The following is a 144,179-nucleotide window of genomic DNA, read 5'->3' on the forward strand; positions in this document are numbered from 1 at the left end:
CATGCTCTTCATTTGCTAAGTTTCCGGATTTCTGGGAATTGAAGGACCTTTAAAATTATTTCCTAGGATTGGGGTGACTCCATGAACCTCAGTTTCTCAGCTGGAGGTGAAGCAGTACAAGGAAAGTTCCCCATTTGGCCTCTAGGGAGAGCCCAAGGCCCTTCGCTGTACCCTCTTAATCACCAAAAGCAGAATTGGAATCATTTTGTTTATGCTTCTTCTGCTGTGCAGGAGTTTTTTTAGCTTGATATTTAGCTTGATGTAGTCCCACTGTTTAGTTTCATTTCATTGCTGTGCTTTAGGTATCATATCCAAAAAATAATTACCAATGGCCCCTGTCAAGGAGCATTTGTGCTTTTTCCAGTAATTGTATGGTTTCAAAGCTTACATTTTTAAAAAAATCCATTATGAGTTACTTTTGGTAAGTGCTGTGAACTGTGAATCAATCCAGTTTAATTCTTTTATTTGTGCATATCCAATTATCCCATTATCTCAGCACCAGTTCTTGAAGACTATCTTTTCTGCATGGAGTATTCTTGGTCAAATATTAGTTGGTGGCATACACTTGGGTTTATTTATGGGCTTTTGATTCTGTTCCATTTGTTTGCCTGTTTTTATACCAGTACCATACTGTTTTGATGACTATAGGTTTAAAGTATATCTTGAAATCAGGAAGTGTGATGCCTTCTGCTTTGTTCTTCTCTAAACCATCAGCAAAGTGAAAAGACAACCTATGTAATGGGGAAAATGAACAAATCTGATAAGGGGCTAATCCAAATTTATAAAGAACCTATACAACTCACTCAATAGCAAACAAAGAACCCAGTTTAAAAATAGGTAAAGGACCTGAATAGATATTTCTTTAAAGAAAAACATAAAGGTCAATAAAAGATATGAAAAGATGCTAAACATCTCTAATCATTAGCTCAGTTCAGTCGCTCAGTCGTGTCCGACTCTTTGCGACGCCATGAATTGCAGCACGCCAGGCCTCTCTGTCCATCACCAACTCCAGGAGTCTACCCAAACCCACGTCCGTCGAGTCGGTGATGCCATCCAACCATCTCATCCTCTGTCGTCCCCTTCTCCTCCCGCCCCCAATCCTACCCAGCATTAGGTTCTTTTCCAATGAGTCAACCCTTCACATGAGGTGCCCAAAGTATTGGAGTTTCAGCTTCAACATCAGACCTTCCAATGAACACCCAGGATTGATCTCTCTTAGGGTGGATTGATTGGATCTCCTTGCAGTCCAAGGGACTCTCAAGAGTCTTCTCCAACACCACAGTTCAAAAGCATCAATTCTTCGGTGCTCAGCTTTCTTCACCGTCCAACTCTCACATCCAGACATGACTACTGGAAAAACCATAGCCTTGACTAGATGGACTTTTGTTGGCAAAGTAATGTCTCTGCTTTTAAATATGCTATCTAGGTTGGCCATAACCTTCCTTCCAAGGAGTAAGTGTCTTTTAATTTCATTGTTGCAATCACCATCAGCAGTGATTTTGGAGCCCAAAAAAATAAAGTCTGACACTGTTTCCACTGTTTCCGCATCTATTTCCCATGAATTGATGGGACCAGATGCCATGATCTTAGTTTTCTGAATGTTGACCTTTAAGCCAACTTGTTCACTCTCCTCTTTCACCTTCATCAAGAGGCTCTTTAGTTCTTCTTCACTTTCTGCTATAAGGGTGGTGTCATCCGCATATCTGAGGTTATTGATATTTCTCCCGGCAATCTTGATTCCAGCTTGTGTTTCTTCCAGCCCAGTGTTTCTCATGATGTACTCTGCATATAAGTTAAATAAGCAGGGTGACAATATACAGCCTTGACGTACTCCTTTTCCTATTTGGAACCAGTCTGCTGTTCCATGTCCAGTTCTAACTGTTGCTTCCTGACCTGCATACAGGTTTCTCAAGAGACAGGTCAAATGGTCTGGTATTCCCATCTCTTTCAGAATTTTCCACAGTTTCTTGTGATCCACACAGTCAAAGGCTCTCGCATAGTCAATAAAGCAGAGATAGATGTTTTTATGGAACTCTCTTGCTTTTTCGATGATCCAGCGGATATTGGCAATTTGATCTCTGGTTCCTCTGCCTTTTCTAAAAGCAGCTTGAACATCTGGAAGTTCACGGTTCACGTATTGCTGAAGCCTGGCTTGGAGAATTTTGAGCATTACTTTACTAGCATGTGAGATGAGTGCAATTGTGCGGTAGTTTGAGCATTCTTTGGCATTGCCTTTCTTTGGGATTGGTACGAAGACTGACCTCTTCCAGTCCTGTGGCCACTGCTGAGTTTTCCAAATTTGCTGGCATATCGAGTGTAGCACTTTCACAGCATCACCTTTGAAGATTTGAAATAGCTCAACTGGAATTCCATCACCTCCACTAGCTTTGTTCGTAGTGATGTTTTCTAAGGCCCACTTGACTTCACATTCCAGGATGTCTGGCTCTAGGTGAGTGATCACACCATCGTGATTATCTGGGTCATGAAGATCTTTTTTGTACAGTTCTTCTGTGTATTCTTGCCACCTCTTCTTAATATCTTCTGCTTCTGTTAGGTCCATACCATTTCTGTCCTTTATCAAGCCTATCCTTGCATGAAATGTTCCTTTGGTATCTCTAATTTTCTTGAAGAGATCTCTAGTCTTTCCCAATCTGTTGTTTTCCTCTATTTCTTTGCATTGATCGCTGAGGACGGCTTTCTTATCTCTCCTTGCTATTCTTTGGAACTCTGCATTCAGATGGGAGTATCTTCCCTTTTCTCCTTTGCTTTTCGCTTCTCTTCTCTTCCAAGCTATCTGTGAGGCCTCCTCAGACAGCCATTTTGCTTTTTTGCATTTCTTTTCCATGGGGATTTTCTTGATCCCTGTCTCCTGTACAATGTCACGAACCTCTGTCCATAGTTCATCAGGCACTCTGTCTATCAGGTCTAATCCCTTAAATCTATTTGTCACTTCCACTGTATACTCATAAGGGATTTGATCTAGGTCATACCTGAATGGTCTAGTGGTTTTCCCTACTTTCTTCAATTTAAGTCTGAATTTGGCAATAAGCAGTTCATGATCCGAGCCACAGTCTGCTCCCGGTCTTGTTTTTGCTGACTCTAATCATTAGGGAAATGAAAAATAAAACCACTATGAAGTATCACATTACACTTGTTAGAATGGTGATTATCAAAAAGATAAGAAATAAATGCTGTTGAGGGTGTGGAGAAAGGGGAATTTGTGCACTATTTAATGGTAATGTAAATTGGTGCAGACATTATGAAAAACAATATGGTGGTTCCTGAAAACCTAAAAATGAACTACCATATGATCCAACAATTCCAGTCCTGGGAATATATCCAAAGGAAACTGAAATGATAATTTGAAAAGATACATAAACCCTACCCCAATGTTCATTGCAGCATTATTTACAATAGTTGAGACAGAGAGACAACCTAAGTATCCACTGAGGTATGAAATACATATATATATATAATACACATATATCATATATAATATATATATGGCAACATTTCTATCTGTTCTTCTGTGTATGTGTGTATATATATATATAAAGATCTTCATGACCCAGATAATCACTATGGTGTGATCACTCACCTAGAGCCAGACATCCTGGAATGCGAAGTCAAGTGGGCCTTAGAAAGCATCACTACAAACAAAGCTAGTAGAGGTGATCGAATTCCAGTTGAGCTATTTCAAATCCTAAAAGATGATGCTGTGAAAGTGCTGCACTCAATATGCCAACAAATTTGGAAAACTCAGCAGTGGCTACGGGACTAGGAAAGGTCAGTTTTCATTCCAATTCCAAAGAAAGGCAATGCCAAAGAATGTTGAAACTACTGCACAATTTCTGGTAAAGTAATGTTCAAAATTCTCCAAGCTATGCTTCAGCAATATGTGAACTGTGAACTACCGGATGTTTAAGTTGGTTTTAGAAAAGGGAGAGGAACCAGAGATCAAATTGCCAACATCTGCTGGATCATCGAAAAAGCAAGAGAGTTCCAGAAAAACATCTATTTCTGTTTTATTGAATACGCCAAAGCCTTTGACTGTGTGTATCACAACAAACTGTGGAAAATTCTGAAAGAGATGGGAATACCAGACCACCTGACCTGCCTCTTGAGAAATCTGTATGCAGGTCAAGAAGCAACAGTTAGAAATAGACATGGAACAACAGACTGGTTCCAAATAGGAAATGGAGTACGTCAAGGCTGTATATTGTCACCCTGCTTATTTAACTTCTATGCAGAGCCCATTATGAGAAGTGCTGGGCTGGATGAAGCACAAGCTGGAATCAAGATTTCTTGGAAAAATATCCACAACCTCTGATATGCAGATGACACCATCCTTATGGCAGAAAGTGAAGAAGAACTAAAGAGCTTCTTTATGAAAGTGAAAGAGGAGAGTGAAAAGTTTTCTTAAAACTCAACATTCAGAAAACTAAGATCATGGCATCCGGTCCCATCACTTCATGGCAAATAGATGGGGACGCAAAGGAACAGTGACAGACTTTATTTTTGGGGCATCCAAAATCACTGCAGATGGTGACTGCAACCATGAAATTGAAAGACACCTGCTCCTTGGAAGAAAAGCAATGACCAACCTGGACGGCATATTAAAAAGCAGAGACATTACTTTACCAACAAAGGTCTTTCTAGTCAAAGCTATAGTGTTTCCAGTAGTCATGTATGGATGTGAGAGTTGGACTATAAAGAAAGCTGAGAGCCAAAGGATTGATGCTTTTGAACTGTTGTGTTGGAGAAGACTCTTGAGAGTCACTTGGACAGCAAGGAGATCCAACCAACCAGTCCTAAAGGAGATCAGTCCTAAATATTCATTGGAAGGACTGATGTTGAAACTGAAACTCCAATACTTTGGCCACCTGGTGTGAAAAGCTGACTCATTTGAAAAGACCCTGATGCTGGGAAAGATTGAAGGTGGGAAGAGAAGGGGACAACAGAGGATGAGATACTTGGATGGTATCACCAACTCAATGGACATGAGTTTGGGCAAACTCTGGGAGTTGGTGATGAACAGGGAGGCCTGGCATGCTGCACACCATGGGGTCATGAAGAGTCATACATGACTGAGTGACTGACCTGAGCTGAATATATATATGCTCAGTAGCTCAGTCATGTCTGATTCTTTGCAACCCCATGAACTGTAATCCATGAGGCTCCTCTGTCCATGGGCTTTTTCCAGGCAAGAATACGTGGCATATTCTTTAGCCAAAAAATTAGAAAATGCTACCATTGGCAACACCGTGGATAGACCTTGAAGACATTATGCTAAGTGAAATACATCAAACAGAGTAGGACAAATACTATATGATATTACTTATATGCGAAATCTAAAACAATACCAACTCATAAAAAAAGAGATCAGGCTTGTGATTACCAGAAGTGAAGGTTAGAAGGAGGGGAAACTTGATATCATGGTCAAAAGGAATAAATCTTTAATTATAAGATAAATAACTACTAGGGATGTGATGTACAATATGATGAACAGCTAATATAATATTACCGTTAAATTGTTAACACTGCTGCATTAAATTGTTAAGAGGACAGATGGTGAGAGTAAATCATATGAGTTCTCAACATCAGAGAATATTTTTTTTTCCATTTTTCTTTCTTTTCCTTTTTGCTTTCTATATACAAGAAGGTGAATGTCAGCTGAACCTACTGTGGTAATCATTTCACAATATACAGAAATCAAATTATCATGCTCTATGTATGCCTTAAACTTATGCAGTGAAGTGCATCAATTAGTTCTCAATAAAACTGGGGGGAAAAAAGAATTAGGATCAAAGGAGTGGCATCTGGGTGTTCCAGGAGGACTGGCTCTGCTGTGGCCTCCTTTATCTCTCAGAGAAGATGAAGGACACAAGAGTGCTGCCCACTCTTTATTTCCTGCAACCCAAGGAAGTCCCTTCTCTGGGACTGTTCAGCCTCTTGCAGCAGCCAGTTTCTGAGGCCCCTCATCACAGGGTGATAGAATACACATTTTCTTACCACTTTTGTCCCTGGATCTAGCTGGGAGGTGTCTTCTCATTAGGAGTAGTGGATAAGACACAGGATGCCCACCAAAATTTGAATTTAAGATAAACAGCAATAAACTTTTAGTACCAGTGTGTCCTGAACATTGCATGGGCGCTACCAGCACAGCACTGGGCCCACCAGTACCCAGAACCCTGCTTGGGCTGGCAGCCAGGGCTTGTTGAGAGGCTCTGCCTCTTCCTGAACCAGACTTGATGCCTAGTGAAGCTCTTTGAATTCGTCTCAACTTTCCCCAGCACTCTGAGCTCACTTTACAAGCAGACACATCCAGTCTCACTGGGCAGGGAAGGAGTAAGCCCGGTAGTCCCAGAGGTAACACATGGTGCTGATCCAAGACTCACATCCATTGTTAGAATCTGCTCTGGAAGGACTGAGAATTAGGGTGTGGGTTTTTCAGTTTTTGATCTTTGAAACTGATAAAGTTTAACTTAACAATTAAGAAATGCAGTTATGTTTTACATTCCTAAATCATGATTGAAAATTGCACATTGCCCAAATCGCTTTCAGCCATGACTGCGAGTGGTGGCATTCTGCTCATGGCATTCAGAATTCTATGTTTGAATGCCATGGTAATCACTTGCTTCCTTTCAAGGCTGTCGTGTCTGGCACGAAATGGAAGAATTTAAAATACCACCTCAGTGGGCTCACATCCAAAAGAGCTGGAACTTTTGAATGTGCCATAAATGACTCCTTGTGGGATATATGTCAATGAGACAGTGAGACAAGTGGTAACTGAAAGTAAAAGTAAAATATGATAATAAGTAAATACTTCTAACAGAACTGTAGTGTGATTCAAGGCTACAGATAGGAAATTTGAGATTCCCTCACTCATGATGTAGTCAGACTAGATAAATGCAGCTCCCCTTGATTTATTTAGCTCCAAACCGGTGCAGATCCTCCAGCTGGCCCTTGGCCCTGAGGATACAGAGGGACAAGCACCGGGGGAAGCACTGGGGAAGGAGTTCTGCCTCCCTGACTGCCCAGCCCCAGTGTGTGTGTGGCACAGAGTAGATGTTCGCTTAGCATTTGCTGGATAGATTAATTAGACAAGAGATCACTTGATTTAAAATTACAGGGGGAGGATGATATATATCTGGGTAAACCCACCCCGATATTGTACACAAACTCTGATAAATGGGTGGAGTTGGTTTCTTTCTTTTCTACCATTTTCTCCTCTCCATTGGCCTCATGCATCCTGAATAGAAGATGTCAGAATAGACCAGAAATCCTTCCTGAGAAAATGCTGGCACTTGCAACATTTTGCACACATCATGAGCTTAAGAATCAGGGTACACCTGTTTTCTCATTGCATTTCAACCCTCATCTGTAGCTAAATGTACAGATATAAAGTTATTCTCTAATTTAGAAAGAGCAAAGTCTCATATTTAGCAGGTATGTTTCTGACATAGCTCATATAGCATTATTCCAGGTAAAGTCAACAATTAAATTCAGTCTTGGAAGCAATTCCGTCTAACAAGGCTACAGGAAAGTGGCAGATGAAATATTGAAAAATAGTGCGATCAAGAGCGAAGTAATATGCCTAGGGAAAAAAAAAGAAGCTTAAGCTATTTTCATAAGATTCTGAGCTCTGAACTTTCAATGATGATCCAGGAAATGGACTTGAGATTCACTATAGACCATTTACTGAAGGCATTACTTAAATGCACTGCTACTACCAGAAAGGTCAGCCAATGTCCTGATTAGACTGGAAGCAATCCAGAACACATTACCTTACCCACGTGCAAAGTCATGATGCCTCTTGCGCCCTGAAGTTTTAGCTGCTGGACAAGAAGGTCTGGGTAGTGGTAGAATCAGCTCAAATAATGGAAAATGAAATCATCATTAAGATGATTTTAGAAGGGAGATACTGAACCTGTTTTACATTGGATGATAAGTAAGAAGAGGAGATAAAACTGAAACTGGTAAAACAAAAGTTAGATTTCAGCTATGCCTTTGGAATTTCATGTATGTGCTTAGGAGAGATGAATAGTAGTACTAGTTTGTCAAACAATAAAAAAGTTATCTTGTTAAAGAGGCAGCAATGTTGGGAAATTTAATAAAGTCTAAAAAGCATGATAAACACATCTTTTATACCTTGAGTTTATTGAAAACAAATAGTATTGGGGAGAATATTTTTAATACAAGTTGAATGGAACAATATGCTTGCATATATGTATACATACATTTAAAATATTAATTCTTCATTGTTTAAACCATTTTTAATTGAAGCTTAGTGAATTCACAGTGTTGTGTTAGTTTCAGGTGTACAACAAACTGATTCTGATATATATTTTAATATGTACATTTTATACTTTATATATATTATATATATTTTTTTAGATTCTTTTCCATTATAGGTGATTACAAATTATTGAATATAGTTTCCTGTGCTAAACAATCGGTCCTATTTTATATATAGTGATGTGTATCTGTTAATACAAATTAATTTATTCCTCTCCCTCCTTTCCCCTTTGGTGATCATAAGTTTGTTTCCTACGTCTGAATCTTTTTCTGTTTTGTAAATAGGTTTACTTGTGTTTTGTGGTATGCAAATATTTGTTATATAAAAAAAGGTTTATTTAAATCAAATCCCTTATGATTATACAGTGGAGGCAATGAATAGATAGGGACTAGATCTGGTAGACAGAATGCCAGAACTCTCAACACATGGTTCATTACACTGTACAGGAAGCAGTGACCAAAACCGTCTCTAATAAAAAGAAATCCAAGAAGTCAAAGTGGTTACCTGAGGAGGCTTTATAAATGGCTGAGAAAAGAATGGAAGTGAAAGGAAAGGGAGAAAGGGAAAGATACACCCAACGGAATGCAGAGTTCTAGAGAATAGCAAAGAGAAATAAGAAAGCTTTCCTAAGTGAACAGGACAAAGAAATAGAGGAAAACAATGGAATGGGAAACACTAGAATTCTCTTCAAGAAAAATGCAGATGTCAAGGGAACATTTTATGCAAGGATGGGCACGATAAAGTACACAAACGGTAAGGACCTAACGGAAGCAAAAGAAATTGAGAAGAAGTGGCAAGAATACAGAGAAGAACTATACAAAAAAAGTCTTAATGACCCAGATAACCACGTCAGTGTGGTCACTAACCTAGAACCAGACATCTTGGAGTGTGAAGTCAAGTGGGCCTTAGGATGGATTACTATGGACAAAGCTAGGGGATGTGATGGAATTCTAGCTGAGGTATTTCAAATCCTAAAAGATGATGCTGTTCAAGTGCTGCACTCAATATGTCAGCATATTTGGAAAACTCAGAAGTGGCCACAGGACTGGAAAAGGTCAGCTTTCATTTCAATCCCAAAGAAAGGCAAGGCCAAAGAAGGTTCAAGCTACTGTACAATTGCACTCATTTCACATTCTAGAAAGGTTATGCTCAAAATCCTTCAAGCTAGACTTCAGCAGTATGGGAACTGAGAACTTACAGATGTTCAGCTGGATTTAGAAAAGGCAGAGGAACCAGAGATCAACTTGTAAACATTTGTTGGATCATAGAGAAAGTAAGATAATTCCAGAAAAACATCTACTTCTGCTTCATTGACTATACTAAACCCTTTGATGACTTCCCTGGTGGCTCAGATGGTAAAGCGTCTGCCTACAATGCGGGAGACCTGGGTTCAATCCCTGGGTCGGGAAGATCTCCTGGAGAAGGAAATGGCAATCCACTCCAGCATTCTTGCCTGGAAAATTCCCTGGACGGAGGAGCCTGGTGGGCTACAGTCCATGGGGTCGCAAAGAGTCAGACACGACTGAGCGACTTCACTCACTCAAACCCTTTGACTGTGTGCCACAATAAATTGTGGAAAATTTTTAAAGAGCTGGGAATACCAGACCACCTTATCTGTCTACTGAGAAACCTGTATACAGGTCAGATTTGTACATCTCCCTTTATACAGGTCAAGAAGCAACAGTTAAACTGGACACGGAAAACAGACTGGTTCAACACTGGGAAAGAAGAATGACAAGGCTGTATTTTGTCACCCTGCTTATTTAACTTCTATGCAGAGGACACCATGCAAGATGCCGAACTGGATGAACCAAGACTGCTGTGAGAAATATCAATAACCTCAGATATGCAGATGATACCATTCTAATGGCAATAAGTGAAGAGGAACTAAAGAGCCTCTTGATGAAGGTGAAAGAGGAGAGTGAAAAAGATGGCTTAAAACTCAACATTCAAGAAACTAAGATCATGGCATCTGGACCCATTACTTCATGGTAAGTAGATGAGGGAAAAGTAGAAACAGTGACAGATTCTATTTTCTTGGGCACCAAAATCACTGAGGATGGTGACTACAGCCATGAAATTAAAAGCTGCTCGGTCCTTGGAAGGAAAGCTATAGCAAACTTGTGTGCTTAGTCCCTCAGTTGTGTCCGACTCTTTGAAACCCTATGGACTGCAGTCTGCCAGGTTTCTCTGTCCATGGGGATTCTCCTGGCAAGAATACTGGAGTGGCTTGCCATGCCCAGCTTCAGGGGATCTTCCCAACCTAGGGATCGAACCTAGGCCTCCTACATTGCAGGCGGATTCTTTACTATCTGAGCCACCAGAAAACCTAGACTGAGTATTGAAAAGCAGAGACATCACTTTGCCAACAAAAGTCCATATAGTCAAAGCTATGGCTTTTTCTAGTAGTCATGTATGAATGTGAGAGTTGGACTATAAAGAAGGCTAAGTTTCAGAGAATTAATGCTTTCAAATTGTGGTGCTGGAGAAGACTCTAGAGAATCTCTTGGACTGCAAGGAGATCAAACCAGTCAATCCTAGAGGAAATCATCCCGAAATATTCACTGGAAGGACTGATGCTGAAGCTGACACTCCAGTCCTTTGGCCATCTGATGTGAAGAGCTGACTCAATGGAAAAGACCCTGACTCTGGGAAAGATTGAGGGCAGGAGAAGAAGGGGACGACAAATAAATGCTTGGGAGTGAGATTGAAAGATCATATGACCCTGCATATATTTTGAATGGAACATTCCTGCAAATTCTTCAGTAGCAACAAGCACACTCAGTGCCCAGAGGTTGGTTTCTCCAGTTGAGAGAAGCAGGACTCTTAGAGAGTGCCCGATTCCAGGCTGGGGCATAAGATGAGGTGAGGACATCTTATAGTGCTCAGCAAACAAAAGGACGGGTTTTTGAAAGGGACATTGGTCAAACCTGGAAAAATTGGGCAACAAAGTTAATGACATCATATTGGACTATAACCCAGGCATAAAATAAATGTCCATGATTCCATACTGATAGAAATAGTTATATATATATATTTAACATATAATATTAAATATATATATAATTAAATATATATATGTATATATATATGGGAGTAGACAAATGTCTATACAAAAGAATTCCAAGCAATTTATGTGACCATTCTGCCCTCAAAGAGGGGGCACCTATCTTCCCAGTCATTAAGTGTGGACCTCCTTGCTAAGTGACTTCCTTCAAAAGAGCACAACATAAGAAGGGGGAAGAAGAAGAATTCTACAGTGGAGAAATCCAACTAACAGAATCTCATCCAGGTGATGGAGGTCAGCGTCTGCAGGGATGAGTCACATGGATCTTGTGTGCCCTTGATGTGATATGATGGGAAAAGCAACTTATCTCTTTGGTCTTCTTCCCAAGAACCCACAAACATAGTGAGTGTAAACATGAAAAATATATGCGACTAATCCAAACTGAAGGACATTCTACAAACTACCTGACCAGTACTCCTCAAAATGGCCAAGATCATCAAAAACAAGGATGGTCAGAGAACCTGTTATAGTCAAGAGGAGCCTAGAGAGACATGATTACTAAATGGAATGTGGGATCCTGGATGTAACTCTGGAGCAGAAAAAGAAGAGGTAAAAACTAATAAAATCTGAATGAAGTATAGAGTCAAAATACTTTTGAATGCCATGATAAACCCAGACTTCTAAGATAAATAGTCTTAAAATTACTTTTGAAATGAGAAAAAATATAAAAATAAATATACAGGAGGAGGGTGGCCTGAGCTGGGGTACCTACAGTGAACTGGCACACTTGAAAATTAAGACCTCTGTATCCCAATACTCTTTTTGGAGACAAAATTAGATGGAATAATTGCTGTCAACAGAGCAATAAAATCAGCACCTTGGCCTCACAGCAACAAGCAACTAGGAAGACTTTTTATTATTATTATTATTATTCTACCTAATAATCACATTTCAGTAAGAAAACAATGCATCAACATGAGCAGAGGGGAAATGCTGTAATTATACACCAGCCTAATTTAAAGTACACTTTTTACGGGTGACTCTGAAACCAGGAGGGCTGGATCCTTTCACAATTGTCAGGGAGCCAGATTTTGTGAAGTTTCTGTTGATGTGGTCCCTGGACCACCGATCTCACGCAATGCAGCTGAAGAGCAGGATACTGTTTAAGGATAATGTAAGAGCTTCTTGCTCTGTTTAAGGGGTAGTAGCCAGTCTTTGCACACAAGTCCTTTGTTAATTTACTGTAATTGACCAACAACTCGCCTAGAGTATCCTTGCCTTAAGCTCCTGTCACTGTACCCATGACTGGGGACATAAGACACGCAAAGGGAAGGTCTTGCCTTCAGGTCATTAGGGTAGCAAGCAGCAAACTAATTTTTCCAAGGTGAAGGTTAGGTGTCCCCTGGAAATATGTTGGGTACTGGGGGCACCTGGAAGGGGACTTTGTGGACTGATGACACAATCCTGGAGGAGAAGATGACTGAAGACCAAAGTGTGGTGGAGGTGAGATGTTGAGGTGAGAGTGCTGGGCGCTGTGATGGAACATGTTGCATAGACACATGTTGGAGGGCAAGTGCCAGGCTGCCAGCCGCCCTCTGCTGTGCCAAGGAACAGCAGCTTTCATCACGGAAAACCTCAGCGGGAGAATGATATATTCAGTCTTACACTTTAGAACTATGGAAACCATGTGGGAAATGGTCTGCATGAAGGGCTGATGATATAAAGTAGCCTGGTGCAAAATTCAGAAGGATCTGACTCAACGGAGGTGCTCCTGAAAAAAGCAAAAAGCAATGGGTTTGAGAAGTGGTGGTTTTAACGATGAGGCAAGACACGAACCCAGGTCCGAGGGTTGGCACTGGTGTAAATGCAGGACAGCCTCCATCTTCTGGAAATTGGATGGGCGATGGGCAAAGAGAGGTGATAGGTTTCACAACAGAGATGGTCTGGGTGCTGCTGGCAGCGGATCCAGGACTTCTGGGGCTAGGGGAGGAGAGAAGCCCCAAGGGCAGAACAGTCAGGCTGAGAATAAAGTGGGAGCAGCGTCCACCAGTGAAAGGGGTGCCCAAGTGGATGCAGAGGCGGCAGCCTGTCCCCAAGGCTGGGAGAGACAGAGGCTAGGACTCTGCTGGGAAGAGAGGAGAGGACTGATGAAGACAAAACTGGAGGGATTTATCTTTCTAAGGGCCATGGGAAGCCAATAGAAAAATTTAAACAGGAAGACTGGTTTTCAGGGTCAAACACTTCCTCTTTCTACCATATGGAGAAATAATGAGAGACAGACAAGATACAAAGGGCTTGTCGGGTGGGGGTGAGAGACGATGATGGCTTGCACTAGGTGGTCTACAGTGGAGATGGAGAGAAGGCGGGGGGTGAGGTTTCAGAAGCTCTTCTGGAAGTGGGATGGGAGCCATGGAGGGCGTGAGGAGACAGGCTTCCTGTGCACAGGGCATCGTTCCAGAGGCAGAGAAGCCAGGCCTGGTAGGCTTGCCTACGAGGATTGTGCATTGGGTTTGGACATTCCGCACTCAGAGGATAATTGGACAGGTCACATGTAGGGGTTGGAGCCATCACCATAGCCTCTCTCTCCCTGCACAGCCAGTATAGGCAGCTGGCCCACCGAACACCTGACGCACTGAATTACAGAGTAGGACCCCACCCAGGGTGCCACTTTAAGTGCCTGACAGGCAGATCTACAGAGTAGGACCCCAGCCAGGGCGGCCCTCTATGTGCCTGAGGCGCTGAACAACAGAGAAGGACCCCAGGCAAGGGAGCCCTCCAAGTGCCTGAATGGGCAGAGCTACAGAGAAAGACTGGCCAAAGAGGCCTTCTGATCGCCAGCTACAAGAGGCTCAGCAAAAACTCTGATAGGGCCATAAGTCCTGCCGTGGAGGCAGTCAGAGTCCCTGCACACTTGGCGCCACCAGGGTTCCTGCAACTGAGCAGCTGCACCACCTTCACGCTCAACTCTCATTGGGGCAGAGCTGCCACAGGCAAAATACATCTTGGTTCTCTGCGCACACGGTCACTTCAGTCCGACTCTTTGTGACCCTGTAGACTGTGGCTTGCCAGGCTTCTCTGTCAGGGAGGGTGTTTCTCCAGGCAAGAATACTGGAGTGTATTGGCCAATACTGGTCACCATACGCTTCTAGAGCACTATATTTCCTACTACTCTAGCCGTCTGAGTATCTGGTGCTGCCAGAACCCCTGTGATGCAAGCAACTGCACCACCTCCACACCTGGCCCTCACAGGGGCAAACCCAAGTCCTCCAGGGCAGCCTCAGGAGCAAACTCCAGTGGACAACCCACATGCAGAGGTGGGAATGAAACCACAGTTGAAACCCAGGGACAGTGTGACAAAGGAGACCCCAAACCTTCCCACCAGCTGTACAAGCTGCAGATTAAATCCACTCCATCAACTAGGCAGACTCTGTGTCTATGGAATATATAAAATGTCATTGAGAGCTCCCACAAAAGAAAATGCACTAGTTCTGATAGCTGTGGACACTGAAGGCAAGAACACACAGGTGTAGGACCAGATTAGAATTTGAGCTGCCCTCACAGCAGGTCCAGAGATCAGCAGTTTTGTGGGACATCTGAGGGAGGTGAGGTGGACTGTGACTCCCAGCGAAGGAAAGGACTCTGACAGCAGTGACTCAAGAAACACATTTATTATTCTTATGTTTTGACTTGTTCTGCAGATTCTTTTGGATTTTTTCTCTCCCCACCCCCCACCATTTTTTCCCTCTCTGTTGTAGTTGTCAGTTTTATTGATACTATGAAATCCAATTAAGCTTTTGAGCTTTTTTTTTCTCACATTTTTTATTGTTGTTATAAACCTCTGACTCTATGGAGGGCTTTTGCAGTTCTGTAGAATATTCCTTTTTTTATCTCTTTTTTTTTTAATTTTAATTTTTAATTTTTTAAACCTATAATTATTTTTTTCTACATTTATTCCTTGTTTGCTTTTCCTACTGTACTTTTCTCCTTGCAGTTAATCTTTAATGTATATAAATCCTTTTATCTGTCTCTATTTAACTTTGCATATCTATTCTTTCTTTCTTTTCTTTCTCTCCTTTTCTCTCAACATATTTGTTAATTTTATTTCCATTGCATTACTCCCCAACTGGCACCTTGCTTTAGTTTTGTTTTCCAGTTTGTGCTTTAGTTAGTTATGTTCTGGTAGATACAATTTTTGGTTTCCTTTGTTTGCTGAGTCAATCTATTGTACTTTATTTTTGTTGGACTGTTTTGATTTTTCTTATGTGTGTATATGTATATGTGCATATTCAGTGACACCTTTTATTGTTGTTATAAACCTCTGCTTCTACATTGGGCTTTTGCAGCTCTGAGAAGTTTTCCTCCCCCCCACCCCCTTTTATCTTTCTTCTTCCTTTTTTTTTTCTTTTCTCATTTTTTTAATTTTTAATTTTTTTAAACCTATTATATTTTTTCTACATTTATTCCTTTGTTTGCCTTTCCTACTGTTCTTTCCCCCTTGTAGTTAATTTTAATGTACATAAATCTTCTTCATCTACCTCTATTTAACTTTACATATCTACTCTTTCTTTTCTTTCTCTCCTTTCCTCTCAACATATTTGTTAGCTTTGTTTTCATTGCTTTATTCCCCAGTTGGCACCTTGCTTTAGTTTTGTTTTCCAGTTTGTGCTTTAATTAGTTTTCTTCTTAACTGGTAAATATAATTTTTGATTTCCTTTGTTTGCCGAGTCAATCTACTATACTTTATTTCTGTTGGACTGTCTTGACTTTTCTCGTGGGTGTATATGTATATGTGTATATATCATCATTTTAACAATTACTTGCCTGATTTTGTAACTGCCATTTGCCTGGGGTTCACCTTTGATTTCTCATTTTTGGATATTTGTGTTACTATCCCTTAATGCCATAGCAAACCACTTGTGAAATCTTCATTCCTGATAGGAGATCAAGCCCTGAGCCTTTAGAGTGGGAGCCCTGACTCCAAGACTCTAGACTACCAGAGAACTAACCCTAGGGAGTATCAAATAGTGAGAACTCACATAAACAAAACCACTTGAATACAAGACCCACCATCACCCAACCACCAGTAGCACCCTGTGCAGGATGCCTCATGTAAACAACAAACAAAACAAAAATACAAACCCAATCATCAGCAAACAGGATTACCACCTCACTCAGCCTTGCCAATCAGAAGAAAAACAAACAAACAAAAACTCAGCACACCTTATACAAAGCTTACACAAAGCACTGGACCAATCTTAGGAGTGCAGAAACCAAAAGGAAGAAAAAAATTCAACCTTATTCAAGGAAAGAATTCAACTTTCCTTGAAGCCTGGGAAAAGGAGATCTCAAACACAATAAGTTAAAAAAATAATGAAAAGGCAGATAAATACTACACAAATGAAGGAACAAACTAGAAACACAGAAGTCCAAATAAATGAAGAGGAAATAGGCAAATTACCTGAAAAAGAATTCAGAATATGATAATAAAGATGACAAAAAACCTTGAAAACAGAATGGAGAAAAAGCAAGAATCAATTAACAAAGACCTAGAAGAATTAAAGAATAAACATTCAGAGACAAACAATACAATTACTGAAATTAAAAATACTCTAGAAGGAATTAATAGCAGAATATCTGAAACAGGAGAACAAATCAGTGAGCTGGAAGATAAAATGGTGGAAATAACTTCTGAGGAGCAAAATAAAGTAGAAAGAATGAAAAGACCTGAGGATAGTCTCAGAGACCTCTGGGACAATATCAAACGCACCAACATTTGAATTATAGGACTCCTAGAAGAAGAGAAAAAGAAAGGCTATGGGAAAATTTTTGAAGAGATTATAGTTGAAAATTCCCCCAACATGGAAAAGAAAATAATCAAGTCCAAGAAGCACAAAGAGTCCCATACAGGATAAACCCAGGGAAAAACACACCAAGACACATACTAATCAAACTAACAAAGACTAAACACAAAGAAAGAATATTAAAAGCAGCAATAGAGAAGCAACAAGTAACATACAAAGGAAACCTCATATGCTTAACAGTTGATCTTTTAGCAGAAACTCTGCAAGCCGGAAGGGAATGGCAGGATATATTTAAAATACTGAAAGGGAAAGATCTACAACTAAGATTACTGTACCTGGCAAGGATCTCATTCAAAATTGAAGGAGAAATCAAAAGATTTTCAGACAAGCAAAAGTTAAGAGAATTCAGTACCACCAAACCAGCTTTATAACAAATGTTAAAGGGACTTATATAGTCAAGAAATACAAGAGAAGAAAAAAGATCTCCAAAATCAATCCAAAATTATTAAGAAAATGTCAATAGGAACATATATATCAATAATTACTTTAAATGTAAATGGACTAAATGCTCCAACCAAAAGACACAGATTGGCTGAATGGATCCAAAAACAAGACCCATATATACACTATCTACAAAAAACCCACTTCAGACCTCAAGACACAAACAGACTGAAAGTGAGAGGATGGAAAAATATATTCCATTCAAATGGGACACAAAAGAAAGCTGGAGTAGCAATCCTCATATCACAAAATAGACTTTAAAATAAAAAAAGGTTACAAGAGATAAGGAAGGACACTGCATAATGATCAAGGGATCAATCCAAGAGGAAGACATAACAATTGTAAATATCTTTGCACCCAACATAGGAGCACCTAGATACATAAGACAAACACTAACAGACATAAAAGAAGAAATCAACAGTAACACAATAATAGTGGGAGACTTTAACACTCCACTCACACCAATGGACAAATCATCAAAACAGAAAATTAATAAGGAAACACAAGTCTTAAATGATACATTAGATGAGATGGATCTCATTGATATCTTCAGACATTTCATTCAAATGCAGAAGAATATACACCTTCTTCTCAAGTGCACATGGAACATTCTCCAGGATAGACCACATCTTGAGTCACAAGTCAAACCTCAGTAAATTTAAGAAAATTGAAATCATATCAAGCATCTTCTCCAACTACAATGCTATGAGACTTCATATCAATTGCAAGAAAAAAACTGTAAGAAACACAAACACATAGAGATTAAACAACACATTTCTAAATGACCAACAGGTTACTGAAGAAATCAAAAGGGAAATAAAAAAATTCTAGAAAGAAATGACAATGAAAACACAACTCAAAACCTATAAGATGCAGCAAAAGCAGTTCTAAGAGGGAAGTTCATAGCAATACAATCCTACCTCAAGAAACAAGGAAAACAGCTAATAGACAACCTAACTTTACACTTAAAACAACTGAAAAAAGAAAAACAAACAAAAAAAGAACCAAAATTAGTAGAAGGAAACAAATCATAACGATCTGAGCAGAAATAAATGAAAAAGAAATGAAAGAAACAACAGTAAAGATTAATAAAACTAAAAGCTGGTTCTTTGAGAAGATAAAATTGACAAGCCTTTAGCCAGACTCTTCAAGAGAGAGAGAAGAATCAAATCAACAAAATTAGAAATGAAAAAGGAAAGGTTACAACAGGTAATGCAGAAATACAAAGGATTGTAAGAGACTATTATGAGCAACTATATGGCAATGAAATAGATAACCTGGAAGAAATGGACAGATTCTTAGAAAAGTTCAATCTTCCTAGACTGAACCAGGAAGAAATAGAAATTATGAACAACACAATTACAAGCACTGAAATTGAAGCTGTGACCACAAATCCCCCAGAAAACAAAAGCCCAGGACCAGATGGCTTCACAGGAGAATTCTATCAAGCATTTAGAGAAGAGCTAATGCCTATCCTTCTAAAACTCTTTCAAAAGATTGCAGAGGAAGGAACACTTCCAAATTCATTCTATGAGGCCACCACCACCCTGATACCAAAACCAGAAAAAGACAACACAAGAAAAGAAAACTACCAGCCAATATCACTGACGAACATAGATGCAAAAATCCTCAACAAATCTTAGCAAACAGAATTCAGCAACATATCATAAAGCTCATACACCATGATCAAATTGGGTTTATTCCAGTTATGCAAGGATTATTTAATATACACAAAGAAATCAATGTGATACACCATATTAACAAATTGAAAGATAAAAACCATATGATAATCTCAATAGATGCAGAAAAAGACTTTGAGAAAATTCAGCACAATTTATGATTAAAACTCTTCAAAAAATCAGCATAGAAGGAATCTACCTCAACATAGTAAAGGCCATATATGATAAACCTATAGCAAACATTATTCTCAAGGCTGAAAACCTGAAAGCATTCCCCTAAGATCAGGAACAAGACAAGTGTGTCCACTTTCACCACTATTATTCAACATAGTTCTGGAAGTCCTAGCTACAGCAATCAGAGAAGAAAAAGAAATAAAAGGAATCCAGATCAGAAAAGAAGTAAAGCTCTCACAGCATCATATCAGATGACACGATACTGTACACAAAATACTCTAAAGATAGTATTGGAAAATTACTAGGGTTAATCAGTGAATTTAGCAAAGTTTCAGGATACAAAATCAATACACAGAAATTACTTGAATTTCTATATACTAAGAATGAAAAATCAGAAAGAGAAATTAAGGAATAAATCCCATTCACCATTGCAACAAAAAGAATTAAATGTCTAGGAATAAACTTACCTAAGGAGACAAAAGAGTTGTACACAGAAAATTATGACAGTAATAAAAGAAATCAAAGATGACATAAATGGAGAGATATTACATGTTCCTGCACAGGAAGAATCAATATTGTTAAAATGACTATACTACCAAATGCAATCTACAGACTCAATGCAATCCCTATCAAATTACCAATGGCATTTTTCACAAAAATAGAACAAAAAGTCGCACAATTCATATGGAAACAAGAAAGACCCCAAATAGCCAAAACAATCTTGAGAAAGAAGAATGGAGCTGGAGGAACCAAGCTTTCTGACTTCAGATTATACTACAAAGCTACAGTCATCAAGACAGTATGGTACTGGCACAAAAAGAGAAGTATAGACCAATGGAACAAGATAGTAAGCCCAGAGGTAAACTCATGTGCCAATGGGTACCTTATTTTTGACAAAGGAGGCAAAAATATACAATGGGACAAAGACAGCCTCTTCAATAAATGGATCTGGGAAAACTGGACAGCTACATGTAAAAGAATGAAATTAGAACACCTCCTAACACTATACACAAAGATAAACTCAGAATGGATTAAAGACCTAAATGTAAGACCAGAAACTATAAAACTCTTAAGGAAAAACATAGGCATAGGCAGAACAGTTGATGACATAAATCAAAGCAAGATACTCTATAACCCACCTCCTAGAGTAATGGCAATAAAAACAAAACTAAATAAGTGGGACCTGATTAAACTTAAAAATTTTGCACAGCAATGGAAACTATAAGCAAGGTGAAAAGACAACCCTCAGAATGGGAGAAAATAATAGCAAATGAAATAACTGACAAAGGATTAATTTCCAAAATATACAAGCAACTCATACAATTCAATACCAGAGAAACAAACAACCCAATCAAAAAGTGGAAAAAAGACCTAAACAGACATTTATCCAAAGACATACAGGTGGCTAATAAACACATGAAAAGATGCTCAGCATCATTCATTATTAGAGAAATGTAAATCAAAACTACAGTGAGATATCATCTCACACTGGTCAGAATGGCCATCATCAAAAAGTCTACAAACAATAAATTCTGGAGAAGGTGTGGAGAAAAGGGAATATTCTTGCACTGTGGGTGGGAATGTAAATCGATACAGCCACTATGGAAGACACTATGGAGATTCCTTAAAAAATTAGGAATAAAACCACCATATGACCCCACAATCCCATTTCTAGGCATATACCCTGAGGAAACCAAAATTGAAAAATGTATCCTATTGTTCACTGTAGCACTATTTACAATAGCTAGAACATAGAAACAACCTAGATGTCCATCGACAGATGAATGGATAAAGAAGTTGTGGTACATATACACAATGCAATATTACTCAGCCATAAAAAGGAACAACTTTGAGTCAGTTCTAATGAGGTGGATGAACCTATAACCTGTTATACAGAGTGAATTCCAAAAGAGAAAGATAAATATTGTATTCTAACGCATATATACAGAATCTAGAAAAATGGTACTGAAGAATTTATTTGCAGGGCATCAGTGGAGAAACAGACATAGAGAATAGATTTATGGACATGGAGAGAGGGGAGGGGAGGGTGAGATGTATGGAAAGAGTAACATAGAAACTTACATTACCATGTGTAAAATAGAGAGCCAACAGGAATTTGCTGTATGACTCAGGGAACACAAACAGGGGCTCTGTATCAACCCAGAGGGGTGGGATGGGGAGGGAGATGGGAGGGAGTTTCAAAAGGGAGGGGATCTATGTATACCTATGGCTGATTCATGTTGAGATTTGATTAAAAAACAGCAAAATTCTGTAAAGCAATTATACTTCAATATTGAAAATTCTATTTTCAATAGAAAATAGATAAGTTAAAAGAAAAAAAAGCAGACTAGAGATGAAAGGAAAGTGAGGTTGGCATAGGAGTCATTCGCATCCAGAAGTATACAGAATGAAGTGCAGGATAAATCAGTCATAAGAAAGCACAGAAAAGGAAGAGGCCTGAAGACAGAAACACTAAGGAACTACAGTGGTTAAGACAGGGTGGGCAGAGCAAACACCAGCTTTACTGGAAAGGAAAAGGGAAGGCCCCAGATTGGAGTTTTTACCCGTTTGCATGGTAAAAATACCCCCACCAGAACTGGTTTCAAGTACCAGTGTGATGTCAGCTGGCTAGCAAAATTAATGAAAACAGAATCCTTGAATCTGGACAGCCAGGATCAGCCCTGCAGACTCACAGTGATGGAGGAAATGAGAAAAACAAGAGAGGATGCTCTCAAGGGAGGTGAGGGGAGAAGGTCTGAGAGGAAGCATTGAAAGGCCAGATGCTGCAGAGAAGTTAAGTCTCAGAAGGACTGGAGAGTGACTTCTGGGCTTTGCAGCTCAGAATACCACTTACTTGTTAGAGCAACTTCTGCGCTGCTGGGGCTGGAGCTTGATGGCCAGCTGTTCCAAGCTGATGGAGGAGAGAAAAGGTTGAGTGCCTTTCTCTTAGGAAGATCCAAGGGAGTTGTACATCTTGTCTTCTTTAGAAATCCTTGAACTAAATAAAGTTTGAGAAGGTAATAGACTAACAATTGGAAAGAAACCCTCCTCTTACACTTTTAGAATGCTTGCAGCTTTCAGAAAGTTGCTACCTCCCTTCATGCGATGCATGACAAGGTAATTAATTACAAACAAAGCAGCAACAGCAGACCAAAGGTCTCTACTCAGGAACCATGTAGCACATGGCGTCAGCTCCTCCTTGAGGTATTGTGACCCAGCGAGGTGCCTCACATCCTCTGTACAGGTAGGGAGGCCAGCACTTGAAAGCTGGCTTGCAGCAACCCCATGCAGGGTGAAGACCGCTCTCTCAGGCACTCCAGTGTCCACAAGTCCCATACCCACTGGGGAAGTGTTGGAGAGAACCAGGTGGGAGGGGGAGTGATCGCCCCAAGTCCCACAAATAGCAAAAGACAGCACTGAGGCTTCAGTGAAGTATTTCTGACCCAGGGGCCCTCCCACTTCACTGCTTTCAAAATAATCCAAATATTTGATTACTTGGAATCAAGACAAAAACAAGACAAAAAAACAAAAGAGATAGTGGATTAGAGGAATTTGTTTTAGTTTTAGTTTTGTAGTTTACAAAGCAAAGCCACAATACTTTTGGATGATATGTTGAATCATTGAAATAACCAATGCTTCCTTAGGATTGGTTATCCATCATACAACATCCATCATACAATATGATGTGGATCCACTTACTTGCATTCCTTTCTCAAACTCTGGCAACAAGCCTATGAAGTGGGTACGAGTATTCCTTCAGTTTTAAAGGTGGCTAACCTGGTATTCAAAAAGGTAAATCCCAACTTGCTCATGCGGGCCATGTAGGTGAGGGTGGGCTTCTGTTACCCATCCCTGTGGTGAGTCAGTCCTGGCAGCTGGTGGTTGTGTGTGTCCCCTGGGCTGCCCTGGTCCCTCCAGCGCCACTCACTCTCCCACTCAGTGCTGCCCCCCACCCCGCCCCGAGCAGTCATAAGCAATCAAAGCAATGTAGAGTCTGGTGATTGTCCCATGTTCACAGAAGCACAGCCATAGAGAAACAGTTAAATCTAGAAGAGGCAGAGGCGGTGACTAGAAAGAAGACGCTAACAGGGGAGGCCGTGCAGGGAAGGTGAGGCAGGGAGATCAGCACCTGCCACCAGCTGGGGTGAGTGGACAAGACTCAGAGACAAGCACCCTCAGCTCTTCCCGGGGGCACTGCCCAGCTGCCACCTGCAGCCCTGGACAATGTGCTTCCTATCAGAGGTGGAGGCTTGCTTTTCTCATTTTAAATTGGGGCATGGATGGAAGCGGACAGGGCAAGTCCATTTGGACAATGTGCTTCCTAACAGAGGTGGGGCTGGCTTGTCTTGTTTTAAATCAGGGCAGGGTGCCAGGGATGGGAGTGGACTGACCAAGTCCATTTGCACTGATGCCTGTATCAGCACACTAGTAATCTTATTTTCCAGAAGGGAACGTATGCTCAAATAAAAATCAGTGGATGAGCTTTGGCTTCAGCAGCAGGAAGGTGGTTTTCTTCTGTCACTATTTTTCCTCCTCTCAGGTTTATTTCCACACCCAGAGCTTGATGTTAATTATTAAAGTCATTTAATTTTACTGTAGCTGAGCTATTTCTAGATTATAGACATTCACTGGGTCTCACTTATTTTCAACTGATAGGCAATCCTATTGTAGGAAGCACTGTGGGAATCTGGCTGTATAATAGTTTTTCAACAGCAAACTCAGAAAAATCATAGCAACCTAGTTCCCATAGCACAAGCAGAATACAAGATTATGGAGAAGCCCTGTCAGTCATCCAAAAGGTCCTGTCTGGGGCCCAGCGCTCTGCCTACCCAGTGGAGCTGGGGTGGAGGGGGAGGAAACCAGCAATGTGTCCTGGACTTACTTCTGTTAGGTTGGAGAGTGTATAAATCATCTACTGCTGTTTAATAAATTAGAACCAACATAGCAACTTAAAACAACACTGTTCACTATCTCAGAGTTCTGTAGTGCATAAGTTCAAAAGGGCTTATCTGAATCCTCTGCTCTGGGTCTCACAAATATAAATAAACCAGAATCTGGGCAGGGCTCTTATCTGGAGACAGGGGAGAATCTGCTTCTTAGCTCATCCAAGATGGTAGCAGAAGTTAGTTCCTGGAGGCTGCAAGACTGAGGTCCCTGTTTCCTTTTGGGCTGTCAGCCAGGGGCTGCTCTCAGCTGCAAGAGGCTGCGCACACTCTTTGACATGTGTACTGTCCTCAACATTTTCAAGCCACCAGTGGCATGTCAAATCCTTCTCATGCTTGGAAACCGATTTCCTCTTCTGCACCCAGCTTAAAAATAAATAAATAAATAAACTTCTTTCTTTCAAAACGCTTGTCTATGAGACTGCCACCCCAGCACATAGCATCCTTACCAACTTTAAGGTCACAGAGTTGGATGATAATACATCTAGAAAATCACATCACAGCAGCCTCTGGATTATCATCCAATTTGAATAACAAGGAAACAGAATCTTGGGGATCTTCTTCAAAACTGTATGTGTTGACTGAAAAAATTTCAGAAACTAAAAGTTTTATTTGGTGGACAAAACTGAGGACATAAGTCTGGGGCACAGCCTCCCAAATAGCTCTGAGGGGCTACTCCAAAGAGGTAAGGGAGGAGTCAGGATATATAGGAGTTTTGCAACAGAGACGGTGTAGTCGGGAACACTGAAAAATAACGGTAAATTAAGGAAAACCAGACATTTCACTTTAAGAAATTTAGCGCTTTTCTACGTATGCAAGATGCAAGAGTCTGGGCTCATTGAAATCATTCCTTTGATGTGCACCTCAGCTGTCTGGAGCCAGTATCCTGTTTTCTCATCCTGAGTCTCCTCAGGGTGCATCCTTGGGGTAGGTGAGGGCTTGATGATGGGTATCCTGCTTCCATCGCGAGTTTGCTCAGGGCTCAGAATTGGGGTGGCTGTAGTGTGATGGCCAAACATCCTTTGCTTACTGACGTGGCAGGCAGTACTTTTTCATTCACAAATGTATCAGAAATGAGACACCCCCCAGGGACTCCAATGAATATAGGAGAGTATAAACCAGGTAAACATACATGCCCACACACAGCCAAGGAGCCAAAGGCTTTGATCCTTAGGTGAGGAAAAGTGTAAATGAGGAAAGGAGCAGGTGAATGAAGAGAAAGCAGGTGCTGCTGGCTGAGAAATGCTGGTGACGCATCTGTAAGGGAGCCGAGCCGAGTGAAGGTCATTAGAGGAAGTGACCAGGCAGGTATTAATTAAGGAGTGCTCCATATACCACCTGCCCTTCAAACACATATGCCCCAGCTTCTTACACTGAGCTTCTAAGGAATGGAGTGAGGCAGGGAGGCCCCGTTCTTCCTTTCATGGCGGAGTTTTGCAACGCTGTGCTGTGAAATGCATCATCCTATACTAGTTTCCCAGGACTGCCATAACAAAGAACCCAAAACTGAGTGGCTCAGAAACTTACCGTCTGAAGTCAAGGGTTGGTTCCTTGTGAGGGTCATGAGGAGGACTTCCTGGCCTCTTCTAGCTGCTGGGGGTTTGCTGGCAGCCTTGGGCATCCCTTGGCTTACGGCAGCATCACCCTCTTTCGGGGCCTCCATCTTCACGCTGACGGCATGCAGGTCTGTCTCTGTGTCCAATTTCTCCTCTCTAAAGGACACCAGTCACAGTGGGCTGGGGCTCATCCTACTTCAGTTTGACCCTAGCTAAGAGTTGATCTTAACTGGTTACATCTGTTGTGACTACTTTCCACATTAGCCTACCTCCTGAGATACTGAAGGGTTAAGACTTCAACTACGAATTCGTGGGAACACAATTCAACATGCAACAGTTGGCTTGCCTAAGGCTAGATAGCCATCCTCACTTGGAAGTAAGGATGACATAATTTATACTTTATTTCTATAAATAGAATGAGTCAAATTCTAGGTCAAGTTCAGTCTCTTACTTCTCAAAGTGTGTTGGATGTTCCTTAGGCCAGCAGCTCTGGCATCACCTGGGAGCTTGTAGGAAATGTCAAATGTCAGGCCCCACTGCTGACTCTCTGAGTCAGAACCTGCAAGATTCCCAGAGGACTATTTTGCATATTTAAACTTGAAAGGTAGTGTTTCATCCACCTTGTCAGAAATGATTAAAAAATTCTTTAGAGTAAAACCATACTGTCAACTTCAAACCAATGTTTTAAAGAAATTAAGACTTAACTCCAAATTTTTGAAAGAGGGGGCACAATAACCTCAACTTAGTTGATTTCTGGTAAAGTGATAATTATGGCTCAGAAATAAATAAATTTTTTTTTTTAAAGGATGCAACCATTCAGGACTTTAAGAGACTTCTGCATGTTCACTTAAACGGTATGGCTCAAGAGCCAGACAATATTTATTCAGTCAACAAATCTTTACTGAGCCTCACAATTTTCCAGGTGTCTCAATAAACAGAGTACTAATTAGATCTTTACTGTGCTACCACCTAGGGTTATATATTTCTGTAAGCCTCAGCCTTCTCATCTGTAAAATGGCTCCAGTACAAGCTGATCTCAGAGGTTTGTAATCCAGTGACAAAGTAGGTGGGGAGTTTAGCACAATGCCTGGTGCAGGGTGGGTGCAGAGTAAATGCTACCTAACACTGTTCCTGTGGGTCAGTGCTCCAGTCTCTGTCTGGATGGGGGCGGTAATGGGGGAAATAAGACACTGATGTAGGTACCAGGCAGTACAGAAGTGCAAAACAAAAAAGGTAAAAAGGAAAAGCCCTTTGAGGAGTGAAAAGCAAAGAAGCAAAATTCTGCAGTGAGGAGGCAGCTTCCTGAAAGCCAGGTATTGAGGTGGTAGACAAGCATTGCTGAGATTTGGGAGACAGAGGAGGAGAAGCAAGGCAAGTAGCATACACCATCCCGTTGGGATTTATCCAGCACAGGTGACCTCTTTCTGAGTCATCCTGAGAAGACGGGCAGGCCCTGGCTTTACAGAGCTTCCCAGATGGTGGCAGCCCCACCCTGCTCATCAGCAAGGAGCCCTGCGCAAGGCAGCAGCCTGCATCTGAAGCCTCAGCGGCAGGCCCCTCCCCTCCTCAGTTGCCAGTGGCCCCACGGGGAACATGGGATGGTGGATCTCTTCCCCCTTGACTTTTCCTTCTTTAATTTGGATGAATAGACTCTTCAATTTTAGATGGACTGCGGTTTTGAATCAATGCGCTTCTTGGCTCAGGAGAAGGCTGGGAAGGAGAACGCCAGCCTTGGCCAACAGCCACTGCACCCAGGGAGACTAGGAAGGACCAAGGAGACAGAGGAGAGGACCCACAAGAGGTGGAAGCCAACTCGTCTTCCTCCAGGAGTTTTTCTTCAGAGATTCTCATGCTTGGGATCGCTTTACCTGCAATTCCTGCAACAGCCACTGCCCTCCCTCTTCCCAGCCATCCCAGAGTGGCTCCCCTTCCTGATTCAGAAGACAGAAGACACATTCTGTTTCCAACAGATCAGACCAGGGTGGGTGGACTAGGGCTGCCGGAGCTGCCAGTGGCTGCCTCCCCCTCCAGGGCGGCTGGATCAGCAGGCCCTGGTAGAGGTGTTTCCCAACCCCAGACTTCCAGAGCGGTCTTAGAAGGCTACTCTCTAGCTCTGCACCAGAAAGTGCAGAGCCCCAGACCACTCAAGGGGCTTGGTGAGGGGCGAGGATCCCCGAGTGGCAGCCATGTTCATGTCAGGAAGATCGCCCCTCCTTCCCCCTGCTCCTGCTCTCACTCTCCTCACTGTGTGTGTGTGTGTGTGTGTGTGTGTGTGTGTGTGTGTGTGTGTGTGTGTGTGTGTGTGAATCAAAAGGACGAGTGTGTGAAACCTGAAAGGAGAATTTTCCTTTTGTAAATTTTGCACCAGGTGGTCTGACATATCAATCTGGCATCACACTTGAACTGTTTCTTGGTGCCTGGAGAAATTTTCTATTTTAGCTCCCTGTTACAAGCTTTTTCATGCGAAAGATTCAGCTAAAAGGCCTTCTGAGCAGAGAGGAAGTGGGAGCTGGGGCAAGGGGAGGAAAATGGAGACTGCAGGCTGGACTGCAGTGTAGACAGTGCCCAGACGGGTGTGACAAGCCAGAGGCTGGTCTGGGCAGAACACACTTCATAGATGAATCCAGAAATAGGGAAGCAGGGTGTCAGGACCTGTCTGTGTGGTCAGAGTAAATGGAAAGACAGAAGACTTAACATGTGAAGAGAGAAAACCCCAGTCATGGCCCTGACGGACAGACAAGGCTGTGTTGCAGGCTTTGGCTGGAAGGATACACACCTTCCACAAACCTACCCACGAGACTGATACCAGCCCCTCCTCAGCTTCTGCTTGCCCCGGAGTCCTCCACGCTGGCTGAGTGGTGGGGTTCTGGGGCAGCTTTTAGGGCGAGACCAATACCCTTCCCTCACACCTTGAGACTCTTTGCTGGTCTGGGTACAGTTTTTGTTTCTGTCTTTATAGCTCCATGGCAATTACTGTGAGCACATCAGAGGTGAAAGTGCTGATTAGGGGAGGACTATGGAAGGCAGGGCTGACAGGAGGCTGGAAAGGTGGTCTTGGCCTCTTTATGTAAAGCCTACAGGGCTGATCTGTAATTTACATGCAGCATGGGCATTATGCTGACAGATTGAGGATGGGAAATTATATGATTGGACCTGTGTTTAAGGGGATGAATTTGGCTGTTTTGTGCAAGATAGTTTGGCTAGAAAAGAGACCAGTGAGGAAGTTATTGCAGAAGGAGGTGTGTGATGGAGACATCAAAAGCAAGATAAGGGCCAGAGGGAAATTCCAGATCCTAAAAATATCTCAGCCCTGAAATGCAGGTGCTGCTGCCTGAGCCACCCCAGAGCGCAGAGGCAGCTAGCTGGTAATTAGCCCCAACGCTCCCATTGTTGCCTGAGATCCTGGCTGCTGGCTAATTAGTGCTTCCTGGAGGACAAAGCAGCTGGTATTTTCCTTTCTAATTCCAGTACTGACGTCCCAGTTTAACATAATAAAAGAATTCACTGGCACGGGAGAAGGGCAGAGGAGATAGAAGGCAGAGGTGGCCAGGGACCGGCCAGTTGTTCAGAGGTGGCTTGGAGCCAAAGTGAGCATTGCCGTCTCAGCAAAGGGACAGCCAGGGTTCTGCTCGAGTATCCAAGTGTCAGTCTTAGTCTAAATTTACACAGTTGGGTGGCTGGAGCTCATAGGGAGATCAGAGTTGTCTTGATTATCTTTGATCCTTGGAATCCTGAGTACTGCTGTTTAAGAAGCATGGAGACGCATGCACCCCAGCAGCAGGACTGACACTAGTCACCTTTGCGGCTTCTGCACCCTGGCAGGAGACTAGAAGGCTGGTGGGGCCTCTCCCAGGTCAGACGAGGCTCTGGAAAGCCCTTCTCCTTGGAGAGGAAGCCCTCCTTGGGCAGAACCCCCCACTGGGGTATATATTCCAAAAATCATTTTTCCTTCCCCACTAGAGCGTTGAGCATCTCTCTCAATCCTTACAATACGAACCTGGTGGAATTCTTGGAGGCAACACGCAAATATGTGGCGACTTTCTGAAGCCTGAGATCTCTGAAGGTTCTCAGTCCTGAGATATTCTGTATATATCGACTTGGCTAGGCTGTGGTGACTGGTTGTTTGGTCGAACACCTATCTAGATGTTGCTGTGAAGTTATTTTTTAGATGAGATTACCATTTACATTTTGAGTATATCAAATTATCCTGTGGTGTGGGTGGGCCTCATCCAATCAGTTGAAAGTCTTAAGAGAAAAGGCTAACTCCTCCTGAGCAAGAAGGATTTCTGTGTTCAGGTGGCCTTTGCACTTGAGGCTACAGCATCACCTCTTCCCTTCAACTCTAGCCTACACCCTTGTCCTGCAGGCTTTGGATCTGCGATCTCCATAACTGAATACGTTGATTATTTAAAATTACTGTCTCCCATATGTATACACACGTGTGTGCATATTTCCATGCTGCGTGTGCTAAGTCGCTTCAGTCATGTCTGACTCTTTGTGACCCCATAGACTATAGCCCCAGGCTTCTCTGTCTGTGGAATTCTCCAGGCAAGAATTCTGGAGGTGGTTGCCATATCCTTCTCCAGGGGATCTTCCCAACCCAGGGATCGAACCTGTGTCTCTTAACTCTCCTGCATTGGCAGGTGGGTTCTTCTGGGAAGCCTGCACATCTCCATACATGCATCCTATTGATTCTGTCTCTCTGGAGAACCCTGGCTACTAAACATAGTCTCCAACAGCTCATCAGAATTGCCCTTTGAGTATCTTACAAGTTATGGCTCTAGTGGCTTCTGCTCCAGTTAAGCGTATCTCAGTTGTGGTTCTATGTGTTCTCCTGTCTCTCTGGATTTGGGATCTTGGTTTGCCTTTAGATTGCATTTCTCTGCTGGCTCCAGGAAAATTCTTTGATTTTCAAGTTGTTCAGCTTTTTTCTTGTGATAAGAGTAAGAGCGACATCCAAGTTTGTCAGATGTTAGACCTAAAACTGAAGTCCTCTGCAAATTTTAAAAAAAAAAATTGTTTTTAATAATTTTTACCAGTTATGCCTGTTTCATTGGAAAGCTGTTCTACAAAGCTCCTTACTGTACTGTTCAGGAAGTGGAACTTGGGAGATCCATTTTTAATGACACTTATGGCTAATATCTGTTGAGTGCTGAAGCTGGAAACTCCTTAAGGATGTTTTGCATGCACATTTTCACTTAATCCTCCCAAATACTCTATAGGAAGATTTTATTATTATGGTCAATTTTTAAATGAGGAAAGAGATTCAGATAAGTTAAGGAACTTTCTTAAATCAGACTGTGTGAGGAACTTTCAGAAGTTCAGCAAAACTAGAATTCAGAATCCTGTAGGAGTATGGCAGAGGCCAGATTAGACAAAAAGAAATGACCTTATACTCTAGAGTGATAGAATATAATTAATATCCACTAGAAATAGAATGCAGCCCACCATGTAATTAAAGGTTTTCTAATATAATATCACATTAAAAATAAAACTAAATAGGTAAATTAATTTTAACAGTGTATTTTCTTTAATACAGTATATTCAAAATAATATTATTTCAATTATAGTCAATATAAAATTATTAGTGAGGTACTTTATTTCCACTTTTTTGTTCCAAGTATTGAAACATAATATGTGGTTGGCACTTCCTACATATTACTATTTGGACTTTTGAAGTGCTCAGCTGCAGCCCAAGAGTAAACTGTTACTCTTGTTACACTTACGGTTGCTGAACACAGAGGAAAGGCCTTGTGTAGACTTCAGGAATATCACCAAGGAGGCAGCCTAGTGGGTGCATAGAGGAGGAGCAGAATAGGAGGCTCTGAGATAAGAAGGGGGCCTTGGAGTTCACCAGCAGAGAAATGACAATGACCTGAGTGAAGCACAAGAGACATGAAGGAACAGCAAACAGATACAAAAGCAAAATATTACATCCATACATTTGTGATAAAACTCAACAAGACTTGGTGAGATGTTGCAACAAGACTTGGTGACTTGTTGCATATTGGTGATAAGGAGAGAGATGTCTAAGATAATTTCTTGTTTTTTTCAGTTGGATGGGCACCTTTATCTAAGCTCCAAGATTAGATAATGGACATCCAAAGAAAGGATTGGAAGAAAGGTCAATGAACTCTGATATATCTGTGGGCCTCTTAAATGAGATGTATACTGGCCAATGTGTATAAAATTGGGTGAGCAAGGTTATTGTCTTTTCTCTTTCTAACAGCATTTGTTGTTAATGCAACAGGGAAAATCAAGGCATTCTTTCTTATTTTGCCTTATACGGGGAGTATCTTTGTTTCAGCTGCAAGCAAGTGATGTTTCTGCTGTGCTGTTAGTCAGAGAAAACTCTTCCTGGTAGTTTATTCAGTGGTGCTAGACACCACTCCTTGTACTTTGGGATACAGGAGAAAACAAAAGAGACACACATTTCTTCATTCATGGAGTAGTTTATTTTTGTTGGGTTGGGGTAAAAAGTAAACAATAAACAAGATGAGCAGCCTGAACAACCCTGGAAGTAACACAAGAGACAGCCAGATCTGAACTCTGAAGGGTGGTTAGAAAAAGATCTGGTTTAAGACCCCAGGACTGTAGGAATGGCAGAGTAGCAGGGTGTCTTATTTTCCCACCCAACAGAGGAAGGCTACCCAGACCTCATGCCCTGACACATAACCTAAGCAAGTAAAACAACCTTGCATGCTGCCAGCCTTGTCTAGGGAATCTCTTTGTCCTTGTGGGCCTAAGATCCCCATTCCCTCAGGGTAATTCCAGGCAGTAACAACAAAAGAGATGTAGCACTACAGGTAGCCCAAATTGGAAAACCTTTTTGATGCTCTTACCCCACTGAGAGACACTCAGAGATCCAGTGAGGGAAAGCCCTTCAAGCCCCTTGAGCAGGGATCACAGGGGACACCATGGGTGTCATATAAACCTAGCTCTGAATGGGAAACCACCATTAGAACCACAGCCCACCAAGGAGGCCAAGACCTGAGCACTAAATCTAGTCAGAACCACTGTCTGCTAGAAGATAAGCTAAAGGACGCTCACTAGAAAGGAAACGATAAAAGATGGAAACTTGAGCACAGGCAAGGAAGAAGGCCCAACAGAAGGAGCAGACACACAGAAGTGTCCAATAGACTATTCATTACTTCATGGCTTTTAGAGATCGTACTTGATGACTGAAACAAAAATTATAGCATAATATGAAATTCAAAGCAATAGGATTGAAAGGGGAGGAAAATAAAGGGTACTAAATGGAAGTCAGTCTTTCACACATAATTCCAAGTGATATAATGTTGATGGCAGTGAACTGTAAGTCACATATGTATATTGTAATGCCTAGAGCCTCTATGGAAACTGTGCCCAGAGTCCTAAAAATAAATCAAGCAAAATTCTAAAAAGATTTTCCAATAATCCACAGGAAAGCAAGAGAAATAGGAATGAAAAACAGAATAAACATACAGAAAAATAACAATGCAGTGGCAGACTTAAGTCCTGACATACCAATAATTATCTTAAATATAAGCAGTCTAAATTCAGTAATAAAAAGACAGAAATTGCCATAGTATATAAAGAAATATGACTCAATTATATGCCATTTAAAAGAAACTCACTTCTAATTTAATGACATTTGTAGGCTGAAAGTAAATGGATGGGGAAAGATATAAGCATTATTTTAAAAAACTGAGAATGACTGCATTAATACCAGATAAAATAGATTTCAGAGCAAAGACAAATACTAAGAAAAGAGGGACATTACTCAAAATGATAAAATAATCACTCATCAGGAAGATATAATAATCTTAAATATATACATATCTAACAAAAGAATATAAAGAACAGAAAACACAAAATACATATAGGCAAAAAACTGACAGAGCTTAAAAGGGAAGTAGACAAATCCACAATTATAGTTGGAGACTTCAACTTACATTAAAGTTGGAATGCTCATGGAACTTACATTAGAAATAAGAAAGGGTCTTAAATTAACAATACAAACTCTCTACCAAGAAAATAGAGAAAATAAACTCAAAGAAACAGAAGAAAGGAAAGAGTAAAGATCCTTGCAGAAATCAATAATGTTGAAAGTAGGATAATAGAAAAATGAATGAATAGAATGAATGAAACAAAACCCCACCTCTTCAAAGAATCAATAAAATAGCTCTAGCAACACTGACAAACAAAAAGAGGGAAAAGACAATTATCAATTTTTGGAAATAATGGGGGAAATTGCTGAAAATTTTCAGCCATTGAAAAGATAAGAAAACACTACAAACAAATTTACATTCATAAATCTGAAAATCTAGAGAAAAAAAAAACTAATTCCTCAAAACCCACAAATTACCAAAATTCAATCAAGATGAAATAGGCAATCTGAATATTCTTATTACTATTAAAGAAATTGAATTTGTAATTTAAAAGCTTTTGAAAAAGAAAGCAAGGGAAGTCCACACAATTTCATGTCAATATTATATTAAACATTTTAAAAGAATTAGCACCAATTTTGTACAATCTCTTCCAGATAATAGAAGAGGAGGAGATTTCCAATTCATTGTCTGGAGATAGTGTTATCCTGATAACAAAATCAGAAAAAGGTTTTATGAGTAAGAGAGAAAGAGAGAGGGAGAGAGAGAGAGAAAGGAACTCCCTACAGGCCCATAGCTCTCACAAACTTAGATGCCAAAATTCCCAACAAGATATTAGCAGACAATCCAACTATGTATAAAAATATTATACACCTTGATCAGCTCTAAAAGACTAGTTCAGAAATGAAGAATCAATCAGTGTTATCAACCATATCAACAAACTAAAGAAGAAAAATTATATAATCACATCAAGTGAGACACAGAAAAGTATTTGAGAACACCCATTCATGATAAAAATTCTTAGCAGGTTAAGAATCAAGGAAAATTGCCTCAACTTGGTAAAAGCCATTTAAAAAAAAAACCTACAAGTAACATCATACTTAATGTTACAAGACTGAATGTTTTCCCCCTAAAATCAAGAGCAAGACAAGATGTTGTATCTTAACACAATACTGTAACAATACTGTATCTTAACACAATACTATAATACTGTAACACAGTATTTGAAGTTCTAGCCACTGCACTAAGGTAAGAAAAGAAATAAAAGTCACAGGGAACAGAAACAAAGAAATGAAACTCTCCATATTTGCAGAGATGACATGATTATCTACATAGAAAATTCTAACAATCTATTCCCCTCCAAAAAAGCCAATTCATTTTTAGTCTCTCAAAAAATGAAGTATGGATGTGTAAATCAAATAAATCATGAACAGAACTTGTATGCTGAAAACTTTAAAATATTGATGAAAGAAACTAGAGAACCTAAATGAAGACATATACCATGTTTGTAAGTTAGAAGACTCAACACAGCAAAGAGAGTAAATCTCTCCCAATTGATTTATAGGTTTAATCTAGTTTCAATCAAAAGGGTAGAAAAATTTTTGTTCATGTAGACAAACTTATCTAAAACTTTATATTGAATACATAGGCCCTAGAATAGCTAAAATAATGTTTACAAAAATGATAAAGTGAAAGTAATCACTATACCTGAGACCAGTGAGATTTCACAGCTTGTGTGGGTTTTTTAAAACTTATTTATTTATTTTTGGCTATACTGGGTCTTTATTTTGCCTGAGCTTTATCTATTTGCAATGCTTCCCTTGCTGTGGAGCACAGGCTTTAGGCATGGGATTCAGTAGTGGCAGCACACAGGCTTAGTAGTTGCTGCTGTTGGGCCTAGAGTGTGGTCTCAGTAACTGTAGTGCATGGGCTTAGTTGCTCTGTGGCATGTGGAATCTTCTGGGACCAGGGTTTGCACCCATGTCCTCTGCATTGGCAGGGAGACTCCCATCTACTGTGCCACCAGGGAAGTCCAGGGTGTGTATGCTAATACAACATACTTAGCCTTACTAATATGAGAGAAAGATTTTGAGCAGGGGAATGAACTTAATTGATTTACATGTCAGCAGGCTATCTCTTAGAGCTTCCCTGATAGCTCAATTGGTAAATAATCTGCCTGCAATGCAGGAGACCCTGGTTCAATTCCTGGGTCGGGAGGATCTGCTGGAGACGGAAATGGCTACTCACTCCAGGATTCTTGGACTTCCGTGGTGCCTCAGCTGGTAAAGAATCTGCCTCCAATGCAGGAGACCTGGGTTCGATCCCTGAGTTGGGAAGATCCCCTGGACAAGAGAAAGGTTACCCACTCCAGTATTCTGGCCTGAAGGATTCCATGGACTGTATAGTTCATGGGGTCGTCAAAAGTTGGACACGACTGAGTGACTTTCACTTCCACTTTCACTTTCAGGCTATCTCTGGCTTCAGTGTTGAGAACGGGCTGAAATGAGTAAGCAGGAGCCCAGAACGATCCCAGCAATCTAGACGGGATGATGACAGCTGCACTGCAATGGTGATATTGGTGGTCATGGTTTCTGAATGTATTTTGAAGGTAGATTCAACAGAATTTTCTGATGAATTAAATGTGGAGTGTGAACATAAAAGAGGAATCAAAGGTCACTCCAAGACTTTTATCTCAAGCAAATGGAAGAGTAGGGTCTGTATTGGCTGAGGACAAGACTATGTGAAGCATTGATTTGGGAAGATGGAAGAGAGGATTGGAAGCATGAGATGCTTAGAATGAAATGCTTGTGGGACCTACAGCTTCAGGGGACAGCTCCAGGTGAGGAGTCATGGGATGCAGGGAGGATGGAAGCTCTGCCTGTCTAGCCAGGCCACCAGAAGCTGCTGCTGCCAGGAGGATGGCGTGGCTGTGGGGGCGGTTACTGTTCTCCCTCCAAGTGCCTTCCACTAGTGACATAACTCAGGTGAGAAACACTGTGTTTGAAAATTCATACTTCTTGGGTTTCAGCTAGAGGCTACAAAATCCCTGATGCAATCTTTGCTGGATGGGCCCCAGTGTTTTCTAACTGAAGAGAAGTTAATGTAACTTCCTTTTGTGAGCACAACTTTGACTTTTCTCTGATATGCAAAAATAAACTCCTGGCTTTCTGTGGCAATTAATGTTTTATTCTTTCCTGAGCTATGAGAGACACCAGATATTACTGGATTTCCCTTTGCCACACAGAAGAGGAATGAGTCCAGAATGAATAAAATTATTTAATGTCTTAAATTTTCCTCTTTGGTGAAGGTTAGTCAAGGCAGGATTGGGGCATGGAAAGTATTTCCAATGCCTTCTACTGTGGCTGTTACTGAACCAATCTTGGGTCCACATGCCCTTGTGCAGCAAAACCAACCTACTGACATCAGGTTGTGGTAAAGGAAAGTGCCTTGGTTATTGCAGGAGCCAAGCAAGAAGTTCAGGCATCTAATGCTCAAAAGGCCCAAACTCCTTGATGTTGTGCAGGGAGAGGTTTTTAAAGACAGAGCAAGAGAGAGGGTTGCAGAGTGTGTCATCAGCTCGTGGACATTCTTCTGATTGGTTGATGGTGAGGTAATCGGGAGTCAACATCAACAAACTTCTGGCTCCAATTGGTCTAGGGTCTATAAACTTTTCCACCTGGTGGGGTTTCAGTATCTGTGAAACAGGCTCAGAATATTATCTATAATACTTGAGGAAGAAATAAAGGTCCTTGACTTTGTTTATGGCTAACTATTATTAGTTTGTCTTGCTTGACTGTTTTTCTTTGTTTCTCATTTTCTCACTTAATCTGACTAAATTTATTCTTTGAAACTTGAGAAGGCCTAAGAGGCTAGTGTTTTTCTACAAACAAGAGACAGGCAGAAGACATATATGGGAAGAGGTGTCTCAGAAAGGCCCAATATGGGATAGAATTCAGAAAAGGGGATGAGCTACAAATGTGCAACCTGGGTTTGGGAGCTACTTTTGATGAAAAAAAAAAAAAAAGATCTTTTTCTTCTCCTAGCCCCTTGAATGGAGAAGGCAATGGCACCCCACTCCAGTACTCTTGCCTGGAAAATCCCATGGATGGAGGAGCCTGGTAGGCTGCAGTCCATAGGGTCGCTAGGAGTCGGACACGACTGAGCGACTTCACTTTCACTTTTCACTTTCATGCACTGGAGAAGGAAATGGCAACCCACTCCAGTATTCTTGCCTGGAGAATCCCAGGGACGGGGGAGGCTGTTGGGCTGCCGTCTATGGGGTCGCACAGAGTCAGACACGACTGAAGCGACTTAGCAGCAGCAGCAGCCCCTTGAATATGTCCCCAACTTTTTCATCACCAGGAGAAGTCTGTACTCCACTTGGGCTGAGTAGGCAGTTCAATGATGTGCCTGACTGTTAGAAATCTCTCTTCCTCTTCTTCCATCAGGGAAGCTGAGACAACAACCTTGCCTCCGGGTTCTCACTCACCTGAGCAACCGTCCTACCATATACCCACCTCATGCTCTCTCCCTGCTGCTCCTCCACTTTTTCTTTCTCTGTCTAAAATAAGATTATAAAAAGTCAGGAGAAGGTACAGTCTTTCAGCTTTCTTTTTCTTATAAGCACATGTGAGAATCCTATTTTTTTCAGTGTAGGGCAGCAACTGCTTGCAAGATTTTTGAGTTTGGGTTTTGGAGTGAAAGAGTTCTGGCTAGCATTTGGGCCTGTCTCTTGTGCTTTAGTCTGGTTGATCAAGCTTGTAAATCTCAGAATTTGGAAGACAAACTCAGTTAAAATGTACAAATTTGAATTTCTTATTTCCTATTGTCTTCATTCACATTTCTTCTCTGGAACTTCTAGGAGTGAGGGATGCTCAGTGTGGAAGTAAGTTCAAAGTATCATTTATTCCTTCTGGCTTAATGGGGTTGTAAATTTGACCACAAAATGATCCTATATCCTCCCCTAACAAAGATGTTGGCAGTGACTGTGTGTCAGGGAAAATGGTGGGATGGGTAGGTTTGAGGAACCAGACTTGACTCACTAGCTGTTGGGAAAGTTACTTCTCTCTACACTTCAGTTTGCTTATCTGTAACATGAAAGTCACAATAGTTCCTGTTTTATAAAGTTGTTGTATAGATTAAATGTGCTAAGAAATGTGAACCACTTAGAAGAGTTTTTGGCATGAGTTTTTGTGATCATTATTTTTTGCATGTAGGATTATAATCAAGGGTATGATGAGATAAATCAAGTAAAATAAAACTCTGTCTAGATAACTTTTTTAACACTGAAAATATTTGAAATCATCATTTTTTTAGAGCTGAGATACATTCATCTACCCATGTTTTACAGATGTCACTTTTTATGGATGGCAGTGAGGGAAAGGTATCAAAAGTTTTCCTGAAGGTTTCTGACTCCATCCCACGAGATGAAAGTAGAAATCAAGGCCAGTTATTTGGGGATGAGGTACCTGTCTCAGATGGAGGAAGCAAATTGCTCAGATAATAAGGCCATTAGCAGAGACATTACTTTGCCAACAAAAGTCCGTCTAGTCAAAGTTATGGTTTTTCCAGTGGTCATGTATGGATGTGAGAGTTGGATGGTGAAGAAAGCTGAGCACCGAAGAATTGATGCTTTTGAACTGTGGTGTTGGAGAAGACTCTTGAGAGTCCCTTGGACTGCAAGGAGATCCAATCAATCCATCCTAAAAGAGATCAATCCTGGGTTTTCATTGAAAGGACTGATGTTGAAGCTGAAACTCCAATACTTTGGCCACCTCATGTGAAGAGTTGACTCATTGGAAAAGACCCTAATGCTGGGAAGGATTGGGGGCAGGAGGAGAAGGGGACGACAGAGGATGAGATGGTTGGATGGCATCACTGACTTGATGAACATGGGTTTGGGTAGACTCCGGGAGCTGGTGATGGACAGAGAGGCCTGGCGTGCTGCAATTCATGGGGTCGCAAAGAGTCGGACACGACTGAGCGACTGAACTGAACTGAACTGAACTGAACTGAATAAGGCCAAAGCAGTCATGGGATGATGTACATCAGCCATGATGAGAAATGATACTAGTGAGGATCAAGGGGCTTTCACATTGCCTAAAATTGCAGGAGTCTAAATGAAGTGTTGGACAAAAGAGAAAAGGGAGACCAAAGATCATCTGTCTATCATTCCAGGACATATGAATAAGACAGGCCAGCAAGCAGGGCATGTGAGAGAGTTAGCAGTAACTCCTGAGTTTTTGGACTATAGTGGAGATTCCTGAGGCTGATTGCATCTGAGATAATGTCTGAGGTAAGAATATACATGGGCACCTAGCTGCAAACTGATAGAGTTGAACTCAAAAGGAATTCTCCATCAATAAGTGGCAGATTAAAGGTACATTCATTCAGTTGCACTCTGGCCCTGAGAACTGTGGACTCATTCATCAACGACAGTCAGCCAGGCAGTAGCAGTATGAAGGTTAGGGATCGTCTACTTGAAGATCAAAGGTAGAAGTAAACTTTCCCTCAACTTGGATCAGTGATATCTCCCATCTTAACTGAGTACTATCCTTCAGTGTACTCATCCCATAGAACCACTCATTGTGATTCTGACAAGATAAAAGTAGAAAGGAACTGGAAGGTAGGAGTCATCATAGTTTCCACTCTTCTGATTTTGTTGGTTTTAATTTGCTTCTCTGTTTTTTATTTCATCAGGTGAACACTGAGGTCATTGATTTGAGATCTTTTTTTTAAATGTAGTTGTTTAATGCTATACATTTCCCTCAAATCTTTACTTTAAGTGTACCACAGAAGATTTTATATACGTACTTTAATTTTTGTTCAACTCAAAATTCATTTTAGTTTCACTTTTGATTTCTTCTTTGACCCAAGAGTTATTTAGAAATATGTTATTTAATTTTTTAGTACTGTTTACTCTTAAATAACATGGATTTGACTTTCGGGCCCACTTATACATTTTTTTTTCCCCCAATAAATACATAATACAGTACTACACAATTCACAGTTGGGTGAATCCATGAATGTGGAACCTCAATGCAGAGGGTCAACTCTTGACTGCACAGAGCTTTGGCATCCCTAACTCCCACCACAAAATTCGAGGATTTTTCAGATTCCCCCACATCCAGTCCCTCCCATCAGGAAGCCTCCACAGGCCTCTTATCTTTCTCCATCAGAGGGCAGGCAGAATGAAAACCACAGTCACAGAAAACTAACCAAACTGATCACATGGACCACAGCCTTGTCTAACTCAGTGAAACTAAGCCATGCCATTTAGGCCTACCCAAGATGCATGGGTGGCAGTGGAGAGTTCTGACAGAATGTGGTCCACTGGAGAAGGGATGGCAAACCATGTCAGCATTCTTGCCTTGAGAACCCCATGAACAGTATGAAAAGGCAAAAACATGTCACACTGAAAGATGAACTCCCCAGGTCAGTAGATGCCCAATATGCTACTGGAGAACAGTGGAGAAATAACTCCCAAAAGAATGAAGAAATGGAACCAAATCAAAATAACACCCAGTTGTGGATGTGACTGGTGATGAAAGTAAAGTCTGATGCTGTAAAGAACAATATTGCATAGGAACCTGGAATGTTAGGTCCATGAATCAAGGCAAATTGGAAGTGGTCAAACAGAAGATGGCAAGAGTGAACACCAACATTTTAGGAATCAGTGAACTTAAATGGACCAGAATGGGAAAATTTAATTCAGATGACCATTATATCTATGACTGTGGGCAAGACTTCCTTAGAAGAAATGGAGTAGCCCTCATAGTCAACAAAAGAGTCTGAAGTGCCATACTTGGGTGCAGTCTCAAAAATGACAGAATGATCTGTGTTCGTTTCCAAGGCAAACCATTCAATATCACAGTAATCCAAGTCTGTGCCCCAACCAGTAATGCTGAAGAAGCTGAAGTTGAATGGTTCTATGAGGACTTATAAGACCTTCTAGAATTAGCACCAAAAAAAGATGTCCTTTTCATCATAGGGGACCGGGATGCAAAAGTGGAAGTCGAGATACCTGGACTAACAGGCAAATTTGGCCTTAGAGTACAGAATGAAACAGGGCAAAGGCTAACAGAGTTTTGCCAAGAGAATGCACTGGTCATAGCAAACACCCTCTTCCAACAACACAAGAGAAGACTCTACACATGGACATCACCAGACGGTCAATACTGATATCAGATTGATTATATTCTTTGTAGTTGAAGATAGAGAAGTTCTGTACAGTCAGCAAAAACAAGACTGGGATCTGCCTGTGGCTCAGATCATGCGTTTCTCAATACAAAATTCAGACTTGAGGAAAGTAGGGAAAACCACTAGACAATCCAGGTGTGACCTAAATCAAATCCCTTATGATTATACCGTGGAAGTGACAAATAGATTCAAGGGATTAGATCTGATAGACAGAGTGCCTGAAGAACTATGGATGGAGGTTCCTAACATTGTACAGAAGGCAGTGATCAAAACCATTCCCAAGAAAAGGAAATGCAAACAGGCAAAACAGTTGTCTGAGGAGGCCTTACAAATAGCTGAGAAAAGAAGAGAAGTGAAAGGCAAAGGAGAAAAGGAAAGATATACCTATCTGAATGCAGAGTTCCAAAGAATAACAAGGAAAGATAAGAAAGCTTTTCTGTTAGTTCCAATTTATTTCCATTATAGTCAGGGAATGTTCCCTGTATGATTTGAATGTCTTTAAATTGTTTGAGACTCGTTTATGGCCTATCATGGTAAATGTTTTCTACGCACTTGGAAATAATATGTATTGTACTGTTGTTTGCCTACTCATTCTCAAATTATCAGGGAAAGAGTGTTGAAATTCCAAATTACTATTGTGAATTTGTCTATTTCTTCTTGCAATTCTGTCAGATTTTGCTTCCATGCAAATGGAATTTGTGTTATTAAATATTTAAAAACCTTCACTGACCACTTTATCATTATAAAATGATCATTTTGTTCCTTGTGATATTTTTTGCATGGAAATCTACTTTGTCTGATATTAAAATACCTACTCATGATATTGTTGGTCATCTTTTCACTTTTAATCCCTGTGTATCTTTTTATTCAAAATGAATTTATTGTAGGTAGCATATAGTTCTACAAGGAGATAGACTTCTAGCAAGGAGATCAAATCAGTCCATCCTAAAGGAAATCGATCCTGAACATTTATTGGAAGGACAGATGCTGAAGCTGAAACTCTAGTACTTTGGCCACCTGATGTGAAGAACTGACTCATTGGAAAAGACCCTGATGCTGGGAAAGATTGAAGGCAGGAGAAGGGGATGACAGAGGATGAGATGGTTGGATGGCATCACCGGCTCCATGCACATGAGTTTGAGCAACCTCCGGGAGTTGATGATGGACAGGGTAGCCTGGCGTGCTGCAGTCCATGGGGTCGCAAAGAGTCAGACGCAATTGAGAGACCAAACTGAGCATATAGTTAGGTCTTATTTTCAATACAATCTGAAAATACTTTAACTGAGGTGTTTAAACTGTTTACATTTAATGTGATCATTGGTGGTGTTGTGTTCAAGTGTACCACTTGGCATTTGTTCTTATCTTTACTTTGTTCCCTTTTTCTTTTTATCTTCCTTTGGAGTGAGTTAAATTGAGGGTTGCATGTGTGTGTATGTGTATGTGATTTCATCGCATCTCCTTGTTGGCTTTTTAACTGTAACTTTTTAAAAGTATAGCTTTTAAAAATGTATAGCTTTAGGATGTATAGTATATATCTTTGACTCACCAGCTAGCTGTAATGTAATATTATAGTACTTCAAATGTGGCACAAGAATCTTACTCTTCCAATGTCCCAGCCTTTGTGCTATTGTTTTCACACATTACATTATATTCTTCCATAATACATTATTTTTGCTATATAGTCAATTATTTTTTAAAAAGATTAAAAATAAGGGGGAAAGTCTTAAAATTTACCATTTGGGGTATTCTTCCTTCCTTTGCATGCACACATATTTCTATCTGGTACCTTTTCCTCTTGCCCTGCAGTATTTTTTATAGTATAGATCTGCTAATAATGAATTGGTTCAGCTTTTAAATGTCAGAAATGGCCATTGTCTCCTCTGCTCCTTTTGAGTGGTTCTTTTGGATAGCTTCCTCGCACACATATGTTGATCAGTATTCAGCTGGAGACTTGAAAAGGAGTTGCTTTTCATCTTTGGAGCTTTCTCTGCACTCTTTCTTCTCTTCCTGTTCTGAGAACACTGACTGCCTTGGCCTTCTCAGACTCCCAATTCTATTTCTATGTTTTTAAATACTTTAAAAAAGTTCACCCATTTTTATTACCTCCACCCTGCCTCTGGCAACCACCAATCTCTTCTCAATATCTATGAATTTGTTTTTAAATTCTATATGTAAATGATATCCTAAGGTATTTGTCTATCCCTCTCTGCCTTATTTCACTTGGCATAATGCTCTCAAGGGCCATCAGTGTTGCTGCAAATGGCAAAATATCCTTTCTCTTGGCTGAATAATTTCCATTGTGAATGTACCACATTTTCTTTATCCATTCATCCATTGATGGACACAGGTTGTTTTCACATCTTACTGTTGTAAATAATGTTGAACAGGAACATAGGGGTGCAGATATCTTTTTGAGTTAATGTTTTCATTTTTCTCTGATAAATATCCAGAAGTGGATTAGCTAGATCATATGGTAGTTCTATTTTCAATTTTTTTTTGAAAAAACAAATTTGAATTACTATGCAAAGTAATGGTTGTATACTATACAAATGGTTGGTATCCATCCACCCATATGGAAACCAATTTCCATATGGTTGCACCAATTTACATTCCCACCAACAGTGCACAAATGTTCCCTTTTCTCCATGTGCTCACACTTGTTATTTTTTGTCATTTTGCTAATAGCTATTCAAACAGGTGTAAGAGGATAACACACTGTGGCTTTGATTTGCATTTCCCTGATAATTAATGATGTTGAGCATCTGTTCCTGTACCTGTTGGCCATCTGCATGTCTTTTGGGGAAAATGTCTGTTCAGAGCCTCTATCCATTTTGAATTGAATTGGTTTTATGCTTGTTTTTGTTTTTGCTATTAAGTTGCATGAGTTCTTTATACATTTGGATATAGCCACTTATCAGATATATATTTGCAGTTATCTCTCATCCAATAGGTTTTATTTTCATTTGATGGTTTCTTTTGCTGTGCAGCAACTTTTTATTTTTATCTAATGTCACTTGTTTATTTTTGCTTTTGCTGCTTTTGTTTTTGATTTTTAAAAAATCATTGTCAAGGCCTGTATCAAGGAGTTTACTGCCTATGTTTTCTTCTAGGTGTTTCATAGTTTCAGGTTTTATGTTTAAATATTTGATTTATTATGATTTAATTTTTGTGTATGTGTAAAATAATACTTTCGTTTCATCATATTGCATACAGCTGTCCAATTTTTCTAACATCATTTATTGAAGAGACTTTCCTTTCCCCATTGTATATTCTTGACCCCTTTGTGGTAAATTAATTGGCCCTGTATGTATGGATTTAGTCTTGGACTTCATTCTTATCTTCCATTCATCTAAGTGACTATTTTTATCCCAGTACCATACCGTTTTGATTACTTTAGCTTTGTACAGGAATTGAAATTTAACTTGAATTTAGAAATAAATTCAAATTTAGTTTGAAATAAGAGAGTGTGATGCCTTTAGCTTTGTTTTTTATTCTCAAGATTGCTTTGGCTGTTTGGGGTCTTTTGTGATTCTGTCTAAATTTTAGGATTGCTTGTTCTATTTATATGAAAATACTATTGAAATTTTGATATGGATTGCATTGAATCTGTATATTGCTTTGGATAGTATGGAGTCAGAGGTTCGTGACATTGTACAGGAGACAGGAATCAAGAAAATCCCCATGGAAAAGAAATGCAAAAAAGGAAAATGGCTGTCTGAGGAGGCCTTACAGATAGCTGGAAAGAGAAGAGAAGTGAAAAGCAAAGGAGAAAAGGAAAGATATTCTCATCTTAATGCAGAGTTCCAAAGAATAGCAAGGAGAGATAAGAAAGCCTTCCTCAGCGATCAGTGCAAACAAATAGAGGAAAACAACAGATTGGGAAAGACTAGAGACCTCTTCAAGAAAATTAGAGATACCAAGGGAACATTTCACGCAAAGATAGGCTCGATAAAGGACAGAAATGGTATGGACCTAACAGAAGCAGAAGATATTAAGAAGAGGTGGCAAGAATACACAGAAGAACTGTACAAAAAAGATCTTCATGACCCAGATAATCACGATGGTGTGATCACTCACCTAGAGCCAGACATCCTGGAATGTGAAGTCAAGTGGGCCTTAGAAAGCATCACTATGAACAAAGCTAGTGGAGGTGATGGAATTCCAGTTGAGCTATTTCAAATCCTCCAAGGTGATGCTGTGAAAGTGCTGCACTCGATATGCCAGCAAATTTGGAAAACTCAGCAGTGGCCACAGGACTGGAAGAGGTCAGTCTTCGTTCCAATCCCAAAGAAAGGCAATGCCAAAGAATGCTCAAACTACCGCACAATTGCACTCATCTCACATGCTAGTAAAGTAATGCTCAAAATTCTCCAAGCCAGGCTTTAGCAATATGTGAACCGTGAACTTCCAGATGTTCAAGCTGGTTTTAGAAAAGGCAGAGGAACCAGAGATCAAATTGCCAATATCCGCTGGATCATCGAAAAAGCAAGAGAGTTCTAGAAAAACATCTATTTCTGCTTTATTGACTATGCCAAAGCCTTTGACTGTGTGGATCACAATAAACTGTGGAAAATTCTGAAAGAGATGGGAATACCAGATCATCTGACCTGTCTCTTGAGAAACCTGTATGCAGGTCAGGAAGCAACAGTTAGAACTGGACATGGAACAACAGACTGGTTCCAAATAGGAAAAGGAGTACGTCAAGGCTGTATATTGTCACCCTGCTTATTTAACTTATATGCAGAGTACATCATGAGAAACGCTGGGCTGGAAGAAACACAAGCTGGAATCAAGATTGCTGGGAGAAATATCAATAACCTCAGATATGCAGATGACACCACCCTTATGGCAGAAAGTGAAGAAGAACTAAAGAGCCTCTTGATGAAGGTGAAGGAGGAGAGTGAAAAAGTTGGCTTAAAGCTCAACGTTCAGAAAACTAAGATCATGGCATCTGGTTCCATCACTCCATGGGAAATAGATGGGGAAACAGTGGAAACAGTGTCAGACTTTACTTTTTTGGGCTCCAGAATCACTGCTGATGGTGACTGCAGCCATGAAATTAAAAGACGCTTACTACTTGGAAGGAAGGTTATGGCCAACCTAGATAGCATGTTTAAAAGCAGAGACATTACTTTGCCAACAAAAGTCCGTCTAGTCAAGACTATGGTTTTTCCAGTGGTCATGTATGGGTGTGAGAGTTGGACGGTGAAGAAAGCTGAGCGCCACAGAATTGATGCTTTTGAACTGTGGTGATGGAGAAGACTCTTGAGAGTTTCCTGGACTGCAAGGAGATCCAATCAATCCATCCTAAAAGAGATCAATCCTGGGTGTTCATTGGAAGGTCTGATGTTGAAGCTGAAGCTCCAATACTTTGGCCACCTCATGCGAAGTGTTGACTCATTGGAAAAGACCCTAATGCTGGGTAGGATTGGGGGCGGGAGGAGAAGGGGACGACAGAGGATGAGATGGTTGGATGGCATCACCGACTCGATGAACATGGGTTTGGGTAGACTCCGGGAGTTGGTGATGGACAGAGAGGCCTGGCGTGCTGCAATTCATGGGGTCGCAGAGAGTCGGACACGACTGAGCGACTGAGCTGAACTGAATTCTTCTGTTCTATGAGCATGGAACATCTTCCCATTTATTTGTATCTTCTTCAATTTTTTTCATTAATGTCTAATAGTTTTCAATATACAAGCATTTCACTTTCTTGTTTAAATTTATTTCTAGATATTTTATTCTTTTTGATGATAAATAGAATTGTTTTCTTAATTTCTCTTTTTGATAGTTACTACTATAAAGAAATACTGAAGACTTTTGTGTTAATTTTGTATTCTCCAATTCTACTGAATTTACTTTTTAGCTCTGTTTTTTTGACAGCTTTTTAGTATTTTCCACATATATTATGTCATCTGCAAATGGTGACAGTTTTTATTTCTTTTCTAATTTGAATTTTTTTAAAAATTTCTTTTATTTGCCCAATTGCTCTGACAATATAGGGCTTCCAAAACTATGTTGAATGAAAGCAACAAAAATAGATATCCTTGCCTTGTTACTGATTTTAGGGGGAAGCTTTTGGCTTTTCACTACTGAATATATTGGTCATGGATTTATTACATATGGCCATTATTATGTTGAGATATGTTTCCTCTATAGCCATTTTCTGGATAGATTTTGTCATAAACAGATATGTTGAATTTTGTCAAAGTTTTTCATAAATCTATTGAGATGATCACATGAGTTTTATTCTTCAATTTGTTGGAATTTCTTAGTGGTGGTCCAGTGGTTTAGGCTTGGCACTTTCACTGCAGGGATCTGGGTTTGATTCCTGGTCAGAGAACTAAGATCCTACAAGCCATGAAGTACAGGTGAAAATGAAAAAAATAAATAAATAAAATTGTTACTGTGTATCACATTGATTGAATTTAGTTTGCTAATATTTTGTTGAGAGTTTTTATTTTACTTTTTAATCAGTTTTTATTTTACGTTCATCAGTGATATTAACCTATAAACTTTTCTGTGGCATCCCTGTCTTATTTTAGTGTCAGGTAATACTGGCCTCATAAAATGTGTTTGGAAGTGTTTTCTCCTCTTCTATTTCTAGGAGCCAGGCTGCCACACCCGGGCACCATGCAGACAGTGGACTGAGGCACACCTTGCCCACCCCCAGGTTTTCTATGAAGGTCACTTTCTTGTCCTGAAGTTTCAGACTGAAGAGCAAGCTTCAGATTTGGCAGGTATCTAGGGGTTAATGGAGCTGATCTCATGAACATAGGCTCTGGACACCATCTCGGGGACCACTTTTTGCCTTGTTCCAGCTTACCAGCATTTCCCAGAAAGAAGCTTATACATTCACGTGGAGCCCTGACTTCGGTGAGCCATACAGCAGACATTTCCAAATCACCTGTGGTGATGAGATCTAATTCTTATTGCTTCTCAAAACTGTATATACATTTGAACGCTATTGCCTGAGGGCCTGGAATCCAGTCAGCCCACGACTAGCTGCTGAGATCCTCCCCTCTGGGACACTGACAGGTCTTGGCACATTTTAAACTACTGGGAGCTATTAAAAATATAATGGCCTGCTTGGACAAGCACAGAGATTTGAGAGACAACCAAGAGCTGATGCAGAGTTGAATGACAAGTTTCATCTGTTACAGGAGGCCACTCCTTCAAGACTGGAAAGTGTAAAAGTGTTAGTCACTCAGTCGTGTCCAACTCTTTGCAACCTCATGGACTGTAGCCCTCCTGGCTCCACTGTCCTTGGGATTCTCCAGGCAAGAATATGGGAGTGGGTTCCCTTTCCCTTCTCTAGAGGATCTTCCTGATCCAGGAATCGAACCTAGGTCTCCTGCATTGTAGGCAGATTCTTTACCACCTGAGTAACCAGGGAAGCCTGATGTGTAAACAGAATAAAATCTGTATATTCTTCTCCTGCTGATATTTCTTATGTCCAGACTGTAAGCCAGTGCTACTATAGCCCTGGGACATCTGGACCACACAGCCAGCCATGCCAGGACCCAGCCCCACTCACCAATGGGCCAATGCCGTGTGAGGCAGCCACACTGGCATACTACATTGGCAGCCAAGTGGACTGGAGGTCGGTCCCACCTACCAGTGCACACACAGGAACCAGTCTTGCCCCCAGAGAAGAGTCTAAAGAGCCCACATAAGGGGCACACCTAGAGCATATCGCTCTGGTGACCAGAGAGGGGTGTGCTTAAGACATTTCCTACATAAGGCCACTCCTCTAAAACTGGGGAATGAATCCAAACTACATAATACATAGAAGTAAACACAGAGAATTCAGCAAAATAAGGAGATGCAGGAATATGTTCCAAAACAAGAAATAAGACAAAACTCCAGAAGAACTGAGTGAAGTGTATATAATCTACCCAATAAGGAGTTCAAGGTAATGATCACGAAGATGCTCAATTAATTACAGAAAAGAATGGATGAACAGAGTGAGACATTTAACAAAAAGGTAAAAAATACAAAGAAGAACCAGAGTTGATGAATACAGTAACTGAACATTTAAAAAAATACACCAGAAGTAATCAACAATAGGTTAGATTACACAGAAATGGCTCAGCGAACTGGAAGACAGATTAGTGGAAAGTACAAAAGTTGAACAGAAAAAAAATGAAATAGTTCTAAAAATTGAAGATAGTTTAAGAGACCTCTGGGAAACTATCTAACATATTAACATTCACAGTACCGGAGTCCCAGAAGAAGACGAGAGAGAGAAGGGTGCAGAGAACTTATTTGAAGAAATAATATCTGAAAGCTCTCCAAACCTGGGGAAGGAAACATATATCTAAGAACCAAAGGCAGTCCAAACAAAATGAACCCAAAGAGGTCAACTCCAAGACACATTATAATTAAAATGGCCAAGATTAAAGCTAAAGAGAGAATTTTAAAGGCATCAAGAGGAAAACAACTAGTTACATACAAGGGAACCCTCATAAGATAACCAGCAGATATTTCAACAGAAACTTTTCTGTCCTTCAGGGAGTGGCAAAATGTATTCAAATCACTGAAAGAAAATAACTCCCAACTAATAAAACTTTATCAGGAAAAACTATTATTCAGAGTTGAAGGAGAGATAAAAATGTTTTCCAGATAAGGACAAGCTAAAGTATTAATCACCACTAAAAAAGGATTATGAGAAATGTTAAAGGGACCTCATTAAGCTGAAAAGAAGGGGCACTAACTGATAACAAGAGAATATATGAAAGAACAAATCTCACTGGAAAAGTAAATATATAGTAAAAGTAAAGGATTAATTATTATAAATCTAGTATGAAGGTTAAAATATAATAATAGTAAAAATAGTCATGATTACAATAATTATTTAAGGACTACATAAGACATCAAAAACATTAAACATGTTTGGGGAGAGTAATAACATTAAGATTTATAATGAGATCAAGTTTAAGTTGTTATCAACTTAAGATAGACTGTTATAATATAGGTAAGCCTCATGGTAATCAAAAAGCAAAAACCAGTATAAGTTAAAAAAAAGAGAAAAAAACATAAGCATTTCACTAAAGTCATGAAATCACAAAGAAAGAGAGAAAGAAACAGAGAGGAAATGCCAAAACAGCTAGAAAACAGTTAACAAAATGGCGATGGGTAAATACTTATCAAGAATTTCTTTAACAGTAAATAGACTAAATTCTCCAATAAAAAGATAATTAACTGAATGGACTGCAAAATAAGATCCATACATATCCTATCTACAAGAGACTCACTTCAAATGTAAAAACACACCACAGGCTGAAAATGAAGGAATGGAAATAATTGCAAATGGAAACCAAAAGGAAGTTAGGGTAGCAATACTTATATCAGACTCTTTGTGACCCTATGGACTGTAGCTCACCAGACTCCTTTGTCCACGGAATTCTCCAGACAAGAATACTGCAGTGGGTAGCCATTCCCTTCTCCAGTGTCAGACAAATAGACTCTAAGACAAGGACTAATTTTTCAACTTAAGGAGACCATTGAACACAACCTGGATTCTCTATCTTGTGTCGAAATCTGGAATTTACTGTTTCAATTATAAGTACATATATATATATATTTCATATTTTTCCCCATATAGGTTATTATAAAATGTTAAGTATAGCTCCTGTGCTATACAGCCACATTTTAAGAGATTATTAGACCACAGCTTACTTTGGGATGGTCTGTGTATGAAGATAATGTCATTGTGGGGTGTGGCCCAGGCTCTCCAGAAGCAGCTGAGCACCAGGCAGTCAAGGGGTGAAGGCTTCCACAGCTGCCCCTCTTCCCTCACTCATCCCTCGTTGCCACCATAGCCCAGGCAAGGCCAGTGCTATTGATCTTGGTTTTTAGAAATTCAACTTCTTTCCTGACACTTTCCAGGCACACACTGAGAATACTCCCCCCTAGTCACTGATCCCCTCTGATCCAGCTCTGGCTTTGTCTCTCACAGTTCTCTGGGCATGAACTCCTCCTTGCCTGGCCAACTCTTTGTTGCTCTTTCAGCAGCTCTCACTTTTAGGAATTTACACTCACTGTTTGTGAAAGCAGAGAGGTCTGTCTCCTCATATTTTCAGAGGGTTTATTTTCAATGGACAGTTTCCTGCAAAGGATTGAATCTACCTTCAAAACCCATGTTTTAGGTTTCTTGAATCTTTCTTGGGGTTTTTATGTTTCAAATATGCCTTCCCGAGGTTCTTATTCAGATCAATATCAGCAAAGAGTATCGGTGTGGCTACAAGCCTGCTATGCTTTGATTATTTCATCACAAACATAGTATAAGACTTACAGCATGAGTGTCAGGGATGAGAAGTCTATTGGCTCCATCTGTGGCCCTGAGTTCTGCTGCTTCCAGGTCCTCTGTGTTCTTCTTTGTGCTTATTTTCCCACTTATTCTGAAATGATTGCTCCTTACTCTACAGGAAAGAGGAGAAATATTGATATATTGATAATAAACTATAGTACATCTTCTAGGCTGAAAATTGTAATTGTAGGGACAACAATCATTTTCTTGGGAAGTCTTTAAATAGTGATCTAAAAACTTGCAAGCTGTATATCTAAAGGGAAAATTTTTAATGAAGAAAAATAAACATTTTATGGTCTAGCCAAGATTAGACCTAGTCAAGTTAAACTCCAAGGAATTGTCATTTCAAGATATTTCAGACAGAAATCTGCTTAATACTAAGATTTTGGGGTCTGCTATGGATTTCCAGGGTTGCTTGAAAGATTCCATTTATGAGAAATTTGTAAAATTTCTATAGGAAATATTACATTTTCTGAAGGATTGAAAAATCATTTTTCTAATTGCAGTATAGTTGATTTATAATGCTGTGATAATTTCTGCTGTACTGCAGAGTGATTCAGTTATACATACAAATATATATTTTTTCCTTACTTTTTCCATTATGATTTATCACAGGATATTAAATATAGTTCCTGTGCTATACAGTAGGACATTGCTCTTTATCCATTCTATGTATGATAGTTTGCATCTGCTAACCCCAAACTCCCAATCTATCCCACCCCTACCCTACAGCCTACCCTGGTAATCGTAAGTCTGTTCTTTATGTCTGTAAGTCTGTTTCTGTTTTGTAGACAAGTTCATTTGTGTCATAAAAAATGTTTTAAATAGAGACAGACATTGAAATTTTGCTGCTAGCAACTCAGAAATCCCAGAGCTAGAGGACTGCAAGAAGATAATTCTCATCTATGGGCAGCTTGAGAGAATCACAGTTTGGCTTTCCTGAAAGAATTATTGCCTGGAAGAATGTTGGTGCTGTTCAGTCACTAAGCTGTGTTCAATTCTTTGTGACCCCATGAACTGCAGCATGCCAGGCTTCTCTGTCCTTCACTATCACCCAGAGTTTCCTCAAACTCATATCCATTGAGTCAGTGATGCCATCCAATCATCTCATCCCCTGTTGCCCTCTTCTCCTCCAGCCTTCAATCTTTCCCAGCATCAGGATATCTTCCAATGAGTTGCTCTTCACATCAGGTGGCCAAAGTACTGGAGCTTCAGCATCAGTCCTTCCAGTGAATATTCAGGACTGATTTCCTTTAGGATTGCTTGATCTGATTTTCTTGCTGTCCAAGGGACTCTCAAGGGTCTTCTGCAGCACCACAATTTAAAGTGTCAAGTCTGGAAGAATAAAGTGGCTTTTTTCTTTTCATTCATCTACCTGCTTATGCTCTTCTTTATATGTGACCTTTCTGAGCCACATCTGTGTCAAGGGCCTAAGGATTTCTCCTTCCAAATGCAGATAAGGGTTCAGCAAAACCCCATTAACAGAACTAACTCCCAGCAAGTACTTCTAGTGGAGACACCTCCACCTAAGCACAGGTAACAGCAGAATCTCCACTGTCTCCTCTGGTTTGCCAAACGTGTTATCAACAGTGACAATCTGTGAGGTGTAAGGAGTCTTCCGGAGAGTGGTTCACAAGAGAGGCTGAGGGAAACCCAGAATGCAGACTTAATGGGATAGTGTTCTTTGAAATCAGATGACATGAGGATCTGTATCTGTTTGTTCAATTAACAATCTTAAAAACTGTTTTGTCCTTTGAAACCCAATAAACCATTTCTATTCAAATATCTTTCTGTTTCCTCACATGTAAGAAGAAATTATATTTTCTTACTAAGTTTCCAACAGAGTTTCCAGTATGGATGTGACAGTTGGACCATAAAGAAGGCTGAGCACTGAAGAATTGATGTTTTTGAACTCTGGTGTTGGAGAAGACTCTTGAGAGTCCCTTGGACAGCAAGGAGGGATATCAAACCAGTCCATCCTAAAGGAAATCAGTCCTGAATATTCATTGGAAGGACTGATGCTGAAGCTGAAGCTCCAACACTTTGGCCATCTGATGTGAAGAACTGACTCATTGAAAAAGACCCTGATGCTGGGAAAGATTTAAGGCAGGAGGAGAAGGGGATGACAGAGGGTGAGATTGGTTGGATGGCATCTCCCAGTTGGCAGACATGAGTTTGATCAAGCTCCGGGAGTTGGTGGTGGACAGGGAAGCCTGACATGCGGCTGTTCATGGGATCGCAAAACGTCGGACATGACTGAGCAACTAAACTGAACTGAACTTCCAATAGACAGGGTCCAGAATGTGGAAAGGATAAGTAATGATGAAAACCAAGCTTTGGTACATTAAAATGTGTAGCCATGCAGTGACACACACTCAACTACAGGGAAGTGTTTATGGAATGTTAGAACATCAGGGTTTCACTGCAAAGGAGAGGAAGATCACTGTTACACCTTGAAATTGGTTAGACACATCCACAGCTGCTGATGTCACAGTTATATTTGCTCCAGGTATGACAGACATGAATGGTCCAGCAAATGGTGTCTTCCCAACAGCCACTGCTAAGGTCCAAAACTGCACTTATGCACACCTGTGATTGCAGCCACAAAATAGTTATTGTTTATTGTGCTTAGAAAATTCTCTTAAAAAAGCCACAATTCTAGGTATGTGCATAACATTGTGGAGATCTGTATTGATGAATGTAATTTTCATGGTAAACACCTCCTCTGAAACACTGACACTTGAAAGCATGAGAAATATTACACATAATTTTTCATGCTTGTGAATTTCCATGGGTGCCATTCATTGGAGGAAACCAGTATTGGGTCCTCCAGGGCAATAGCCATCTCTCACTGACATTCTATGATTCTCCCCCTCCATGTGACACGTGGGAAAGGCATAACAAATGTTTATTGAACCAAGTCTGAATATTGGGCAGAAATGTTCTTTCCCTTGACAAGCTTTGTTTTTGAAGCTGTTAAGAATTATCTTATGGTTTAAAAACATCCCTCTTTAGACGGCATTTGTTATGAATTGTCCTTTACCTTGTCTGACCAGAGACAAGGCTTTAGGAGAGCCTTCAGAGTAACAAAAAGGTCCATTGTAAAAGTCAGTGGAGCCCTCGAAGCCCACCCGACCCATGGGACAATCAATGGAATTATTGAGAATGGTAAATCTATCCTGTGAAATGAGAATTCTGTATCATTTTATATAGTTTAAAAGCAGTTGTAGTCCTTAGTATTTGACAGTGAAATTTTGATATTGATTTCTATTCTTCTCATTAAAAGTAACAGAAACCAATCAAGTATAGCTAGGAGTGGTCTGTCTTCTGGTACCAGGCATATTGCTCTCATCTGCTTCTGAAGATAATCTCTGCAAGCCCTTCACATCTTCCAGAATATTCTTCAAACTGCACTGAATGCAGCTCAGTGGGTAGATACTGCAGGTGACTTCTCTACCTATACAGCTTGGTGGTAGAGGCTTCCTGGCTTTTCCTGGAGGCTCTCTGTTGGAGGGACCAAGTCCCAAGGTCCAGTTTGGGCTCACAGGCCTTCGCTTCATGAAAGACTCCAGGCCATCAACATCTTGGCTGCAGTGGTGAACCTGGACAGAAGGTCAGCACACCGGAAATGGGCAGCATCCATTCTGCTTCGTGCCACCAGGGGCCACATTCTGACGAGCACAAATGAGAGCGCTCCACCCCTCCCTCCTCCAAAGTTCGCAGTCACCTCGGTCCGAAGTTCCCCTGGGTCACAAAGGATCCCTGAGCACAAGCAAGAGGAATAAATTCTCTGGAAAAGCAGCACCCTTCTCAGCCATGAAGAAGGTGGTTCTTGGGCAAAGTCCCTTGACATCACGCTTGGAGTGCACGTCCAGCATGGGTTCTACGTACTGGTATGGAGGGTCCTGGGCAGGTGAGGGAGAGAAGTGACCTGAGCACGGACATGCCCACAGGTTTCTCTCGTTCCCTCCTGCATGTAGATAATTAGTAAGTGAAAGCATCTTAATTTATAATTTTGAGTCTTTTTGTCATATTTTGAGAGATTCTGGCAAGGAGTTAAATACAGAAATGAGAAATTTAAGGAAAACACATGAAGTAAGGTTTTTGCAATAAAATGATGTCATTTTGGAGCATGAGGATCTTGTGACCCCAAATCCTGTAGTCCTGGGTGGTGATGTTAGACACCTTGGTTCTGAATTAGCCTGATATATGGATACACTGAGGAACTAAAGTCATGGGCATGTGCCATCAGAATCTGCAATAAAACAAAGTAATTCAGACCAGATTGCTAGCAATTCTGTGAGCAATAACTAGAATCCTGAAAAACAGGGTGGAATCCACAAAGATCCTCAGCTCTTGGTGGGGAGGCCTCCGCAGATCCAGAGGTCCATTTGTCGTATGCAGCAGAGATGAGCTAACCAAGCAAACGGCCTCTGTAGTTAGTCAGCACCAGTCCGTCACTGCCTGTGGCAGTCACTCTGTGGTGAACACTTGGAGACCTTTCTCTGTACCTTCCTGCTTATTTGCCTTATTGGTTGTGTATGTTTAAATTCCTTGAAAGAAAAATTCAACACTTAACACCCCTTTCTAACTCATATTTAATACAGTGACTTTTGCGTGCTTTTTACTATTTCCTCAATCTTTAAAGAGAGGATTGAAACATAGCCCTTCATATATGGGGGGCTCACGATGTAACCCAACATGAAGCCATTAAATGCAAAGACTCAGTCACTGGCTTGGGCTGTGACACTGCATATCCGCCTGTGGTCTTACCCGATTCTGAGAGAGACATTTAAATATCAAGTTTTGATTTGGGATCTGCTTCTGAGAAAAAAATAAATAAAAAGTCAACTCTTTCCTTCTGGTCTAATGGATCTGACTAAAGGATAGTTTCATGACCAAAGAAATGTATTTAATGAGAATGTCCTCTATTTTATTTATTCTTCATTCAACTTTTCTCTTTTATCCAAATTCAGAAGCATTAACTCTCCTACAGAGGGCAATGCTATAGGTCATTTGTCAAGACTTTCCAGAAAGCCTTGGAAACTTTTCTGAACAATCAACACTGGGTGACTTTTGCTCTCCTATCTGAGATACCACTGTGATAGCCATTGTCTAAAATAAACCCAAAGTCTGAAGAAACCTGTCTGTATTCTTGGAGGAAACAAAGCTATCCCTCATGCAGCCCTTCCTCAGACCTCAGGGTTACTAAGCTCCCTTTCTTGAAAATCCTCCTCAATATCAAACATTTCTGTAGCTCCTAACACCATTAATCAATCTTTAAGACATATTAGTAATCAGTGTCACTGTCTCTCATCCCCATGTACGGATGCCACCACAGTCCCCTTGCCCTCACCACACCCAGGAGGCAATGCAAGGGGGATAGTGAAGGAGGGGCTTGATGTATGCAGATGTGCAAATAGAGGTCTTAGAAAAAGAAAACTCCTGCAGTGCATGTTCTTATGCCTTTGCTTTGCCACTGTGATGCTTTAGACTTTTAGAAAAGGAAAGAAGAACGGGGACAGAAAATCTTACACTGACCAATGTCACTGGAGCCAATGTCAGGACTCAAGCTGGGACAGAGCCTCTCCAGTCTCACAGGCAAACGCAGGTTCTAGCTGGGGCCAGCACCTGCCCTCAGCCCTGAGACCCAGCACCACTAGGATAACCTGCTGGTGGCTCAGACGGTAAAGAATCCGCCTGCAGTGCGGGAGACCAGGGTTTGATCCCTGGGTTGGGAAGATCCCCTGGAGGAGGGCATGACAACCCACTCCAGTATTCTTGCCTGGGGAATCCCCATGGACAGAAGAGCCTGGTGGGCTACAGTCCATGGGGTCACAAAGAGTCAGACAGGACTAAGCGACTAAGCACAGCACATCAGGATGATAGGGGAGTGAAGCTGTCTTTGGTAAATCTTTTGCTAGAAATTTTAAAGAAAAATGAATAAGTAGTTCTACATTTTCCTTGATCTTTAATTGGTACAAAATTTTTCATGAAGATATTGGCTGATACTTAAGAGTCTTTTTGGAAAATGGACTAGAAATTGTGTGAATTAAAGACAGTTGAAGAGGTTGATGGTATGTAAGCAAAAGAGGATATTAAGAGGCACATTCAAGCTGCCTTCAAGTATTTTAAAGCCTGTGTGAAAAAAATCAATTAATAGATATAAAAACAGAAGTTTCCAACACTTGGTACTTTACAAATTCAATTTGTATGTATTCATTTAATTCTCTGAACAACGCTGTGAGATTCAAATGGCTATCACCTCACTTTGTAGAAGAGAAAACCAGAGCCACGCATCCAGTTACTCGGTCAAGAGCTGTTGAAAATGAACTAAACATAGTTTAACACTAGGCGCATCACTTCGAATTAAAGATCAACAACTAATTTTCAATTGCACCACACCAAGTAAAAAGAAAGTGTGTTTGTTTTGCCAGATGCCAGGTGGAGGGAAGTGGGGAGCAAGAAAGTTCTGAAAGAAAGAGCCATCCAACAATGGTACGAGCTACAGTAGGGAATGGTAAGGAAATGAGACCCACCCCTCCCATCACTGTCAGTAATCCCAGGACTTGGGAGCTGGTGGGGGAGGTGTGTGAGTTAGCTTCCTGTTGTTTCTGTAACAAATGACTAGTATCTAGTGGACATCTTTAGGTGGGTATTACTCTGCCTCCCACAGAAGGGATTTTGAAACCTTATTTTAAATGGATGAATTATCATTAACCAGTAAATTGTTTTTATTCTCTGTTTCTAGAGGTATTGATTTGTGTTTCCTGTCCACCCAAGTAAGATTTTATTTTATTAAGCTACCACTGCTCCTTCAGCATTTTTGTTATATTGAGTATGTTAGTCTGCTTGGGCTGCCATGACAAAATACCACACACTGTGGGGCTCAAACAACAGGAATCTCCTCTCTCACAATTCTGAAGGCTGGAAGTCCAAGACTGAGGTGTCTGCAGGGCTTGTGTCTCCAGAGGCCTCTCTGTCTTGCAAATGGCCTCTTTCCTGCTGCCTCTGACATGGTCTTCCCTCTGTGGCCATGAATCCCTGGTGGCTCTCTGTGTCCAACTCTCCTCAGTCACATTGGAGTAGAGACACCCTAAAATCCTCATTTGAAACTGCTCACCTCTCTAAAGGTCCTATCTGTAAATTCAGTCACATTCTGAGGTCCTAGGGGTTAAGACTTCAACATACGGATATGGGGCACATCACTCAGCCTGCCCCACCAACATTCTCAAGGTATAAAATACAAAGGACTTTTCACTAAAGAGGCACACTTTATATTTAAGGCACCTTCTGGCCTGATTCCTGAGTGAGCACCGAGGCAGCCTACCCTGTGCCAGGGCAAACCCTCTTTACTTTCCCTCCTGGAACTTCTCTGTCTCTACAGAAGCAAGGATGCTTCCTCCAAGAAGGATCCTCCACTCTGAAGGCCCCACTGGTTCAGGGGTCCCTGTGGTCCACCACACCAGCTCTTTATCCTTCCTTCCTATTTCATTTGGGAGCGCAGAAATTTTTGGAACAAAATGGAGGAAAAATTCTCCCCATCCCATCAGCTACCTGGGCAGAAAATATTTCACCTCTTTCCCAGTAAACTCAAATGAGTTTACCTTTTCCTTCAACTTTTTGTCCCATTTCTAGGTTTGTTTTGTGTTCTTCTCTTTGACTCTTTGTCTAGTATATGGAGAAAAGGCTAAAATTATAGTGTTAGATTTGCCTAGAGATTTTGTTTGGGAAAAGGAGTTCCTTTTATATTTTCAGTATCAGAAAAGTGTATGATCTTAGCTTTAACTTCCTCTAAAAGTGATAAGTGTTTATATAATTTGGCTTTTAGTGAGTGAATCAATTTGTTTCATATGGCAAAATTTTACATTTATTACAGATTTCACTAACCAATGTAATATTTGCATTTACATAAAATAGAACTATCTGCAGTCTCTTTGAATGCTATTTTATTCTTTGAAGACATTGGAAACCATTCATTATCTGAGGCAGTAATATATTTTAATTACCCTAATAATGGCATAAATTGTCTACTTATTGAATGCCAATTTACTCCCAAAGGACAGTTAAGAATATGACAAATCACATGTTGATATGGCCTGAGACCCACCCAGCTCTGCCTCTACACTAGGGCATAAGCAGGTAGTCTGTGAGAGACAGAGGTTTTGGTCAGAATTCTCACTAATTACTATCTCTGTAAGTACTCTCAAGAAGTAATACACAAAAATCACGTCCAAAAGAATCTGTTTTTTATTATTAAGACAATGGTTATATTAAAACATGTCCTAAGACAATTTTGTCTAAGCACTGAAATAACTGCTCTGTATATTTCCATTGAAAAGGAAGAGAATAGAGTTTGCTTTATAAAGCAGGTCATAAGTTAATGATGCTAGGCCCCACAGCATCATTACTATAATTCTGAAATTCTCAAATCTCTGAAAATTCAAAGCTGTGTTAAATTTGACACTGAAGTTCATGGGTTAGCAAAACCTAATTTGAACTATGAAAAGTTATTTGCAGAGTCTATTTATTCTACTTTTGAATATTTCTATATTTTTCTGCAGAAATATTAATGTGTTTGCATGGTGGTCTTAGATCCTGCTAGCACCTATATACGTGGTAAATATGCACCATACTAATTATTAGTTTCAAAGTTTCTAAATTCCCAAACATATCTGGTTGGAAGTTTTCCATAAGGTACTGTGGACTCGGAGTTAGCAATAATACTTTATAATACAAGATTTAGATATCTGCAAAGTTACATCTGACTACTATTAACATGCTACCAAATGAAGTATTCAACATAATGAACAAATCCATAAAAAAGCTAAAGTAGTTGTGAACTATGTGCAAGAATGAGCACTACCTAACTACATTTTTTTTTTTTTTCATTTTCAAACAGTTGGATAGAGGCAGCTTTAAAATGCAGCAGGGAAAATTCTCTTTGATCAATTAAAAGAAATCAGTTAAAATTAAATTCATTTAATATGTGTTGAGTACATCTACTGCTGTAAGGCACTATGTTATGTACTGCTGGAAAAGAAAGTTATTGGCTACATAGACACAAGAAAATAAATTATTGCATTCTTGGAAATGTTTACGTAAATCTTAAAGCTGTAACTCTTACACATACTTCTGAATCAACTTAGTTTTTCCTTACCTCAGTTTCCTTTTATCATTAAACATGGTGATAAACCTCGTTAAGGTTTTAATATTTTTGCTAACGTTGTTACTGTTACTGTTAACCTTGTCTTTTAGTTTATTCCCTGAAGCTTTTGTTATAGTTATGTAAAAACTTCAAAAACTTCTTTAGAAGTTTAAATTAAGAATTTAGCTTGAACTTGAAACTTATTGCCCCAATGTTTATCTGAATTTCTTTGATGTAACATCAGACTGAATTTGTAAAGAGAAACCTACTGCTTCTCTTTACAAATATTGCTTCTGGTAGGATCAAATGTTCAATGAAAATAGAGTTTTCTCAAGGGATTTAGAAAGAGTTTTTTTCCAGGCTAGGTTGGAAAATGATGTGAAATCCAGAGGAGGAAAAACATGTTATTTAAGCCATGATCTTTTTTTTTTTTTTTTTTGCACTTCTTTTATAAGAGGTCATACTGTAAAGATATTTTTAAGCTTACAATGTATATTTTGTTATATTGAAATTTTTCATCTAATGCAATACCAAATTTCTTCAATTGTCCAAAAAATATATTCTACTCTTTTTTGTCCTAATCATGATCCAAATGTATAACTATGGGTTGAACCTGGTGATGACCTTAACATCTCTTTTACTTTGGTATAGCAAATCTCCCGTCCTCCTTCTTTATTTGTGACACCAAGTTATAGAAACATATTTACAAGCTAAGTTACCCTAAGAAAAATATTGAACCTTATGGACTTGTCTGGTTATTCCTATATAGTCTATCTCAGTTTAATCCTGTGGCTCCTGTAGTTTCTACACATTGGCAGTTAGATCTGGAAACTTGATAAACTCATACAAAACATAATTGGTTAACAGTCATTCTCTGATGTTGTACAATTATTATTGTGTCACAATAAAAGGCAAGATATCTGGTTGACCAATAGTGATGGCAAAGTGACACCTGAATTAAGGTGATAACAATATAACTTTCCCTGTAGAGTTAAGTCTCCCTATTTCTTGAAAGTAGTTTATGTAGGATTGTATGAGCACTATGCAAATACCCACTTCCTCATGTGGTTCTATAATGATGATTTTTTAATTCTATGATTTCTTTTATTTCTCTCATTATTAGTGTGCTTTTTCGTATAACACAGTGCTTTCTTCATCACAAAGGGTTATTTGCTCAGCTCTTCTAAAGTGAAAGTGAAAGTCACTCAATCATGTCCGACTCTTTGTGACCCCATGGACTATGCAGTCCATGGAGTTCTCCAGGCCAGAATACCGGAGTGTGTAGCCTTTCCCTTCTCCAGGGGATCTTCCCAACCCAGGGGTCCAGGTCTCCTGCATTGCAGGTGGATTCTTTACCAGGTGAGCCACAAGGGAAGCCCAAGAATACTGCAGTGGGTAGCCTATCCCTTCTCCAGCAGATCTTCCCAATCCAGGAATCGAACCAGGGTCTCCTGTATTGCAGGGGGATTCTTTACCAACTGAGCTATCAGGAAAACCCTCATCTAAAGTTACTACTAAAAAATTAAAATCAAGACATGAATGTTCAAAGCAATAACACAAATTTCAATTATTTTATCTGGCATTCTTTATTCTGAATTCCATGAGTTCATGTATCCCATCAATCAAATATATTCCCATCTACTTCAACAGTACTCCTGGGTCCTCATCAGTCTTTCAATACTACTTTGTTTTATGGAACAAGAACCCAAGTTCACTTGGAACCTTCCTGTGTTCCTTGTACCACTGTTTCTCTGAAGAGCCAGTGATTTACTCATGAATAACTGAAGGAGGTTAAAGTTAGACTCTCCAGGGCTTTGGTTAAGTGGAAATGTTAGTTCTAAATCACTAGAAAGTTAACAGTCATTTCTGCCATTTCTATTGATTAAAGAGACCTCAAGTTTGAAAGTCTAAACTAGATTTAGAATAAAAAGTGCCTCATTCAGAGTAATTTCTTCATATTTGTATATGGAAAATTCAGGGGAAAAAATCATTCAAATAAATTATTTTCTTTCAGAATGACAAAAAATGTGCTTAGGTAAATTTTAGACATGCAGCCAGATTTGATTTAAGCTCAGATCCAGACTTCCTTTCACTGAGAAACTGAATTTACACTCCCACAACCACATGTTTGAGCCCATCTGTTACTAACAGCATTCCTGTAATATTTCAGATGATTTAAAGGAAGTCAACGGGTGATGGTACATCCAGCTGGACATAGGACATGCAAGAAGAGGAAGGGCATTCTCTGCAAGAAGAAATTGGACTAGATAAACAGTTGCTTCTGTGCCACAAGCTTCTCAATCATGGCACAGATCTAGTGCAAATTTGAGACATACTTGCATTAAAAAAAAGTGTCATTTATCTGAAACTCAATCTTAACTACACACCTTATTCTTGATCTGGCAACCATACTGTTAAAGCCAGTCTTTCTATAGCTGGTGGGGGCCTCAGGTGTTCCCCAGATACCCCTTATTCATCTGAACATGAAGGGCCACCTTGCTGGAAACTTTGTCTTAGGTCTCCATCCCTCACCTGCTAAGGCTCCTCTCACAGCTGTTGTGTGTGATGTGTGTGCTTTGTAGTTCATTCATGTCCAACTCTTCGTGGACCCATAGACTGTAGCCCACCAGGCTCCTCTGCCCATGGAATTTTCCAGGCAAGAATACTGGAGTGGGTTGCCTTTTCTAACACCACGGGATCTTCCAGACCCAGGGAACAAACCTGCTTCTCTTATATCTCCTGCATTTGCAGGAGGTTTCTTTTTTTAAAAATAATTAATTTATTTTAATTGGAGGCTAATTACTTTACAGTATTGTAGTGGTTTTTGCCATACATTGACATGAATCAGCCATGAGTGTACATGTGTCCCTCATCCAGAACCCCCTCCCACCTCCCTCCCCATCCAATCCCTCAGGGTCATCCCAGTGCATCATCCCTGAGCACCCTGTCTCATGCATTGAACCTGGACAGGCAATCTATTTCACATATGGTAATATACATGTTTCAATGCTATTCTCTCAAATCATCCCACCCTTGCCTTCTCCCACAGAGTCCAAAAGTCTGTTCTTTACATCTGTATCTCTTTTGCTGTTTCGCATATAGCGTCATGGTTACCATTTCTCTAAACTCCATATATATGCATTAATATACTGTATTGGTGCTTTTCTTTCTGACTTACTTCACTTTGTAAAATAGGCTCCAGTTTCAATCATCTCATTAGAACTGATTCAAATGCATTCTTTTTAATAGCTGAGTAATATTCCATTGTGTATATGTACCACAGCTTTCTTATCCATTCATCTGCCAATGGACATCTAGGTTGCTTCCATGTCCTGGCTGTTGTAAACAGTGCTGTGATGAATATTGGGGTGCACGTGTCTCTTTCAGTTCTGGTTTCCTTGTTGGGTATGCCCAGCAGTGGGATTGCTGGGTCATATGGCAATTCTACGTCCAGTTTTTTAAGGAATCTCCACACTGTTCTCCATAGTCGCTGTACTAGTTTGCATTCTCACTAACAGTGTAAGAGGGTTCCCTTTTCTCCACACTCTCTCCAGCATTTATTGTTTGTAGACTTTTGGATAGAAGCCATTCTGACTGGCGTGAGATGATACCTCATTGTGGTTTTGATTTGCATTTCTCTGATAATGAGTGATGTTGAGCATCTTTTCATGTATTTGTTAGCCATCTGTATGTCTTCTTTGGAGAAATGTCTGTTTAGTTTGTTGACCCATTTTTTGATTGGATCGTTTATTCTTCTGGAATTGAGCTGCTTGTATATTTTGAAGATTAATTCTTTGTCAGTTGCTTCATTTGCTATTATTTTCTCTCATTCTGAAGGCTGTCTTTTCACCTTGCATATAGTTTCCTTCATTGTGCAAAAGCTTTTAAGTTTAATTAGATCCCATTTGTTTACTTTTGCTTTTATTTCCATTACTCTGGGAGGTGGGTCATAGAGGATCCAGCAGGAGGATTCTTTACCACTAGTGCCACCTGGGAAGACCATTATAGCTATTACCTGCTATGTATTCACTACTGGCCCACTGAGAGTGGATGAAACTAATTCTGAGGGGGTGAAGAGTTCTTAGTAGGTTTTTGGTATTCTAAGATAAAAGAGATTCTATTATTAATAGATTGATAAAAGAGCAAGCAAAGGACCATATTCAAGGAAAGTAAAGAAAGTTCTAGAAATTAAGGGTAGATTTGTATGTCAAGAGGTACCCTTAGAAGGACAGACATATGCATTTGAGCATGAGATCCTTACATTGTCTTACGAAGCTTCTTCAAACAATTGATGGAATCAACACTGAGGGCTAAACACCATTGACTGTAAAAGGCATTATAATGACCAGGTTCTCCATCAAGTAAAATCAAGAATGATAACATAGACTACCTGAATTAGGATGTTAATAAGCATTCAAGATATTGATAAGCACCAGGGCTTCCCTTGTGGGTTAGATGATAAAGAATCCACCTGCAACACCAGAGACTTGGGTTCGATCCCTGGGTTGGGAAGATCCCCTGGAGGAGAAACCGGCTGCCCACTCCAGTATGGTGGCCTGGAGAACTCCATGGACAGAGGAGCCTGGCAGGCTGCAGTCAATGGGTCACAAAGAGTCAGACACAACTGAGCAACTTTCAATTTTACTTTCAAACATTCAGGAACCAGTACCAAAGAATAGGGACAAATCAGTGAAGGATGAGGAAGAAACACAAGCCTGCATGCAGGATGGGTTCAACTGGATATTATGTTCAAATTGTATGGCACTGCCGGTTCCAGCTTCCTGGATAATGTGCCTTTAGTGGAAATACTCTCATGCCACTGTGCTTATACATTTATACAGACAAAATTTGCCTTCTCAAACTTGTCTATGCCTTCTAAAAGGATTGTCTCTGCAGTTCACTCCAGCCATCTCTACCTCTGCCTGCAGAATAATTCAGAGATTTTCTGTCAGAATATTTGAAAGAAACCTAAGAACATAGTGATGGATGCTATTGTAACCAATTTTTTAATAAGTGTAATAAAGAGAGGAAAATCCTTCTAGGAATTTCTTCCCAGAGAGAAATGACTTAAGGTGACTTTAGATCTTTCTTCTCTGTATCATTATGATCATCATCATCCTTAAAAGACTTAAAAACAAGGGAAAAGCTGATAGTTGTTGCCTCTGGAAGGCCTTAATGAAGAGGAATAACCTTCCTATACACATGTGGATTTAGATACCCCATGAAGCCGCATTCTTTCAGTCATGGGACAATGATTCTGGGTGATCAGTTGATCCACAGTGCTCTCTAGGGATGAGAGTGTAGAAGCAGATGGGGACAGTGAGTGTGTCTCAGTTACTGAATTCATGGAGGGCAAAGTGCTAGCAAAATAGTAGTGGCAATGTACCCACTCAGCTTGCCTCCTTCCCTCTAGGCTCGCTTTCAGAGATGGTGCCTCCACTGCTTGCATCAGTTGCTGCCTTAGTCAGCCTAGTATGATGCAGACCACATGGTCATTCAGGTGCCAAAGTCCATATTTTGACTTTAGTAATATCTTGAGAAGTGAATTTAATTCCACCTTATCCTGGAAACATAAGTAGAGACTTTTCCCCCTATATATTTTCTCCCTGTTATATTTTTGGAAACATGTAATCCTTCTTCCAGTTGAGCTATTTCAAATCCTGAAAGATGATGCTGTGAAAGTGCTTCACTCAGAATGCCAGCAAATATGGAAAACTCAGCAGTGGCCACAGGACTGGAAAAAGTCAGTTTTCATTCCAATCCCAAAGAAAGGCAATGCCAAAGAATATTCAAACTACCGCACAATTGCACTCATCTCACACGTTAGCAAAGTAATGCTTAAAATTCTCCAAGCCAGGCTTCAGCAATACATGAACAGTGAACTTCCAGATGTTCAAGCTGCTTTTAGAAAAGGCAGAGGAACCAGAGATCAAATTGCCAACATCCGATGGATCGTTGGAAAAGCAAGAGAGTTCCAGAAAAACATCTATTTCTGCTTTATTGACTATGCCAAAGCCTTTGACTGTGTGGATCACAATAAACTGTGGAAAATCCTGAAAGAGATGGGACTACCAGACCACCTGACCTGCCTCTTGAGAAACCTGTATGCAGGTCAAGTAGCAACAGTTAGAACTGGACATGGAACAACAGACTGGTTCCAAATAGAAAAAGGAGTACGTCAAGGCTGTATATTGTCACCCTGCTTGTTTAACTTCTATGCAGAGTATATCATGAGAAATGCTGGGCTGGAGGAAGCAAAAGCTGGAATCAAGATTGCAGGGAGAAATATCAATAACCTCAGATATGCAGATGACACCACCCTTATGGCAGAAAGTGAAGAAGAACTAAAGAGCCTCTTGATGAAAGTGAAAGTGGAGAGCGAAAAAGTTGGCTTAAAGCTCAACATTCAGAAAACTAATATCATGGCACCTGGTCCCATCACTTCATGGCAGATAGATGGAGAAACAGTAGAAATAGTGGCTGACTTTATTTTTCTGGGCTCCGAAATCACTGCTGATGGTGATTGCAGCCATGAAATTAAAAGGCACTTACTCCTTGGAAGGAAAGTTATGACCAACCTAGACAGTATATTAAAAAGCAGAGATATTACTTTGCCAACAAATGTTCATCTAGTCAAGGCTATGGTTTTTCCAGTGGTCATGTATGGATGTGAGAGTTGGACTGTGAAGAAAGCTGAGCACTGAAGAATTGATGCTTTTGAACTATGGTGTTGTGGTGTTGGACTCTCTTGAGAGTCCCTTGGACTGCAAGGAGATCCAACCAGTCCATACTAAAGGAGATCAGTCCTGAGTATTCATTGGAAGGACTGATGTTGAAGCTGAAACTCCAATACTTTGGCCACCTCATGCAGAGAGCTGACTCACTGGAAAAGACCCTGATACTGGGAAAGATTGAGGTCAGGAGGAGAAGGGGATGACAGAGGATGAGATGACTGGATGGCATCATTGACTCGATGGACATGGGTTTGGGTGGACTCAGGGAGTTAGTGATGGACAGGGAGGCCTGGCGTGCTGCAATCCATGGGGTCACAAAGAGTCGGACACGACTTAGTGATTGAACTGAACTGAATCCTTCTTCCAGCACTAATCAATCCCTGGTCACTCACCTCAACCATACCGGCATCCTTGATGGCAGAATGGATCTCTAATCATTTATGCTATATCCTCTGTGCAAATCAACATCATGCCTTTCCTAATGCAAGTGGCCAATAAAAGTTTGGCAATAAATATTGAATAAATGAATGAATGGAACTGAAAAAGAAAACTGACTTTATAAGGAAAGAAAATGGAATTACTTACCCAATGTAAAAGTTCATCAAAACAATGATTCAAATGTGAATTCTCTTCAATGGAAAATACTCTGGCTAACAAACCATTTGCTGTGTAAAAAAAGCTTAAGAAAGATACTTTGTTCCAAGAGGCTTAAGATCCATCCATTTCATAGATGTAAAGATTGGTAAATCATGTAGCATGAAAAGAGAAAAATAAAGTCAACATTTTAGATGACTGCATTTGCTTCTCTAGAAAAATAAATGAATAAATCCATCTAGTGAAAGGTAGGCACTCTTCACATAATCTGTAACTACAAAAAAACTGGCTAATGATAATAAAATTAATATAGAGCTGGAATTTTTCAAATTCCCACTTGGTTGAATACACATGTGATTCCTATTTTATGATAAAACACAAATTATTCATGAAATAAAGAGGTAGAATTGGTATGAGTTGAAACTAGACTTTCTTCTCTTGCATTATACATGAGCAATTTGCCAAATTGCCAACTAACTGTCTAGAGACTCATTTTTTAATACAAGGATAAGCTAACGTAGCCGTGCAGATGATGTCATGAGGAAACAGCCGCCTGAGAGGGATAATCTTGTTTTTTCCCTGAACTTAGAGACCCATTAACAATGAGATCAAATAATGAAGTAATTGGTATTAATGGGAAAGTTTTTAAAATTAATTTTCAATGAAAAAAATCTTCTTTTTAAATCTTTATATTAAAAGGATTGCCTCCTGCCTTTTCCATGTTTTTTTAATATATTGAAGCATATTTTATATATACCTTAATCATTCATTCAACCATGTTGAATCATCAACAAATAAATAAATACAAGCTATGCACTTTAACATGAAACATTCCTGTGCAAGAATTTTATGCAAACCTGTGTAAATCTGGACAACTGCCCCAACTTTCCAGAGTGCAGGTTTTTGTATTTATGATGTGGTGATATCAATTCCTACATTACTAGGTAAGGAGCAAATGATGATACTTGCAAATTTCTGTTGTAGGATTGGCAGCCTATGATGTATAAAGAATGTGCTATGTAATGCAGACACACACAGTAAGCACTCTCCCACCCCTCCAAGAACTCAGGGCCTTGTGGGGAAGTTGTATATTAAATTATTCATAGCATCACCCATGTGTCCAACAATCTAAATGTGTGGAAAATTATGAGATACAGTGGAAGAATTTTCCATCCCAGCTCTGTAATGTCACTTTCAAATAGTCATTTGTTTTTATTTGAAACTTCCTCTGTAGGAAAGTGTTTGTGATTTCCTTGGAAATTCAATTCTTCTGATTCTCTTTTCCTTAAGAAGATCATGCTTACATCTTTGAATACTGAAGTATTTGTTAAGCACATTGTAGAAAATCCTCTCAAGGGGCTTACAAAATATTCAACAGCATGAACTATATAATGAACAAGTCAACCAAAAATTAAAATTTTGTGGGACCCATAGCAAATGAATGTCAGACACTATATCCTACAGAAGTAAATATCTGGCCCTGATATTTCATATTTTAAGCTATATTCCTAGGGATTTAGCACTTGCATTGACAATTGATTATGATACTACAATGTATGAGTGATGCATTTGTCAAGATAGGAGATCACATTGCTGTAGCATACAATTCAAAATGAAGATGGCTTACAACAAATTTTTTTGACCTTCTCCATATGCCTCTGCTCATTTCACTGATGTCACTTGGGTACTCACGCTAACAGAGGTTCCATTGCTACCTCAACCCAGAATTCTGAGTATGCTCTGGTTGGGGAAGAGAGTGTGGAAAATTGGTCAGCAATTCTTAACTTTACCCCTGGGAAGGGATACATCTCATCAGGTCACATTTCATTGATCAAAGCAAGCCACAGGGTCAAACCTAACGTTGAGGGTAGGAGATGCCTGGGGAGAGGGGAGCATCAGGGGTAAATGGTACCACAGATGGCTACCAAAGTCCACCTTTTAATTTACTCTCCTTTCCACATACAACTTGTTGATGATCAACTTCTGTTCACAAAAGTACACAAAGTTCCCTTCAGTACATCATCAGGCTCTCAAGGGGACAAAGTCATGTCTTCAGTGGGTATGAGTCGAGTTCCTTTTGATCCAGAGAGCAATGAACAAAAAAGCTCAATTTTCTGTCCCAGGTAGCCCCCATACAGTGGTGGAACAAGGACAGAATCTCTGCGGCAAACTCTCCTTTGGAGAGGTTAGATACAGTCACTGAGCCACAACAACTCTGAAACCCCATCAGGCAGACAACGAGTGTCCTCATCTGAGAAGGGAGACTGTATCTTGATTCCCCTCCTTAAGAAGAATTCTCCAGTCCGCATTTCAAAAAAGACTCCACGTTTCCATATTTCCTGCTTTCAGCTTAAACAGCCCTCTCTTCCATCTTCTTCCTCAACCACATGTAAAGAAGGTGCTGGGGAAGGGCTCCTCCAGGAGGGAGAGGAGTGATGGGCGGGGATGTGAAGATTTCTATAGTCACATCTTGCCTAGATATTTAGGTGCCCACATCACACCTAGAACAATCTCAGCTTCCATTCCCTCATCAAAATTTAGCCAATTTCTTGCCAGTTTGATCCCAGTGAGTACTGTGTGATGGTAGCCATACCCACACTATTTTTGAGGTGGTTTCCAAAGCTGCAATACTATTTTGGTTTCTTGCCCCCAAGGAGAGTCTCGTTCAACTTAGTGGCAGAGACCTGGAGCTCATCTAGCTTGTGTGGCCACCACGGCCATACTTTACCCTCTACTCTGATTTTGATCCAATTGAAAAACACAATAGGTATCATACTCTACTTCTGATCCTTTCCCTGGAGTATATTGAATGATTGAAAAGTTTTAGTGGTCATTTGAAGCAGGAAGTCTTTCCTAATCTAATATTTTCCTTTTAGGGAGAAAGAGAGCATCGAATCCTAACCCCTAGAGCACCAGGGAGCACTTGGTTTGGGGTCAAGAATATTATTGTCCATCTTAACAGTCTCTGGGTTTGGGAACGCTCCTACATTCCTTTTCACTTCTACTGTACACTAGTCAATTCTTTCTTAGTGCACCTTTATCATGTATTACCTTACCAAACAGAGCTGACAACAATCAGCAACACTACTAATGTTACAGATATTAGTTTCTATAGCTAATCATTTAGGTACATGGATCATTAGTTTCACTAGGTACAACTTCCTGTTAAGTTATCACAGGTAAGGATTTCAACAAATATTTTGCCACTGCCTGCTAAGGAGAACCTTCATTTGAAACTCTCAAGACGATTTCCTCACTGACTGCCAACCAGCAATCATGCTATGCCACAAAAAAATGACATTTCTGTTAAACTGTGCTCCTCTTCCACCTGACCATTTCTGTATTTGTTAGAATAGATTCCATAATGCTATGTAACAAACAAGACCAAAGTCTCAGTGGGTTTAAGCAATACTATTTTATTTTTTGCTTATGCCTCGTTTCCGAAAGGTTGTGAAGGAGAAGGCATGCTGGGAGGAAGTGTTTTACTCAACAGGGACCCAGAGGGACAGGAACTGCATCTGCTCACGTTGTCCTGTGATCTGGTAATGAGAGTCCGTCGTTTGCCTTTAAGGGGGAGAGGGAGGAGATTTGTGCCCTACAATAAAAGTACTTCCACACAGTTCCACACATATCCTTGGTTAAAACAAGGCACAAGGACACCTTCAGGCATGTCTGTAGCTAGTAGGAAGAAGACCTTGGAAATATTGATAACATGTGCCAAAGCAGAGGAGGAAGGGGAACATCTGTTAAGTTATCTGAGAGATAGAGAACTTGATTTTCAATCTTACTCTGCTTTGCTTTTAGAGCAGCCGATCTATAGAATTGCTTCTAAAGCACAGGCTCAAGGCATAACACTGCTAATTCAACCCCACTTAATATCTTTGACTGCCAGCATGAGTCCTGTCAATACTGGGACATGTAGTAAGAAAGGTTTAGTTCTTGAGACTGCACATCAAAGGTATCAGAGATGAGAGCAGCCTAAACGTCCTGAGAGGCTTACCCTGCTTAGCATAGGGTAACTCTAACCACATCCGAACTATGAAACTTTGTGTGCTTTTTATTTACCGTGCATCTGCAATGGTGTGGAGTGTGTTGGAAAATGACTCTGGTCTGCATGTACTGTTTGCCTTGTTAGGAACACTTACCCTGTTCCTATGTTTATCTCCCCTCTCCAAAGTGACATAAACATCACCGTTTGTGGGAGACACACTATGCACATTTGAGGTGAACCCTTCCCTACCAACACTTAACCTTCAACTTCCTAATGTCCATCAAGGAATTTATTTTACTGCTGGAAACCTGAAATCACGTTCTTTGTTGATTCTTGTGTAACAGTTTGTTGCTCCCTAAATGGTACATTCCAAGTAGTAAATGTCTTAATTTGAGGTTCCTGTTTTTTCAGTAGCTCAGGAAAACTTTAAATTTTTTTTCACATTAGTAGGTCTGTATTTTTTCTTCAAAGTTGGGATGTTATAGATAAACAAAATTTATATGTATGGTAATTCATAAAAGTCTGAATCTTTGTAAAGCCAGACCATGTACCCACAAATAGTCTTTCCTATAGTTTTTTTTTTTTTTTTTACTAATGCTCTTCTGAGGACAAAGGAATTGCATCATTGGAACCACCTGCCTCATTTCTTGCAGGCTCCAGTGTGTCCCTGAAACAGAGATAATAGGCAGCTGGGAAGACCTGAGGTCTTTTAGGTTAGGAAAGTAAAGGTGGGTTTGAGGAGCAGACTGGCCAGGCCAGCCATGTAGAGTGACCTTAGTAAAAGCATACACAGGATCCAAGTTTAGACTGAGCTTTGAGTTAAATCTGTGTGGCAACAGAGAAGGGGTATACAGGTCGGTCCCATGAACTGTGGAACTAGTTCATTGGTTCAGTCAGCCAGCCAGTCAACAAACATCTCATGAATACATTGGATTTGGGGCATCATTTATAGCACTGGGGCTGCAACTCTAAGAAAGATACACAAGGCTTTTCTCCCACCAACTGTGCATTCTAATGAGGGGAGGTTAACAAAGATGTGCTCAAAACTTAAGAGCAAGATTTGTGATGGGCATTTAATTATATTAATTACTTTATTTTTTATTGAAGTATAGCTGACTTACAGTGTTGTGTTAGTTTTTGGTGTACAGCATAATGATTCAGTTATATATACGTGGTTTTTTTTTCATATCCCTTTATGGTTTATTGAAAGATATTGAGTATAGTTACCTATGATATCCAGTAGGACCTTATTATTTATCTATTTTATATATAATAGTTTGTATCTCCTAATTCCAAACTAATTTATCCTTCCCCTCTCCCCTTCAATAATCATGTTTGTTTTCCATGTCTGTGAGTCTGTTTCTGTTTTGTAAATAAGTTCATTTATGTCATATTTTAGATACCACATAGAAGTGATATCATACAGCTTTTAACTTTATCTGTTGACTTACTTCACTTAGTATGATAATCTCTAGGTACATCCATGTTGCTGCAAATGGCATGATTTCACTCCTTTTTATGGGCATGCAATATTCCATTGTATATATGTACCACATGAGATGTGTATTTAAAAAGATTAGTGGTTTTGTGGAAAGGTCTGAGCCCTCCTACTGCCCAGGGCCTCTTTTACCAGGTGCCCGCCTGGCCCACACTTGTACCAAGGCCCTCATCAGGAGAAAAGGAGACTTAGAGATTTCCAGGTAAATAGCCACACTGTGGTCAAGGATTATCAGCTACAGAGGAAAGCACCATCCTCATGAAGAAGTTGAACTACATGAAACTGCCGTTTTTGAAGATCAAAATGAAGTGATTATCAACATTTTCATAGGAGTTCTACCTAAAATGCCAATGGTGAAGGAAATAGTCTATGATTTTGTACTGATTACTGCTCTAGACTGAACTATGTACCTCCCTCCAAATTCGTACACTGAAGGCCAAACCCTCACGTTACTGCATTTAGAGATGGGGTCTACATGGACATAATCAAGGTTAAAGAAGCTCATGAGGGTGGGGCCCTGGTATGATGGGAACAGTGTCCTTATAGGAGGAGACATCTGAGAGCTCTCTCTCTCCAAGTGAGAACACAGTGAGCAAACAGGAGCTGTAAGTAAGGAGGAGGCCCTGCCAAGAACTGAATATCTAACATCTTAATTTTACACCCCAACCTCCAGAACCATGAGAAAGTAAATGTTTGTTGTTTAAGTCACCTGGTCTATGGTATTCTGTTATGACAAACTGAACAGACTAGAATAATTACTTAAATGTGCCTGCATCCCATCCTTCCCCAAGTTTCTTTTCTGCCTACTATGTGATTCTTGGAAAGCAAAAGTGATTTGTCTGAAAAGAAGTGCTGGAAATGAAGTCTGGAACATTTTCATTTCCAATTCAGCATTTTCTACAGCCTGAAGACCAGGCCCCCTCACAGTCAGGTGCAAAATTCTTACAGGAACTGAGGAAGCAGGACTAGAAAAGAGGGAAGTAGGCCTAAGTAGGAACAAGGAAGACTTTTGGTTGCGAAGTTGCTGCCTCACCCCCACCTACTCAGGCCTGTTCTTTTTGTGGGGCTCTTCCCCATGTACCTGGCTGCAGTGAAGTCCTGCAGGGCCTGCCTGCTAACTAGATGCTAAACCACAGATGAACAGATGAGGACAGAGTCTACTCCACAGCAAAAGGTGTGATTGATGTCAAGACTAGACAGACCAGAGGCTCTTTTGGGTCCCTATATTTTACCAGGTTAAATTGCTGGCAGCTCAATTTCTGGAGTCAGTCTGACTTTTAAGGAGGAGCTCTCACCAGGCACCCGGTGACCTGTTAGTGGATTCCATGGAGTCCACTAGCTAGGACAGCATGAGCTAGCCTGTCCCGCTTCTTTCAGAGATCAGCACTGCATGGCAGGAATGCACTCATCCTTGAAGGCTGAGACGCTGGAATTGGGACTTTTAAGCCGAGGTACCTGCTTCAGGTGAATGCACTTCTTGTCCACCCAGATCCCTCATCCAGAGTGCCTCTTAATGCTCCATGGTTCAAGGTTCACTTAATCTTGTCTTCCTGCAACAGAAATTGTTATTCAAGAAAGAAAGCTTAAGAGCTCTACAGGTATATCAGCTAAAGTGTCCTTCTTGAGTAGAATGTACTTGAGAGATGGAAATATTCAGGATTCAAATATAATTCTGCTTAACCAGTTCAATTATGCCTAAGTATCTAACTCACTACTTTGTGAATTGAAATAGAAATAGAAATATCTTACGATTTTTCAAAATATGTATGTATTGATATTGGTACCCTACTTATAGTGTGCCTGGTTTTAAAGACTAAACCCTTGAAATGCTTCTCATATATCATATTAGTAAACATCAGAAGCTATTATCCCATGTTAGAAGCAACATCTATTCTTCCACTTCAATCAATCATTGAATAAAATATTTCTGCCTCAAAGTTGAACAATATTGTAAAAATACAGATAAACAATCAAACAAAACAAATAAAAACAAAGACCTTACATTGAATGAGATAGTTCAACAGAAAAGAAAAAGAAACAATAATGAAAGACATTCTTAAAAGCATGACAGACACCCACAGTTTATAAAATAACATAGTGGTGGTTTAGTCAGTAAGTTGTGTCCGACTCTTGTGACCCCATGGACTGTAGGCTGCCAGGCTTCTCTCTCCATGAGATTCTCCAGGCAAGAATACTGGAGTGGCATTATTAGAGAAATGCAAATCAAAACCACAATAAGGTACCATTTCACACCAGTCAGAATGGCTGCTATCCAAAAGTCTACAAGCAATAAATGCTGGAGAGGGTGTGGAGAAAAGGGAACCCTCTTACACTGTTGGTGGGAATGCAAACTAGTACAGCCACTATGGAGAACAGTGTGGAGATTCCTTAAAAAACTGGACATAGAACTGCCATATGACCCAGAAATCCCACTGCTGGGCATACACACCGAGGAAACCAGAATTGAAAGAGACGCGTGTACCCCAATGTTCATCACAGCACTGTTTACAATAGCCAGGACATGGAAGCAACCTAGATGTCCATCAGCAGACGAATGGATAAGGAAGCTGTGGTACGTATACACAATGGAATATTACTCAGCCATTAAAAAATTACATTTGAATTGGTTCTATTGAGATGGATGAAACTGGAGCCCATTATACAGAGTGAAGTAAGCCAGAAAGAAAAACAACAATACAGTATACTAATGCATATATATGGAATTTGAAAGATGGTAACAATAACCCTATATGCGAGACAGAATAAGAGACACAGATGCATAGAACAGTCTTATGGACTCTGAGGGAGAAGGTGTGGGTCGGACGTTCTGGGAGAATAGCATTGAAACATGTATATTATCATATGTGAAACAGAACACCATTCCAGGTTCGATGCATGAGACAAATGCTCAGGGCTGGGGCAATGGGATGACCCAGAGGGATGGGATGGGGAGGGAGGTGGGAGGGGGGTCCAGGAAGGAGAACACATGTAAACCCATGGCTGATTCATGTCAGTGTATGGCAAAAACTACTATAATATTGTAAAGTAATTAGCCCCCAACTAAAATAAATAAAAATAATAATAATAATAAAAAAAGAATGCTGGAGTGGGTTGCCATTTCCTTCTCCAGGGGATCTTCCCAACCCAGTAATCAAACCCAGGTCTGCACTGCAAGCAGATTCTTTACCGACTGAGCTATGAGGGAAGCCCATAAATAATAGTCATTCTAATTTTGGCTCCCTTTCATGGATCACAGTCTTGTCGTGGGGAAGGGGCTTGTATAACTCCATGAAACTATGAGCTATGCTGTGCAGAGCCACCCAAGATGGACAGGTCACAGTGGAGAGTTCTGAAAAATGTGGTGCACAGGAGGAGGGAATGGCAAACCACTCGAGTATTTTTGCCATGAGAACTCCACAACCAGGATGAAAAGGCAAAAAGATATGACTCCAGAAGATGAGCTCCCAGGTTAGAAGGTGTCCAATATGCTACGGGGGAAGTTGTTGTTTTTGTTGCTCAGTCACTCAGTCATGTCCAACTCTCTGTGACCCAATGGACTGTAACATGCCAGGCTTCCCTGTCCTTCACCATCTCCCAGAGTGTTCTCAAACTCATGTCAATTGAGTTGGTGATGCCAGCCAACCATCTCATCCTCTGTTGTCCCCTTCTCCTCCTGTCTTCAATCTTTTTCAGCATCAGGATCATTTCTAATGCGTAGGCTCTTCGCATCAGGTGGCCAAAATATTGGAGCTTCAGCTTCAGGATCAGTCCTTCCAATGAATGTTCAGGACTGATTTCCTTTAGGGTTGGCTGGTTTGATCTCCTTGCAGTCCAAGGGACTCTCAAGAGTCTTCTCCAACACCACAGTTCAAAAGCATCAGTTTTTCAGCTCTCAGCCTTCTTCATGGTCAAACTCTCAAATCCATACATGACTACTGAAAAAAACCATAGCTTTGACTAGACAGACCTTTGCTGGCAAAGTGATATCTCTGCATTTTAATATGCTGTCTAGGTTTGTCATAGTTTTTCTTCCAAGGAGCAAGTATCTTTTAATTTCATGGCTGCAGTCACCATCTGTAGTGACTTTGGAGCCCCAAAAAATAAAGTCTGTCACTGTTTTCATTATTTCCCCATCTATCTGCCATGAAGTGATGGGACCGGATGTCGTGATCTTAGAGGGCAATTACTGATAGCACAAGAAAGAATGAAGAGGGTGGGCCAAAGTGGAAATGACACTTAGTTATGCATGTGCCTGGTGGTGAAAGTAAAATCTGAGGCGGTAAAGAACAATATTACATAGGAACCTGGACTGTTAGGACCATGAATCAAGGTAAACTGGACATGGTCAAGCTGGAGATGACAAGAATGAACATCAACATTTTAGGAATCAGTGAATTGGGAATGGATGGATGGGGATGGGTGGGTTTAATTCAAATAACCATTGTATCTATTACAGTGGGCAAGAATCCCTTAGAAGAAATGGATTGCTCTCATAGTCAACCAAAGGATTTGAAGTGCAGTGCTTGGGTGCAATCTCAAAAATGACAGAAGGACCTGTTTCCAAGGCAAACCATTCAATATCACAGTGATCCAAGTCTATGCCCCAACAAATAATGCTGAAGAAGCTAAAGTTGAATAATTCAATGAAGACCTACAAGACCTTCTAGAAGTAACACCCAAGAAAGATGTCCTTTTCATCATAGGAGACTGAAGGCAAAAGTAGGAAGACAAGAGACACCTGGAGTAACAGTCAAATTTGACCTTAGAGTACAAAATGAAGCAGAGCAAAAGCTAACAGAGTTTTGCCAAGAGAATGCACTGGTCATAGGAAGCACCCTCTTCCAACAACACAAAAACGACTCTACACATGGACATCACCAGATGGTCAACACCGAAATCAGATTGATTATATTCTTTGCAGCCAAAGATGGAGAAGCTCTATACAGTCAGCAAAAACAAGACCGGGGGCAGACTGTGGCTCAGATCATTAACTGCTTATTGCCAAACTCAGACTTAAGTTGAAGAAAGTAGGGGAAACCACAAGACCATTCAGGTATGAACTAAATCAAATCCCTCACGATTATAAAGTGGAAGTGACAAATAGATTCAAGGGATTAGATCTGATAGAGTGCATGAAGAACTATGGATGGAGGTTCGTGACATTGTATGGGTGGCAGTGATCAAGATCATCTCCAAGAAAAAGAAATGCTAAAACGCAAAATGGTTGGCCAAGGAGGACTTACGAATAGCTGAGAAAAGAAGAGAAGCTAAAGGCAATCGAGGAAAAGAATGATATACCCATTTGAATGCAGAGTCTGAAAGAATAGCAAGGAGAGATAAGAAAGCCTCCCTCAGTGATCAGTGCAAAGAAATAGAGGAAAACAATAGAATGGGAAAGACTAGAGATGTCTTCAAGAAAGTTAGAGATACCAAGGGAGCAGTTCATGCAAAGATGGGCTCAATAAAGGACAGAAAAGGTATGGAGCTAACAGAAGCAGAAGATATTAAGAAGAGGTGGCAAGAATACACAAAGAACTATACAAAGAAATTTCATGACCCAGATAACCACGATGGTGTGATCTCTCACCTAGAACCAAACATCCTGGAGTGCAAAGTCAAGTGGGCCTTAGGAAGCATCACTATGAACAAAGCTAATGGAGGTGATGGAATTCCAGCTGAGCTATTTCAAATGCTAAAAGATGATGCTGTGAAAGTGCTGCACTCAATATGCCAGCAAATTTGGAAAACTCAGCAGTGGCCACAGGACTGGAAAAGGTGAGTTTTCATTCAAATCTCAAAGAAAGACAATGGCAAGAAGTGTTCAAACTACTACACAATTGCACTCATCTGACACACTAGCAAAGCAATATCCAAAATTGTCCAAGCCAGCCTTCAATAGTATGTGAACTGAGAAATTCTTGATGTTCAAGCTGTATTTAGAAAAGTAGAGGAACCAGAGATCAAAATGTCAACATCTGTTGAATTATCATAACAGCAAGAGAGGTTGGTTCATTAACATAAAACTTACAGGCAACAGTCCTATAATTCATACCTGGATGAAGCTTTTCTAGCATGTATATCTTAAATGTAAGACACACTGTAGCCTTCTTGTACTTATGAACACTAGACATCATGTCAGCACTATACCTGTGGACCATTTTAAATGGGAAGACTACCAAAAAGAGGCACAAAAATTCAAAAATTAAACAAAATAAAAACACACTATAAGCTAGATAGATGATGAAAAGGACATCTGTTTGGAGTGTGAGTGCTGAAACAAGTGGGCAGAGTCAATGCTTATTTCGACCTTGGCTGAGAGTGGGCACACGGGGAGACTGATTTTTTTACTCTGCACATGTCCACAAATGACCGTGAAAGTACTGAGGGTGTAGATTTGGGGGTCATAAATATATTTTAGCTAGTAGGAAAGTTTGTATTTAGGGGGACCTGAAAATAATGAAGACCAACTCTACATACATTAATGAAATTGCCCTTCTATATTTCCCAAAGTAGTTTGAATTTAAATTATTTCTGATACACAGATGTCAGCATTGAACACACTGAGTTTAGGACTTTGGTATCTAGTATACATTTCTTAAAATACTAACACGTATTTTACTGAATTTGCCTCCTCTGTTCATCCACCTTGTAGATTACAGCAGTGCATTTCTCTGTAAGCAGCTTTGTTAGCTTTATTCATTTTTGCCTGTGGAGTACATATCGGTCTAAAGAATATTAGTTTCTCTAATGGTAAAGGGAAAGATATACCCAATTGAATGCAGAGTTCTAGAGAACAGCAAGAAGAGATAAGAAAGCCTTCTTAAATGAGCAATGCAAAGAAACAGAGGAAAGCAATAGATTGAGAAACACTAAAAACCTCTTCAAGAAAATTGGAAATATCAAGAGAACATTTAATGCAAGAATGGGCATGATAAAGGATAGAAATGGAAAGGACCTAACAGAAGCAGATGAGATTAAGAAGAGGTGGCAAGAATACACAGAAGAACTATACCAAAATTGTCTTAATGACTCAGAACACCATGATGGTGTGGTCATTCAGCTAGAACCAAACATCCTGGAGTATGAAATCAAGTGGGCCTCAAGAAGAATTACCACAAACAAAGCTAGGAGATGTGATGGAATTCCAGCTGAGCTATTTCAAATTCTAAAATATGATGCTGTTAAAGTGCTGCACTCAAGTTGTCAGCAAATTAGGAAAACTCAGCAGTGGCCACAGGTCAGTTTTTATTTCAATTGTGAAAAAGGATAATGTCTAAGAAGGTACAACCTACCATACAGTTGAGCTCACTTCACATGCTAGCAAGGCTAAGCTCAAAATCCTTTAAACTAGGCTTCAGCAGTATGTGAACTGAAAACTTCCATATATACAAGATGGTTTTAGAAAATGTAGAGGAAAGTGAAAGTGAAAGTCACTCAGTTGTGTCTGACTCTGCGACCCCATTGACTATACAGTCCATGGAATTCTCCAGGCCAGAATACTGTAGTGGTAGCCTTTGCCTTCTTCAGGGGATCTTCCAAATCCGGAGATCAAACCCAGGTCTCCCACAATGCAAGCAGATTATTTACCAGCTGAGTCACAAGAGAAGCCTGAGAATACTGGAGTGGACAGCCTATCCCTTCTACAGAGGATCTTCCCAGCCCAAGAATGAAACCGGGGCCTCCCACATTGCAGGGAGATTCTTTACCAACTGAGCCATCAGGGAAGTCCAAAGGTAGAAGAACCAGAGATCAAATTGCCAACATTGTTGGAACATAGAGAAAGAAATTCCAGAAAAACATCTACTTCTGCTTCATTGACTACATGAAAGTCTTTGACTGTGTGGACCACAACAAACTGGAAAATTCTTAAAGAGATAGGAATACCACACCACCTTACCTGTCTCCTGAGAAATTTGCATGCAGTCGAGAAGCAACAATAGACTGGTTCAAAATTGGGGGAAATAATAAGACAAAACTGTATATATATATCACCCTTCTTATTTAATTTATATGCCGTACACCTTCTGTGAAATACTGAACTAGATGAATCACAGGATGGAATCAAGATTGCCAGGGGAAATATCAATAACCTCAGATATGCAGATGATACCACTCTAGTGACAGAAAGTGAAAAGGAACTAAAGAACATTTTGATGAGGGTGAAAGAAGAGAGTGAAAAAGCTTGCTTAAAATTCAACATTCAAAAAACCAAGATCATAGCATCCAGTCCCACTACTTCATTGCAAATAGATGTGGAAAAGGTGGAAACAGTGACAGATTTTCCTTTCTTGGGCTTCAAAATGTCTGTGGATGGTAAATGCATCCATGAAATTAGAGACACTTGTTCCTGGGAAGGAAAGCTATAACAAACCTAGGCAGTGTATTAAATAAAATTCAAGACATTATCTTACCAACAAATGTCCTTATAGTCAACAAATATCCTTATATGAAAACCACCATCACAGAAAACTAACCAAACTGATCACATGGACCACAGCCATGTCGAACTGAATGAAGCTATGAGCCATGACCCAAGACGGGTGGGTCATGCTGGAGAGTTCTGACAAAATGTGATCCACTGAAGAAGTGAAGGGTGAATCACTTCAATATTCTTGCTTTGAGAACCCCATGAACAGTATGGAAAGGCAAAAAGATATAACACTGAAAGATGAACATCTAAGGTTGGTAGTTGCCCAATAGGTTACTGGAGGACAGTGGAGAAATAACTCCAGAAAGAATGAAGAGATGGAGCCAAAGCAAAAAGAACACCCAAGTGTAAACGTGACTGGTGATGTAAGTAAAGTCTGATGCTATGAAGGACAATATTGCATAAGAACCTGGAATGTTACATCCATGAATCAAGGTTGGAAGTGTTCAAACAGGAGATGGCAAGAGTGAACATCAACATTTTAAGAATCAATGAACTAAAATGGACCAAAATGGGTGAATTCGACTCAGATGACCATTATATCTATGACTGTGGGCAAGAATCCCTTAGAAGAAATGGAGTAGCCCTCATAGTCAACAAAAGAGTCTGAAATGCAATACTTGGGTGCAGTCTCAAAAATAACAGAACTATACAAAAGAGATCTTAATGACCCAGATAACCACAGTGGTGTGAATACTCACCAAGAACCAGACATCCTGGAGTCTGAACTCAAGTGGGCTTTAGGAAGCATCACTGTGAACAAAGCTACTGGAGGTGATGGAATTTCAGCTAAGCTATTTCAAGCCCCAAAAGATGATGCTGTTAAAGTGCTGCACTCAAAATACCAGCAAATTAGGAAAACTCAAAAGTGGCCACAGGACTGGAAAAATCAGTTTTCATTCCAATCCGAAAGAAAGGCAATGTCAAAGAATGTTCAAGCTACTGCACAACTGCACTCATCTGACATGCTAGCAAAGTAATGCTCAAAACTCTCCAAGTGAGGTTTCAACAGTACGTGAACCAAAAACTTCCAGATGTTCAACCTGGATTTAGAAAAGGCAGAGGAACCAGTGATCAAATTGCCAAAATCTGTTGTATCATCAAGAAAGCAAGAGAGTTCCAGAAAAATATCTACTTCTGCTTTATTGACAACACCAATCCTTTGACTGTGTGTGTCACAACAAACTGAGGAATATTCTTAAAGAGATAGGAATACCAGACCACCTTACTGGCCTCCTGAGAAATCTGTATTCAGGTCAAGATTCGACAGTAAGAACTGGACATGGAACAATGGACTGGTTCCAAATTGGAAAGGAGTATGTCAAAGCTATATATTGTCAGCCTGTTTATTTAACTTACATGCAGAGTACATCATGAGAAATGCTGGGCTGGATGAAGCACAAGCTGGAATCAAGATTTCTCAGAGACATATCACAAACCTCAGATATGCAGATGACACCACCCTGGCAGAAAGTGAAGAGGAACTGAGGAGCCTCTTGAGGAAAGTGAAAGAGGAGGGTGAAAAAGTTGGCTTAAAACTCAACATTCAGAAAATAAGATCATGGCATCTGGTCCCATCACTTCATGGCAAATAGATGGGAAAACAGTGGAATTGGAGAGAAACTTTATTTTTCTGGGCTCTTTAATCACTGCAGATAGTGACTGCAGCCACGAAATTAAAAGATGCTTGCTCCTTGGAAGAAAGGCTGTGACCAACCTAGACAGCATATTAAAAAGCAGAGATATTACTTTGCTGACAAAATCCATTTGGTCAAAGCTTTGGTTTTTCCAGTAGTCATGTATGGACATGAGAGCTGGACCATGAAGAAAGCTGAGCACAGAAGAATTGATGCTTTTGAACTGTGTTGTTGGAGAAGACTCTTGAGAGTCCCTTGGATTGCAAGGAGATCAAACCATCAATCGTAAAGAACATCAGTCCTGAATTTTCATTGGAAGAACTGATGCTGAAGCTGAAACTCCAATACTTCGTCCACCTAATGCGAAGACCTGACTCATTGGAAAATACCCTGATGTTGGGAAAGATTGAAGGCAGGAGGAAAAAGGGATGACAGAGAATGAGATGGTTGGATGGCATCACCAACTCAGACATGAGTTTGAGCAGGTTCTAGGAGTTGGTGATGGACAGGGAAGCCTGAACATTGAACAAGTGTCTGTTATAGTTAAAGTATCATTTTAAGGTCTGGGGAGGATACACTGAAGCCTAAGACATGACTGCACTCCTTTGAGATTTTAGATTCTGGTTGAAAACACGATATATATTACAAAAAAGGAGACATGAATATACTTTTAAACAATTTTTAGATTAGGATATAAGGGTGACTCAGACAGTAAGTCTACCCCTGATGTGGGAGACCTTGGTTCGATCCCTGGGATGGGAAGATCTCCTGAAGAAGGGTATCACAACCCACTCCAGTATTCCTGCCTGGAAATTCCATGGACAGAGGAGCCTGGCAAGCTACAGTCCATGGGGTCACAAAAAGTCAGACACAACTGAGCGACTCACACACACACATGAAAGAAATATTATTATTATTGTTAAATATTACATTACATGAAATTCAGTCTCTTGCTGTGGAAGGTGATTTCATGGCTTACTTGCAATGGTTACCACACCATGTGGGCTGCTCATGTATTCTGCTCCCACAAAATCTCTAAGCTGGTGGATTAGTGGAAAGAACTGGGTCTGGACATGCAAGATGCCTTTCTTACCCAGTTGGTACCTAAACCAACTAAGAGTTAAAGAACAACATTTTTTTTTGTACAGAACAACACAAGTATTGAGGAATGTAGCTAAAATCAGTGGGTGACAGGGCTTATCAAACTGTGCCCCAGGATGAGACACACATATCTGCAGGCATCTTCCTGGGTAACAGAGAAGGAGAGGAGATGCTCCCCAATGGCAAGCCCACTTCACAAGGGAAAGGAGAGGACTGTCCAGTCTGAGCATCTGGATTCGTTCTCTCGCAATTAAGAGTCACTGAGTGAGTGGGAATGAGGAGGTACAGTCCACGGTGCACAAACACCAGTGTGAGCAGAAGGGGGTCCAAAGGGCACAGTGCCTAAAGCCTTTGACGATTTTAATTTTTGCACACTGCAAACAGTCATAGACAGAGGGACAAAAATATAGTTCATGATCAAAATTCAAGAGCAATAAGAGGAATGCTGATTTGGATACAGTTGGCTAAACAAACCTTAGAAGTTACCAAAATAACAATCCAGAGCTGAGCTTTCAGGGATAAAATTCCACTCAGTCACTTGCCCTTTAATGAAATGCAATTTCCAATAATCTCTAGGGTCCTGAGTTGTCAATATGTAACAGAACTTCGTGTTAAAATGCTAATTTTCATGTATAAACCATGGAAGTGGTGGCAAAAGAACCATGAGCTCTGTAATTGCTGCTTACAGGATAATTAAGAGATTAATATTGTGAAAGTTAGTTGTAAAATTTTATTAATTAATTTTAACAGCCCAGTGATCCTTCTGGAATTGATGTCTGATGAGAGTGCAGTCCCTAGAGAGGCCCTTGGAGAAAAAACAGAGTTGGCCTGAAGCTTGCCAGTCCACAGAAGTGCCCTGTTGGGTCTGAACACTGATTCAGGACTCACAGGAAGGACACAGTATGAAAGGTTTTTGCTGAACCGCGAAAATACGCCGGGATTCTTGGCCTCCGGAGGAGAAGAATTCAATCCGGGGCCAGAGACGAGGCTTGATCTCTCAGAGCTTTTGTGTAATAGTTTTATTAAAGTATAAAGGAGATAGAGAAAGCTTCTGACATAGGCATCAGAAGGGGGCACAAAGAGTACCCCCTTGCTAGTGTTAGCAGTGGAGTTATATACTCTCACAGTTATTACACTGAATCAAAAGAATGTCTGGAGGTTGTAAAGACCTCACTAGACCTACTCCCATAATTTACATTTTAAGATAACAGGATTAGCCAGAAGGTTTTTTCCAGAGACTGCCCTCAAGCAGGATACATTATTGTTATATAATCCTAAGGAACGTAGAGGGAAAAAAAAAGTTTGTCCTTTCTTCCTCCTTGAGAATTCCAGACTCCTTTCAACTTTCGGACCCCTGGACTTCTTATCAATCTGCCTAGGAATTGACTGTCTCAAGTATACACATATAAATGCCATAGATTCTTGGGCTCCTCTGGCAGGGATGAAGGCAGATAAGGATCAGCTTCTCTCAAAGTGGGCTAGTGGCAAGAAAATGTTTTTAAGGCCCAAAAGGTAAGCTGCTTTGTAAACTTTATTAGGGTTATGTTATACAAGTGGTAATTTCTTTATCAAAATCATGATGATCTTTCCTAAATATAAGATTTGATAATATATCTCTATTACTCAGATTACTCTAATAATGTCTTCTGGTCCATTTGTAATATAATTTGGAGCCCTATGGTACAGAGAATCAGTTTAATGCTGAAACTCAATGCTCTGTCACAGGTCACAAGCCTAGGGTCTGTCCGGGTGATTCAAAGTATTCCCATTGTGCAGTGATCTGTCATATTCCAGAAATTCAGAAATTAATAAAAGATGGGCTTTGAGATTTTTTTCTTCCAGATTAAGAAATATCTTTAATTTTTCATTTTTTTAAATGAAAAGAGATATCTGTTAGCAAGAAAAATGTCTGAGACATCGCTAGGGAGAAAAAAGAATATATTAATATGAAACAGTGCTTCTGGCCTGGCTATCACATATCACATAAACATAGTATCCAAGAGAAGCAACTTGCAGATATAAAATAATCCAGTCATTCAACTAAGCCTATGTGTTAAAGCTAGCATCTTGAGGGTAAGGTTCTGGAAAAAGATGGATTTTCCCCCACTAATAGGACCTGAGATTGGTGTGCTCGTGGTCACCAAGACCACTTCATGTTTGGTGATTTGCTCAAAAGAGTCACAGAACTCAAAAGAATTCATGCTCAGTGATGGTTTATTACTGTAAAAGGACACAGATTAAAATCATCCAAGGAGAAAGATGAGGTCCACAAAGAAAGGCAAGCTTCCAGTTGTTCTGAAAAGTGCATAATCTCCCCCAAAATGATGGGTTACGACCCATGCTAAGTGTCACCAGCCAGGGATGCCCACACAAGACTTGGTGTCCAGCACTTGCCCTGGGGTCAGTCATGTAGCCAGGTAGCAGTGATAATACTAAGCAGTGATAAGCAGCTACTCAATCTCCAGCAGAAGAGTCACACTGACACAGCCTGCCCCCCCAATTCTGCCACACAGAAGCTCTCTCATCAGTCCCCAGAGGTAACACCCAGGAGCCAGCCTTCCTTGTCAGTGTGAGCCTGCTGAACTCACCCCTGTTGCAGAATTATTCAGCCTCCTTGGGACTTGATTTCCATCCTGAGGAAACTGGACTAATGAAAAGAGTCATCTTTAGGGTTATTATGAGGATAAAATGTACATAATGTGCTAAGAACAGTTCCTATCCCCATCACAGGAATTCCATGTTATCTTTTTTTTAAATTTAATATTAAAAATTATACCAGGTACTTTCACATATGAGAAGATGGAGTACGCATGCAGTCTTATTATCCTTCCACTAAATACAACTAGAAGCATGGACATATATGTGAAACAATCATAAGAACAATCTGGAAGGTAAGAGAAAATGTATACTGGTCAGGGACCAGGAGGCTCAAGGACAATATGGTAGTGAATTCTCTGGGCTTTCTTTTTGCCTCATACATCCCAGACTTGTAGCTGAAAAAAAGCTAGAGAGTCAGAAATCCCAAAAGGAGTAGAACAACTGCAAGAAAGCTCAAATAAAGGCTGCTTTATCTAGCCAAAGGAACTAGAAAGGGGTAGTCTAGTAGGACAGAAAACATTTAGGCAATAACCACTATACTACAGCCAACCTCTGCAGGCCCACATCCACCCAGGACACCAAAAGCCAACTGGGGAGTCTAAACATGCAACATCACAGGCTATAATGGGGGTCCAGCCTCATTCTGGGGTGGTGTCAGAGATGGCTGATAAGAAACAAGGATGTTCGTCTTTGATGTGTAGTAATGAGCCTCCATTTCACATAATGTTAATGGAGACCATATAAGGAAGCAGGACTTCCTGGCCATCATGTTGGTATGAAGCACCTCTCTGTTTCCAACTGGGGTGGGGTCAGAGGAAGCCTGGTGGAGAGCTAGAACTTTCAGCAGTTCCCAGCGGTAGAGAACACACTATACGTGGACACCACATGGGTAGTGGTAGTGAAGGCACTCCAGTGCATTCCAGGCATGGTGACATCCACAGAGGCCTACCGGCAAGCTGCAGCTCCCACCCAACCCGCTCATAACAGGGAGGCACTCCTTCCCTCAAGTGTGCATGAAGGCTGATGGGGGAAGAGAGAAGCTGAAAGAAGGAACTCAAAAACCGGCTAGAAATATCCTAAATTTTGTAAAACCCATGAATGTGGAGATACATGAGGCTGTACAAACCACAACTAGGGTAAATCCAAAATAATCTACATAAAGATCCATCATAATCAAACTTGTTACATACTTATGCAGGAAAACCATTTTGATGACAGTAGAGTCCTCATGAAAAACTACGGAGGCCAGGGGGAAGTGGTAAAACATTGTTTTATGTTAACCTATAATTTTATATCCAGAAAAGATGACAGAATTACCCAAAAATTCTCATCCCAAAGTGAATAAAAACTTGTATTTTTTCTTCCTCATCTGAATCAAAGTCCCCATTCCTGCCCCAGGCTTCATCTCTTGCTAGAATTAATGACAATACAAACATTTAGACACTGTAGAAGGAACCAGCTATCAGTCACAGCGGCACATTAACTCAAGCTCTGTGGCCCCCACATGGAGGTCACAGAGCAACATGACATTGGAACATTTCCCAAAGTTGGAGATGACTGTTAATCTTGTTGTTGTGTAAAATTGTGCTATATGTAATTTATTGGGTTGGCCAAAAATTCAACTTGGTTTATCCATGGCATTTTATAGAAAACCCGAACAAACTTTTTGGCCAACCCAATTTATGGTATTGATTTTCCTTTGTGAAAAACCCCTTTAAAAAATCTTTTATTTGTACCATATTTTACTTCTCACTTTCTTACATATATACTTTCAAAATATAGCATGTATGTTGAGAAAATCTTAAATATCTGGACTAGTCTACACTGGAGAGCTGTGCTAGCCAACACTAGCCATATATAGCCATTTAAATTTAAAAGTAAAATCAAATTCTGTTCCTCCATTGCACTAGGTACATTTCAAGTGAAGTGTTCAATGTGGCTAGTATCTCTAGTATTGGCATTTTAGATACAGAACATTTCCATCTTCAAAGAAGTCCTGTTAACAGCACTAGTTCAGCTGTTATTTTTATTTTGGGGGCATATTTCTCTTCTTGTAAAACATGTAAAACTGTTTTACATGAATAGTGAACTGTGGAATTATGTGTTGCAAATGTATATTCAAGTTATCACATAGAACAAATCCAGTTTTGCTTCAACATTCTACATCTTTTCTGAATCTCTGTGTCTCTTTGTTAGAAAGTTCATCTGTCCATTGGAAATATTAGGTGCCCAGAAGGTGAAGATCATTGTACTTTAAGAAATCAAAATAAAGCCTTAGAAAATTTATAATATAAAGTATAGATTTGACTAAAAATATCCCTACCCCAGCACACACACACAGACACACATAAATAACAACAATCACAATTCAAGGTCTCCAAAGTTATCTATGTACTTTGCTTAAATGATAATAATATTTAATTGCAAGGTTTGCATGTTTCTCTTCTTGCTGTTAAATGCTTTCATATTTTCCTCATGCAATTAAGAACTGGCTACTATATTTAGCATAAAAATTTAATTGAAAAATTGTATGTATCTCTCTAAACAAGTATACTTGGAATGAAATTATCAAGATTAATTTAAATAATTGCAGCTATTTCTACTATGTCAAGACATCTTTTGCTCAAATGACAAAATAAAATACTCATGTAAAGATGGTGATATTGGGTTACTGGCATCAAGTGTAGGCCTAGAGTAAGAAAATAGTCCCAAATTCAGGAAACTCTTAGGCAGATAATAGTATGTGACTCGTTATAAACAGGAAATTTTTTAGACAATTGAAGCTATAGAATCAAGTCTAAAAATGTACTACACCCTTAACAGGAAATGAAGAGGACATGCTGACTGACACTCCCCATTCAGTACAGTACCAGGGTACCAACACTCACCTCCAGGAAAGGGATTATCCATGACTTCATTTTGGTTGGGTCTATGATGCCCAAGTTTTCACGTGCTTATGAATCAACCACAGAGCTTGTTAGAATTCTGATGCCTGAGCTCTATCCTAAAGATACTGATTAATTGAGTCAGGGTTGGATCAAAGAATCTGCATTTTGAAAAATACGCCATGTCATTGGATGCAAATATTCCATGAACCGCTCTTTAAAAAGCGTGAACCAAAGGTTATTTTCCTTCATAGATTCTCTAATCTAAATTTTAAACTATTTCTTACAATGTGTAAGAACATGAGTCAGAGAATCATGCATCCTGGGTTAAAATCTTACATCTCTATTTAGTCTTATTAACCTTGGATAAATTGCTTACTGCTTTCAATAGTGAGTTTATTTATCCTCAATATTGTTGTAATTACTCTTGTCATCACCACCTTTATGAACCTTACACGTGGCAGAAGAATGTCTTCTGGGCAACTGTGTGGCATCCCGCTGGATTAACAGCACAATCCAATAACCACTACATTCATAGAATTATTTCTTCTTTTCTACAGCTTTAGAATTGTTATTCTTTTCTCTTTTGCTCTTTCTTCCCATTCTTTTTCTCCCCCTCCCTCCCTTCCTTTCTTCCTCCCATCTCTCCTGATAGTTATAATCTGATGTTCATTCTTAAGACTATAATTTATCCTATAGTTTGTAAATATCGTATATATGTATCTTTCAAATTGAAATCAGAAGTTTTATTTATGGAGCTTTTCAAGTGTACACATTCTAACTGTAGGTCATTGAACTAGGGTCATTTTATGGACACACATTTTAAAGATTTGTTAAAATTGACATTACTGTCTTCTGCTCACAGCAGTGAACTGCCTGGTCATCACACAAATGGAAAGTTACTCTAAGTGCCTGATTGTAGCTGACAGACACTGTAGTGAACACTGTAGTCACAGACCACCTTAGGAGAGCATCTTTTAATGTACTTTATGCACTGTATCTATAAGGTTAGTTTTTATTCAAGTTGTATACTATGAAATTGATATGTTTTTTATTTATTGAAAAATGTTTTCACTTTATTTTTGCTTTGTCCAAAGGTAATGTTTTTCATTTGCATATGGGTTGATGTGCCAGAATATTGAGTAATTCAATTAAGCCTCATCCCGGGTAATTTCCAGTAGAGAAAATGGAAGAGAGATATGATATAAATGGCAAAGCCTGCTTGACACTCTTTTCATTCTCCTTTAGTTGATATCAGGATATAACAGCAAAGTTCTAATCTGTCAAAACTACATAGCATGGTAGGTTCTTCCTGTGTATATATTGTGTCAATATCCCATCAGAATAATATTAAAGAAGAAACACTCAGAACCCATGCCCTGATCCAAAGGAGGATCTAATGACCTGATCTGATCTAATGACCTGATCTAATGACCAACAATAAATGAATCAATAAGTAAAATTTCTTATTTTTTTATGAGTTGTATTGACATTCATGTATTTAGTATTTCATTTCTTTATTCAACAAATTTGAATGTTTTATGTGCCACTTAAATATAATCGAAACAAAAGCCTGACTCCTTGGATGTTCACAGTCCAGTCCAAGAAACAACTACTGGACTTAAATGAGGTGCAGCATGAAGCCCAGAGTACGACATGGATTTCAGATGTCCAGATACTCCTCTTATCATGCCAGGCACCTTGGCACGACTAGGCCTTTGCTCAGCAGGAGCTCAGCTCCTGCTGGCCCCTTTCTGGGCTTCTGGGATAGATGGGTTTAAATTTGTTCTGTGACAACTAATTAACACATGCCCTTTTCTCTGTGGTCTCCCTTGGTCCATTTTTTTTATCAGACTTTTCACACTGCCCACAACTTCCTTCCAGACAAAATCAATCACTGTCTTCTATGAGCTCCCTAAACACTCAGAACATACCCCTCTTTTTAAAAGGTTTAAATCTATTGTAGTTGATTTACAACGTTGTATTAGTTTCAGGTATATAGCAAAATGATTCCGTTATATATAACATATTTCCATTCTTTTTCAAATTCTTTTCCCATTTAGGTTATTACAGGATATTACAGAATAGAGTTCCCTGTGCTTTACAGCAGGTTCTTGTTTACTTATTTCACATATAGTTGTGTGCATGTGTGTGTTGGTCCCAAACTCATAATTTACCCCCTGCTCCACTTTTCCCTTTTGGTAACCCTGAGTTTGTTTTCTATGTCTGAGTCATTTCATTTGCAACACGTTTTTAGATTCCACATATAAGTGATATCATATAGTATTTGTCTTTCTCTCAGACATAAAAAAGAATGAAATATTGCCATATATGGACATATATGGACCTAGAGATGATCACATTAACTGAAGTAATCAGACAGAGAGAGTACACACCTCTTAAGAGCAGCCATCCCATTTTATTATAATTGTGGTTTATGTTTGTTTCCTATTAGAAGAAAACCTCCTGGAAAAAAGAGACCAGCCATGCTGTGTCCTTGCAGCATTTGTAGGTCCTCACGATGCGCCTTCGCTTGTCCTGACTCGAGCAGGACAGCCATCCGCCACGGTTGCTGTGCACCCTACCTATCAGCCTCATTGCCTCCTGCCTCTTTGTCTTTCTAAGTGATGCAGGGAGATTTTGTAACAAGAAACAATAACAGGTAGCCCTCTTGTGGATGAGGGTGAGATGAACCTCAATTCCTATTTTTGTGAGAAATAAATAAGCCTTCTTGATAAGACACACAAATAACATTTTTCCTGCCACCACCCTGGGGCTGTCCTGCCTTTGTGTTTCAGCACTGACCCTCACAGGAGATTAGGACATCGCCCTGAGGCCTGCATCTGTTAGCCTGGTGGGTGTCTGAGCTTTCAGGCAAATGGGATGTTTTGGCTGCAAAGGAGTTTCTTCTGTGTTTTGGTGAGGAAACTCTCCATGGCTATGCTTCTGGCAAAGCAGGGATTGTGGTGGTGAGTAATAACTTCAGACTGTTAATCAATGTGAGGCACAAAGTCCCACTCTTTCTCAAACCCAGCCCCAATCAGAGCTTAGTGTTATAAATCATCTGAGATTAAACAGAATGAAACACCAAATTTAAGTAGAGAACCCAATCTGCTAGACCAAACTGTCCCTAAAATACAGCATTAAATTCCCATCTCTGATGTCCCAGGCTCATCTCTTACTCTTGAAGGTTATTTATAATACAATTCAAGAAATAATATGCTTTTTTTTATTATTATTATTACCTTTAAGGCCCCTCTTTCCCTTTTGGAATATCTCATCTTTTTATGTCATGGGAAAAAAATGGTAAGAAAAAAACTAAATTTCAACTTACAGATTCTGAGCATGTTTCAGTGTGAGAAGGAAATCACTTCACATTTTGAACAGTAAAATGAATCTGAAGTATGTCGCACATGTGATTGTCTCCTAGGAGACCCACGCACAAATCATCACCATGGAGACCACTTGGGCCCTCACTGCTCAAAATCACAAACATGGATAATCAGCAGGGATTTGTTTGGGGAAGGAAAGAGTATTACTACCAGCCATGCCTTACAAACCATGACAGAATTGTATGCCAGAGATGAGCTATCAGCTACAGCCCCTGCAAGTGTATTCTGGCAGTGGGAATAGGAAATCTCCTGGGCTGTGCTCTTAAAACACTCAAGGGCCTGAGAGTAGATGCACCCAGCCTCAGAAACCCAGAAGCACGAGGGGAGTAAGAAGGCAGCCAGTCAATCTACAGGAAAGCCAGGCTTTGGGAAGATGACCGCCCAGAAACAACCCTTACTTTGTGGCCCCACCCCATACAGCACCATGCTGGGGCTGCTTAAGCAGAAAAAAACACACATGCTTTTCTGTTCTTCATCTAGTTTCCCTAAAACTCATTTTTTTTTTTTTTTTACTGTAATCACAGCAAAAATCACCATCAACAAAAATCAACAATTCTAGTAATCATATTCACACCAAGGGCTTCTCCGGTGGCTCAGCTGTAAAGAATCTGCCTGCAATGCAGGAGCCATAGGAGATGTGGGTTCAATCCCTGAATTGGGAAGATCTCCTGGAGAAAGAAATGATAACTCACTCCAATATTCTTGCCTGGAGAATCCCATGGACAGAAGAGCCTGGTGGGCTACAGTCCATGGGGTTGCAAACAGTCAGACACGACTGCAGTGACTTAGCACATGCACACAGTAATCATATTAATCAGAGCAATCATTTCCCGAGTCTGTCCTTTATCAGAGCTAGGCCCAGGGCTGGGTGTTCAGACTTTCTCTCGCCAGACCTGGGAGCAGCTCACTCCAGCCTTCCTTCCACCTTTGTCTTGGTGATCATGGTGCTTGCTGTACACTGGCTATACTGACAAAATGGTAACGATGTCAAGAAATTTTGAAGATGTCTCTTGTGGGACTAGTTAGATGTGCAGTGGCAATGTTGCCTAGTGACCACTCCTGGGGTCTGGTTTGGTAGGCTGGAAGATGACCAGGAGAGGAAAGAAATGTTTGAAAAGATGCAAGTCAGAGTTTTGGTCATTCTGTAGCAGTCAGGCACATAATAATTCTCTTTAGATTTGGAGCAGTTGGTTTTCAAGTTTTATATGTAATATCAGGAAATGTGAATTCTGATCATCTGTCTTATTAATGTGATTTTGGATGCTGATGGTATTTAAACGTTGCATTTATAATCCTTTTATAGTGTATTTATTCAATGAAGATTTAACATCTTCCTCTTCTCTTGAACCCCTGAGAACACTTTTTTTTTAAGATGGTATTTTTTGAGAATTCAGATGTAAAGTGAAATTGGAGAAAGGATGGCACAATTCTTTATTTTGAAGATAATGCAGGAGTCATAGTAAACAATAAAGGCAAAATGAAAGTTTCTGTCAGCCAGGATCAGTTGAAAGGAGTATGCAGACTTGTGGGCTTCCCTGGTGGCTGAGAAGGTAAAGAATTCACCTGTAATGCAGAGGACCCGGGTTTGATCCCTAGGTTAGGAAGATGCCCTGAAGAAGAGAATGAATACCCTCTCCAGTATTCTTGCCTAGAGAATTCCATGGAGAGAGGAGCCTGAGGGGTTACATCCTATGGTGTCACAAAGAGTGATTCATGACTGAGTGACTAACACTTTCACTTTTTCGCACATGCAGACTTGTAGCCCAAGATTACAGTCAATGGTTGTTGTTGTTGTTGTTAAAAAGCCATGAAGGACAGAACTTAGCCCCTCTTCTGTAGTGCTTTCCAGACTTCACGCCAACCACTCCTGCCCAGCACCTGGGCTTCAGTGAGATTTCCTGTGCCTCATACCCACTTACTCAGATCCAATTTCTCATGGGTTAGTTGGGCATATAACTGCTTCTCCAGCTGGCCCAGAAGCTCCTTGTGGCAAATGTCTGTGTGATTTACCTCCAAGTATTGAAGAAAGTAGGGAAAACCACTAGACCATTCAGGTATGACCTAAATCAAATCCCTTATGATTATACAATGGAAGTGACAAATAGATTTAAGGGACTAGACCTGATAGACAGAGTGCCTGATGAACTATGGACAGAGGTTCGTGACATTGTACAGGAGACAGGGATCAAGAAAATCCCCATGGAAAAGAAATGCAAAAAACCAAAATGGCTGTCTGAGGAGGCGTTACAGATAGCTGGGAAGAGAAGAGAAGTGAAAAACAAAGGAGAAAAGGGAAGATATTCCCATCTGAATGCAGAGTTCCAAAGAACAGCAACGAGACATAAGAAAGCCTTCCTCAGCGATCAATGCAAAGAAATAGAGGAAAACAACAGAATGGGAAAGACTAGAGATCTCTTCAAGAAAATTAGAGATACCAAGGGAACATTTCATGCAAAGATGGGCTCAATAAAGAACAGAAATGGTATGGACCTAACAGATGCAGAATATACTAAGAAGAGGTGGCAAGAGTACACAGAAGAACTGTACAAAAAAGATCTTCATGACCCAGATAATCATGATGGTGTGATCACTCACCTAGAGCCAGACATCCTAGAATGTGAAGTCAAGTGGGCCTTAGAAAGCATCACTACGAACAAAGCTAGTGGAGGTGATGGAATTTCAGTTGAGCTATTTCAAATCTTAAAAGATGATGCTGTGAAAGTGTTGCACTCCATACGCCAACAAATCTGAAAAACTCAGCAGTCGCCACAGGATTGGAAAAGGTCAGTTTTCATTCCAATCCCAAAGAAAGGCAATGCCAAAGAATGCTCAAACTACCGCACAATTGCACTCATCTCACACGCTAGTAAAGTAATGCTCAAAATTCTCCAAACCAGGCTTCAGCAATATGTGAACCATGAACTTCCAAATGTTCAAGCTGGTTTTAGAAAAGGCAGAGGAACCAGAGATCAAATTGCCAACATCTGCTGGATCATCGAAAAAGCAAGAGAGTTCTAGAAAAACATCTATTTCTGCTTTATGGACCATGCCAAAGCCTTTGAGTGTGTGGATCACAATAAACTGTGGAAAATTCTGAAACAGATGGGAATACAAGACCATCTGACCTGTCTCTTAAGAAACCTGTATGCCGGTCAGGAAGCAACAGTTAGAACAGGACATGGAACAACAGACTGGTTTCAAATAGGAAAAGGAGTACGTCAAGGCTGTATATTGTCACCCTGCTTATTTAACTTCTATGCAGAGTACATCAGGAGAAACGCTGGGCTGGAAGAAACACAAGATAGAATCAAGATTGCCAGGAGAAATATCAATAACCTCAGATACGCAGATGACACCACACTTATGGCAGAAAGTGAAGAAGAACTAAAGAGCCTCTTGATGAAAGTGAAAGAGGAGAGTGAAAAAGTTGGCTTAATGCTCAACGTTCAGAAAACTAAGATCATGGCATCTGGTCCTATCACTTCATGGGAAATAGATGGGGAAACAGTGGAAACAGTGCCAGACTTTTATTTTTGGGGGCTCCAAAATCACTGCTGATGGTGACTGCAGCCATGAAATTAAAAGATGCTTGCTCCTTGGAAGGAAGGTTATGACCAACCTAGATAGCATACTAAAAAGCAGAGACATTACTTTGCCAACAAAGGTCCATCTAGTCAAGGTTATGGTTTTTCCAGTAGTCATGTATGGATGTGAGAGTTGGACGGTGAAGAAAGCTGAGCGCCGAAGAATTGATGCTTTTGAACTGTAGTGTTGGAGAAGACTCTTGAGAGTCCCTTGGACTGCAAGGAGATCCAACCATTCCATCCTAAAGGAGATCAGTCCTGAGTGTTCATTGGAAGGACTGATGTTGAAGCTGAAACTCCAATACTTTGGCCACCTCACGAGAAGAGTTGACTCATTGGAAAAGATCCTAATGCTGGGAAGGATTGGGGGCAGGAGGAGAAGGGGACGACAGAGGATGAGATGGCTAGATGGCATCACTGACTCGATGGACATGGGTTTGGGTAAACTCCGGGAGTTGGTGATGGACAGGGAGGCCTGGCATGCTGCGATTCATGGGGTCACAAAGAGTCGGACCTGACTGAATGACTGAACTGAACTGAACCTCTTTTTTCCGGAGAAGGGAATGGCAACCCACCCCAGTATTCTTGCCTGGAGAATTCTATGGACAGAGGAGCCTGGTGGGCTACAGTCCAAGGGGTCACATAGAGTTGGACACGACAGAGACACACACACCTCTTTTTCATCCATTTATCCAGTCAATACAAGTTTATCAAGCACCTGAGCACCAGCTGTTGAGGACACTGCTGAAAGAGACTGCTGGGATGCAACCCACTGAAAAGGTGAAAGCTCCAGAGGGGCCAGATGGGCTGCACGGAGGCAGCAATTGCTTAGAGGGAGAATACCCAGAGCAGAACACTGCTGAAAGCCCTAGCTGGGGCGAGCTGCCCCAATTTACAGCAGAAGTTTAGCCCTGTGAAGGGACAAGAAAAACAAAGCAAAGCAGTTAGTCTCAGGGAAAAGTGAGTACAAAAGCCTAGGCAGACAAATGGGTGGGGATTGTTCTAGAAACTGAAGGCAGGTAAACACAGTGGAGGTTGGTATGTGCAACATGGGTGGATCCAGATCCTAAGACTCCTGAGGAGCTGTGACTCCACTCTAGGTGAGAAGCCGGCCAGAAATGATGCTCAACAGGATGGCTGGCTGCCAAGACATTCACTCTAACTTTTTTTGAAGAGGTTGGAAGTAGGTGGGAAAGGAACCCATTCTGAGTAGGTGATCATGGTTTGACCATGGTTGTGCCAGACTGTGAGGGTTCCTTGCCTCAGGTGGCTGTAATAAGGCCTGTCAGGGCCAGGAGGGGATGGTTAGAACTCAGGAGGAAATGGCATTACAGCACCAACTGCCTAAGTTTCTGGCTTCAGAGCTATATCTGAAATGGGAAAAGAACAGGACAGAGGGGTCACCCTGCAAGTGTGCTCCTTAACAGGAGCCCCCTGGCCCCCAAGGAGAATGGAGGGAGTCAATCAAAGGCTGCTGGAGACTCCAGTCTGTGCCATCTGTCCATGCCTCCTCTGCCCCCCTTGACTGCTGAAGAGATAGCATCACTACCAAACCAATCTTGGGTCTGCTTGCCCACCAACAGTAAAGCTGATCTGCGGACACTGGGTTGCAGTGAAGAAAACTGCAGTGTTTGTTGTAGGAGCCAAGCAAGGAGTCTAGGCAGCTAGGGCACAAAAGACCTGAACTCCCCAATGGCTTTCAGGGAAAGGTTTTTAAATACAGATAAGGAAGAAGGATTGTGGGCTGTGTGGTCAGTTAGTGACATTCTTCTGACTGGTTGGTGGTGAGACAATCAGGAGTCAACATCATCAACCTTCTGTTCCAACTGGTTTGGGGTCTATGTGCTTGTGGGCAGCAAGCAGTTAACATCTTCCACTTGGTGGGGTTTCAGTATCCACAAGACTGTGCAAAGGATATGGCTCCGAATATTACCTATAGACACTGAGGAGGAACTAAATGTCTTTGAGTTTGTTTAATGGCTTAAGTATTATTTTATCCTGTTGGCTTGGCTGTTTTCCTTTCTCTCTGAATTTTCTCACTTCTCTGATTAAGTTTACTCTTTGGAACTTGGGGAAGACCTATGAGGCCAAAGTTTTCCTATAGACGAGAGGTAGGTGGAGGGTGTGTGGGAGGGGAGTTTGTTTTGAGAAGGCCATGTGGGGTCCTGCTCAGTTACAGCATCGCCTCCTGCATGTACCATAGGACAAGACACAACAGAGCTGTGTTTCCCAAAGAGGGCTCCTTAGATGTCTGTGCCTGGGAGGTGACCTCAGGGGAGTAGTGGCTTTTATAACCAAATACACTCAAGAGCATTTGGCAGAATTGTACACACATCTGATGTCCACCTTTTGGAGATGTATGATGCACTAGAAGACCAGAGACACAGGACGCCCTCAGTCAAAGATCTTTCCCCAACTTTCTTTACTCAGAATTTCTCAGATGCATTTGACGACGGGGTCAACATCTTTATTACATAATAACATATTAGTAGTCCATATATTGCCTCCTAGGTAATTCCATTATAGATTTTCTAGAGGAACTGAGATATATAAAGGGTTATTGAAGGAACACAACAGAGAGCAAAAAACAGAATGACTGGGGGAAAAAAAGTGAGGAAGGAAGGAAGAGAATGAATGCTTATATAAAATACATAGAAACAGATCCACAAAAACTATGCATTTATTCTTACAATATTTTTGAGGTTGGCAGGACAAGAATTATCATGTGCCAAGCTCAGGAAACAACTGGTTTGCCTCAGGTGAAGTTTCTAGTAATAGAAAATCACCCTTGAATCTGATTCTAATCCCAAAGCTCTTCCACAATAGCAGACTGCTTCCACACATGACTGAAGTACATAAGGATCTCTTAGAAAATTGTCAGAGATAGCATTGAGCATGTCCCTTGAACAACATGGAAAGTAACTCCATCAATAAAATTGTATTCTGCACAGATCAAGAGTGCTGTGTGCGTGAAGAATGTCTTATGCATTCATCTGAGGCCCTGGTCACCAAGTAAAGCCAAAGCATGTGTAAGAGTCAATTTAAACAACTAAAAGCAATCATTACAGTCTTCATAGGCAACTAGAACGGAGTTTTTCATTAGCAGGATCTTTGCTTTTAGGAAGACCTGTATCACTTATGAGACTATTTTGTCTCTACTATTAAAGTTCATATTAGAAGGACTGCTGGCTCAGACAAATAAACATCATGCATCTTTTATAGACCAATAGGGATGAAGTATTGCCAACCACATCTGGCTATTAAAATGGTTAAGAAAACAGCTGGTAACCAGATATCATTTGCCATCCATCTGTTGTTGGAATGGAATATCTAATGAAAGGTTGCACTATGGTAAAATAACCCATAATCTATAATACTTGAAATTCAAAGAGAGCTCAAGGTTGGAAAAGAACTCATCAAGCATCTAACCAAGCTATTTTGATGTTTGTGAACACAGATATTGGATCATCGAAAAAGCAAGAGAATTCCAGAAAAACATCTAATTCTACTTTATTGACTATGTCAAAGCCTTTGACTGTATGGGTCACAACAAACTGTGGAAAATTCATAAAGAGATGGGAATACCAGACCACCTTACCTGCGTCCTGAGAAATCTGTATGCAGGTCAAGAAGCAACAGTTAGAACCAAACATGGGGGAAAAAAAAAAAAAAAAAACACTTGTTCTAAATCAGGAAAGGAGTACGACAAGGCTGTATACTGTCACCTTGCTTATTTAACTTATATGCAGAGTACATCATGCGAAAAGCCAGGCTGATGAAGCACAAGTTGGAATCAAGATTGCCGGGAGAAATATCAATAACCTCAGATACACAGATGACACCACCCTAATGGCAGAAAGTGAAGAAGAACTAAAGAGCCTCTTGATGAAAGTGAAAGAGGAGAGTAAAAAGTAGGCTTAAAACTCAACATTCAGAAAACTAAGATCATGGCCTCTGTTCCCATCACTTCATGGCAAATAGATAGGGAGACAATGGAAACAGTGAGAGATGTTATTTTCTTCGGCTCCAAAATCACTGCAGATGGTGACTGCAGCCATGAAATTAAGACGCTTGTTCCTTGGAAGAAAAGCTATGGTCAACCTAGACAGCATATTAAAAAGCAGAGACATTATTCGCCAACAAAGGTCGATCTAGTCAGAGCTATGGTTTTTGCAGTAGTCATGTAGGGATGTGAGAGTTGGACCAAGAGAGGGAGTAGTGTGTAAATTGAAAGATCATGTTTCATCCATTCTCTGAGTCAGTCCTTTCCCACAGGGCAGAGTGGCAAGCAATGGAGTAGGTGGCTGAATTGTCCTAACAGAGAACAAGAATCTCACTGTGCTACTCATTTAACTCTCCCTGTCTCACTATTCCCTACGGTGAATTGTTTTTTCAGAATCCACCATTAAACTGTTAAGCACAACCACTACAACTATCAAGCTAACATTTTCTGCACTGTAAGCTTCATGTGAAAATCTTTGACCTACAAGTATTTGGCATTTGTCTAAGTGAACAACATAAATGATCTCTCAGACTCATCAGAAAAAGTGATGGGGAGGGTTATGATGAAAATACTGCATCAAAAGGAGTTTTCAGAAGAAACGAGAAAATTTCAGATACCTCTTCATGTAGTGAGTGCCAAGTAATAATGGTCTGATTTAAATAAATATAGTCATCATATAATTAAGTGGAATATCCACATCATGTACAAAAGGAATTTATGAAAAGCACTTCCTCAATTATTTCTTATCACATATGCCAGTGTTCACCTGGCATATAAACCTTGTCTCATTTATGACTGTGGATACTACTGTATGCCTTTCACATCTCTCATTCTGTCATTGCCATAGTAACTAAAGTACTTTAATGACAGCAAGCACAGGAAGACTAAAATAGAGTATTGAAAGTAAAAGGGATAAGGTATTATTAGGTTGAATGAATTGCAAACTAAAAATATGCTTATGTGAAGAGCTATTGATTTTATTAACACAGATCTGAAATGAAGTGCCAAATTCATTTTTTAGCTGCCTATCAATAATACCAATGTTGAATTAAGATGCCACTTATATTTTTTTCTTGAGGCTCCACCTCTGCAAATTAAAAACTGTCTTTATTTATTTTTTCAAATGAAGCAATGACAAACTAGGACTACATCTTTCATTTGGTCCCCATTTATTTTCCACACAGGCTTAAAATGAAATCAAATGTAACTCTAACATGGTTGTACAATCAAATTTATCTCTCTGGTGGAGCTAGAGTTTGGGGGCAATTTTTGAATGAGGAAATGGAAGTAAAAATAGTTTCAGCAAGATAATAGCATAAGATGTGTCAAAGGAGTCAAAAATGGGCAGTCTGAATGGGAATAATGTAAGGAAGAATATGAAAGGAGGAGAGGATTGTGGAAGAGGAGAATATGATGGAGAGAAGGCCCCAGGGACTTTTTATCATGTTCACCTCAACCAGCTCAGATGTTGCCTACTTTGTCAGTAGACAACTTAGACATGGCAATGACTTTACAAGTTCCCAGCAGGCTCAGAAAGTAGCAAGGCAGCCTGCAGTTTCCCTACATGTCATGCATACAATTCCATGATGAAATCAGGCAGCTCTACATGTTTTGTTAACATCAAACACTGTACTTAAAGGACTGTGGGACATGAGGCTTGTCAGAGTGGTTCCATTCACACTTTTTTCATTCCAGAGTTGATTATGGAAGAAGTCTTAGTTTTGAAATGATAAAGAAGGAACCAAGGAATAGTCAACGCTATTCATCATTCCTCCTGCCATCATTACCAGAATCTCTAATTATGTAATGGTAGCAACTGTTACGTATTGAACATTAAAGTTATGCTGGGAACAAGGCCAAGTCCTCCTAAGCACTGAGTTACTTTCAGAATGACCATGAGATGGAAATATACTTCTTATTTTCAAGTGATGAACCCAACAGACCCAGGTCTGTGTGGGCTCTTATCACTGTGCCCAGTGCAAATCCACGTCCTAGGTTTTCAGTTTCCCGTGGCCTAAAGTAACGTGACACAGTGGAGAGTGCTAATGGATAGAAAATCCCCTGCCTACCAAGCCCAGAACATGATATTGAATACCTCTGAGATTATTTTCATCTAGAAATGGGAGGTATTATAATATCTGCCTAGTTGAGTACACTGCAACAAGGCTTACATGAAATAGTGTTTGTAAAAGCCCTGGCCCCACTGAGCCTGGCTCAGCAAAGGCTCCTTTCCTCTGAGTTTTATAGGGACAGTCTCCCCTCTGCCTCCTGGTCATGGAACCCTGCCGCAAATTCAGGTAACATATGCTGAAAATCCCTCCTCTGGCCCCAGTGGATGCTCATCTGACACTTTCCCAAATCCACACCATTCTCATGGCAATTAGTCTGGATGTACCCATTATAGGTAATACTGACTTTGATCATTTGGTTAAGGTGGTGGCTTGTTGATCCCCCGATGTTAACAGTATATTCTCCCACTCAGAATTTGTAAAAATCTGAAGGGATAATACTTTGTCACCATTAGATACACTGCTGTTCCCAAATCTTTCACATAACACTTTCAGCATGCATTGATAATTCTTACCAGAACTAGTCATTACATTTGGATTTGCAAAATGATGTGGGTCAGGAATTCGAACAGAGAAGGGCATCTGAACACAGGGATGGCTCATCTCATTCGAAGGTTTGGGTCATCAGTCACAGGTCTGATTGTTGATCCTGGCTCTTCTCAGCAAGATCCTCTTCATGTAATTTCTCTGCACAGGCAGGTTTTGGTTTCCTCACAGGATGATATTGAGGTAGGAGATAGATGGGCCCCTAGGTTGAGCTGCTGGAGTTTGTCAAGCTAGAGTAAATTGGTGTTTTATTTTCACTAGACAAAGTTAATGGCAAGATCTGAGCTCTGCTGGAGTAAAGAGGTAAAACAACCACATCCATTACTCCTGAGGTCAAGGAAACTTTCCCAAATGCAGATGTTCAGGAAGGCTCCTCAGGGGTCAAGAAAGGAGGGAGCATCATCTCATAATATCTCTGGTCATACTCCCTTTACCCTCTGCTCTGGGATCCATCTTGGCAAAAAGATGCACACACAGATTGGGAGGGTCCTAAGGTAGGTCAGATGTGAGAAAAGAAGTGAGATAATCAGCAAGAAGAGAGCAAAGACCCAGAAGAAGGGCCCCATGTAAGTGAATTAAATCCCCTCTCAGATGCATTCATCGTTCAGAGGGGCCCACGGTACTCTCTGGGTGTGTATTTCCGCCTCCCTTCTGTCTTAAATAAATAAACTCTTTCTCGGTGTTGTGCTGTCTCTCTAATAATAAACTTGGTCTGTTTTTGCAGTTTTTGCCTCCTTGGAACATTCTTGTTACAACAGGGGCAAGGGCCAGGGCAACCTTCTTTCTAGCCATTCGCCCCTGGTGGTCTAGCATCCAGGACTCCTTGTTTTCATCCAGGCTACTCAGGTTCAGTTCTTGGACAGGAAAAGAAGATACTGCTTCAAGCAACTGCTTGTTGCTGTCCCACTTGACAGCATCAAGCACAAGCATCAGGAGAGAAAGAGAAAAGCAGGCAGACACTTTATATAACCTAGCCTCAGAAGCCACAGAGTCTGCTATGTTTGCATTCTCTGTAGGTTAGAGTAGTCACAATCACAGATCTGCATTCAAAGAAGAATCACAGACACTTCTTCTCAGTAGGACTTTCAGCCACACCACATTGTAATAAGAGTTTAGAGCATATGTGAGCACTCACAGACACACACATGCATGCACACTCATAGCTGTAATGAAAAACATTATTTGCCAGCCATAAGGTGTGATTGCCAATTACATTAATTATTCTCTTTGCTGCTCAAAGTGACCCACACTCTGCAGTGTGAGTCCTTTCAAACCTGTGCCCACATGATTCTGATAACACTGTGGGAGTCTTTCTGTTCTACCTTGATTTCCAGCTCAACACAATATCTCATACTGGTTTTATTCTTTTTCTGGCCCAATCATGACTCAGCATTTCTCAAAAGAGAACTAGTTATTTTATGTGGGAAATCTAGGTACTGTCCATTTTTATTGCTACTGAGGTGGTGTTGCTTCTGCCCTTTCAACAGACAGAACTAGGAACATTTTTTTAATACATGGATTCATACTGGTATTTCTAATTAAAATTTAATATCACAAAGTTTTTCCTTACCTTCTTTGTTTTATTTTAAATGTTAGATTAAAATGTTGGTTAAAATGTAAGTTACAATACCAATATTATTATTAATAATAAAACAACCGACTGAGCTTTAAAATTTATTTTTAGCTCTCATTGTCTTTAGAATACAGCTTGATAAATACATTTAATCAGAGGATTTTATTAAGGATTGCTTAACACAATATTTTCCCTACAACTTTATGTCAACTTGATATAAATTTAGATTTATTTGTTACTGTTAATGCTCAATATTAGGGTTTTTTTGTCTCTGATTTAAGTTATTGGAGACTTTATATATATATGGATGAATATATGTATATAAATACACACACATGCCTAGCTCAAAAGTTAAAATCGTCTAAAAGGTTTCTCAGAGATGTCTTCCTCCCGACTCTATCGCCTTTACTCCTTTGCCTGCCACACCCTATAGATACGCTCTTTTGTTTCTCCCTATTTTTTTCTTATGAAATAATAAGCCCACACACTTTACCTTTTTGCACTTTGATTTGACCTGGAAGATTGCACTGAGACGGCAACATCACAAATGGAGGATGCTGGCCGCAAGTCACACTGTGTGAAGGAAAGCTACACGGCTCAAAATAGCCTGGAGTTAAAACTCCCCTCCAGGTCCTCCCCACCATTCTATACAGAATAAAGAACTTTCTCCCCCGAAGAAAGGAACGGACATTAAGATTGATTACATTCAGCTCCCAGCAGATTCCAGTCTCTGGCCAGTCTCAGGAATTCCTTGCCCCAGCTGTTGAAAGCTAACTAATCAAAAATAATCAGGAGGAAAAACAGACCCCCCCTCAAAACGATGTATCTCCGCATATATATGTTTTCTATATATACCTACTCTCTTCTTGACTTAGCGCAGCAGCCCCCTAGTCTGACTGCTGCCCCTCTCGCCTCATTCAAGGTGATCGGTTCCTGTAAAGTGCCGGTCCCGCTCTTTTTCCAAACCTCGCCTTCTCTAACTCCCTTACCTGACACTATGGAGAAGCCCTTCGCAGCACCGGGCTTTGCACGAGCTTAGCATTCAAGTTGTGTTGTGCTCTGATAGGAGATCTCAGGGTTTGTTACTGCAGAGTAACTCATCTTATTCTGACACCTTTTCAATTCCCACCACCACAGAGGTTACATTACTCAGGAGCATCCATTACACAGTGCTTAGCACACCCTGTGCTCCAACCCATTCACTCACATCGTGAAATCCCTCACGGTTTCTTTTCTAGACTATTGAAGTAGTTCCTAATAAATCTTTTCTTTTAACTTGATTTTTATTTTATATTGGAATGTAGTTGATTTAACAAGACTTGATTCCCATTCTTCTACATATTGACATAATACAAACACTACCTCTATTTCCCCAAACATAAGGACAGTGAGGATCTTTCTTCTTTTCTAAAGCCATTTGCTTGGTGTTACTGCAATAGGAAAGGGAAAATCTGACTCCACAGTAAATCTGATCCTCTAACTTTAACCCTTGCGCTCTATTGCTTGTGCTTAGTCATGCTGGATCTGCACCTTTTGTAAAAGAATGTTGCCTATAGCCTGAAATATATAGGGCAGCCTAGTCTTAATAACCTGACCTTTAAGAATCATTTAGAGACAAAAAGTTGCAAAATATAATATAATACTGGTCTTGTTGGAGGTTTAAAAGAACATCATGACCTGACCTACCTGGACAGCTGCAAAAACAAATTCCCCTAACAAGAAGTTTGCAACAACTAACCACACCCCTCCCTCATCTGGCCTTTGCTTTGCTGAAACACTTCAGAGCTTTTGAGATTCAAGCCACCTGTTTCCTTGTATGGCAGTGCAATAAGCCTTTCTACTCCAAATGCCAACATTTCAGTTTGTTTGGTCTTACTATGCATCAGGCACATAGACGTGCATTCAGTAACAATACTCCTCTCTACCACCTATCTCTCCAAATTCTTGCCATCCACCCATCCTCTTGTCTCTCACATTCACTCATTGAACAGGTTATCTCTTGGTCCACCATCTTCTTTTCCATCCACAGTGATGGAACCATCATCTTGGACACCTTCACTAGTTTCATGGATGAGCCCCCAAACCTAGCCTCTTTCTTCCTTGAATTTCATATCCTAATGGCTTTTAATTCTCCTCCATTATCCGTTTCCTTATAAGGAAGAAGTATAAATCACAATTTAAATTTTGAATTATCATACAATTAAGCCAAGTATTTACTGGTGTCTTCTTATATAATCAGTGAAATGTATACTGTTTAAATTCTCATTCAGTGTATGTCATAAATTCCTTACGTGGATTTGAACATATGACAGGCTGAAACTTTTTCAATTGTTCTTTATAATTATCTGCTAGCATCTAAGAAGCACTGATCTTGAAAATATGATTTGCTGATTTATTCAGAGCAAATACTACTTAAGCGTATTCACTGAGGTTGGATGTATGCAAGCTTGGAGACTGTTGCTTCCACAGTGCTAAATTACTCTGCAGTAAATAAGGATAAAATTTGCAAAGGAAGAGGGGCAATCTGGAAAGGAAGAGGGGGGGGCGGTTTATGGCTTGAGCACTGAAGCAGGAAAGAAAGGCTGAGTAGACATGGCCACTAGGCCACAAAAATACAGAATCTTGGAGAGGATGGACATTACCTAAGATGTCCTACTGTAAAAGATAGAGCTGCCCTGCAAGCCCACTCCCGGCCATACATCTGGAGAAAAGCATGATCTAAAAGGATACATGAACCCCAGTGTCCATTGCAGCACTATTTACAATAACCAAGACATGGAAGCAACCTAAATATCCATAGACAGAGGAATGGATAAAGAAGATGTGGTACATATATACAACGGAATATTGCTTAGCCCTTAAAAAGAATGAAATAATGTCATTGGGATTGTCATACTGAGTGAAGTAAGTCAGACAGAGAATAAATATCATATGATATCCCTTACATGTGGAATCTAAAAAGAAATCATACAAATGAGTATATTTACAAAAGCGAAAGAGACTCACAGCCTTCTAGATCAAACATATGATTTCCAGGGGGAAGGATGGAGAAAAAGGGTTGTTAGAGAGGTTGGGATGGCATGTACCCACTGCTGTATTTAAATGGATAAGCAACAAGGACCTACTATATAGCACATGGAACTCTGCTCTGTGTTAGGTGGCAGCCTGGATGAGAGGGGAGTTTGGGGGAGAATAGATACATGTATAGTACAGCTATAGTACAGCTGTACAGTATAGTACAGCTGAGTTGCTTTGCTGTTCATCTGAAACTATCACAACGTTGTTTGTTAACTGGCTATACCCCAATACAAAAGGATCTCTTTAAGAAAACTGGAGATACCAAAGGAGCATTTCATGCAAAAATAGGCACTATAAAGGACAAAAATGGCAAAGATCTAAGACCAATAGTAGAGATTAAGAAGAGGTGGCAGGAATACACAGAAGAATTATACAAAAAAGCGCTTAATGACCCAGATAAACACGATGGTGTGGTCACTTACCTAGAGCCAGACATCCAGTTTTCATTCCAATCCCAAAGAAAGTCAATGCCAAAGCATGTTCAAATTACTGTACAAATGCACTCATTTCACATGCTAGCAATATAATGTTCAAATCCTTCAAGCTAGGCTTCAATAGTATGTGAACCAAGAACTTCCAGATGTACAAGTTAAATTTAGAAAAGGCAGAGGAACCAGAGATCAAATTGTCAGCATTCACTGGATATTGACTACTGGATCATAGAGAAAGCGAGGCAAATCTAAGAAACATCTACTTCTGTTTCACTGACTATGCTCAAGCCTTTGACTATGTGGATTACAACAAACTGTTGAATATTCTTAAAGAAATGGGAGCACCAGACTACCTTACCTGCCTCCTGAGAAACCTGTATGCAGGACAAGAAGCAACATTAGGACTGGGCATGAAACAATGGGCTGGTTCAAAATTGGGAAAGGAATATGTCAAGGTCGTATATTGTCACCCTGCTTGTTTACCTTGTAGACAGAGTATATTATATGAGATGCTGGAGTCGATGGCTCACAAGGTGGAATCAAGATTGCTGGGAGAAATATCAACAACCACAGATATGCAGATGATATGGCTTGGGGACAGCTGACCTCTGGGTTATAAGCCTAATAGAGTTTACAATATCTAATAATAGAAAAAAAGAACTGTTACAGGTTTTTGCAAGCTATAGAGTATAGTTCCCTGTGCTATAAGAAGGTAAAGCTGGTTATCTATTTTATATATAGTTGCTGTTGCTCAGTTGCTTAGTCATGTCTGACTCTTTGCAATCCCATGGACTGCAACATGCCAGGCTTCCCTGTCCTTCACCATCTCCCAGAGCTTGCTCAAACTCTTTTCCATTGAGTCAGTGATGCCATCCATCCTTTTCATACTCTGTCATCCCTGGAGGGAATTTCTCTGGAGGCAGGTAAGGTATTTCCATCTCTTGAAGAATCTTCCACAGTTTATTGTGATCCACACAGTCAAAGGCTTTAGTGCAGTCGATGAAGAAGAAGTAGATATTTTTCTGGAATTCTCTTGCTTTTTGTATGCTTCAGTGGATGTTAGCAATTTGATCTCTTGTTCCTCTGCCTTTTCTAAAGCCAGCTTGAACATCTGCAACTTCTTGGTTCATGCACTGTTGAAGCCTAGCTTGGTGAATTTTGAGCATTACTTTGCTAATGAGTGAAATGAATGCAATTGTGTGGTAGTTTGAACATTCTTTGTCGTTACCTTTCTTTGGGATTGGAATGAAAATGGTTTTTCCTTTTATATATAGTGGTATGTATATTTTAAAGAATCTAAGAAAGAATATGTATGTGTGTACAACTGAATCACTTTGCTGTACACGTGAAACTAACACAACCACTATGTCAACTATATTTCAATAAAAAATGTTTTTGAAAAAACAAACTATTTTTTCTACTCATTTTGTTTTACTAGAAAAGAATTCCAAAGGAGAACATGTTAATACTCAAGATTCATGCATTTTTTTTCTTACAGGTTGAGGAATTATAGATACTTTTCTTCTTTTTGTGTTATTTTTCTAAACTTTATTCAATGAGCATGAGTTTTAATAAAACTGGTTGATTTTTAAAAAGCTGTGAATTAATTAAGGAAGGCTGAAAGAATACCGAGTCATTAGACTGCCATGGGTAGGCAACTGCCCACAATTGTCTAGGTGGCCCGGATACTCAACCTCTCCAGACACCACTGGAATGTCTTCAGTAGAGAACAACTTCCAGATACAGTAGACATCTTTTACTTCTTACTTGTATTAGCTTTTGATGATATACGGTACTTTAGCTCACACCTTCCATTTGAAATATTCTTTTCTCCTGGCTTCCTTAAATTTCCTTTATCTGTCCAAGTTCCATGCAAGAAAGCAGAAACTCTAAGTATTTCTGAAGAAAAAGGGATTTTACTCCAGGGAATTCACTGTTTATCCCAATTTACTGGGTAAACCGGAAGTCAGCGATCTTCCACCGGGAATGAGAGTTGAAGGAATGTCACCGAAACAATGACATGGAGGTCAGGGAGGTGCAGCTGCCTCAGCTGTGTCCCCATACCCATGCCCTCCCTGCCTACCTCTTGGCACTCACAGAGCTGATGACCACAGGCTGGGTTGCTGAGTCCAGCCCCCGTAGCCGCCCCCAACACGCAGGGCCTCACTGCTTGCTGGCCAGCAGTGCCAGGAGGAAGAAGGTGACCTCTGCCTCCCTGTAACCATCCACCTGCTGCGTCGGTGCTTCTAACTGGCAGAGACTAATTGTTATCTGAAACCGTAGTGACCAGTGCATCTGGGAAATGTTTTGTTTTTCCTTTTACCCCTTCAACTTCTCACCCTGGAGGGAGGGTAAAATGGAAGTAGAGGGTATCAGTGCACTGCATCTGCTGAAATCCTGTTAGGTGGTTTTCTCCTCATTCCTCCAGCTTTGGTTCCTCACAGGCACCCCCTGGGTCTGCATCCCTTGAGCCAGATATCTTTGGGAGGATCTTATTCTCTTTTTGTTTTCAACTTCCATCTGTTTGCTAATGGATCTCAGACCAGCATTTCCAGCCCAGTCTCTTCCCTGAATGTGTCACTTGGAATACCCTTGAGGATGTCTCACAAACTGCCTCAACTCAACATGACAGGAACTAAACAGATCACCTGCCCTCATCAACACACTTGCTTACTTTTGTGTCTCAATTCCTCCGCTTCATCCACCTCTTGGCTGACATGCCTTGGTGTCATCTTAACTGTCCCTGAGCTGGCAAACCTGAGCAGGTGGTTCTTTTGTATTCTCTCAGGTGTCCCTATCATCTGGGATCTTAAAACTCACAGAGAGCAGGAACAGTCCTATATTTGGCCTGCAAGAAACATTTCCATCCAACTAGTCTGTTGATTCCAAGTTCTTCTCCAAAGGAACCCCCACTACTAGGCATTCCCAAATCCACTCAGTGGGATTTTGTCTTCCTGACTTGTAATTCCTCCGCACTTTGCTCTACCTCCCCTGGAAGATCACTATGCTCTATCTTCTTACCTTCCTTTGGACTGAAAGACAGTTGTGTGGGCAGGTGATATCTGAAACATGCCTATTTTCATGGAGCAAATGGACTTAAAATACCCTAAAAGGCAATAAAACTACAGAGAATCAAAGATATATTGATAAATACACAAAGTTCCTACAGCTTCCTTAAAATTACGCTAATCCATGGAATGTCCCAGGAGACAAACTCTCCATAGCGCTATCAGCAAGGTTGACTGTCATCTCCTCCTTACAGGCTTCAAACCAAGGAAGAATACAATTATCTTCATTTCACAGGTAAACAAAAATGGAGCTTTTGGAGGCTAGGTGACTTGTTCAAAATGAAGTCAGTAAACTGAAGATTCTGGATTCTAACACAGGTTTGTCTCATTCTTTAGCATTCTGTTGCACTTTAAGAACAGACCTGCAATTAGTACAGAATTAAAAGGATAAGGAAATTCCTTGGGGGAGTTCCTCTAATGAGTAGGTAAGAATGATTTGTAATTAGCATATCAAAGGTCTTTAAGTAAATTAGTGCTTCCCTCTGCTGAGGGGCCTTTAAATATGAGTTGGGTTAGGTTGGTCTCCACATTCAGCCTTCCCTTGAGGAACTTCCAAGCAACCTGTAATTCCACACCTCGCTCCCTGAGTCATCACTCTCCCATTCTGAAAATGAAGATTAATTAGATTTGACTATGTGCATTTCATCAAACCAGAAGAATAAAAAGCAGTAAGCATCACCATTTTTTTTATATTATCAATTAAATTAATTTGGAGTGGGGAAGCTTTGTATCATTAGGCTTTCAGCCTCCATGAGCTCCATCAGGGTGGAGGAGGCACCCCAACAGATGAGTGTCTCCACTGCCCCCTGGCAAGGGAGGAGGTCACTGGCAAGGCAGTGGGTCTCCTGCATTGGAATTCAGCTACTTATCCCATTCCCTTGGCAATTGTTAAATGAAAAGCAGGAATGATAGAGTGCCTACTTCATCAGGAAATGAAAGGGGTTAATACTTCACAAACTATTGTTTTTGTTGTTCAGTTGTTCAGTCATGTCTGACTCTTTGCGACTCCATGGACTAGAGCACACCAGGCTTCCCAGTCCTTCACTGTCTCCTGGAGTTTGCTCAAACTCATGTCCATTGAGTCGGTGATGCCATCCAACCATCTCATCCTCTGTCGTCCCCTTCTCCTCCTGCCCTCAATCTTTCACAGCATCAGGGTCTTTTCCAGTGAGTCAGCTCTTAGCATCAGGTTGGCAAAATAGAGTTTCAGCTTCAGAATCAGTCCTTCCAATGAATATTCAGGGTTGATTTCCTTTAGGATTGACTGGTTTGATCTCCTCGCTATTCAAGGGACTCTCAAGAGTCTTTTCCAACACCACAGTTCAAAAGCATAATTCTTCAGTACTCAGCCTTTTTTATGGTCCAACACTTACATCCATACATAACTACAGGAAAATATATATATATACACAGAGTACATCATGTGAAATGCTGGGCTGTATGAAGCACAAACTGGAATCAAGATTGCCAGGAGAAACGTCAATAACCTCAGATATACAAATGGCACCACCCTAATGGCAGAAAGTGAAGAGGAACTAATGACCATCATGATGAAAATGAAAGAGGAGAGTGAAAAAGCTGGTTTAAAACTCACCATTCAAAAAACTAAGACCATGGCATCCGGTTCCATCTTTTCATGGCAAATAAATGGGGAAACAATGGAAACAGTGACAGACTTTTATTTCTTGGCCTTCAAAATCACTGCAGTTGGTGACTGTGTTGCAGAAAGGGGAACCTCTTCCAGGGCCCGAAAGTAGACTCTTGTCTAACACTCAGAAGTGAATTGTCCGAGAAGACACACGTGGTGACAAAGCAAGAGATTTTATTGGGAAGGAGCACCCGGGTTGAAAGCAGGAGGGTAAGGGAACCCAGGAGAACAGCTCTGCCACATGGCTCACAGTCTCGGGTTTTATGGTGATGGGATTAGTTTCCCGGTTGTCTTCAGCCAATCATTCCGACTCAGAGTCCCTCCTGGTGGTGCACGCCTTGTTCAGCCAAGATGGATGCCACCGAGAAGGATTCTGGGAGGTGGTCAGACATGTGGTGTCTCATTTTGACCTTTCCGAACTCTTCTAGTTGGTGGTGGCTTATTTGTTCCGCGTTCTTTACTAGGCCCTCCTGTCATAAAACAGCTCATGCAAATGGTTACTATTGTGCCTGGCCAGGGTGGGCGGTTTCAATAAGTGTGCTTCCCCTAACAACTGCAGCCAAGAAATTAAAAGATACCTGCTCCTTGGAAGAAAAGCTATGACAAAACTAGACAGCATATTAAGAAGCAGAGACATTGCTTTGCCAACAAAGGTCTGTATAGTCAAAGCTATGTTTTTTTGAAATGGAGGTTTGTTTATCAAATGATACATAATCGAGATTTAAGTGCCATGGTGGTGAGTCATGTGACCATTTACAAGATCAAGAAGGAATGCTGTCTTTTAAGGAATTGTCTTGTTGATTCTGGGAGAATGTTGTTGTTTACCATTGAGCAGGTATTCCTGCAAATGGGGGAGGTTTGATCCATGAATAATGTGGATACACAATACAGTGTGGGTAGAGGGGAGGCCAAAGGGCAGAGAAGAATTTTACGTTTAAATTTTTTTGTATCTTGACATAAAATATGAATTTTATTACACAAGGTTTACAATAGATGTTTTGAGTTTGAAGATTGCTATGAACCACATGTTGGCATGCCTCCCCAAATGCATATGTTGAAATCCAAGTACCCAATGTGATGGTATTTAGATTATGAAGGTAGAACTCTCATGATGGGATTAATCCCCTTATAAGAAAAGGCAGAAAGAAAATGTGCCTCCTCTCTCTCTCTGCCATGTGGGATACACCAGGAAGTGAGCTCTCACCTGACTGCTGCACCTTGATCTTGAACTTTTCAGACTCCAAAACTGGAGAGATAAATGTTTGTGCTTTAAGTCACTCAGTCTGTGACACTTTGCTGTAGCTGTCAAATTGACAAATACATGGATGAAAGGCAGAAAGACAAGGAGGGAGGGGGATGGGAGAACAAGGTTTCTAAAGTCAGTTTTTTCTGGGAAGATTTTCATTTCACTTGGAAAAGTCTACACTGTAGACCTTGAGTGGTTGATTCTGCTGGATCTCCCAACAGAACCGTTCTTTTTGTAGAACGCGATCAGAGCAACTCAGGTTTCCCAGGGCCATGTCAAGGTGTAGCTCTCCACAATAAGGCCAGTCCAGCCACCACTGGAGAAATCTTGATAACAGAGTTTGCTGACCCCTAACAAGTTCCTAAGACCACTCACACCACCCCTGGAACATTCACAGGCATCATACTGGCCTCACAGCAGTAAAATCTGGGTAACAATAACATTAAGAAATAAACCAACATCCTGGGGACAATGCCAGTGATCAGGGCACTGTAATTGCTATAATTAAAAGCAAATCAAACACTGCAGCAAAAGTAGGTCAGCCATCCACTCGGTACAATCTTGATGAGAGTGGAAAGCAAATTCTTTTTAATAGAAGGTAAACACATTTCTATAACACTTGCACAGGTATTGATTGGGACTCTGCATGGGTGTGTCTCAGTGCACTGCTGCATATTAAAATGTACCCTCATCAGTGCAGCCATAGCTCAGACAATATCTGGAATCTGGAATCCCAGAACATAGGGGATTTTCATTCCAGTTCTCGCTTGATGCTGTCTTTGCTTAAGTAAAAATCCATTAATCCAAAAACAAGCTCACTCTTTCTTTTAACAGGGATAATTTCTTTTAAATCCAGAGCAGAAAAAAATTTTACATTTTCTCTCTAATTGTTTCATCTGCGGAAGTCAGAGCTTGATAATCTTGTATTTTCTCATATCTATTATGCAGTAAGACTGACAGATGGTCATGGAAATCCTGGCAGTGCACACACAGATGTATATACAACAAATCAATCATGTAAACTGAAGCCAGGGCCACCAGTGGTATCAGGGAAAATATGATCTTATTTTAGGTCAATCTTCTGAGACTTCTCTTTCAGGTGGATGGTTTGTGCAATGGTTAGATGTGAGGTTTGTAAACAGAGAGACAGGGTTAGAATTCCAGCTCCCATCCCTCTCTATAAAGTAAATGCAATAATAATGTGTTAAATGAGATAATACACACAGAATCATTGGTACATTGCTGGTATCCGTAAGTGGAAACTATTGCAATGATTTACTCAGGTTTCCTAGGGGTGTTACATTTCTCTACCTGTAAATTTTTCCTATGTGCACAAGCCCAGCTCAGAGTGGGTTTCAGGAACAGGAAAAGCCACTCTGCTTGAGATAAGAAAAAGAAAACTTTTCCAGCACCATTAACACGAGATACTGAGAAATGAAAACCAGAGTCGACTCATTGCCTTGCCAGCAAACAGCCCACACAACACCTGTACTCAGGCACCTCCTGAGGCTCAGACACAACCACATGGCCAGTCAGTCATACTCTTCCGCCTCCTTGTTTTGTGAAGATGCTTTTGCTTCAAAGTGAGTTCCTCCTGGAGGAGTAAGTTACTCGCTAATGAATGTCAATGCTCCCTTTCCCCTTCTGTGTTTCTTCTTGCCTTTGATTTTCTGGCTCACCCCAATAATTTACAACAAAGGGAGCCTTGGTTCCTTGGTAACTGCTTAAAGCAGGGAAGGGCCAAGGGGGAACGTGAGGAACAGATTCTCCAAAGTCTCCTGCAACTCAACTGGTGATGGGGGGTGGGGGGAGGTGGGCAGGGGAGAACAAACCTCCAGAAGCATGTTAAACTATTTCACAAGCAGATAATTTTACAAAGATAATTATTAGATGGGCATCTTCAGTGCTTCACTGAACTTTCATCTGTGAAGTTCTGATTGCACATTTCAAGTTTTGGGAAGTGCTAAATTTAGACGTCCCTGAAGGAGGGGCTAATTCCACAGTCAGAGCCTTCAGTTCCGTCTGGCTGGACGGTCTGTGGGCGAGACCTTGGCAAGGATGAAGGGCCTGGCTCTGCACCTCAACAGGCCCATTTTAAAAATTCTTTCTCTTGACTATAAGACTTTGATTATCAAAAAGACTTTCCTTTTATACACAACACTGTAAGGTTTTCAAGTTTTACTCTAATCCTTTTCTGCTGACATCAAACAATAATTTGAAGAAAGAATTTCCAGAGTTTGTGTCTATTTAGGCAATGTTTCTTATTATGGGAACCTCAGGGCCATATCTATATTTTCACCTGTTATTTCAGGATTGTCTCAGGTTAGGCTCCCCAGAAGAGGACCTTATTATACGATTCGTGTGCCAACAATTTATTAAGGAATTTTTCCCACTGGAATCCTGTAAGTATGTGAGGGAAACAGAACAGGAAAAAGGGAAGGAACACAAGTTCAGACAAAGCCCAGCCCTACCCTGAACCCACTGGGAGCTCTGGAACAATGTGAGTGACACGTTGCCTCAGGTAGGGGCAAGAGAGCTCGTCTGTCCCTGCACTGAGTGACCAGCGGACCCTATGGGGAAGCATATTAAATCTAGACAGTGTATTAAAAGGCAGAGACACTACTTTGCCAACAAAGGTCCGTCTAGTCCAAGTTATGTTTTTTTCCAGTAGTCTTGTATGATTGTGAACATTGGACTATAAAGGAATCTGAGTGCTGAAGAATTGAAGCTTTTGAACTGTGGTGTTGGAGAAGACTCTTGAGAGTCCCTTGGACAGCAAGGAGATCTAATCAGTCCATTCTAAAGGAAATCAGTCCTGAAGATTCATTGGAAGGACTGATGCTGAAGCTCCAATACTTTGGCCACCTGATGAGACAAGCTGACTCATTGGAAAAGACCCTGATGCTGGGAAAGATTGAAGGCGAGAGGAGAAGGGTATGACAGAGGATGAGATGTTTGGATGGCATCACCAACTCGATGGACACTCGTTTGAGCAAGCTCTGGGAGTTGCTGATGGACTGGGAAGCCTGGCGTGCTACAGTCTTTGGAGTCACAATGAGTTGGGCACGACTAAGCGACTGAACTGAACTGAACTGATGGGGGAAGTAAATTCCCAACATTCCCAGGTCTCTGTCCTTACGGGTGAAGAGCCCCCAGATATGCTCTGGCCTTGCATGGGGAGCTGCAGGTGCCAACTCTAGAAGCAAACAGAGATGGAGAGGAAGTGTGCCCTTGAACTAGAACTGCCAGATGACAGACTGAAATTACAAGACAAAGATTTAATGACTTATATGTACTGAAAAATTGCTATTGATCTAAGAGTCAACTCTAACTGCCTCCTTTATTATACCTGGTAGTGCTAAGGGAGACTTGACGGGGACAACAGCATGTGCTTATGTTACCCAAAACCTGGGTTTCATTCTTGGTGAGTGTGTTGAGCCAATAAACACAACCAAACCAAAGATAAGGAAAAAGATTTATTCTTGCCTCAAGTAAGGAGAACACTGGGGATTTTTCCCAAAGTAGGATCCCCCCAGCAGCAAAACTGGGGATATTTAAGCTAAGGATACATGAGTATTCGTGAGGGGGCTTGAATGGATAATTAGCACAGAACTAGGCAGAGGTCAACTGATCCAAGCTTTAATTAACTGAAGTCGGTGAGGGCGGGGTCAACATCATGATTCTGTCTTCTGCCTGGGTGGGGGCCTCAGTTCCTACCGAACTCAATGATACATTATTATGTATATCTCTTGAGGAGGATGGAGAAGGAAATGGCAACCCGCTCCAGTATTCTTGCCTGGAGAATCCCAGGGATGGCGGAGCCTGATGGGCTGCCGTCTATGGGGTCGCACAGAGTCGGACACGACTGAAGTGACTTAGCAGCAGCAGCAGCAGCAGCTTGAGGAGGAACTAGAACTCTGCTTTTTCAATGCACTATTGTTTGACTGCTTTTTCTCTGTTCCTGCATCCCTTTGTTCCCTTGAGATCACTAATTACTGAGACGTGTTCTAGGACAAGCATGGCAGCCAGGCTTAGATCACAAAATGGCTTAGGTCAAATGGTTTCTCTTATTTCAAGAAAGCCATGCCATGTTCTTTTTTTCTGGGGGACTTCTAATAACCTGCTTACCCTGCACACGGGACTCCCAGGACCATGCAATCAGAGGGATCTGTTGATCCTTCACACCCTTCTGTACCACATTCTTCATAAAATATGATCCCTCGCTCACTCAAAAATGTGTGATGAAAAGGCACTGAACACTTCTTACAGTGGCCTGTTTTTTAGGAACAAATCTCCTGGCTAGAAAACTCCTTTGCCACTTTCAACACTTCTAACGAAGAAAGAAAGTCTAATTCACTGTCCACAGTATAGCCTCCTTGTTTATTTGTGGCTGTTATATTTTGTTCTGCTTCAGGCTAGAAACCCTGAACACCATCTAACATTGTTATATTACTTTGCCCCTAGAAGATTCCAGGCAGCACCCGAGGAGTGAGCATTTCCTAGATTCAGGGAAACAGGAACCTCCTCTACCTTGCTTACTAATGTGTTCCACCTTACGGAGTGAGGAGGTGCTAAGCAAACATTTTCAGGAGGTCAAAAGTGGAGCTCCCCCTTCATGAATGTCCCTCTCAGCAGTCATTGTTGTTACATAAAATTTGTACTGAATTACATTGAAATCGGTAATTAAGGAAAAGGATGCATTATTACTTTCCATTGAGTTGAGTCTTGTTTTGTTATAGAAGTGTTCCCTTGGTTTCCTCTCTTTGTCCCTGGTATCTTTCTCTTTCAGATTCTCATATCAGAACCACCAAAATATCCCCAAGAACCTTCACTTAAAAATAAGCTTGCATATTTTACTGAGGAGTAGCATGTATAGATAAAAATGCACAAACTCTAATGTATAACTCAATAAATTTTGCAAAATGATACAACTTTATAAACACATTACAAGAAAATAAATGAAACATTGAAACACCATAGAAGACTCATAATTATCAGTACCATTTTAAATACCATAGATTAATATTGTTTGTTTTGAGACTTTATATAAATGGAATGATGCAGAAGTATCTGGTTTCATTGCTTGATATAGTATTTTTGAAATTATGTCCTCTGATATTTTTTGTTAAAGCAAATCATTAATGTTCTTGCTGTATAACTATACATATTACATTGTATGACTATAGTACAATTTATATACGCATTTTATTCTTGGTAAAAATGTATCTACTTCATTGTAGTGTTTGGCTATTAAAATTGACTTTAGTATAAAAAGATGAACTTGCTTTGTTCATAGCTTGTACTTTAGATTTCACATATGAGTAAAGTCATATGGCATTGATCTTTCTCCATCTGACTTAGCATACTGTAGAGTAAACAGAAGTAGAAACGGAATGCTGTACGCATGAAACTTGATGAGGTTATAAACCAATGTTACCTCAGCAAAAAGTAAATAAAAAAAAAGTTGCCCATTTCTAAATGGTACTCCTTTCAAATTTACACTTTATGGATTAAATAGGAAGGCAGTTATTCCTTCGAATTGTTTCGTTGTGAGACACTGAACCCAGTCAAGGTATAGCAAAGTAACTACAGACAACCCAGGCAGGAAAGGAAAAATATCATCCAAACAGTCTGACTTTTTAATTTAACCTTTCATTTTGAAATAATAGATTCACAAGTAGTTGCAAAAATAGCACAGAGAGGCCCTGTGTATCCTTCACCCTATTTGTTACATTTTACATAACAATGGTAGAACATAAAGACGGAAGTCGGAGGAAGACAGGAGACCTCATCACTGCTGGGCAAGGGTAGGGGTCAGGCTTCCCACTAGGAAGCTAGCCCAGGGAAGGGTGTATTTAGCTGGAGTTTTGTCTAAACTTCTCGGTCCTACTAGGCTGAGTCTTTCCTGGCCCTTGGATTCAAGGGAGCGGGCTTCCCTTGGGGCTTTGATGATGCGCGCTCTCTGGCCCATGTCTGGGTTCCTGGATCCTCTTCCAGAATCCAGTTCAGGATGTATGAAGCCTGTGAGGCATGAAGAAAAGCAAAGGATCTCTGTAATGGTCACATTCAACCCTCAGGCCCCTGGGAGGCTGCCCTTTTCTCGTCTCCTTTCTAAGTCTTCTGTTTACTGTACGTATAATGTCCAGAGATGGGATTTCAGCTGTTCTTAGAAAGGACCCGTAGGAAGAAGTGTGTCTACCTCTGAAAACAGAATTGTCTTGTCCTGAAACCAGAGGTCTCTCACACTGGCTTTTTCTATACTTTGATGCTTCATTTCTCCAGGAGATAAATCTTTTCTTTCTTTTTTATATAGGCATTGCATAGAACTGAGTATAAATAAAGATGCTTAAAAACAGCATTTGTAAAACAAGACATTAGCTGTTCAAACAGATAAAAACCTTGTGATTTTAAATAAAGAAAAAAGGTGATGAGGTCACTGGTGAAACACAGGGTCCACAGCATTCATCCTGACACTCCACCCTCCTCCAGGTCTTCAGATATGTATATTCATTCTGAATACAACAAATATGAAGGGCATTCCTCTCAGTGGAACAAGGAGCATAAGCACTGGAAGCCCTAATGAGATGATAAGGTGCTAGCCAGGCTTACTTATGTTGTCATAGTGACAGTAGAAGAAAGGGAGAGTGTTTATGAATGCCTTGGACCTTTTACACAGTGAGCCCATGGGGCAGGTTTCTCATTCTCCTGCTTTCTGCCACCTTGAGTCCCTGAACAGATAGCCACAATAGGTAAGAATAGGACAACTGTCTCACATGAACCTATCTTAGGAAATTTCTACCAAGTAACAGTGATTCCTGCAAGTTCTTTTAAAATAACTATATCCTTCAATTTATAGATCAATTAAAAAATAAATGATCCTTCCATATAATGATTTATTCAGATGAGGTTAATGAATGCCCAAGCCATTAGTGGGGCTGGTGGGTGGGAAACAGGATTATTTGCCAGAGAGTCCCTGTAGAGAATGCTGGCTAATTGCAAAAGACACTATATCTTTATGATGGAGAATCTGCAAATCACCACCTGGGACAGGCAGGTGTTCTTTGCTTCCTGATGAGATGAAATGGGAAGCCCACAGTACCACCTATGGAGCAACCTTGCCAAAAGTTTACCCTGAATCTAAAAAAAATTATCTGTATCCAACTTTCAGTCACAGAAAACATGAGGAATAAAAAGACAAATTAAATTTACAACACTGAAAAATAATTTACAAACCCAGAATCTTGGATATAGTGCAAGGCAACTAGTCCAGACTTTTCAAAAATAAAGGCCATAGGAGAAAAAAGTCTGGATTATTTTAGATTAAAAGAGCCTGGAGACTCATAAAAGTTTAATGGAGGGTATAAACTTTGAATGGACACTTACTGGGAAAAAACAATCTAAAAGACATTTTGGAGACAATGAGTAAAATTTAATATGGCCTAGAAATCATATAATATTCAAAAGTTATTATTAATATCAGTCTCTCCCATCAGGAAGCTTCTACAAGTCTCTATCCTCATCCATCAGAGGTCAGACAGAATGAAAACCACAATCACAGAAAACTAACCAAGCTGACCATATAGATCACAGCCTTGTCTAACTCAATGAAACTATGAGCCAGGCCGAGTAGGGCCACTGCAGACAGATGGGCCATGGTGGACAAAATATGGTCCACATGAGAAGGGAATGACGAACCACTTTAGTATTCTTGCCTTGAGAACCCCATGGACAGGATGAAAAGGCAAAAAGATACAACACTGAAAGATGAACTCCCCAAGTCCGTAGGTGCCCAATATGCTACTGGAGAAGAGTGGGAAAATAACTCCAGAAAGAATGAAGAGACAGAGACAAAGCAAAAACATTGCCCAGCTGTGGATGTGATCGGTGATAGAAGCAAAGTCCAATGCTGTAAAGAACAATATTGCATAGGAACCTGGAATATTAGGTCCATGTATCAGGGTAAATTGGAAGTGGTCAAACAGAATATGGCAAGAGTGAACATCAACATTTTAGGAATCAGTGAGCTAAAATGAACTGGAATGGGTGAATTTAATTCAGATGGCTATTATATCTACTACTGTGGGCAAGAATCCCTTAGAAGAAATGGAGTAGCCATAATAGTCAACAAAAGAGTCTGAAATGCAGTACTTGGGTGCAATCTCAAAAATGACAGACTGATCTTTTTCATTTCGAAGGCAAACCATTCAATGTGACAGTAATCCAAGTCTATGCCTCAATCACTAATGCCAAAGAAGCTGAAGTTGAACAGTTGTATGATCACCTACAAGACTTTCTATAACTAACATCTATAAAAGGATGCCATTTTCATTGTAGAGGACTAGAATGCAAAAGTAGGAAATCAAGAGATAACTGGAGTAACAGGCATATTGGGCCTTGGAGTACAAAATGAAGCAAGGCAAAGGCTAACAGAGCTTTGCCAAGAGAATGCACTGGTCATAGCAAACACCTTCATCCAACAACACAAGTGACGACTCTCCACATGGACATCACCATACGGTCATTACTGAAATCATATTGATTATATTCTTTGCAGCCAAAGATGGAGAAGCTCTACACAGACAGCAAAAAAAAAAAATACCAGGAGTTGACTGTGGCTCAGATCATGAACTCCTTATTGCCAAATTCAGACTTAAGTTGAATAAAGTGGGGAAAACCACTAGACCATTCAGGTATGACTTAAATCAAATCCCTCACGATTATACAGTGGAAGTGACAAATACATTCAAGATATGAGATTTGATAGACAGAGTGCCTGAAAAACTATGGATGGAAGTTTGGGACACTGTACAGGAGTCAGTGATCAAGACTATCCCCAAGAAAAAGAAATGCTAAAAGGCAAAATGATCCTCTGAGGAGGACTTACAAATAATTGAGAAAATAAGAGAAGTGAAAGGCAAAGGAGAAAAGGAAAGATATTTCCATCTGAATGCAGAGTTCCAAACGAGAGCAAAGAGAGATAAGAAAGGCTTCTTTAGTGATCAATGCCAAGAATAGAGGAAAACAATAGAATGGGAAAGACTAGATATCTCTTCAAAAAAATTAGAGAGACCAAGGGAACATTTCATGCAAAGATGGGGACAATAAAGGACGGAAATAGGATGGACCTAGCAGAAGCAGAAGATATTAAGAAGAGGTGGCGAGAATACACAGAAGACCTATACAAAAAAGATCTTCATGACCCAGATAACCATGATGGTGTGATCACTTACCTAGCACCAGACATCCTGGAATGAGAAGTCAAGTGGGTCTTAGGAAGCATCACTATGAACAAAGCTAGTGGAGGTGATGAAATTCCAGTTGAACTATTTCAAATCTTAAAAGATGATGCTGTGAAAGTGTTTCACTCACAATGCCAGAAAATTTGGAAAACTCAGCAGTGGCCACAGGACTGGAAAAGGTCAGTTTTCATTCCAACCCCAAAGAAAGGCAATGCCAAAGAATGGTCAAACTACCACACAATTGCACTCATCTCACATGCTAGCAAAGTAATGCTCAAAATTCTCCAAGTAAGGTTCCAGCAGTATGTGAACTGAGAACTTCTAGATTTTCAAACTGAATTTAGAATAGTCAGGGGAACCAGAGATCAGATTGCCAACATCCACTGGATCATAGAAAAAGCAAGAGAGTTCCAGAAAAATACCTACTTCTGCTTTATTGACTACACCAAAGCCTTTGATTGTGTGGATCACAACAAACTGTGGAAAACTCTTAAAGAGATGGGAACACCAGACCACCCTACCTGTCTCTTGAGAAATCTGTATGCCGTTTAAGAAGCAACAGTTAGAACTGGACATGGGACAATAGACTGTTTCCAAATTGGGAAAGGAGTATGTCAAGCCTGTATATTGTCACCCTGCTTTTTTAACGTCTATGCAAAGTACATCGTGTAAAATTCTGGGCTGGATGAAGCCACAAGCTGGAATCAAACTGCTGGGAGAAATATCAATAACCTCAGATATGCAGATGATACCACACTTATGGCAGAAAGCAAAGAGGAAGAGGGTCTTGATGAAAGTGAATGAGGAGAATGAGAATGCTCGCTTAAAAATCAGCATTCAAAAAATGAAGATCATGGCATCTGGTCCCATCACTTCATGGCAAATAGCTGGGGAAACAATGAGAAACTTTATTTTCTTGGGCTCCAAAATCACTGCAGATTGTTGCTGCAGCCATGAAATTAAAAGACGCTTGCTCCTTGGAGGAAAAATTATGACCTATCTAGACAGCATATTAAAAAGCAGAGACATTACTTTGCTGACAAATGTCCATCTAGTCAAAGCTATGGTTTTTGCAGTAGTCATGTATGGGTGTGAGAGTTGGACCATAAAGAACACTGAGCACTGAAGAATTGATGCTTTTGAACTGTGGTGTTGGAGAAGACTCTTAAGAGTCCCTTGGACTGCAAGGAGATCAAACCAGTCCATCTTAAAGAAAATAAGTCCTGAATATTCATTTCATGACTGATGCTGAAGCTGAAGCTCCAATACTTTGACCACCTGATACAAAGAACTGACTTTTGGAAAAGACCCTGATGCTGGCAAAGATTGAAGGCAGGAGGAGAAGGGGACGACAGAGTATGAGATGGTTGGATGGCATCTCGGACTCAATGGACATGAGTTTGAGAAAGTTCTAGGAATTGGTGATGTACAGAGTAGCCTGGTATTTTGCCATCAATGGGGTTGCTAATATTCGAACATGACTAAGTGACTGAACTGAACTGAACTGATGATAATGGTATTGCAGTTAAGTAAGTGAGTGAAGTGAAGTCGCTCAGTCATGTCCGACTCTTTGCGACCCCATGAACTGTAGCCTACCAGGATCCTCCGTCCACGGGATTTTCTAGGCAAGAGTACTAGAGTGGGTTGCCATTCCTTCTCCAGGGGATCTTCCCAACCCAGGGATCGAACCCGGGTCTCCCGCCTTGTAGGCAGATGCTTTACTGTCTGAGCCACCAGGGAAGTCCAATATCCTTATTTTTAAGAGATGTGTACTGAAATATTTAGAGCTGAGAAGATACCAAGTCTTACCTTCAGATGGTTTACATACAAAATATGTCAAATAACAGTTTTTAAATCTGTTTAGGGTTTCTGTAAGCTATGGTCAGTAGAACAGTTCTAGTCAACTGCCTGTTTTTATCCATAATCTAAGCATGGATTTAACCTGTTTCAATGGTTGAATAAAATATGAAAGAATATTTTCTGGCATGTGAAAACTATATGAAATTTCAAATTTCAGTGCCCATATACTTGTGTTGGAACACAGCATTGTTCATTCATTTGCATATTGTCTATGGTTGCTTTTGCATAAGAGCATGTTTTCTTATATGTTGGGAACTTCGATGATGAATAAAAATCAGCTTCACAAACAACATGTAAGGTTATTAGAAACATATTATTTTTTTTACTTTTAGTGTATCTTTACCAGTATATTAAAAGTAAGAAATTGAAGTTTAAAGACATAGGTTAAGTGACTTGCCAATGTCCCTCTACAGTTGGTAATATAAACCAACTCTAGGTTTACATTACCAATAGTAGATAAATCTAGTATATAAACCCCTATCCTCATGTTCAATAGCTCTTGATGAGACAATTTTTAAAATATGTGTTTTTCTCATTTGAGATCTTCAAAAGATATTCTGGCCATAATCATTTGTGTTTTAAAAAACAAATACCTTTCTCTGCAGCATTTTAAAGAACTGCATTTCTGCAGATTGTGCTTCATTTTGAAGAATCACACACAATCTTGATGCCTTTTATCACAAAGTTATACTGAAGTCATATTCTAAAAATCAGTCATAATATGTTTACATCTTGCCCCTAGGACTGCATGGTATTGATACAACCACTTTGAAGAGCCTCTTAGTACCATGTAATAAGATTACACAGCCCAAAATATATAAAATTCATTTCTAAAATAATTCTTGCAAGTCATAGTGAAAAACCCAAGTACATCCCACTACCTACCACTAAAGATAAGATAGATAAATAAATGTTGGTATATCCACATAGTTAAAATGAATTACTAGATTGAAATGTATAACATAGGTAAACCTGAAAAACATAAGTCCAGTTAAAAAGGCAAGTATCACAATGGAATATTACTGAGCCACAAAGAGGAATGAAATAATGCCATTTGGGGTTAACATATACCCACTACTATTAATATACATAAAACAGATTATCAACAACAACCTGTTTATAGCATAATAACCTGCAAGGGAAAAGAACCTGAAAAAGAGTATATATATAAATATATATATATGTATATATATATATAAAGTTGAATCACTTTGCTGTACACCTGAAGCTAATATGACATTGCAAACCAGCTATACTTCAAATAAAAAAAATACATTTACAAACAGCAAGTATCAGAATACAATTTATATTATAATACCAAAGTTGTAAAATCACTGTACATTACTATGGATTTTTTAGACATAGTGTATATCTATATCTGCATCTATGTAAAATGGTAAAGACACAAAAATGTATAGGAAAGAGTATCTCAGAAGAGGAAGGGAGAATTAGACCTAGGGAGGGAAAAACAGATAGAGGAGGATTTCAACTATATTAGTCATGGAATTTTTGTTTGAGCTGAATAAATCATGTCAAAATGTTAACAATTGTTCATTATGGGTGGTGAGTACATGAGTTCTTCAAGTGTTCTGTTGGTTTTTCTGTAAAGTCTAACTTAAAAGGAAAGAGGACCTGGATACTGCCCTCCCCCCACCCCGGGGCCATCTTCTCCGCAGGTCACCCCCAGAGAGTCTTGCTTCCCGGGTCCTGCTCTCGTCACAGGGCTTTAGGCCTAGGGGGCAAAGGCTATGAATTTTACTAGCCCAGAGCTTGCCATCATCTCTTGATGTTTTGCCAAATCCCTACTTATACCTTTAATAAACAGTCCTTTGATTAAATTCTCCTAAAATCTTCCTATTTTGAGAAAGAAATACAGATGGGACCTACAGTTTCACCACTTACTGCTTTTTCTGAGTCAATGCAATTTCAAAAAAGAAACAAGTAACAGGAAAATATTGAAAAGTATGTGGCAAAATGGGCTTCCCAAAGTATGTGGCAAAATGGACTTCCCTGATGGCTCAGCAATAAAGAACCCACCTGCAGGAGACACAGGAGACACTGGTTTGATCCCTGGGTTGGGAAGACTTCCTGGAACAGGACATGGCAACCCACTCCAGTATTCCTGCCTGGAGAATCCCATGGGGTCGCAGAGAGTCAGACATGACTGAAAACACTAAGCATAGCACAACACAGCATATGGCAAAAGTATCACTATTTACAGATGATTTGATTACATACATACAGAGTTAAAAAGAAATCAGCTGCAACAATAAAAGAAATAAGATGCTTTACTAAGTGTATTTATTAGGGAGGTATAAACACTATTAATAATTATATACAGAGACATCATTAAAGGTTAATGGAACGAGAGAGATGAGCAGGCAGAGCACAGAAGATTTGTAGGGCAGTGGAACTACTCTGTAGGATACTATAAAGATAATACACGTCATCATACATTTGTCCCAACCCATGTGCTGCTCCAACAATGAGCCCTAATATAAAGTAAGAACTTCAGGTGATAAGGATGTGTCAGTGTAGATGGTAACAAAGGAACCACTTCTGCAGGGTAAGTGGGGGAGGCTGGGCACGTGTGGGCACAGGGAAATCCCTGGACCTTCCACTCAATTTTGAACTTTGTTTTGATTTTCAAAAAAAGAAACTTGTTTGAGAAGAGTTATACTGTCACATAGTTTTTCATGCAAATCCTTGGAACAGCTTGGGGAAAAAAAGCTTTACGTTACTGTTCTGTAATGAAGATATTTGATTTCAAATATTTTAAAATTAATAAATGCAAGATGACATATGAACAAGGATTTGAATAACAAGAATCATGGAATGCCTCTTTCTTATAATTTTAAAAAAGAAATCAAATTACAATGAGAGAGTTTCTAGTTCCTACAGAAAACAAATGAGCTTTCTATGGCCACACTCCCCCTATGATTACTACCAAACTCTCTGAACAGAATACAATAAGTAACCAATGGGGGACTCTGTTAATTACATAAACAAAAGAAGGTGGATTGTGGAGAAGAGCTAAAACTGGAGTGACAACTGCTGAGAGAATGAAGTTCCGATATTGTTTTCTTCTCACGGCTTTGAGCTGAGTGTGGTTCCCCAGTGTGGAGTCATATCACTGCTAAAATTCAGCCTCTGTGCACCAGTGCTGAATTAAATCTCAGAGACACAGTTTTGGGTAAAGCCAAAAAAAAAATCGCTTTATTGCTTTGCCAGGCAAAGAGGGACACAGTGGACTAATGCCTTCAAGTCTGTGTGTCCCACCCTGGAGGAGATTGGGGTTAGTCTTATAGTAATGATTCAAGGAGCAGGGAGTGATCAACTCATGGACAATTTTCTGATTGGTTGATGGTGAGGTAGTTGGAAGTCAGCATCATCAACCTTCTCATTCCAACTGGTCTAGAATCTATGTGCTTGTGGTCAGCAGTTTTCACCTGGAGAGCATCTGCTTCCTATAAAAACATCATGGTAATGTTAGGTAGTTAGAATAGGAAACAGGAGTCCAAAATGGAGGTGGCTAAAAGACAATGAAGGGGAAAGCCCGCAAAAATAGAACAAAGGAAGGTCGAAGGAAGGTCTGAGGACCTGAGTGAGAACTTCAGGTAAAACAACACTCCTGGCTAAGCCCAATTTGCATAGGGCAGGCCCACGGGGAGGAAAAAAAAACATACAAAAAGAGGAGCCAAAGCGCGCTCTCTCCGCCCACCCACGTGTGTGTGCTCTTTCTCTGTCTGTCTGTCTGTCTCTCTCTCTCTCCCCTGCATGCATGCACTCTTTCTCTCTCTCTCTCACCCTCTCTCTCTCTCTCACTCTCTCTCTCTCTCGTTTTCTCTCCCATGTGCTGGCGCACTCTTCCACTCTCTTCTCTTTGCATCTTTGGGTCAGCATGCCCTCACGCTTTGAAGATGGATTCTCCTGCTATTATCTAAATAAAATAGAACTGTAACACTGATTTGTCTAAGAGCTATAACATGGTCTGTCCAAGACCTGAGAGCTGTGATGCACGGAGGGGTTTAATGCCTGTCACTCCAAATCTTTGCTGTGACGAGACAAAACCGAGGAACGTACACTCACCAGACAGTAATATGTGTCAGGCCATTATGTATATATCTTTCAGAGGAAAATGAGTTTGTTGATTCTGCCACGTTGCAGATTTATAGCCCAAATTGCTACCAGTTCCCCAGCCCAACAGCTATTCTTATTTTCTCTGTGTGTGTGTTATTCGCTCAGTTTTGTTCAGCTCTTTGCAACCTCAAGAGCTATAGCCTGCCAGACTCCTTTTTCCCTGGATTTCTCCAGGCAAGAACACTGGAATCGGTTGCTGTTCCCTTCTCCAGGGCTTCTTCCCGGCTCAGGGACAAAACCTGGGTCTTCTGCATTGCAGGCGCACTCTTTACCATCTGAGAAACCAGGGAAGCCCATTCTTTGTTTCTACATCTTCACATTTCCATATCATTAAGTTTTGAGTCGGCCTTTTACTTCAAAAGACAAGGACATAGGAGCTTATATATGGTTTCAATATATCATCTAAGGAGGCTAAAGTTAAATCCTTACTTTTTGTCTAGAGGCATCACGAAAAACACCCCTGTGGTGGGAGGATGGTAGAAGCAGTCCCTGTTCATCTATTTAGTTCATATTTTTCTTCGTAGCTTTGTCCCAAGAGTAGGTCCCAATTATGGAACTGTACCTGCAGCAAAGGCAAGTGTACGTAAAAAGGTTTCTGGCCAGAGGCACCAAAAAAGAAGTTGCTCAAGTTCATGTCCATTGAGTTGGTAAAGCTATCTAACCATCTCATCCTCTGCCTCCTCCTTCTCCTTTTGCCTTCATTCTTTGCAAGGATCAGGGTTTTTCCAATGAATTATCTCTTTGCATCAGCTTCAGCTTCAGCAACAGTCCCTCCAATGAATATTCGGGGTTGATTTCCTTTAGGATTGATTGGCTTGATCTCCTTGCAGTCCAAGGGAGTCTCAAGAGTCTTCTTCAGCATCACAATTCGAAAGCATCAATTTCAGTGCTCAGCCTTCTTTATGGTCCAACTCTCACATCCATATATGACTACTGGAAAAACAATAGCTTTGACTATATGGACAAAGGTCAGTAATGTGATCTCTCTGCTTTCTAAAACACAGTCTAGATTTGGCATGGCTTTTCTTCCAAGGAGCAAGTGTCTTTTATATTCGTGGTGGCAGTCACCATCTGCAGTGATTTTGGAACCCAAGAAAATAGTCTGTCACTTTCCATTTTTCCCATCTATTTGCCAAGAAGTGGTGGGACCAGATGCCATGATCTTAGTTTTTGAATGTTGAGTTTTAAGCCAACTTTTCCACTCTCCTCTTTCACCCTCATCAAAAGGCTCTTTAGCTCCTTTTCACTTTCTCGCATTAGGGTGGTGTCAACTGCAAATCTGAGGTTATTGATATTTCTCCCAGAAATCTTGACTCCAGTTTGAGCTTCATCCAGCCTGGCGTTTTGCATGATGTACTCTGCATATAAGTTAAATAAGCAGGGCGACATATACAGCCTTGACATACTCCTTCCCCAATTAGAAACCAGTCCATTGTTCCATGTCTATTCTAACTATTGCTTCTTGAGCTGCATACAGGTTCCTCAGAAGTCAGGTAAGGTGGTCTGGTATTCCCAGCTCTTTAAGAATTGCCCACAGATTGTTGTGATCCATACAGTCAAAAGCTTTAGCTTAGTCAGTGATGCAGAAGTAGATGTTTTTCTGGAATTTCCTTTCTTTTTCTATGATCCAGCGGATGTTGGCAATTTGATCTCTGATTCTTCTGCCCTTTCTAAATCCAGTTTATACATCTGGAAGTTCTCAGTTCACATGCTGTTGAAGCCTCGCTTGAAGGATTTGAGCATTACCTTGCTAGCATGGGAAATGAGTGCAATTTTGCAGTAGTTTGAACACTCTTTGGTATTGCCCTTCTTTGGGATTAAAATGAAAACTGATCTTTTCCAGTCCTATGGCCACTGCTGAGTTTTTCAAATTTGCTGGCCTATTGAATGCAGCACTTTAACAGCATCATCTTTCAGGATTTGAAATAGCTCAGTAGGAAGCATTACTATAAACAAAGGGAGGAGGTGATGGAATTCCAGCAGAACTAAGAGAGTAGATCTTAAAATTTTCAAACACATACACATGAAAGATGTGTTAACTAAACTTATTGTGGTAATTATTTTGCAGTGTTTATGTATATCCAATCATCATGTTGTACACTTTAATCTTACACATTGATATATCACAATTATAACTCAATAAAGCTGTGGGGAGAAAGGGAAGAGAGCATATAGATCATAAGATAATGAAATGTGATCTATAAAGTGCTTAAAGTAAAGGACTCTTACCCCAGCAAAAGCATCCCTCGGGACTGAAGGAAAAATAAATACAGTCTCGGTTGCAGGAATTAATAAAATTTCTCCTCAGTAGAATTTCTTTAAAGACAATTTAAAGAACAAAATTTAGTATTTAAGAAGACTACTGTTGTTTTTCAGTTCCTCAGTTATGTCCAACTGTTTGAGACCCCATGGACTGCAGCACACCAGGCTTCCCTGTTCTTTGCCAACTCCCTGAGTTTACTCAAACTTACAGCCTTTGAGTCGGTGATGACATCCAATCATCTTGTCCTCTGTCGTCCCCTTCTCCTCTAGCCTTCAATCTCCTCCTGCCTTCGAGTATAAGAAAATTATACTTGCGGGAAATTTGTAATTTAAAGATAAAGGAAGAATAGCAGAAATGCTGACTATTTGTAGAAACACAGAAGACTGCTTTTCACTTATTAAATTCTTCAAGATATCTATGACCATTGAGCTTCAGTTCAGCTCAGTTAAGTTCAGTCTCTCAGTTGTGTGCGACTCTTTGCGACTCCACAGACTGCAGCACACCAGGCCTCCTTGTCCATCACCAACTCCTGGAGTTTACTCAGACTCATGTCCATTGAGTCAGTGATGCCATCCAACCATCTCTTTGGCTATCGTTCCCTTCTCCTGCCTTCAATCTTTCCCAGCATCGGGGTCTTTTTAAATGAGTCAGTTCTTTGCATCAGGTGGCCAAAATAATGGGGTTTCAGCTTCAGCATCAGTCCTTCCAATGAACCTTCAGGACTGATTTCCTTCAGGAGGGACTGGTTGGATCTCCTTGCAGTCCAAGCAACTCTCAAGAGTCTTCTCAAACAACACAGTCCAAAAGCATCAATTCTTCGGCGCTCAGCTTTCTTTATAGTCCAACTCTCACAATCATACATGACTACTGGAAAAACCATAGCCTTGACTAGACGGACTTTTGTTGGCAAAGTAATGTCTCTGCTTTTTAATAAGCTGTCTAGGTTGGTCATAAATTTTTTCCAAGGAGCAAGCGTCTTTTTATTTCATGGCTGCAATCACCATCTGCAGTGATTTTGGAGCCCAAAAAGATAAAGTCTGACACTGTTTCCAGTGTTTCTCTATCTATTTTCCATGAAGTGATTGGACCAGATGCCATGATCTTAGTTTTCTGAATGTTGAGCTTTAAGCCAAATTTTTCACTCTCTTCTTTCACTTTCATCGAGAGGCTCTTTAGTTCTTCTTCACTTTCTGCCATAAAGGTGGTGTCATCTGCATATCAGAGGTTATGGATATTTTTCCAAGCAATCTTGATCCCAGCTTGTGCTTCATTCAGCCCAGTGTTTCTCATGATGTACTCTCCATATAAGTTGAAAAAGCAGGGTGACAATACACAGCCTTGACGTACTCCTATTCCTATTTGGAACCAGTCTGTTGTTTCATGTCCAGTTCTAAATGTTTCTTCCTGACCTGCACACGGGTTTCTCAAGAGGCAGGTCAGATGGTCTGGTATTCCCATCTCTTTAAGAATTTTCCACAGTTTATTGTGATCCACACAGTCAATGGCTTTGGCAGAGTCAACAAAGCAGAAATAGATGTTTTTCTGGAGCTCTCTTGCTTTTTCGATGATCTAACAGATGTTGGCAATTTGACCTCTGGTTCCTCTGACTTTTCTGAAACCAGCTTGAACAGCTGGAAGTTCAAGGTTCATGTATTGTTAAAGCCTGGCTTGGAGAATTTTGAGCATTAATTTGCTAGCCTGTGAGATCAGTGCAATTGTGCGGTAGTTTGAGCATTCTTTGCCATTGCCTTTCTTTGGGATTGGAATGAAAACTGACCTTTCCCAGTCCTGTGGCCACTGCTGAGTTTTCCAAATTTGCTGGCATATTGAGTGTAGCACTTTCACAGCATCATCTTTTAAGATTTGAAATATCTCAACTGAAATTCCATCACCTCCACTAGCTTTGTTTGTAGTGATGCTTTCTAAGGCCCACTTGACTTCACATTCCAGGATGTCTGGCTTTAGGTGAGTGATCACACCATCGAGATTATCTGGGTTGTGAAGATCTTTTTTGTACAGTTCTTCTGTGTATTTTTGCCACCTCTTCTTAATATCTTCTGCTTCTGTTAGGTCCATACCATTTCTGTCCTTTATTGAGCCCATCTTTTCATGAAATATTCCCTTGGTATCTCTAATTTTCTTGAAGAGATCACTAGTCTTTCCCATTCTATTATTTTCCTCTATTTATTTGCATTGATCACTGAGGAAGGCTTTCTTATCTCTCCTTGCTATTCTTTGGAACTCTGCATCCAGATGGGAATATCTTTCCTTTTCTCCTTTGCTTTTTGCTTCTCTTCTTTCCACAGCTATTTGTAAGGCCTCTTCAGACAGCCATTTTGCTTTTTTGCATTTCTTTTTCTTGGGTATGGTCTTGATCCCTGTCTCCTGTACAATGTCACGAACCTCCGTCCATAGTTCTTCATGCACTCTGTCTATCAGATCTAGTCTCTTAGATCTATTTCTCACTTTCACTGTATAATCATAAGGGATTTGATTTAGGTCATACCTGAATGGTCTAGTGGTTTTCCCCACTTTCTTCAATTTAAGTCTGAATTTGGCAATAAGGAGTTCATAATCTGACTATATAGAGCTTCTCCATCTTTGGCGGCAAATAATATAATAAATCTGATTTCAGTGTTGACCATCTGGTGATGTCCATGTGTAGAGCCTTCTCTTGTGCTGTTGGAAGAGGGTGTTTGCTATGACCAGTGCGTTCTCTTGACAAAACTCTATTAGCTTTTGCCCTGCTTCATTCTGTACTCCAAGGCCAAATTTGCTTGTTACTCCAAATGTTTCTTGACTTCCTACTTTTGCATTCCAGTCCCCTATAATGAAAAGGACGTCTTTTGGGGGTGTTAATTCTAGAAGGTCTTGTAGGTCTTCATAGAACCGTTCAACTTCAGCTTCTTCAGCATTACTAGTCAGGGTATAGATGTGGATTATGGTGATATTGATTTGTTTGCCTTGGAAATGAACAGAGATCATTCTGTCGTTTTGGGGACTCCATCCAAGTACTGCATTTCGGACTCTCTTGTTGATCATGATGGCTACTCCATTTCTTCTAAGGGAGTCTTGCCCACAGTAATAGATATATTGGTCACCTGAGTTAAATTCACTCATTCCAGTCCATTTTAGTTCACTGATTCCTAAAATGTCTACATTCACTCTTGCCATCTCCTGTTTGATCACTTCCAATTTGCCTTGATTCATGTTGCTATGCAATATTGCTCTTTACCACATCAGACCTTGCTTCTATCACCAGTCACACCCACAACTGGGTACTGTTTTTGCTTTGGCTCCATCCCTTTATTCTTTCTGAAGTTATTTCTCCACTGATCTCCAGTAGCATATTGGGCATCTACCGACCTGGAGAGTTCATCTTTCAGTGTTGTATCTTTTTGCCTTTTCATACTGTTCATGGGGTTCTCAAGGCAGGAATACTGAAGTGGTTTGCCATTCCCTTCTCCAGTGGACCACATTTGTCAGAACTCTCCACCATGTCCCGTCCATCTTGGGTGGCCCTCCACTCTATGGCTCAAGTTTCACTGAGTTAGACAAGGCTGAGGTCCATGTCCATTGAGCTCAAATCATAAAATATGGCAGTGTTTTCTATGTATGTTGTGCTACATATGAAAACTGCAACTTTAATGGATGGAAAAAAATGACAAATATAGTTGCAAAATCCTACTTGAAGCGAAAATGTGGACTCTAAGGAAACTGTGAAAAGTTATGTATCTATATTATACTCTCTAGAGCAACTATTAAATAAAGCTTAAAATATATTAAAAGTTAAGAAAATGATATACTGAAATATTAAAAATAATACTACTGTTATTTAATCCAACTATTGAAATAGTAGACAGGCAGTAAAATTGGATTGGTGAAATAAAAACGAGAAAGGCCATAAAGAAAGCAAATTAAAAACTGGAAGAATAAAATTTAATATCAATGATTACATTAAATGTAAATGATCCATAGGCATTTATTAAGAAATAATTAAAAGATCATTTATATTTTAAAATATAATATACAACTATACATTGTTTATGGCTTCCCTTTTGGCTTAACTGGTAATCAATCTGCCTGCAATGCAGTAGACCTGGGTTTGATCCCTGGATTGGGATCATCCCCTGGAGAAGGGAAAAGCTGCCCATTCCAGGTTTCTGGCCTGGAGAATTCCATGAACTGTATAGTCTATGCGGTTGCAAAGAGTCGGATATGACTGAATGACTTTCATTTTCACTTTCATACATTGTTTATAAGAAAACCATGCTAAATGTAAAAATGGAAAAAGTCTTGACCATATAAGATTTATAGTAATGTAAGGCTGGTTCAACAGTCAGAATGCAATTCACTACATCGACTGAATAAAAAGAAAAAGACATAGTAATCTTAATGGATGAAAAAAATCATTCAAAAATTCCACTCAATAAATATGTTCAGCAAACTAAAATAGAAGAGACTTGCTCAACCTGGTCAAGGGCTCCTGTGAAAAACCTACAGGTAACAACATACAGAGTAGAGAAAGATTGTATGCTTTCTCCCTAAGTCAGAAGCAATTCAAGAAAGTCCACTTGCAGATTTATAAAGAGGTTCTAATTAGTGCAAGGAGGCAAGATAAAGAAATAGAAGACATATCAATCAGAAAGGAATAAATAAAAGTACCACTTTTCACAGATGACATCATAGTCTACATAGAAAATGCTATTCTATTGTTCAGTTGCTCAGCTATGTCTGACTCTTTGTGACCCCACGTACTACAGGAAGGCAGGCTGCCCTGTCCTTCACCATGTCATGCATTTTGCTCAAACTTATGTCAATTGAGTCGGTGATGCCATCCAACCATCTCAGCCTCTGTGGTTCACTTGTCCTCCTACCTTCAATCTTTTCCAAGATCAGGATCTTTTCTAATGAGTCAGATCTTCGCATCAGGTGGCCAAAGTATTGAAGCTTCAACTTCAGCATCAGTCCTTCCAAAGAATATTCAGGATTGATTGCCTTTAGAATTGACTGGCTTGATCTCCTTGCAATCCAAAGGATTCTCAAGAGTCTTCTCCAACACCACAGCTCAAAAGCATCAATTCTTCAGTGCTCAGCCTTCTTTATGGTCCAACTCTCACATCCATACATGACTACCGGAAAAACCACAGCTTTGACTATATGGACCTTTGTTGACGAAGTAATGTCTCTGCTTTTTAATATGCTGTCTATGTTTGTCATAACTTTCCTTACAAGGAGCAAGAGTCTTTTAATTTCATGGCTGCAATCACCATCTACAGTGATTTTGGAGCCCAAGAAAATAAAGTCAGCTACTGTTTCCACTGTTTCCCCATCTATTTGCCATGAAGTGATGGGACCGGATGCCATGATTTTAGTTTTTTGAATGTTCGGTTTTAAGCCAGCTTTTTCACTCTCTCTCTCCTCTTTCACCTTCTTTTGGAGGCTCTTTAGTTCCTTTTCACTTTCTGCCATAGGGTGGAGTCATCTGCATGTCTGAGGTTATTGATATTTTTCCCGGCAATCTTGATTCCAATTTGTGTTTCATCCAGCCCGGCATTTCACATAATGTACTCTGCATATAAGCTAAAAGAGCAGGGTGACAATATATAGCCTTGACGTACTCCTTTCCCGATTTGGAACCAGTCTGTTGTTCCATGTCCGGTTCTAACTGTTGCTTCTTGAGCTGCATACAGGATTCTCAGGAGGCAGGTAAAGTGGTCTGGTATTCCCAGCTCTTTAAGAATTTTCCACAGTTTTTGTGATCCACACAGTCAAAGGATGTAGCATAGTCAATGAAGCAGGAGTAGATGTTTTCCTGGAATTCTCCTGCATTTTCTATGGTCCAACAGATGTTGGCACTTTGATCTCTGGTTCCAGTGTCCTTTCTAAATCCACCTGGAATATCTAGAAGTCCTTGGTTCACGTACTGTTGAAGCCTAGCTTGGAGAAATTAGAGCATTAATTTGCCAGCATGTGAAATGAGCGCAATTCTGTGGTAGTTTGAACATTCTTTGGCATTGCCCTTCTCTGGAATTGAAAGGAAAGCTGAAATTTGTACAAAAAAGATACTAGAAATAATAAGTGAGCTAAGCACAGACACAGGACATAAGTTGATACACAAAAGTCAATTACTTTTCTTAGTTTTAATAATGAACAATTGGAAATTGAAATTTTAAAAGGACAACTTAAAATAGCACCAAAAAACTATGAAATAATCATCTACAAATATTGATAATTATATTTTGTCTCTATGTTGAAAACTACACAGTACTCATTAACTAATAGTTAATTAAATACTTAATTAAATGAAACCAAAGAAAATAAATGGAGACACAACAGATTAATGTATTGGAAGATGTTTCTGAAAATGAATCTTTGTACATAATGCAATCCACACCAGTATTCAATATTACAAAATACCAATATTAAATTTATACGGAAAGTAAAAAAAGTATAATATCCAAAACAATTTTGAAAACAAAGAATATATTTGGAGGACTGATTTAAAAACTGACTGAAATTATTTTTTAGATATGCACATGACACCACCCTTATGGTAGAAAATGAAGAACTAAAGATCCTCTTGATGAAAGTGAAAGAGGAGAGTGAAAAAGTTGGCTTAAAACTCAACATTCAAAAAACTAAGATCATGGCATACAATCCCATCACCTCATGGCAAATAGATGAGGAAACAATGGAAACAGTGACAGACTTTATTTTCTTGGTCTCCAAAATCACTGCAGATGGTGACTGAAGCCATGAAATTAAAAGATACTTGCTCCTTGGAAGGAAAGTTATGACCAAACTAGACAGCATATTAAAAAGCAGAGAGATTACTTTGTCAACAAAGGTCTGTCTAGTCAAAGCTACGGGTTTTCCAGTAGTCATGTATGGATGTGAGAGTTGGACTGTAAAGAAAGCTGTGTGAAGAAGAATTGATGCTTTTGAACTGTGTTGCTGGATAAGACTTTTGAGAGTCCCTTGGACTGCAAGCAGATCAAACCAGTCGATCCTAAAGGAAATCAGCCCTGAATATTCATTGGAAAGACTGATGCTGAAACTCCAATACTTTGCCCACCTGATATGAAGAGCTGACTCATTTGAGAAGACCCTGATGCTAGGAAAGATTGAAGGCAGAAGGAGAAGGGGATGACAGGGGATGAGATGGTTGGATGGCATCACCAACTCAATGGACATGAGTTTGAGCAAGGTCTGGGAGTTGGTGGTGCACAGGGAAGCCTGGTGTGCTGCAGTCCATGGGGTCGCAGAGCCAGACACAACTGAGAGACTGAACTGAACTGACAACTATTTTAATCAAGACTTCCCTCATGGCTCAAATGGTGAAGAATCTGTCTGCAGTGCAGTAGACCTGGGCTCGATTCCTGGGTCAGGAAGATCCCCTGGAAGAAACGACTAACCACTCCAGTATTCTTCCCTCTAGAATCCCATGCACAGAGGAGCCTGGTGGGCTGCTGTCCCTGGGGTTGCAAAGAGTCAGCCAAGACTGAGACACTAACACTTTCACTCTCATATGGTATTGGGATTTCCCTGGTCGTCCGAAGGCTAAGACTCCACTCTCCTAATTTCATAGGGCTTGGGCTTGATCCTTGGTCAGGGAACTAGATACCACATGCCGCAGCTAAGAGTTCAAATACTGAAACTAGAAGGCCCTGCATGCCGCAAGGAAGATAGAATATCCCATGTGCCACAGCTAAGACCCAGTGCAGCCAAATAAATAAACAAAACTACACCTTAAAAAAAAAAAGAAAAAGACTGTGTGGTATTGGTGAAATGATAGACACAAAGAACAAAGAGACATAGTAAAAGCATCAAGAAATATATATGGTGATTAATTAATTAACTAATTTAATTGGAGGATAATTGCTTTACAGTGTTGTGTTGGTTTCTGCTGTACAACAATACAAACCAATCATAGCTCTATATATATCTCCTCCTCTTGAACCTCCCTCCCATCCCTACCGCATCCTACTCCTCTAGGTCATCACAGAGGGCCAGGCTAGCACTAGCTAACTACCTATTAGCTACCTATTAGCTACCTATTAGCTATTTTACACATGGTAGTATATATATATGTGTATGTATATATATATCAGTGCTACTCTCTTAATTTGTCCCACTGTCTCCTTCCCTCACTGTGTCCACAAGTTTGTTCTCTCTGTCTGCATCTGTATTCCTGTCCTGAAAATAGCTTCATCAATACCTTTTTTCCAGATATCATATATATACGTTAATATAAAATATTTGTTTTTCTCTTTCTGACTTATTTCAGGTTCTAGGTACTTGCACCTAATTTCAACTGATTCTCATTTGTGCTTTTTTATGGCTGAGTAATATTCCATTGTGTATATGTACCACAGCTTCTATATCTATTTAGCCTAAACATATGAAACTTCAAGAAGAAATCATAGAAAAAAATTACTATATATATTTGATTCCTTGTAATAATCTATAATGGAACAGAATCTGAATATATATATATATATATATATACACATAACTGAATCACTTTGCTACACACCTGAAACTAACAGGCCATTATAAATTAATGATAATTCAATAAAAATGTTATAACTTTGGGTCAGGTAAAGATTTCCTAGGTATAAATAAAAATGTAACTCATTAAAAATAAATTAAATACAGGGAACCTAGGCTGGTGCTCTGTTACAACCTAGATGGGTGGACTAGGGGGGAGGAGAAGGAGGGGAAGGAGGGAGGAGATAAATTTATATATATAAAATTATAACTAATCCACACCACTATATGGCAGAAACCAACACAACATTGTAAAGCAATTTTCCTCTGATTAAAAACTGTGCAAAATAATTGATAGAGATCATTAAAATAAAAAAAAAAATTCCATAAAAATACAAACCACAGACTGGGAGACAATATTTGCAAAACACACATGACAAAGGAGTTCTATCTAGAATATATGAAGAACTGCCAGAATCCAGTATGAAAATAAACAACCCAACAACAAATGACCTGAACTGTCTCTTCACCAAAGAAGGTTTAATAATGGCATGTAAGTATATGAAAAGATGCACGTCACATTAGGGAAGGCAAATTAAATCACAATGAAACATCACCACTACACGTGTAATGAAATGGTATTAAATAAATAAATAGCGTGTGGAAAGGAATTTGTGTATTTTTGAGGAACTATTTTGTGAAATCTATTAAAAATTTAATGAACACAGTCTTAGATACAGTAATTCTACTTCTAAGAATTACTTAATTTCCATACATTTAAGCAAAGATGTACAAGGTTTTCCACCTAATGTATATGTGTATGAAAGTTTTACATCCATTAAAATATGAAAAGAATCAATATGAGATTGATAACTGTAACTGCAGCTAGAGAACTGGATGGGAAAGTAGGGATGGGAAGATATTTATTTTTTAATTTATACTCTTCTCTACTGTATTTCTCTCCAACTTTTACAATATATTTGCATTTCTTCTATAATTAAAAGCCTAAACAACTGAGCAAGATACAAATTAATATGCAGTGGAATAGGCAGGATGTGTTGTTAGCATTTGGCAAATTGAAGGATTCCAAGTTCCAAGTTAAAACACACTTTCAAAGAACTCTAGTCCAGTAAATTGCATTGTACCATCTGTTTTTGGCTCCCCATATAGTGCAATGTGGTGCCTAAAATAGTATCTCTTTAATAAGTGCAATTTTGTCACCTAAAGCTATGTTCTTTCTGTCATTGTGTCAGTGTAACATAGTCCCTCCCCCGTGTTCTGAAGCTGGCTTCTCCACAATGGATATTATAATGTCAAACTTTATTATCCTCCCCTAGATCAGTTGTTTATAACTTTTTAAAGAAAACAGAAGTCTGCTGTGTATTTTCTGTTCTGCATTGGTCTGAATGCAGTACTTCCTGCAAGATGCTCAGGGAAGGTAGCTGATACGGCCCCTCAACCCCACGCTCTGGGTCTCTACCGCATTACTCCGGTTCAGGGCCTTTGCTTAGATTATTGTAAGTGACTTAAAAACTTGTCTCTGAAACTCCAGCACATCCTTCAGACCTGATGCCCATGGAGAACCCAGATGGAGCTTTCTAAAGCATAATTAGAGCCGTGGAGCCCCTGCCTAAACTCCATCAGTACCTCTCACTTCCCTCTGTGACTCCAGCTTCATCACTCATCACGCTGTGTCCCAGCCAAGCAGAACTTCCCAAGCACTACACTCCCTCGTGCTTGAGGCATACTCCTCTTTCTTCTCCCTCAACCACCCCAACCCTGGCCCCTACGGTTCTTCACCAGAAGTCTTTCTTTACCTGTCTGAGCTAAGAGTCCCTCCAAGTGGTTTACTTAACTGTCCTGTGTTTTCATCCAACCAAGGTCCACATGAATCATTTAATTATATATCTGACCCCCCAACTACTGGGTAAGCTCCAAGGGCAGGAGCCTTACCTAATCCATTTTTCTGTCTGCTGTGCAGAACACAGTGTCTACAACAGGATCAATATCCTGAAAATGCTTGCTTAATAGAATAAAGAGATCAACCCTGACAGTGGAGAAAACGACTTCTTTAAATTCACATTCAGTTGCTTGGAAACACTAAAATGTTGGTTCTGTGAATCATCATACTTCAAACAATACAAACACAGCCATTGAACAATGATGATTTTTTTTTTTCACACACACATTTCACTTTTTACAGCAAGAAGTAAATGTAAACAGGTAGACCGTGGGCCAAAGTTTTTACTTCGTCAAAAGACAATTTCATGGGTGTGTCTCCAGTCAATGTAAAATTCATATGCTTCTGGAGCGTTGTCATAACAACTGTCCTAGGTTTTATTCACCTTCCAGTTATGCCTCTTTGTTTAGTTTATGTCCTTTCTTGGCGCCGTTTTACTGAATGGAATCCCAGCATCAAACAGTGAAATTTCACCGTGCCATTAAAGAGTATAGAGGAACATAGTAAGGACTGTCAGTCACTTGCTGAACTGACGTGTGTGGGACAGGAAAAGCAACGGCCCAGGATGTCTGTGCTCAGGTGGGAACAACAGAGGCCCTTATTTTCTTGTTTTGTTTTTGTTTGTTTTTAATGATT

At 40.2% G+C, this 144,179-nt stretch overlaps 1 protein-coding gene across 3 annotated transcripts; it reads right to left on the bottom strand.

The window, feature by feature from the left end:
- Positions 1–459: 459 nt before the first annotated feature.
- Positions 460–94,367, bottom strand: LOC145528567 (uncharacterized). 3 transcript variants are annotated; one of them, XM_081547240.1, is made up of 7 exons: positions 94,285–94,357; positions 75,757–75,851; positions 52,322–52,448; positions 25,932–26,116; positions 22,316–22,459; positions 2,991–3,099; positions 460–731 (listed from the first exon to the last, which is right to left on the bottom strand). In XM_081547240.1, exons 3-7 carry the CDS (start codon positions 52,357–52,359, stop codon positions 572–574), a joined length of 636 nt encoding a protein of 211 aa, XP_081403366.1. In that variant the 5' UTR covers positions 52,360–52,448; positions 75,757–75,851; positions 94,285–94,357; the 3' UTR covers positions 460–571. The 3 variants fall into 3 exon arrangements, 2 of the variants coding, with proteins under 2 accessions (XP_081403366.1, XP_081403367.1); XM_081547241.1 differs by lacking the exon at positions 94,285–94,357 and adding an exon at positions 68,804–68,925; XR_014070514.1 differs by lacking the exons at positions 460–731; positions 2,991–3,099; positions 22,316–22,459; positions 25,932–26,116; positions 52,322–52,448 and adding an exon at positions 72,209–72,376 and having other exon boundaries at positions 94,285–94,367.
- Between the last annotated feature and the right edge of the window lie 49,812 nt (positions 94,368–144,179).

Source organism: Giraffa tippelskirchi, chromosome 12 (genome assembly GCF_054371585.1).
Source record: "Giraffa tippelskirchi isolate mGirTip1 chromosome 12, T2T-mGirTip1v1.2.pri, whole genome shotgun sequence".
NCBI lineage: Eukaryota > Metazoa > Chordata > Mammalia > Artiodactyla > Giraffidae > Giraffa > Giraffa tippelskirchi.

Bases quoted from the DNA above. Each gene is read 5' to 3' on its own strand.
- LOC145528567 (XM_081547240.1), bottom strand. From the start codon at position 52,359: ATGGAGCCAATAGACTTCTCATCCCTGACACTCATGCT. The intron at 3,100-22,315 runs GTAAGTGGTATT...CCTAATGATTAG, and splicing joins CGCAGAAGTTGCTCTAACAA to AGTCAGCAAAAACAAGACCG. The intron at 732-2,990 runs GTATGACCTAGA...CCCATTACATAG, and splicing joins AAAACCACTAGACCATTCAG to GTTGTCTTTTCACTTTGCTG.